General features: G+C 39.5%; 2 protein-coding genes across 5 annotated transcripts; both read left to right on the top strand.

Moving 5' to 3' along the window:
• Positions 1–50,887: 50,887 nt before the first annotated feature.
• Positions 50,888–106,995, top strand: SPIN1 (spindlin 1). 4 transcript variants are annotated; one of them, XM_076361880.1, is made up of 6 exons: positions 50,888–50,969; positions 79,490–79,715; positions 94,160–94,208; positions 99,614–99,867; positions 100,881–101,114; positions 103,233–106,995. In XM_076361880.1, the coding sequence occupies exons 2-6, from the start codon at positions 79,664–79,666 to the stop codon at positions 103,430–103,432; spliced, it is 789 nt and encodes a 262-aa protein (XP_076217995.1). In that variant the 5' UTR covers positions 50,888–50,969; positions 79,490–79,663; the 3' UTR covers positions 103,433–106,995. The 4 variants fall into 4 exon arrangements, with proteins under 4 accessions (XP_076217995.1, XP_076217996.1, XP_076217993.1 ...); XM_076361881.1 differs by lacking the exon at positions 50,888–50,969 and adding an exon at positions 51,198–51,229; XM_076361878.1 differs by lacking the exon at positions 50,888–50,969 and adding an exon at positions 51,241–51,479.
• A 12,382-nt stretch (positions 106,996–119,377) lies between these two features.
• On the top strand, positions 119,378–128,630 carry NXNL2 (nucleoredoxin like 2). The gene is made up of 2 exons (XM_076362209.1): positions 119,378–119,818; positions 128,019–128,630. Exons 1-2 carry the CDS (start codon positions 119,517–119,519, stop codon positions 128,185–128,187), a joined length of 471 nt encoding a protein of 156 aa, XP_076218324.1. The 5' UTR covers positions 119,378–119,516; the 3' UTR covers positions 128,188–128,630.
• The last annotated feature ends 15,549 nt before the right edge of the window (positions 128,631–144,179 follow it).

Consider the following 144,179-nt stretch of genomic DNA (forward strand, 5'->3'; position numbering starts at 1 on the left):
TTCTACTTTCAGAACTGTATTTGCAGATCTTATTTCTGTGTTTCTTAGGAATACTGAGACACACAATGAGCTTACATTTCTGCCACTTAACAAGGGGCTTTAATACAGCCAACATAAAGACTAATTTAGCTCTCATAGGATTAATTAAGCTGATTTGTAGGAGCAGCAAATTGTGTTTTGTTTAACTGAGATTGCTAAAATGAGGGTAATAATTTAAATGAGGATTCTCCTCACTCTTTAATTAGTTTATTTACTTATGAGGGGAAAAATAAAAAATGACAGAAGAGGAAAAAAATTAAATTCAGCTTCTTTGTCAAGTAGTGAAGAGTTTGCATTATAATTATATACAAATTCAGTACAGTGAAGTAATGCCAGTTCTGTGTCATGAATTTATGCAGTAATTTTGTTTCTGTCACATCACTCTAGGTTCCAGTCCTCCTGGTTCAGCCTACTGATTTAGCTAGTTTTGTGTGTATGGGTCAAACATTTTGGTCAAAATAAAAGCACAAAGAGAAAACAAATGCAGACAAAAAGGGGAAAAAACAAAGGCAAAGTACATCAAAGGAAAGAGAGCTAGAACAAAGATTTCTACAGGTGACACCAAATCTCAAACTTGGATGAGGTGCCTGTTCCCTAGAAGGTACTTAACACTTTGGCTGTTAGGTCAGCCAAATAAACTCCACCAAACTTTTGTCCCTGGCATTGATAGAGTCCTCCAATATATGCGTTTGGCTACAAATACCACTTGAAACAACAACACTTTTGATGAGCTGAAAAGCTTCCAAAATGCCAGACAACCTCTCAAAGCACAATTGTAGGAAGTGATTTTTTTAAGAGGTTATTTATTGTTAGAGTAATTCCCCTGCCTATGTCTAGTCAAAAGGGTCTACTGTTTTGATCTCACGTTGATCCTCTAAGCCATGACACTGCTCCTTGCCATGCCACTGTTCTCTGCTAAATGGTCCTCCTTACCTTACCCTGTCTTTTGCACCTTGGTTTCTCAGACTCCTTGTGGACTGTTTAGATCTACAAACCACTCACACAGAATGTCAGGAAATATAAGAGAAATGTAAGAAAAATAAGAGAAATAAATGGGGGGGGAAAGTTCCTGGGGAGATTGGAAGCAGATTTACCATTTCATTAATTTGAGATTACTTGGAACATGAAAGGTAGGTACAATGACAATTTTCTGCAAAGTAAGAAGACACCAGATGATGTCTGCATTTGCATCTTTGCATTTGTGTAAAGCTATGGTTTACGTTGAAACTACAAGAGGTCTCAAACAGAATAAGTCTCCTGCCCCAAAAAAATCCAGTACAAATCTGTTCAGAGCTAGAAATATGTAGACACTGAGTTTTACTGGCCAATGGTCACAGACCCAGAGGAAGCAGAACCTTGAGAAAAATCTTAGAGAGTGAAGAGATCAGCCAGTAAATTAAATAAGCTTTGGAAGAACAATCTCCTCCCAGCACTTAATTCCTCTTATATTCAGGGGAAGAGACTTTAGACAGTATTTGTAAATAAATAGTTTTGTATCAAAGATACCTTACTGTGTCTTCAGTCGCTGACATCATTTTCCCCAAAACTTGTGAGGACTTGAATATCTGACCAGCCACTTTGGTCAAAAGGGATCGTACAGCAGTTAGGATCACCATACATTTTCAGTTCCTGAGCAAGTACCATTTTCTCCATTTTCCATTTACACCAACATATTTTGACATGGATCACATTCTATGTATTGTCTCTGAAAACTTCAAGATAAATGTTTACTCACCTTGAAAATGTAGGCGTGTATCAGTTTCCAAATTCCGTCATCTATTGTACTGCAATATATTTGGAGCAACTGCTGATAAAGATAGTTACTACGGGTTTGTCCTTGTTGGAGGTCTACAGTCTCTGACTGCTGACAATGATGGGACTCCTAAAACTCCCATTGACTATGGTGGTGCAGGATTCGGTACTAGCTGAAGATGTTAGATTGGTTTAATATTTGCAACCTTAGTGTGAAATTTTACCTGCCACCTGTAATTTTGAAGTTCTCTTTAACCCTTGAACTGTATGACAAACGGAGATAATCCTGATATATTACGTATGTATCAGTAGTCATCAGCTGTATTTAGCTCTTTTTACTTCTGTTCTCACTGATCCTTACAGTCACATTTCATCCATGAACTAGAAAATAAAAGAGAAGGAATGCATGTTCATATGCACAGGCGCGTACACTGCTATCACTTTTCAGATAACAGCCATGATCTCCAGTTGTTCCACAGGAAGAGCAGCAGACCCTTCCCTGGCTGGGAGCATAACTAATCAGGGAAGAATTCTGAGGAATTAAGTGGGATTATGTTGAGCTCTCATCTCTCCCCACTACGGGCAGAAAATGATTATGAAACAAAACATCCTCTCCAGAAGTCTATCACCTCCCTCTTCTCAGCCATCCCCATCTTAAAATAAAAATCCTCCAGATCTCCCTACTTGATTGCTCTTTCTCAACAGATGTTGTCAGTTTGGGACAGGGATTTAGTACAAAGTGGAGCTATGTAGTTTGAAAACCCCAAACTGAGATTTATGGGTTCATGGTAATAACTTCACTGTGGTCCTGTTTCTATTTAAAGCCCAGTTTTCCTGGCTCTGTCTAATTCAAATTTTCTGTTTAAAGCCAAGATTTCCAGATTTCCTCTAATCCAAATGCATTTGTCCTGGAACCATTCCTAAACTAGAGTGGCCAGTGTTGTGCCCAGGCAACCCTCTTCCTTGGCTCACAGTGACAGAAAGCCATCTCCACTGTGGTCAAGATGTGAGGCATCATGCTCCTCAGTATTGTCACACATGAATCAACCCACCTCCAAAAAAAAACCCAAAACCCCCAAAAAACAAAAACAGCACTGGGGTGTACAGGAATGATGCACTCTTTTGGGACTCTCAGCTCCCCTGGTGGCCTCCACTTAATTCGAAGCTCTCTTTCTGAGGCTCCCAGATGCGTGCCAGAGCAGAAGAGTGCATAGCGAAAGAGCTCAGCTCTTTGATTTGCATATTTTAGCAAACATTTTTATGCAGACCCCACTGTGCCTGTGTTTTCCTTCCTGTTTTTTTTTTTTTTGTGTAACAAACAGCAACACTGCACTCACCCACTAAAAGATCAGAATTAATTAATCACCAATTAGGCTGACTCACTGAATAAAGCAAGCCACAGGCTTCACCTAGTGAGTCCTGCGTCTAATCTTCTAATGAGCTGTGTTGTTCATGTCTCCAATTTCTCATATTTGTTCCAATGTTTAATTATATGTCCTGTTAAAACCACAGTTCCTGCATGAACTTTCCCAATATCATCTGACAGCCAATGGATCTCGTTAAACCTTCACCTCCAAGATGAAAGTGCTTTCTGGCATAGCTGCAGTAGTGAGAGTCAGTGGCATCTCCATAACTCCACACTCTTCCTCTTCTCCTCTGAGATTTTTTTGTTCACAGGATTGCAGCACTCCTGCAAAGGCATTTGTTGCTGAATGTTGCTGCCATGCTCTTGCAAAAGGGACACTGTATTTCTTTGTATTTGCATGACTAACTTTGAAGAATTAAATTCGCACACTGAAGACTTGTAGGAGAAGGAGAAATAACTGTTGTGTGGAAGTAACTTTGCCTCTGCCTAACAAGAACATTTTTCAATCAGATATGCTCCTCAAATCTGTTGGGTGCCTGTTGCCATTATATCCACTTGTAGTTTTACCTTTCAAGATAGCGAATTTTCCTACTTTCGCTTTAATGAGACACACCCTTTACTACGGCTATGTGTAAAGAGGCTGTTCCACAGAGGCACGTTGATTGATTACACTACACCCTTGCTTTTCCTTGCAGCGTTCTCCTGCTCTTCTTTCATAAACCTGGATTGTTTCTATGCCCAGCAATTCAGAACTCATTACTACTACAGCTTTGTCTGCCTCCTGCGTTTCTTTTCAGCTTTTCTTCCTTTAGTTCTCCAACACCCTCTTCCAGAATTTGAGATTTATCAGTGCAATAATCTCATACCTCACAAAAAGCATATACTTTTCTGATGGTGCACAGTGGCCTCTGCTCTGCTTTCCAAGCACCAGTGTTCCTTATCCTATAAAGGTCAGAGACACTTTATAAATGAAAGAGATGAGAAAAATATATAAATGGAAATGAAAAATTAACAAATCTGTCTACTTATTTAAGACGCTACAAATCTCTCTGAGTTAGGGAGCAGGCTTGTTTAACAGGCAATTTTTACTTCTCTTCAGGTTTTTCCATATAACTAAAGGATGGAACATGTGACATGATTTTCCAGCTGACAAATGACTACTACTAACAAGACCTTCTCATAAATGTAAGCAGAAGATAAAAGAAACATTTAAACAGACTTCTCCTGAGCTTGGACAGTTCCTTGCATGCTAATGACTAATTAGCCAAATTTACTGTAACGACTTCTAGAATATGCTAATTTTTTAAAAGAATGTTTATTAATTCTGTAGGAGATCATGAACGTGCTGTGCGTGTATGCTCTTCATTGCTGTATGCTCCAGTTGGGAAACACAGCTGATTCTTCTAGTCTTCCTCTTTTTTTGTTTCCAGGTTGTGCTGGTACTCAAAGGAGTAAAGACCCAGTTTAACAATGAAGAATCATTAAGTCTGATGATCCTCTCCCACAAGAAGGATGCTGTAAGTGTAGGCTGTCCTCCAGCTGGGAGAATTGGTTTAACAGCACAAGATCACCTAGCAACCAAGTCACCAGGCAAGCAGGGATGTGGATCAAGTCACCTGGGCACACTACCACTATAGATGCCAGGTAAAATGAGGGCAGTCTGCAGATCTCAGGTGTCTCTCCACGACACACTCAAGAGGGAACGTGAGTCAGAGCAGGGAAGTCTTCAGCTTACTGGCTGTAATCTACACTTAACTGCTCCCAATCTTGTAAGTAAAAGGCAATTGTCTTTGTAAAGCTCTGTAAAGTCTGTCCAGTGTAAAGCCTACCCCAGTGATGGGATCTACACCTGTAGCATGGTCTTGAAAGACAAGAGTGGAAATCCTGAGACTTATTGTGATGGTGGAATACTAAGCTAGGAGAAAAATGCTATGAGAGACAGCACTACCTTCAAACAAAAGGATTGAGTGTCGTCCTGTACTAATTCTGCACTTGAAATGCTTGCTAAGAGATCTGAACAAAGGCAAGGTGTGATATGAGAATGCTGTCTAGCTCTACCGAGGTGAAAGCACGCTGTATTTGACTCAAGAGTTTCTAACAAGGAAAATCAAACCGGTCACTTGCACCAACACATTCCCATTCTAGTATTTCTACTTGGGGGCCTGTATTTCCATCATACTGCTCAGGGAGTTGGCCAAGCTGGAATTGGCACCTCCTTTTCCTCTTTAATGGGCCTCATATACCAGGATACCAGGGCTTCCATATCTTTAGTCTCCTGTCTTGACAAGACAGTGGATGTGGTCTCCTTTTCTTCCTAATACTTCCCATCTCATTAGGAACTCTCAGGACTGAAGGAAACTGGAATTGTTCCAGGAACTTAAATTCTTTTATTTGCCAAAGACTAAACAACTTTTTTTAAGGATTACTGAATCATCATGAATACAAATAAATCAATCTTTCTCTGAAGTCTTTATGTTGAAGGATAATGGCATACCGTCAAAACAATAGCAGATTAAAAAAATAAACTCTTGGAGAAATAAGAATCTGAAGGAACAGTGTATCAGGGAAGAAAATTCATGTGTTCTGCTCATGCTCTCATCATCCTGCAGCTAGTAGCCATCTCGTAAGTCACGCAGAGGGACAAAGGCAATTTACTCACATTGAAACAAACAGTCTTCTAATGGGCAGATTATTTAAATAAATAACTTTCCAGGGCTTGATAGCACTGTCCTCAAGCACAAATATCCATCCATGAAGATAAAAATTACTGAGTAGGATACCTCTATTCATGTATGCACAGGCATTCCTTAGCAATTGTATTCTTGAACAAAAAGGGTAATTATCAGAATTTCTGCTCCATTTCCTTTCAATATTAATCTTTCTTCAATCTCCAGACTCTCACACCACACTTGAACCAAACCGCTGCTATAGAAAGTCAACAATCTCAGTGTACCTTGATTTTCCCACCTATAAAATAGGTATAAATTTAAAGCTTCATTAAAAATCATGTTGACAAACATTGGTAGTTGTCATTATACATGAAATCCATAGCTATGTGAATTTATATGTATGCTGAATATAAGTATGAATTTTCTTTCCCTTCTTTCTTTACATTTAATGTTCTTTCCCTTCTTCTTTTATCATAGAATGCAAACAGTGAAATCCTGGCCCTATTAAAATTTTTGGCAAAACTCCCGAGTCTGAAATGGAGCCAGGATTTTACTCAGTAAATCTGGTTGACTGCTTTCTGCATTTTAATAGTATTATATCATATCATCTTTTTTTTTTTCTGTGTTGTTTTCATGCTGTATACCTCTATAACATCTTGTATTTGAATTAGCTAGCATGCAACTGTGAGTACATGTATATAGAAAAAAAATCTGAATGTTATTTTGCCAGGTTTAAAATAAGAGTACATGTGAGCTGCAGTCCTCTGTGCTCCTCTGATGGATATTCAAAAGCATCTGAAACCTCTTTTGATTTCTCACAACAACTTGAAATGTCTATTACTTTCAGCATATTTCATACAAAATGTCCTCAGCATTTTTGAGCTAAATTCTGTGCCATACTTTCATTTATGAGGATGACTCTTTTGTTAGGTCTTTTCAATTTCTCCACAATCCCAAGACGTGCTTCTGTCACTTTGGAGTTAGCGACAGAGTACACTCAAACTCTTCTCATGTAAAAGAACAGGCATGGCAGTAACTAAAGCTAAAGAAAAGTCAGCATAAAAGCATTGGTAGAGTTATTCTGTTCAAGAGCATGTATACGCCACATAAAAGGCAGAGCAGCAGTAGGATCAGTGAAACAAATAGGAATAATTTAAAATTCTAAACAGGTTTTAAAAGAGAAAGATGTCATTGGATCAAACAGCAGGTAATTCAGATTAGCCTGTCTCTTACTTAATAAACTTAGAGATGGGCCTCCTTCTAGCCTAATTTTTCCATTCTTCTCACTAGAAGAACATGGAGAAACAAACATATTTTCACAGTTTTAGTCCACCTACAAATGGACTCTCAGAACTAGTTAAGTTCAATACAGGGTTTTATGTCGAGCTGAGCACTCTACTTAAAGCATCTTCCATTAGAGCTACGTGACCAACCACCACCATCCTCCCAGGGAGAGAGACATAGTCAGTTCATGGCTCTTAGTTGGGCTTTTATTTGTATTTAAGAGGTGAGGAAAGAAGAGGAGAGTTTTTATGTTATCAATTTGTTCAAGGACTCTTACACACACACACACACACACACACACTTTTTTTTTTTTTTTTTTTGAAGCGACAGTTACAAATAACCCAGATAAACAAACAAAAAAGCAAACCTATTTTGCAGTATGGCCTGGAAAGTGATAAGATTGTCATGATCCCTAGATCCTTGCACATTCATTTCACAGTGATAAGCCAGCTGCCAAGTGGCTTTAGATGAGCTTCGTCTTTCTTGCATGCCAGAGTATTCCACAAAGCTGGAAGAGTCAAACTCGAAGTCTTTTGAGGTTTTCAATATGATGAGGCTGTGCCATCATCTACCAAGAAGAGAGTTGCCCAACTAAGCAGTTAATAGAAGGGGGACGGAGAATAGGAGATGGAATTTCCCATCCTTATTCAATGGGATCTTTCCTCCAGGAAGGGCTTGAACTGTTTTAGTAAATTGCAATGGACCCTGCCATCTACTTAAAGCTACAGGGGTTTGGGCTTTAGTTTTCTTGTACCTCACATTTGGGATCCACCTTCTCTAGAACAAAGCGCTGCTTGACTCATTGTTCTAATGAGCTCAAACTTTCCTTCCCAATAGTCATATATTTTATTCTGTAGTTTTCTAACAAAGTGAGTAACTGGAAGAACTGCATGTTGTGCAATCTATGTGCTATGGATATATTCTAAAAAAAAAAAATTATTGGTACAACTGTGGCTGGTCATTTGATCCCACTCTAAAATGCTATTTTAAGGAAAAGGTTTATAGTCAGAACCAACCGTAATACCATGACACTGACGTTTAGTGGAGGAATCTGATTCTTTCCCATGCTGCCAGGCACTGTTTAACATATGAGCAAAACTCAGCCATTCCTGACTATCTGAACTGCTTTTTCCTTTTCCTGTACTTAGAGGGGTAAAAAAAAATTCCAAGTAGTATTTGATATAGGAATTTTTCACCCTACCCTATTTAGTGTGCTCCTCTAGCTGCTCTGTGGCACGTCTCCACATAAAATGACCTGATTTCATTCATAAAAGGACTGAATTTTTATTTTCTTTTATGAATAACTTTAGAGGAAAAGATATTTAACTTTCTTCTAAACTTTACTATTTGTTATAAATTCATTCCATTTAACACCCATTCTTTTTTTAAGTAATTTGATTTTAAGGGTATATATATACACATGTGTATCTATATATATGCACATATGTATGTGCATCTCCTTGTGTCTCTGATGGATTTACAGCTTTAATGAGTGTATATTAAGACTGGAAAACATTTGAATGGTGGATTGATAGTTTGGTCTTTATGCTGCATGTTTTTGCAGAACAAATCTGGCTGCAAGTGGTAAATGTTGCTTCTCTTCCATCTTACAACAGTATTGTCTTCAACCATCTTTGCCAGCTAATGTTCTGAGAGGAAGGAATATATTCAGCTTCTTTTCTTCTCTTCCTTTCCCCTCCAAACTAATGTTTGTGAAAAAAATTACAAGGATTTTAATTTTTACACTAGGCCCTCCTTTTTTTTAAACAACTGTCTGTCTTTCCAGCATGTTAATTGAATTACCATTTAGAAGACATATAAAAGACAAGAATAAAATCTATTTTTTCTGGCATTTGGGGCCTGTGATATATCCATTCCTGATTAAGTCAATGGTAGTGAGACAAGGTAACTTTTTGGTTCAATTTTAGTGTCTGTTTTGAATAATTTATTCAAGATGGGAATTATTTCAAGTGTGTTGAATAAAACTTGCTGGAAAAACTTCACGATGATCAATACTTTTGCTGTCAAGCCATAATACCAGTAGATATTCCTGAGTTGGTGAAGGCTGTCAAATATTTAGACAAACAAACCCCCCTCTGAAAATTACAAGGAATAGGGGCAGGGGAGGCTCACAAAAGTTCTCTTCAGTGACAAGCCTGATGGTGGAAATCTGCCTGACAATCACCTAGAGTGGAAACCAGCCTGATCTCCCTTGTGCTTCCCTTTACCACTTCCTTCATGCTGTTTCAGAATGGTCTAAAATAATCTGCGGTAACACTTTGTCAGATAGTTTAAATCACTTGCATCACTTTTCTTTAATGTTACAACAGTAAAGTTTTTCCCTATTTTTTCAAACACTTTTCACTGAACTGTAGAAAATTTCCCTGGGAGAAACCTTGACACTGTACCTAGCTTGCTCTTGGCAGGTGCATTTTTTCTTTTGTAAGCTTCTTCAGTGTTTATGTTATTCTACCACCTTCTTAATCAACTTATATCTTGTGCATGCCTACATTTAAGTTTTTGCTACTCCCCAAATGATACCTCATCTGCTGCAATCTAAATTAATTACATCTTGTTTTTTCCACAGTGGTCATATAGATTGGATTATTCTACTCCTCACTGCAGCAGCCTTCTGCATATTGGAAGATTGTTAAGTGTCCCTTCCCGTCTTCACACCTTTAAACTAAATAAACCCAGCTCCCTAAATATCCTGTTTTCTGAACCTTACATCCCTTAATTTCCATCAATTTTCTCCCAGCTGGTCAATTCCCCTGATTTATGGTATTGGTAGAATGTCTTAGCAAAAAAAAAAAAACCAAACCAACAACATGCTGTTAAAAGGGGATACTTTTTTGGTTAATTGATTAAAAAAAATAAAACATATGAAGTCAACACTACAATCCATAAATCTGAATAAATTTGCAATATGAATATTTGGAGATGAGATAACCAGTAGGAACATGTTTGTTAATTTAGTACTTTGTTGTCTTCACTACTTTTAAGACTTTTTCAATAGTCTATAACATACTCATCTTTAGAAGTATTTGTTAAACATACATTTCATTTCATAAGTAGATCTTTAACTAGCATTTAGCTCTCCACTGAGATCACTGACAATAGACTATTATAATTTATAATGATAATTTATGATTTGGGTTTTTTTTTTCAAATTTCCCCTTCTCACACAGATTTTTTTGTCAGTTTGTTCAGCTTCTAGTGTCATAGCAGGGCAAAGCTTTTGTTACTTCTCGGCTAGCTACAGAGGGAGATGTCCTGCCTAACCTTCTCCTCCCTTCAGAGAGGACTTACCAAATCACATTACTGCTTACAGGAACCTGAAGAGAGAATACCAAAAATTATTCCTGTCCTAGATCAGATGAACTTTTTCCAAAAGAACAAAATCACACCACGACTAACTCAGCCATGGGACAGACATGTTAGAACACAGGAAAATCAGCAACCCTGTGGCATTTAGAGGTCCTGTCATCTTGAAAAGAACATTGGCAGGAAACGTGTAATCTTCAGTCATCCCAACTTTTATAAAAGGCTCTTAGGTACCAAGAATCAGCACAAGGTAGTAGCCTTCAACTTGCTAAGACTTACTTGTGATGCAAGAATGCTGAGCACCAGTATAATGGGCTCCAGGATCAGAAAAGGAGGAAAAAAATAGGATAGCATGATCTTATAACCTCTACCAATGCTGTTTTCTGGACTGTAACAAGACCTCCTCTGATGTAAGATGAGATTTGAACAATCAAATCTGAACTCAGTGCTACATAAACACTTTCCCCTTTCACTAATTTTTTTTTTTTTTTAAGACAGTGATGAAGTATTTTGGTTTTTAATTTCTTCAATCTCACATGTGCTCAGAGGATTGTGCAGACAAAGAAAAAAAAAGTGACCCAAAGTCTACAGACCTGGATCTCAGTCTGACAGCCATGAGATCATAGAATCATAGAATCATAGAATATCTCAAACTTGGAAGGGACCCGTAAGGATCATCAAGTCCAACTCCCTGCTCCTCGCAGAACTACCTAAACCGTATGACCAAGAGCATCGTCCAGATGCTCCTTGAACTCTGACAGGCTTGGTGCCATGACCGCTTCCCTTGGGAGCCTGTTCCAGTGACCGACCACCCTCTCAGTGAAGAACCTTTTCCTAATGTCCAATCTGAACTTCCCCTGATGCAGCTTCATTCCATTTCCTCGTGTCCTATTGCTGGTCACCAGAGAGCGGAGATCAGCACCTCCCCCTTCACCGCCCCCCTTGAGGAAGCTGTAGCCTGCCATGAGGTCACCCCTCAGCCTTCTCTTCTCCAGGCTGAACAAGCCAAGTGACCTCAGCCCCTCCTCGTAAGTCTTGCCCTCAAGACCTCTCACCATCTTGGTCACCCTCCTCTGGACACACTCTAATAGTTGGACGGCCTTCTTGTATTGAGGTGCCCAAAACTGCACACAGCACTCAAGGTGGGGCCGCACCAGCGCAGTGTAGAGTGGGACAATCACCTCCCTTGACCGGCTAGCTATGCTGTGCTTGATGCACCCCAGGGCACGGTTGGCCCCTTTGGCTGCCAGGGCACACTGTTGACTCATATTCAACTTGCCATCAACCCAAACCCCCACATACCTTTCTGTGGGGCTGCTCTCCAGCCTCTCGTCCCCCAACTTGTATGTATAAGTAGGATTACCTCATCCCAAGTGGAGAATTTGGCACTTGCTCTTGTTAAATTTCATAAGGCTGGTGATTGTCCAGCTCTCTAGTCTATCCAGATCTGTCTGTAAGGCCTCTCTACCCTTGAGGGAGTCCACAGTTCCTCCTAATTCAGTATCATTGGCAAACTTACTTAATGTACATTCAACTCCTGCGTCCAGATCATTTATAAAAACACTAAAGAGCATTGGCCCTAAAACTGGGCCCTGGGGAACCCTACTAGTGACTGGCTGCCAGCCTGATGTAACCCCATTTACTAGATCTAGATTTACACCCATAAATACAGCTCCAATAAAACAAGGGTATTTGTGCCCCATATTGGGAGCCAGAATACACTTCATCTGCATAAACCTGTATCTTTCTCGTACCACCAGAAGCCCAATGTGCTCAAGTGTCTGGTCTTCGCAAACAAAAATGCTCCTTTTTTTTCCTCATGACTTTCCCAGGAAAATTACGTAAGTTCTCATCTTCTGCAGATATGATAGGAAGGCCCTTGAGCCCCTGACCTTCATTCTTATATCACAGAGATTCAATCCTGATACTGCAGGAGTCAATGGAAGGAGTCTCCTCTACCCCAGCAGTGTAAAATCAAAAAAGGTGGTGCTTTATTCTTCAGCTCCATTACCTCCAACCAGAGGCAGAGCCTCCTACCTCAGTCTTCTCATACCCTAGGAAGCTAAGAAAGTGCACTTTGCCTTTCTGGCCCTGTGGCAAGACCATTCAAGCTGGAATTTACATTCATATATCTACTTAATCATTAGGACATAACCAACGTGTTCACCATTCTAAGCTGCACTTTGCTATGCTCATTATTTCTGTTGAATTTCATATCTTGTTTCTCAAGTGGTAAAAATGGAATGGAACAGAACTTTGTTTCCAACATGCTTGACTGTGGCAGGAAAAGTAATAATGCAGGAGAGGAAGGCTGCCATAGCAATGGAGAAAAGAAATCAACAAGTTTTAGTCGTGAATAACAGAATATTACGTTCACAGAATCAGTTAGGATTTCATGGACATCTTATCGTCCGTCACTACGAAGCTTATCATTCTTTTATCATTTTTGTCTGTCAGTCCTTTATTCAGACTACACTACAAAGTTAATTTCTCAATACCAGATACAGATTATATAAGCATCCTGCTCACATAAACATATTCTATGCAGAATAGTCACATGGTAAGTAGTCTATTTTTAAAGAAAAGTTGGTCCTTCAGCTAGAAAAGGGACTGGGAAGTTCAGACTTCTTGGTTGTGTATACTTCTGAATGTAACTTATTTGATAAAGCTGGGCTGTTCATCCTGCCTTTGATGTCACGCATCTATCTGTAAAACCAAAAGACTTAATACCTTGGACATCTGCGATAAAACTGTATTTATGGACTGTTTTAAAACACATAATTTCTCAAATATACAAGACATAATTATATATTCTGAATAACAATAATATATTCCAAAACAAACCTCATCTAAGTAGATACTCAAAATCTAGGACAAAAGAAAAAGGAAGAGTATGTGTGTACTAGGTCTGGCTGGGATGGAGTTAACTTTCCTCATAGCAGCCTGTATAGTGCTGTGCTTTGTATTTGTGGCTAGAACAGTATTGGCAACACACCAGCGTTTTGGCGATTGCTGAGCAGTGCTTGCACAGCATCAAGGCTTTCTCTCCAACACCCACCACCACCACCAAAGGCCAGTAGGCTGGGGGTGGGCAAGAATCTGGGAGAGGACAGAGCCAGGACAGCTGACCCCAACTGACCAAAGGGATATCCTGTACCATATGATGTTGTGTTCAGCAATAAAAGCTGGAAAAAAGGAGGAGGAGCGGGTGACATTTGTGGTTATGGTGCTGGTCTTCTGAAGCAACTGCTATGCGTGTTGAGGCCCTGCTTCCCAGGGAGTGGATGGACATCTGCCTGCCGATGGAAACTAGTGAATAAATTCCTCTTTTTGCTTTGTTTCCATGTGCAGCTTTTGCTTTTCTAGTTAAACTGCTTTTATCTCAGCCCACAAGCTTTTCCATCTTATTTTCTCCTGCTGTCCTGTTGAGGAGGGGGAGTGAGAGAGCAGCTGGGTGGGCATCTGCCAGCCAGCCAAGGTCAACCCACCACAATGTACTATCATTCGATCCCATTTATCCTTTTTCTGCACTCTTTGAAAGAGACGTTGTATTTGTAACTCTTAACACTAATGTATTAGAAAATAATGTAGCATGCTGAATACAACACAATACCGTTGGGAGAATAAACTTAGGATAAAAGAGCAAGAGATTTGATACACAGATTATCACATCACCTGAACTGCTGTTTATTTTCTGGGTCATTAAAGTAATTATGCATTAGTAGCAGTCCTTGACAGTTTTCTAGGTAGGAGGATGGGAATTCAGTAGAACAGGATTTATTTGAAAGTTTCTGAATCTTTCACTTTGAACACTGAATTAATTTGAACTGACAAAATATAAACACAAGTTCTGCAGTAAATGCAAATCCTACCATCTTGATGGATTTCTGGTATGATTATAAAATCTGTTCCCAGGTAATTATGTGTGTAGGTTCTTAATTTACTGTTGTTGAAATATGTATGAGTTGACCTAAATATAATTGCACAACAGTAATAGTATTTAGATTAGATTAGACCATGCAGTGTTGATGTGTTTGGTAAGTTAAATATGCAAGTAAATCAATATTTAAACATTGTGTACTTTTCCTTTACATGATGTTTTTTCAAGTGCAACAGCAGAAAACATCAAAACCAGGTATTTTTGTATTCAGAAATATATAGTTTCCTAGAATCTTGCCAGAAGCAGCTATATTTTAGATATAATTTTTGATCTTACTATTTACAACATTAAAAAGAGAAGTAGAGATTACTGTATCTTTGAGCAAATATTTGCAAATTGTGCACATCAACAGTCACAATTATGTTAAATGTCTAAAAGCTAATTAACAATCTATTCATTACAGATAAACAAGACTAATCCAATCCAAGAAAAAGGTATGTCTAGTTTTGTGACCATCTTGAATTCCTCTCTTAGGCATCCTACTTGGAATGAACTGATCATAATTAGGTCAAGATACTTAATGTTTTTTGCAGCACTACATGCTCGTACAAATATTTGCTCTGGGATGCAAGCATTTGTTCTTTTCTTTAAATTCAGTGTAGTGTAATAAAAGACACAATGGTGAATGTATATATATCCAAAATATTGACCTAAAAGATCTTTTTTCATTCTTCACTTCATGCAGTTTTGGAGTTAAATGAACCAGATGCAGAGCTGAGATCAAAAGGAGTGGTCCAACCATTTCTTTTTTCTTCTTATACCCCCCCTTCCCAGTATGCTGATCCAAATAAAAAATCCCATTTTATATTTTGTACAGGTATGTTTTCAATGGAAAGGCAGCTCCAACTCACCACACAACTTCATTGTCACTAGAGCCAACGCAGGGTAATCAGTAGGAGTTGTATATCAAAAGGGCAAAAGAAGGCAGGACCAGTTGGCAACAGCACAGCTTCAGCTTAATTTGAACCACTCATGAAGCATCCCCAGAGAATGAAAGATGTGAATAGGATACTTCCTACTCTTTTTTACTTCCTTTCAAGCTCAGCTTAATTTTTGACTGCCTACCGAAGGGGTAGCCTGTAGACTTGTCACGTCTACTGAGCTTACAGATAGTGCCTGGACATCCTGAGTGTAGGAGTTCCTGTGATTTCACTAATCATGAACTCTGGCTGTTGTGCAAGCACTTTCCAGGCCTTTGTGCTCTTCCTGAGAAAATGGAGTATGGGCTGAATCCAAACACCTCTCCAGTCCTCTTCGCTGCATGTTTACAGAGTAAGTTACTGAAATTATTACTTTTCTTCATAGGCTTATTTATCATGTTATCATTAGACAACTGCTGTATCCAAAAATGGAATTCCAGTAGCAATATTGAGACCTTGTTTTTTCCACATAAACCCAACTTGTCAGACCTGCCCATATTATAGATTGTTCTTTAGAATTACTCCCATCTTGATGGTTGAGTCACAAAATCAACTCTCCAAGATTCAATAGCACTGCAAGACTCTACAATTATTTTACTTTGAAAAAGAGGCACAAAAAATAACTGTGAACTGACCCAATTATTTCTCATTAACCCATTTATAAAAGTAGTTCTTTATTCCAGGGTTGTGAAGATTAGTTTTCTACAACATACAAATTTGTTGACTACATTAAAACTTTCAGTTTTGCAAATTGAAAGTTATTAGATTCCTAAAAGACATGTTGATACAAAGTTGCATTACTTTGAAAAGGACGTAGAGGTACAGGATGCCAGTCACAGAAATAGCATATCTTCTTGCTATTGGGGTGATAATGCACTAAACCTTGCCAGGCATTCGTGTGTCAGTCTGATGTGTGCAACAATGAGGTGATGAGGATGTTTTTGCAGAGTGCTCTTATGACACAATTAATGATGCTGTCTTGTGCCAACACCTACTTTTTAGAAAAAATTTGCAAGGTGAAGCTTTGATCTGCTGTTGATGGGAAGGGATTGGATACTACTGTTAACTCATAAAGTATCTTATTAACTACATACTATAGATTACAAATGAGACGTAAATGAAGGTAAGTTTAGGAGATAGATATGTGTTTGAAGATTTTGTTTTTAAAGCTGTCTCCAAAGATATGGTCTCTCATCTATAATTTAGAATCATAGAATCATTTAGGTTTGAAAAGACCCTTAAGATGATTGAGTCCAACCATTAACCTAGCACTGCCAGATCCACCACTAAACCATGTCCCTAAGTGCCATGTCTACATGTCTTTTAAATACCTCCAGGGATGGGGACTCAACCACTTCCCTGGGCAGCCTCTTCCAATGCTTGAAAACCCTTTCAGTGAAGAAATTTTTCCTAATACCCAATCTAAGCCTCCCCTGGCGCAACTTGAGGCCATTTCCTCTTGTCCTATCGCTAGTTACTTGGGAAAAGAGACAGACACCCACCTGGCTACAACCTCCTTTCAGGTGGTTGTAGAGCGCGATAAGGTCTCCCCTCAGCCTCCTTTTCTTCAGGCTAAACAACCCCAGTTCCTTTAGCTGCTCCTCATAAGACTTGTGCTCTAGACCCTTCACCAGCTTCATTGCCCTTCTCTGGACACGCTCTAACACCTCGACATCCTTCTTGTAGTGAGGGGCCCAAAACTGAACACAGTATTTGAGGTGCGGCCTCACCAGTGCCGAGTCCAGGGGCACGATCACTTCCCTGCTCCTGCTGGCCACACTATTTCTGATACAGACCAGGATGCCATTGGCCTTCTTGGCCACCTGGGCACACTGCCGGCTCATGTCCAGCCGGCTGTCAACCAGCACCCCCAGGTCCTTTTCCGCCAGGCAGCTTTCCAGCCACTCTTCCCCAAGCCTGTAGCGCTGCATGGGGTTGTTGTGACCAAAGTGCAGGACCTGGCACTTGGCCTTGTTGAATCTCATGCAGTTGGCTTCAGCCCATCGATCCAGCCTGTCCAGGTCCCTCTGCAGAGCCTTCCTACCCTCAAGCGTATCAACACTCCCACCCAACTTGGTGTCATCTACAAACTTACTGAGGGTGCACTCCATCCCCTTGTCCAGATCATTGATAAAGATATTTAACAGAACTGGCCCCAATACAGAGCCCTGGGGAACACCACTTGTGACCAGCCGCCAACTGGATTTAACTCCATTCACCACAACTCTCTGGGCCCGGCCATCCAGTTAGTTTTTGACTCAGCGAAGAGTATGCCCGTCCAAGCGATGAGCAGCCAGTTTCTCCAGGAGAATGCTGTGGGAAATGGTGTCAAAGGCTTTACTAAAGTCTAGGTAGACAACATGCACAGCCTTTCCCTCATCCACTAAGTGTGTCATCTTGTCATAGAAGGAGGTCAGGTTAGTCATTTAGTTTGTTCTTCCCAAGTCAAAGATCTCTCTTGCTGCAATTGTGACTTCTAGGATGGTTAAACTACCTAACAAATCACCTTAGCTTATTTCACAGGCATTAGTATATTTGTTATACATATATTTATACGTCGGTAAACTACATAATTATAATACAAAGATTATATACTATTAGATGTATCAGTTCATGCTAGATAATATAAGGTATCTATTTCTAATGTGCTGAGAAGTTCAGCAAAACTTTAGACTGTATAGCTATAGTTTGTCTTTATTTAGGCTAATTGGAAGTAAGAGGACCAGAAGATACTGGAAGAGGAAAAAAAACAAAACTGAGAAATGAGCTGAGATTTTCTGAAAACAAGAGTCAGAAGCCAGCTTGAAAGTAAAAAAGAAAAAAAAGAAAAAAATTTATTTGTTTGCCTTACACAGATTGTTAACTTGCTATTAATAATGTCCACTTACATTATACAGTTTAGATAATATTATGTTAATAATAAGCAGATAAAAGGTCTTGGGATGATGTTTCTCTTTCCCTAAACTCTGTTCTTGAAGAGGTTTTCATCTGCAAATGCCCCAAGTTTTCTTTTTAATTTATTCTTGCAATTTAAGTATACTCAGTGGAGTTTCCTCCCCAATAGGTTGACTCACTGTCATAGAATCATAGAATAATTCAGACTGGAAAAGACCCCAAGGTAAGTTCACAATCTTAAAGGTACAATTTTAAGTGTTGAGTTTATAAATTTACTTCACATTGTACATAAAGAGGCTTTTTACTGCTGTTATATGTGACTTTCATATGTTTTCTTAGCAGTCAATGATTCTTTATTTACACACTGTTCTTCAGATGTGAAGTAAAAAAAAAATTATATCTGGTAAAACCTGGTTGACATAGGGTAGCTTTCTTAAACTGCTATAGGTCTCACCTTATGTCCAAGAATCAGTAGGAAATTACTAAAACTTTTTCTTAGTTAGCCTAAAAGTAGATATTACCAAGAAAGAAATGTTAACTTTGAATTTTGTTTATTTCTGATGCACAAACATGTGATATTCCCCACTGCAATGTGACTGTTTAACTGGTAAATTTTATTGAACAATCGGCATATTTCATACCATCTGACAATTAGATTAATGGCTGTGGAACCACCTCTGACCATCAGATAATATGGATTTGAAGTGAACAGAGTCAAAATTTTTGCATTATTTCATCTGAAATCACTTCAGGAATGATTTAAACCAGTCTATCATTCAAGCTTTCTTAGCACAAATCTTGAATTAATAGTTGTCAAATATTTTCAGCTTCTCACATTATGGACAAATCCACTTAATGTAAGTCACAAAGTGCTTCTTTTTTATCTTCCTACCAGGAATCTGATACTAGCAGGAAAAAAACCAAACTGGGAGGCTGTGGTGTGAAAGAGGAAGAGAATCTAAATACTCCCCAGGTCTATGATCTTTTGTATCACTTTCACATTCAAGAATGCAAGCATATCCCTGAAGCTGATGACAACACGTATAGCATACGAGTCTATTAATCAATTTCTGATCAGGACTGCAATTCAAATGTTAGCTCTGTAGCAACGTATGGTATAACACACACAGCTGGGTGAAGACAGTCCTTCTAAGACCATACCCTCATGAGATTGGCATGCCCGTATGACAGCCACATGTCTATCAGGGATACCAACAGACTAGCCAACCAGCTTAACTATGTTTTAAATTTTTTCTGTAGCAACTAATGTAACAAATTGAATATGAGACAGTAGAGAAGGTGATTTTTATTTTAAACAAAACTGATTTCAGTCAGCTATTTTTATCCTTTCATACTCAGTTTTCATACTCACAAGCCACAGGACATGTATATCCAGTTAGTCTGGCCAAAGTTTCTTGTGGTAATCCGGAAGAAAAGAGATGGTTGCTCGCAAGTCCTTCTGATGTTTCCTGAGTTACCATGACTAATAATAAGCAAGTGGTTTTCAGACATGCCTTTGGTACCTACACAGTAGGATATGAAAGAATTAGATCTTTTTGCCTCTTCACTCTATCTCATCTGTCATGAGTCAGTGGACAACCTTGCCAATGTACTTATTTTTTGTCTTGTTTGTCTGGGAGTCTTAACACTCCAGCTCTGCTCTTCATCTTCCTTCCATCTTTTCTCAATAGCTTCAGTCTGTCTTTGTCTTCCCGATCTTGAGAAATGCTTCTACCATGTGCTTTGATCTTGATGACCTGCTTCTCTAGGTGCTATTGATACATACCATTTTTCTAACCTTTCTTCTACCATTTCTCTTGTGCTTTCACAAAACTATGTTCATACTTCATTCATACGTTAATATTCCTAATGCAAATTCTATACTCTCAAATAGCCTCTAGAGGATACACCAAACTGCACTTTTTATGAGTAAGGGACTCCTTCTCCCACAGAATATGGACCCTTAACATCTAAGGAAGCAATCTAGTCAACTACTTTTAAAGCAGGAAGATTCATGTCCACAGAAAATATTTTCCTAGTCTGGGATATATCTGATACATATTCATATCATTCCCCCTGATTCCTAGTTTTGTAGAGCTTAACGCAAGACCAGTCACAGGTTATTTTCATAGTTCCAACAAAGGTACATTGCATAAGGTCTGGATGACTTTAATGGACAGAAGCTGGTTTTGACAGTCTGAAGAATTACTGGTAGAAGCAGTCCAGTAGGATATTAGAGTTGAGGTTTCAGTTCCATCTGAAACTTCATCCCAAATATTTTGGACTATGTCTTTAAAGCAACTAGAACCATCTGTAAGCTGGATAAGAGCCAATTTAGCAGCAATTCAGACTGCTAGAGTCTAGATTACTAGTCTCTGTTCTGAGGATATCTGTTTTTCTTCTTCCATCAAATAGTTCATAGGGACTCCTAAAAATTATTTTAAGTATTTTCACTCATAAGCCAGATTACCATAACACAGCAGACAAAACCTGCTATTATTTTCATTAATGGAACCACACTTTCAACCAACCAAATTGCTCATTATATCATCTATCAGTCAGTATTTCATCTCTAGCTTCAATTAATTCAGCAAAGAATAAATCAGAAAGAAGCATTTATGGCAAATCCTCCTTTTGTTTTTGTTATAAAGGCAGTAAAAAAGTGAGACCCACCCTACATTTATCTCAGCAGTGGTATCATAGTCCATTGTTAAGTCAGAATGAATATTCTCTGATTTCCCCAAGACTTAATTCAGGGGTGAGACACTGTGCTGTATACCTCAGGTGTCAAAAGAGCACAATGATCTCCATAGAATGCAATCCATTCACAAATCACCTGACACACTTGGTTGCAGAAGATTCAAAGGAAAATGATTTTTGCCTCAGATTTTCAAAATGGACTGCTGGTTGTAAATGGCAACATATGATATTTATTGGGTGACTCATTCAGATATTCCTGGATCTTATTCACTACAGATGCAAATTAGATTGGCACATGCTTCAGTAGAATTTCCTTAACTGAAACGCAGTGAACAGCCACACTGAGTCCATTCATATATTTCCTGCGAGTCCTTAGGGATGGCATCAGACGAGACCCTCAGTCTTGTTCAAAAAATTCCATGTGGAGCAACCCATATGCCACTCACCAAGTTTAAGATTCAGTCGTAAGACTAAAAAGCTACATGTACAGTAAAAGTGGTCTCTTATAGATGGTTTTTAATCATGACTCCCAGAACTTGACAACCTTATCCACAGTTTGGAGTCTTATCATCTGGATTACAGGTGGAGACAGAGCTTAGAGGCAAGCTAAAGAGCTTTTGGTTGCTCTCATCTGTATGCCAAAAGAGTTCATGCAAGGGACTGGTAAGATACAGAATAAGCGTAAGGGGCATTTTCATACTGCTTTGCCATAGCCATATATCCTGAAGGAGAACATGAGGGCTAAATATCTTAAAGACCTGCAGTCACTGTAAAAGCAACTTGCTTTTGTAGTCATACTTAACTCCCTTTAAATGTTGTCCTCCTAAGAGGCAATTAAAGTAGTTCATTAAGAAATTCAGGTCTTTTGGTGGTGGTGGTTTTATTAATACATGCTGCTTCATGCATCTTGGAAAACTGAAATCAGACTTGCCTGCTTTGCTTCCTCAGGCTCTAGTAACAACTCACTGCTGTAAAACAGCACTGTAGAAGAATATAAAAGCAAAGGAAAATAACAAAAACTTTCTTGCATGACAGTGCTTTTGTCATAAAGCCTTTGTAGTAGATTAAGTTTTCAGAAACCCATTGCTTCTTTTTGCTGTTTTCTTTTTCTCTTTGTTCATTCCTTGGGCTGCCTAAGGGCTGTGGAGATCCTCTGCATGCTTTCTGCCTGGGGTGGACTTTTATCCACAGAATCTTTTTAAGAGAGTAGTATCAGGGATATTTTGTGTTCTGCCTTTTCTTGGAAATCACCCAAATACATCCATGAGATTGTTGATTTCCATAGTGTTACAGTTGTGTGAGGTGAACGAAAAACACTGTGGTTTTCAATATTACAGCTGTGACAACTTCGTACTATTTTTTCACACATGGGGAATATGATTCTCTCAGGTTTTCTTTGTAACAAATGTCTACGTGAAACAGCAATAAAATTTCAGCTGTTCCTAATCAGACAGGACTTCCTTCATTCTTGACCCTAATTTCCCAGACCTGCAAAACTACTATTTTCCTCTGTTGTTGCAAGTAACAAACATTTGAGGTGTTAATTTCAAATCCTTAAAAAAAAAAATGCCTACATCATGAGTCATGGAAGAACAACTCTCACTGCAAACAAGAAAAAAAACCTTTTCATTGAAGACAAGATTTACCCCTTACAGAATGATTGCTTGAACTCCCTATTGGAGACCTAGCTAATATTAGAGAAAAGCAGAAAGAGGCACTAGTTAATGTGGGCAGGGGGAACCAGCGCCTGATCTTGCTTTCTGGAAAAACGTCCAAAGTCAACAAGAGTTTCATGGAGTAAGCATATAGTATTGGTTCACATAAAATTACAGCCCCCAATCCTGCAAGTGCTATACCATGAATAGTCCTGTTGATACCAGAATATACACATAAAATGACTCAAAAGTGTGTTTTCAGAATTGAGCTATTTTGGCCAGCTGGGTTGAAATGGCTGGCAGAGCAGAAGTGCAACAGAAAGATGTATCTTTGTGTTTCACAATTCATACATACCGTGCTGAGGCAAGTTCTCCATTTCTCAGACAACAGTAGGTTTGCAAGGCAGGAATATATCCCTTCACTGTTATTCATGAAGCTGTACGAGCCATGCTGTCTGAAGAAATGTAAATATTCAGCTAGTGAGATTAAACTGAAGTAAAAAAATACCTCTGGTGAAATATTAGCTATCTAGCAAATTAGGAAAATCATGCTATATACTCCTGCCATGCTAGGTAGTTCTTATCTTCCTATGGCGCTCTCCTATCTTTGACACTTCTAGGTTCTATTTTAATAGCCATGTGTAAAACACATTAATACGTATCTTCTTTTGAAATATATAGTAGCTTATGTTATTAGTTCCACTTTTAACTGTGGTATCACGTAAATATATTTATTGTATGTGTCAATACATTTGTGACTCAAAGGAAGATTGAAGATTTCTGTAGGTACTCTCGAAATGAAGTGTACAGACCTCCATCATTTTCTTTACTGTTCATCCCAAGCCTCCACCATCAGTTTCCTGCCTTCCTCCTTCTTCTAACACCATCATATCTATTTTGTAATATTAAGTGATTCCAAACTATTTTTCTTGCAGTATCACAAACCTGCTTTCTGCAACACATAACTATTTAATAGTGTGATCTTAGTTTAACAATGTTAGCTAGATTACATATTTTAATTCCTGCATACTCTGGTTGTATAAGGAAAAAGGCGAAGGATGCAAACTTTCAGGCCCTTTGCTTTATAAGAGTTTTCAAATTTGGTGACAGGTACACTGAAGACTGTGCACCCACTTTTTGCTCCTGATCAGTAAATTCCACGTTTAAACTTGTCATGCACCTCCTAACACACTTTACATTGGATGGTTCTTGGTTTTGTATTAATCTTCTTATTGTAATAATACTGTATACAGAATAGCTCTTCTTTTACTTCACCTTCTGAATCGCTTTAAGTAGTAGTCCTGGTTATCAAGATAGCAAATCCATACGAATACCCATTTATTCATCGAAATGGATCTGCTAATTACTATGCTTCCAAAGCTGCTGCTTTGATTGTGCTCTTCAACTCACCTTTTTTATATAGAAAAGTATATGATTTTTTGAGGTAGACATAAATATTAATACCTTCTGTTTATTACCACTTGACCTAATTTCCTCATAACACTATCCAAGTTATAAGAAACAGCAAACGAGGGGTGGAGTGGGTGTAGAATAAAACAGTAGAGCCATAGTCATTTTGTATCTATCAACAACATTTTGCTTAAGCATACAGGTCATTGGCTGCATTGTTTCCACCACCCCTTTTTTTTTTCACTCATCCCATTTAATCAGCAATACAATCAATTATAGAATCAATCAGGTCCTTGATTATTGTTGATAGAAAGCTCTAAAAAAGTCACACCACCATGTAAAACAAGGGCATGTCTTACACTGTAAATATCAAAGTCAAGGTAATGTAGATGCAATATTTAGTCAGGAAAGACTTTAAAAAGAAAAATAAGTAAGTCTTATCTGGTTTGCTCTATAGCAAAAACCTCTAAACCATACTCTGTCTAAACTAATACTGTCAATTTGGTCACTTGAAAACCAAACTTTTAAAGGTCCAACAACCTACTTGTAAAGGTTACGTCCATTGCTGGTTTTGCTGTTGATAAGAGAGGAAAAGAGAGAGACCCACAGCTCTCCATCTAAGAACCGTTAGGGACACAGTAAGTTACCACTCCTAATAACTAACACAGATTCGTGAAATTGGTTCTCTGTACATGGAACAGGAAAAGGCAGACGAGAGGTGGCTGTAGGCTTTTTTGGCCCTGCCTTCAGGCTGCCAGGCATTTCACAGACAAAATCAGTAATTCCGAACGTCAAGGTATGGAAGAATGTAGTGACAACCACATCTCCAAAGAGGTTATTTTTTCATTAAAGATCCCTGGAGCAAGCCACTTGAGAAGACTGGAAAGGCATTGTGTATGGCCATCATAAATCTGTTTCCAGTGTTTAAATACAGAGCAGATGCACTTTGTAAGCCATTCTACAGTTCTAGTTCACTAGTCGTCCAGATCACAGGAGATAAAAAAACGTAGCTGGCTTCCTCCTGCCCAACTACACAGATTTTACACTGCAAAAGAATCCAGGGTACGCAGAAGGATCCCCTCAGGTCTCATTCAGTTAGGATGTAGTCTGGACCCAGTGAACTGCTTTTAAGGTTTCCCCATCTGGATGTACTCAGTGCCCTTCAAATTGGTTCACTCAAGTCATTTAAGCGGTATCCTTCTCCAGCATCAGTCACACCTGTTTATTTGATGCTTGAAAGTTTTTTTATCCATTAACCCTGTGTATGTGTGTGTGTGTGTGTGTATGTAAAAAGCATTTATTTTCAGGTTGATACTCAAGAGACATTACAATCCCATTTTACTACCAGCATATGTCCTTCTTTGCTGTAAGATAATAGGTATATCATGAGCCTAACAAAGCAGTTTTTAAATCAGACGAGTGGTCTCCATTCCATCCTTTAAATAATGTTTCATCCCTTTCTTCCATCCCATGCTCATTACTAAGCCACATTAATCAAACAATTAAAAATTATACAAATACAGAACTAAGTATCAATTAGCCAGTTGTTTTCTGCTCTTTTTGTTTTAGAGATATGTGGCCAATTCGCATTTCTTTCACTGAATCTTAAGCAACATAGTAGCACCACAAAAATGTAAACTTTCCTGCACTGCTGGGAACATATACGTAATAAAAATCTGAAATGATTCAGGCCTGCATGAGAATTGTCTGACTTGGTGTATATACTAAACCCAGTTTATCACAGGATTATGATGATTTTGAAGTCAAGGGCTTGGGGAGAACAGAATTCCTTGTATGTAAATGTTAATAACAAGGCCTGGATGAAATTCACAAATAATTACAAACTCTCACTCGTTTAGACATTGAGTCTTCAACAAGCTTGTGCTGTGACTTTGGAATTATATGCTACCAGTAACAAAATAATTAGTTACTTTAACATATGCAGATTAACTGCATTAGCACTGTATCTTTAAAAACGCCTGTATAATTAATTGCACTGGTTCTTATTTTCCTCTGTATCTCATGCAACATTACCAGCTGAGGTGAACCCAGGTCCTTAGTTTTATGCAGCTCAGAGCAGAAGAATGTAACTGCTCCCCACACTCATGTTGAAAAGAGGTGGTACATAAGGGAAGACTTATCTTTTCTCACCAACTAATGTGGTTGCCTATAGTAGGATGCTTACTTCTGCTTGCTCCTAGAGCCTGCTGGAGTGAACACTCTCCTAGAAAGACGCCGAAGAAAGGAACAGCTGTCTACAGAAACAAATGCATGTTACATCTTGATTGTATTCATGGGAAGAGTCCAGTTTAATCCTCTGAAATATTTCTGGACATTTGGTACACGTTACCTAATTACAGTGTAGATAACAGCTTTCCTGTCTTTTTACTCTTTATATTTTTTTTTAACATTAGCACTGTTTTGACTTTACTAGAAAATTGTAGGGTGACGTTTCCCCGATATTTCTTGATTTATAGGGAAATAGTGTTTCTGTCTCATACATTTATATGAGCAGTTTTCAAAAGTAGGAAAGCTCTGAATTGCCTCCACAGAGAAGGATGCTCAGCCCTGAAGCAGGATGAAGACATTAAAGAACTAGGATTTTCTTAACAGGATCGTAGAAAAAATTAGGTTGGAAGGGACCTCTGAAGGTCACATAGACCAATTATCTGCTCAAAGCAGAGCTAACTCCAGAGTTAGATGGGGTTGTTCAGGGACTTGTCCAGCCGAGTTTTGACAACCTCTGAAGATGGAAATTCCAGTGTCTCTGGGCAACTCGTTCCAGGGCCTGACCCCTTGCACGAGGAGCGAGTTGTTCTTTATATCCAGCCAGGATTTTCACTGCTGTAATTTATGACTGCTGCCTCCTGTCCTTTTGCTGTGCACCTCTGAGAAGCATTTGGCTGGTTGAAACTACAGCATGCCCATCCACCTTGAACAAAACTGCTTACTGGGGTGTAAAGCACAAGCTTAGATATCACGTAATTAAAATCATGCATATACAGATGGCAAAAAGAGACCACACTTGTGAAGGAAAATAATAGGCTCTCTGTAAATGATGTTGATTTTACCTCACCTGCCAAAAGTGACTCTTCGTAATATAGTTGTTCACACATATTTTGCATTTCCATTATGATCAGCTAAAGTGAGTTTTCAAGAAGCTGGTTACACTGCAATAGGCATACATTGATATAAAGAATTTGACAACTCATCACAGGCCTTATCTAAAGTACATAGATATCTTGTGGCTGGACAGATCTGCCTCTGTCTCTGGTGAAATGAGAGGCTTTAACCACAACATCCCTTTTGTGCTCAGTCAGCACCCCCTTTTTAACACTGTTGTTGCTTAGACAAGTTTTATTAATCATCAAGCCAGAATATGCATTTGTGTTTCAATAGCACTTTCACAAGTGCTTTCGCAATTCAGACTCAATGGAGGAGCCTTAAGAGAGCTGTGTTCCAGTCAAGCAAGTAACAGACATCCTCATAAAAGAGGCCCCCAATTTATTTACTTATAGCCTCATTCCCTCTTACGTTCTTTCAGTTTTCAACGTTCCCTTTGCTACATAGATCTCTCTATAGGAAATAATATTGCAATATTGGCAGCAAAGTTCAAAATGAGACCTTATAGGAAGGAAAGGTGGTTTTATTTTACAATAAAATTGATTTCACCCTGTCACCTTTCACACTGTCATATCCACATACTCACAAGCACCAAGAAGTGTGTGTCCAAAAGGTTTGTGAAGCATCAAGTGCCACCAAGTGTGTAGCCAGGTGTCTTTCCAGCATTCAGACTTCCTCGATGATGCAGAGGACAAGGTACGTAGACTCTTGATCCTCAACACTTCTCCTAGGTCCCTTTTTAGGTTACTGGTGAAATGCTGATTTTCGACATACCTTTTTTTTCCCTCTTAGGAGATGATAATGACAAGTCCCTTCATCCTGTCCCACCTCTCTGAATCATCAGGATTTACTGATTGTCCTTTGATTCTCAATCTGGCTGCCTGGCAAAGACGCGCTTCATGAGATCTTGATGATCTCCTAACCTAGATGTCACCAACGCATTCCATGCCTGCATCTCCTCTGCTGCTGTTTGTTGCCCTGGTGCTTCCACACCCAGACACTCCCATTAATACCAACCTAAACCTTTCTATTACATTTCTCTACGTCTAGCTAAACAAAGAGTTATTTGTCTCTTTTCACTGACTTTTCAGCAGTGGTGCTAGTTCATGCAGTTGCTGGCCTCAAACTTCTCCAGTATATAGGTATGCATGCATGCATGCACGCACATCTGTGTGTAACCTACAGCAGTCCTAACATTATTCACAAACCACTGTGCAAATACTGTGTATGAGGTGGTGAGATGGTGAGCCCAACCTGCAAAGAGGGAGGTAGCAATAGCTTAAGCCTCACTACTGGTGAACATGCAGCTGCAACCTAAATCCCCATTTGGCATTCCCTCCTCCCACTCAGAGTGCATGTTGATGTTGCTACTTGGCCAGTCCATGTTACTTGTCTCCTCTGATTCATTAGCTGTCTACACAAGAGAGAAAGATTTATTTTCTACCTACCTGATGGAAAAGACACCTTTGGATTCTCTGGAACCACAGGCAGAAAGGATCACCTTCCTCACTCTTGCTACAGTATACAACAATTATGTCTTAAACCCCAAGATATTCAGATGCTATCATGTTGCAAAGACTGATGATTTCTGCAAGCAGTTAAGGCTTCACTGCACGGTAAGCTTTTTTTGTGGGTTCATTCAAAACATCTCCTAACAGCAGGAACTTGTAATTTATTTTGCTTTCCTAATGAAAACAAACCCACTCCAGATCAAAAATTAATAGGAACAATTTGCCTCAGTATTTTTCAAACCGTTTTCTTTCTGCAGTATCTTTGCTGGGAGGCTGGCTAGCTTATTTCAGATTCATCTGATTCATTAAAAAGTCAAGCCAGAACTGTTTGAGGCAACTTTCCTATATTTTTCAATATGAATTTAATTTCCATGCGATATTGTTTATTTTTCCCAATGATCACCTGATTTCAGATTATATATTTTTTTATCACTGTAGAGGAGAGGTAAAATAAAACTTTCACAAAAAATCAAAGTGAAAGTCTAGTTCTGCTTAGACAGGAATATGTTTTCCTCAATGAAACACTTGAATTAAAATCCTTCAGGTTTGTTTAAAACACAAAAGATTGTTTTGTAACCATCTGTATTATAGGGTCTGCAGGGTGTAGAAAAGAGTATAGAAGAGTAAACTAATCAACTCTGTGTCATGAGATGTGTGCCCAGATTACAAAGCTCTATGCTAGAACTGAAACAGGACAGTGATCTTGTCGATCATTGTTCAGTACAGGCCAAAAATATATGTTCATGGAAGACTGTGAGAAAATGCATTTTAGAGCCATCCACTTACCTGTGAGATGTTCATGTGGATTTTTATTTTAAAAACATACAGTACATGGAAACGTTCAAGATGTTTAAAAGGCAAAGGTAACCTGCAGAAAGGAATGGAAGAAACTGTTGATCTGCAATGATAATGATCACTAAATACTATCACTTGGAGGTTGGGGTGAACGTTAACAATCTGCTTTCTTGAATTGAAACCTAAATGCTAGATATGTTGCTCCTTCAAGTTACAAAAGAAGGAAAAGATTTAACATACAGCTGCTGAGAATGTCTGTAAGTTAATGAGCTCTCTTAATTCATATCAAGATTTACAATGTGATCTTTATACTGCATATTAACTGTATATTAGAAATACATGTTGTCTGGCTGCTATGTGCTGGCTCCAGACTATGGAGGAGTGCTCAGGCCGACTACTCCAATAGCGTTATTAAATATAAACAGACTGAAAAGACTTATTTTTAGACTGTAGATTACAGAATTTCATTACGTGAATAGTCAATATGTGTGGTAGTCTAGTTAAGTCTGGCACAAGAAGCATGGGAAAGCCTTAACAGTCTTCATCTAGGCACTTAGGCCCACAAGAATATTCAGTCACAGTAAAGCCAACAGGTATTTATATACATAGTAATTTCTGTTATTGCATCTACCAACATAACAGGGAGTTGGAGGAGAAACCAAACCAGATGAACTTTTAAGTTATTTTGAGAAATCAAACAGAAATAGCACATGTCAAGCGAAGAACATTTACTCTAAATTTAACTGAATTGTACTAATCAACATAAACTAGAGAAAAAACAATACTCTGCACCAAGGGTCTGGCAAATGTTAGTAAGTCATAGAGTAGAAGTGAGTGCTAGTAGAGAATATCTGCAGTGAAATTTTACATCATGCATATAGAAACATGTCAAAATTCAGTATTTTTATTAAATTTAGTTAGGGATTTTTAGTCCCCTTGTGTGAATGTTTGCTCCCAAATTTGTTTTTGAAGGTTTTTTTTTTAATCTCCCCAGAACAAAAAGACTAAGGCACAAAGGATAGTTATTTTGTGAAAAACACACTACTATTAAGTAGGTGTCTCCATCCTCCATTGACTGGTTCAATGCTGATGAGCAGTGTTTTTTCAGTTTAACCCACACTGTTTCCACGAAGACATATGATGGATGAAATGGAGTATATCACATTCTGCTAAGTACATATATAGCATTCCTATATTTTGATGGTTCAGCTGTGGAAGGCACCTATTGAAATGGTTGTGAAGATCTGTAGGTAAGTCTTTTATCCATTGTTCTGGTGCAATCTCATTCCATTTGTTGTATGGTCTCCTGGAAGCCTGGCCCTGATGAGTCTCATTGGGCTGTGGGGCAATGGGGTTTATGCAACATCCAAACCTTCTTTAAATACATTTAATGAATTCATACAGAATTTTCAAAACAGAGTGGTATAAAATAACTGTATGAGTTATCACTTCATATTGTATTAATTCTATATAGGGTTTTTTTTTTCTTTTTCTTGCAGTGCTGAGCCTCTCAAACAATATTTTCCTTGTGTTGCCCTTATTTCATTAATTCCTTTTAAGGCTGTGTTGCGAGTGCAGCTGTGTATAAAGTAATTGGGGCTTTTATGCAAGCATATGTTTTAGACGATTGCCGGTTTTATGAAGGTGGATGTGTTAATGTGTGAGTTTAAGTGCACCTAGTAGTCTACAGGTTGCTACTTCTTTTTATGTTCATCATCCTACTAGAAGCTACTGGATAAATATCACTATCAAATCAGCCTATCCTTAGACCATCACAGCTGAGACCACTAAAATACAGTAAATCATTCTACCAAGTTATGTACATACGCCATCTTCAGTATCAACACAGAATGGAGTAAAGCTTAATTTTCTCTTTACACAACCCATGCGTAAGAACTAGCAAATGCATCTAAACTAAAAGTGACATGAGTGTAATTAAAGCAAAAAAAGTAATGAAGATATTACAAAGTGAATGAACAACAAATGAAATAATAAATACGAAGTAAAAGTTATGTAAATACTATGGAAAATTGAAACAGAATGAGGCATTATGCTCATTATATAACTTTAAAATAGTCCATAATGTTTGCTAGTTAATCCAACATTACTGGAAGCAAAATCACACAGATTATCTACATCGTATTTTCCAACTTGTACAGGAATAAAACTGGTTTCCTTAAAAAATTGATCAGTATTTCATATTTTTTTCTCTCCTCTCAGTACTAAATCTTTGAAGGAACAGAGCTTTCCTGTCTTCTTCGAAAGCTATTAATAAAGCTATTAATAGCTATTATTAAAGCTATTAAGTTGGGGTGCCATGCTTTTTTTTCCAAGATTTCTCGCAGTGGGTTTTTTCCTCTGCTGTGTACTTTTTTATGTTATTCTTTGGTTCCCCTGGAAAGCTTTAAATCACGTTACACAGACAGCACATGTCTCATATGCTTCTGTACCTCCTTTAAAGCAAAAATCCTCAGGATGGAAATGAATGTCATATATTTGCAAATTAAGCTGCTCATCAAGCTGCTTAAGTTTCAAAGTCCATATAAAGGAAATAATGAAGAAAAGGTGTATTTTCGAGTATGTATCTTCCTTGTCTGTCACAGAGATTTCCTCTACCTACAAGGAAATTATCAGGGGAAAAAAATGCTATACTTTGTCCACCAAAAGGCTGAGGACTACTGCATGTGTGCGTTCGTGCGTGCATGCGTGTGTGTGTCTAAGGGAGGAGGGAAGATACAAAGAGCAGGAGGAGAAGGGTTTAAATTTCTGCAATAGTAGTATGATTCATTTGGTATTCTCTCTTGCTGTGACCAAAGCAAGTCTGTGAAGAAGGGTCTCATCTTACATGACAGAAAGTTGTATCTGTTTAAAGGAATGTCGGGTTAATATCTGTGACTCTTCTCTCCAAGCACATTTATTCAGTAGTTTATCAGTCCTTGACACATAGTAATAGATCATTTACTTACAAAAGGGATGTAACTACACTGGGAAAAACAAAGACTTTTGTTGATACGAAGAAAAATCTAATAATGAATTGAGACCGAGCTATGAAAAAAATAATTAATTTTGCCACAAAAACTTCCCCATCAAACCTCTAAAACCTCAGTTAGTTTTTGGATTTTGCTCAAATTGAAGTACTGGTTTAATTTATTTTAAACACAGGTTTTTTCATTTACATTTTATATATGTTTCAATTCTAAGCAGATTCATTGTAAGCTGGCTCCTAGAAGTTAAATACGTGGATCAGAAGTCACTCTGCAAGCAGAAGGTAGAAATATCTGACAGATCTTGAGTTTTAGTTCACTAGTAGTTGGAGCATTTCCCTTAAAAGCTGAGCTTTATTCACCACTTCCTGATGTATGCAAGGATTCACTTAAAAAAAGGCAAATTTTAGTGTAGATCATCTAAATTTGAAACTTATTGCTGTTTTACTGAAATTGTTAAAAGACAGATGTTTGGTTCCTGTAGGCATGACATTTCATAAATGTTGTAAACATCATTCAGCAAACACATTGGAAGAAGGCCTATTTCTCTTAATTTTAAATAATTTCTATATCAGCTTTATAGCAACTTGCTTGGAAAAGACAAATTGGCCAGGAAGCCAATTAAAGTTACCCTTTAATAAAGTAATAAAGTCCCCTTAATTATTCCCTTAAAGCAAAGTTAAAGCAGAACTGCCTGATTGATCCCAACATTTAAAGATGTTTGTTGAAAATCAGGCTCAGAGGCAAGATGTCATTTCTCCTTCAAATTCAGATCAAGTAAAGATCTTCCCACTTGGATTCTGAGGGTTCTTGATTCTACCATCAAGTCAAGAGGGCTCTGACTCATCAGTAGTTAAGGCTAATTCTTCTTAGGCTGGGAGGATGTCAGAAAAGTTAAGTTTTTTGGAACTGGAGGGAACCTGTTCCCCCGCAAAGAATCCCCACAGTCTTCAAAGCTTGTGGAAGAGTTCAGCCATTCTGTTCCCAGAAAAACTAGATAGCATTTAAAGCATTCCAAAATTCTAGGAATTTTATGTATGGCACTCTTTTTTTTTAAACATTGGTAAGTTAAAAGACAGTTTGCAGGATATTATTAATTAAAGTTGCATTTTGATTTCACAATATGATGGCCTCCAGTCAAACTCTTCTCGAGTCTTAAGGTATAGGAAGCCAAATGAAGAGTGTTTCATGGCTGTCTTCGTGCATTCAAGTTTGTCTTACGATGTTGTAACAGAAAAAGTCCTATCATTGTAGCCATATGTTTGGGTTAATACCTAGACTGTAGTCTTCATTGTACTAGCCTGATTACCTTGTATAAACAATGCATGCCTTACAATGACTATGCCCTTGAAGAAGAACTAGAAGACTGATAAAAGGGGAACATCCTGCCCTAAAAGGGCAGGCTAGATGGAGGCTAGATGATTGCCAAAGAAACAAGAAGTCAGCAAAAAAACTGTGGTAACTAGGGGAAAGGTAAAGGCGGCAGGGGGAGATCGCGACCACCAACTCGATTCAAGACTGGAAAGACTTGCCCCTCCACACCTGCAAGGAGCATGCGTGCTAATTTACATGGCAAGAGAGGCTAATTTGAACATAACTAACCAATGAGCATGAACTTAGGTGGTTTTTTGCTAATCATGTAACAATATAAATATGTTGTAGTTCTTTTGTGTGGTGTGCTACCTAGTTTTGTGGAATTACCACCTAGCACCCATCTTTGTGCAAACATGAGATAAATAAATATCTCGGTTCTGTGTGTAAGATTGGCTTATTGCACACCAGGTACCAGACCCCGCTTCTGGAACAACAGTTTCTGGTGACCAAGATGGGACCGCTATTTTAAGCCTTGCCCGGATTGTCCTGCTGCTCTGTAAGAGAGACAGGACTGGGAAGGACTCCAGCGTGCACCGACCTTTTGATCGGGGAATCCACCGGTTCCTCTCTGCAGACGGACGACGGGCAACTCAATGGTGCAATGCCAATATGAGATATTTAAAAGGAGGCAAGGGGCTGCGGAGGTAAGTAGCCTCTTTTGAAATGACTTGGAATTGCTCTGCATAAGACGCACCAAGAAAGGCCCGCAGCAGGAGCTTAAAAAGGGATTCCTATTCCGACGGGGGGGCAGAATCTGGTAAACCGAGTGGCTCGAATTTGTTCTACATAAGACACACCAAGACAGGCCCACAGTAAGAGCTCAGAGGAATCCTATTCCAGCAGGGGGTCAGAGTCTGATAATATGGGTGCGGCTGCCTCTACCAAAGTACCCCTGTGTACTCCCTTAGGATGCATCCTGAAAAACTGGAGAAGGTTTAGAGGGGATCCTCTAAAGAAAGATAAATTAAAATCTTATTGTGCCCAATGGTGACCGATGTATGAACTGGACGATGGAGAAAAATGGCCAGAGAATGGATCATTGAATTATAACACTATTTTGCAGTTAATGCTGTTTTGTGGAAGGATGGATAAATGGGATGAGGTTGCGTACGTCAATGTTTTTTGTTTTGAGGCCTGATCATGAAACTCATTAAAAAAAAAACCAAGTAGATTGTTAATGGAAGATGCTGATGGGATGTATGTATTAGCAGAAAGTGTAAATGGGAAAGGAAAGAAAAAGGGTTGTTGCAAAGAACGTAAAAAGAAATGCATTGAGGACAGTGGGGAGGCTGAGGATGTGCAGACAATCAGCCCCCAACATTACAAAGAAACTGCAACGGGTAGATGGAGCTGGAGGAATGTCTGTATCACAGTTGATAGAAATAGTACACAAGGTTTATAATAATAGAGATAAGGGAAAAGGTGGATGGAGCGGAGTGGGGCAGGGAGTTAATTCCTCAAACCATACTCCTTTGGATACTAATCAGTGTGCTTATTGTAGAAAGGAAGAACACTGGAAATCTGAATGCCCACAGAGAAGAAAATCATTTGCTGAATCCTCAGAAGGGGGGCAAGAATCAGATGCTAATTGGATCATGTTAGGTACATCTGATACTCAATGAAGAGACCAGGGGAGAATATAAAGATTTCCCCAGTCGATCCCCTGCTTCCCATAACCTGGGGAACGAGGTTATAGATTTCTTAGCAGATAACTAGTTCTAAAGGGCCCTTAAGTAAAATGTATGTGCCAATTGTCGAGAAAGCGAGCTCTTAGGCCATTTTTAAAACCTATGGAATGCACAATTAGAAACATTACACTGACTCACTAATTTCTGTATATGCCAGAATGCCCCCTCCCATTGCTGGGATGTGATCTATTGTAAAAGTGAAAGTGTGTAAAGTGTGTAAAGTGAAAGCACCGTTAACATTCTCTGATAAGTCCACTCAGTTACACTTGCCCAAGGAGACAGAATGAAGAAGTCAGCTGTGTCTATTGACTGAAAAGAAACACGAAGAGACCAGAATCTCAGAGGAAATTTTGAGTGCTATAATACCCCTGGTATGGGCTTCCAGGAAACCTGGACGAGCCAAGAACGCTGTTCTGGTAAAGGTCAAATTAAAATTGGGAGCTCAACTGGTATGAAAAAGACAATATCCTATGAAATTAGAGGTTAGAGTGGGCTTAGAATCGTTGATTAATACTTTTATGCAGTATGGATTGTTGCAGGAGTGCCAATCAGAGTACAATACTCCATCTTACCAGTTAATAAACCTCAAATCAAGAGTATCGATTGGTACAAGACTTAGGAGAAATTAATAAAAACATAGTTGATGTATATCCAGTTGTACCAAATCCCTATACCTTGTTGTCTGCAATACCTGAAGACAATGTATTTTACAGTGTTAGATTTAAAGGATGCCTTCTTCTGCATTCCCCTGGAAGAGGAGAGCCAGAAGACTTTCACCTTTGAATGGGAGAGTCCCACCACCAGAAGGAAGACACAGCTCTGCTGGACTGTACTACCGCAAGGGTTCAAGAACGGCCCAACCCTGTTTGGTAACATACTTGCCAAAGAATTGGAAGAATGGCAAGGTAGGAATCCTTCCACTACCCTGTTACAATATGTAGATGATATACTATTGGAGGTGAAGACTGAGCAGGAATGCAAAATCGCGACCATAGGTTTGTTGAATTTCTTAGGATTGGCTGGGTACCGAGTATCCCAGAAAAAGGCCCAAGTTGTGCAGACAACCGTAATTTACCCGGGATTTGAAATATCTCTGGGAAAAAGGGAACTGGGCATGGAACAAAAGGAAGCTATTTGTCGAATAGCTCCTCCATAGTCTAAGAAAGAACTGCGAGGATTCCTGGGAATGGCAGGGTGGTGCAGACTTCGGATACCAAACTTCAGTTTAATTGCCAACCATTATATGCTGCTATTAAAGGACCTGGGGAAAATTTGGAATGGACCCCAGAATGCCAGAAAGGATTTGATACCATGAAAACTGAATTAATGAGGGCCCCCGCTTTGGGGTTGCCAGACCTGACAAAACCATTTACGCTCTACGTGCATGAAAGGCAACATGTAGCGTCAGGAGTTCTGACCCAGACTCTGGGAGACTGGACAAGACCAGTAGCTTACTTCTCCAAACAGTTAGATGAAGCAAGCAAAGGATGGCCTGCATGTTTGAGAGCTGTAGCTGCAGTGGTGCTGCTAGTTAAAGAAGCCTGGAAATTAACCTTGGGGCAGCCTATCATAGTTTTTGTACCATGTGCAGTGATGGCTGTACTTGAACAAAAGGGGCACCACTGGATCTCTCCTAGCAGGCTAGCCCAATATCAGGCGGTGCTGATCGAACAAGATGATATCACTTTAAAAACGTCTTCAACCTTAAATCCTTCCTCTTTAGTGCCGAAAGACGAGAAGGGAGAGCTATAACACAATTACTTACATGTTATTGTAAAGGTATATTCCAGCAGACCCGTTTTGAAAAATGTACCATTAAGCGATCCAGAAGTTGAACCTTTCACAGATGGTGAAATGGTAAATGAAGAACGAAAAGCTGGATATGCCGTGGTAACTCTACAAGAGGAAGATGAAGCACGAGCATTGCCACCCAATACCTCCACTCGGAAAGCAGAAAGCATAGCCATTACTTGAGCTTTAGAACTATCCAAAGATAAAAGAGTAAACATACACACAGATTCCAAATATGCGTTTGGAGTGGTCCAGGCACATGGAGCCATTTGGAAAGAGCGTGGACTGCCATCCTCTCAGGGAACCCCTATCAAGTATGGACCAGAGATTTTAAAACTGCTGCAAGCTGTTCTGGGACCAAAAGAAGTTGCAATTGTACACTGCAAAGCCCACCAGAAAGGACAAACCTAGGTTATCAAAGGAAATAGAAAGACAGACTAAACGGCTAAAAGGGTTGCCGAAAAGGAATAATTGATTGGAGCGTTGATTCCACCATGAAAAGTTCAATGGGAACCTCCTCTTGGGGAAGTGAGACAGGGTCAAACCCCGCGGGAATACTGGAAAATACATTTCTCTAAGTTACCAAAATGTAACCAGTTTAAATATCTCTTAGTGTTAATTGATACTTTTTCTGGGTGGCCTGAAACCGTCCCATGCTGTACCAACAAATCCAGGGAAGTGGTTAGAATTCTGCTCAAAGAGGTGATTCCGAGATTCGGCATCCCTGAAGGGATGTCATCAGACAATGGACCTCACTTTGTAGCAGAAATAGTTCGAGGGGTCTCTAAGTTTTTACAAATACAATGGGATTTACATACCCCTTGGAGGCCACAGTCAAGCAGGAAGGTAGAAAGGATGAATCAGACCCTAAAGAGACAGATCTTGAAGCTATGTCAGGAAATGCAAATGAAGTGGGTAGATGTCTTACCTATAACATCAATGAGAATTCAGGTGAAAAGTGAGTCCTTTTGAAATACTGCATGGAAAACCATATCCTGTAAATTCGATGACAGGAAAAGAGGACCAAATGCACATGAAAGGAGAGGGAATGCTGGTCAATTATTTATTATCCTTGTCGCAAACTTTGTCTTCCTTGCACAGGTACCTTAACCAGTGAGCTCCTTTGCCTTTAGATTCACCAGTGCATGAATTTCAACCTGGAGATGAAGTTTACATCTGCACCTGGAAGGATGAGCCTTTGAAAGAAAAGTGGAAAGGACCTTACCTGGTGCTACTTATCACTTATACCGCTGTGAAAGTGAAGGGTATAGATTCATGGATACACTATACCTGCGTGAAGAAAGCTCCGCAGAAGGAATGGATCCCTGAAGAAATGGGACCACTGAAGCTGAAGCTCTCTCGATCCCAATAAACTGTAGCTGGGACTCTGAAAGGTCATATATTGAGCTAGACTGTATATAAAGCTTAATATCTTTGTATGGCATTTTGATAATTGTTTTCATAACTTTGCTAGTGTATTTGTGTAGGTATACAGATCTCTTTAGGAAAAGAAATGAAGGAGCTAAGGGGGGTGATACTCCTCTGTTGCCTATGGACGAAATTAAGAAATGCTAAAGTGTCTTATGGGGAACCAGGAAATCCATGGGACCAGAACTGGCATTTTACTTTGATGTAAAAAACAGCACAAATGGCGAACAAGTCTAATTGTTGGATCTGTACTAATTTCCCTGAGCATTTTAAGAAAGGTGTTCCTTTAATAGGAATACCCCTCAATTTCTCTTTCCCGATATTTGTAAAACATGTACAGAGTAACAGTGAATTGGCTAAAATCACTTTACAGAACAGAATGGGTCTAGATATGATGCTAACCTCCTAAGGAGGAGTGTGCACAGTTTCAAACACAAGTTGTTGTGTATATGTAGACCAGAATGGTAGGATTTCTACAGATTTAAAAGAGATCTGGAAACAGACTAAAACACTCTATGAGATATAAAGGGATGACACATCTTACAGATTTGAAGAAACATTTAAATGGTTGACTTCCTGGTTCCCTGATCTGAGTTTATGGATAAAAAAGTTAAGCATTATAATAATTGCCTTATTAGCTTTTGTATATATCTACGTAATAACACTAGTTTTGGAAATGTTGTTCTATAATAGGGAGACAAAGTTATGAGAGGATGAGACTAATATAAGAGAAACTACAGTGAAGTTCCTCTTTTATAGTCTCAAAGGGGGGAAATGTAGCCATGTGTTTGGGTTAATACCTAGACTGCAGTCTTCACTGTACTAGCCTGATCACCTTGTATAAACAATGCATGCCTTACAACGACTATGACCTTGAAGAAGAACTAAAAGGCTAATAAAAGGGGAACATCCTGCCCTAGAAGGTGTCGGAGGCTAGATGATTGCCAAAGAAACAAGAAGTCAGCAAAAAAACTGCAGTAACTAGGAGAAAGGTAAAGGCGGCAGGGGGAGATCACGACCACCAACTCAATTCAAGACTGGAAAGACTTGCCGCCCCACACCTGCAAGGATCGCTTGTGGGACAACATCGTATCACACTATACTTGCCAAGCTCTACTGGAAGGCTTGCCAGTCTAACGGAAGCTAAAAACTAGGAGCACCAAGGACAGTCCACCAAGTCCAGCAAGACTGTCTAAAGAACTTGTAACCAGTGCTTTTGTTCAGCTGGGATTCTTAAAGTGTTCCCCCACCCTCTTTTTTTTTCCCTGTTCCATAGATGACAAGAAGGACACGATTTTGAAGGAACTCCTCCTCCTCCATCCCAAGAAATAATGCTGGCTCTCTTCCATAAAGACGACAATGTAGCACAAAATGCAATCTTTTATTTTGCTTCTGTCAATATCTGAGGGCCTCTATTACTTACAAACGCTTTGCCTAGTCACATGGAATGCTAGTTAGCTGTCAAGCAGCTGCAGTCTTGGGCTTCTCTGTACTAACACAACCACCTACACTTCCTCAGATAACTTGAATGACCATCATTTGGGGGTAGTGTAATGCAGAGCTCCAAGCTTGCACTCAGGCAATCCACTGACTCACACAGTCAGATCCAAAGCTGCAAGGGTTAAACAGTTAGGTTTGCCCTGCCATGCCTAAGGGTGAGTCAGGCAGGAGCTGTTAGCAATTCAGAAGAAAGAACAAATGGGCTTGATGGGCAGCCAACCTCAAATGCTTCTCAATCAAGTGGACACTCTCCCATGCCAGCTCAGGGATCATCACACCTGTGATGGGCATGGGATGGGAATGCACGATCATGCATTTCTCCATCCAGGCATGAAAATGCAGTCTCCTTCTATGGACAGTTCCCAGTACCCACAGAGAACTAGGAAGAGTGCTTAGCTCTTGAAAAAGTTGTTAGCACTTGATGATCCTGCTCTGGGAGGGTTTTCCAAGGTAATGGATCTCTGGAACCTCCCTTTGTTCCCAGGAAAAGAAGGTATCTACAACTAACCTGATACAGCCCAGGATTAACAGTAGTTAAAGTTCCCCTTTTAAATTGCCCTCCCCCTAACAGCATAAAGGAACTATACTGTAAGTAGTGTGTGTATACAGTCTGAATACAGTCCTTGCTCCTGGGTACAGATATCCCTCCAGAAATTACTCTTTGTTGATTTCACATTTGGTCTGATGACTTCAGGAACGGTCTCCAAGAAAACACCTGGTTGGACTCAAATGATGTTTCATTCAAGAAGCAGCCACATCCCATTTTTGTTTTGTGGCCCATAAACTGAGAGACAAGCCCTGCGGTAAAACTGGAAGGCTTGTGAGTGAGGGTGGTAACTGCAGTTACCGGCAGTGCACATTTTGGTCTGGCCCTCTGGATGCTCAGAAGCAACTGAACTCTGAAAAAGAGTGTATCTGGAATTGGTTCTTACAGAAAACAATGTAATTGTAACGGGCTTGCAATTTAGCCTGTTGGAGGAACAAAATTCTTGATAGTGTTTGTGTAAAGGCAGCATGGGAAGTGCACTAGATAAAACAGACCATGCAGGTCGTGCTAAAAAATATGTTAAGGAGGAAAAGGATGTTGTCAACCTCTATAAGCCTGTGACTAAACACAGGAAATACCCTTAGAGCATTGGCTGTTTTAAAGCAACAGATCCCATCTCTGCTGTCTGAGAAGCATACACTAGTCATTGAAAATCGGCAAAATTGAAAGGCACTAAAAACAAAGCTTGTGCCATTTGTGCACTGTTGTATGCCTTATATCATGCATGGGATCTCCCAAAAGAAAAATCTGAGGAGGTAAAGAACTTAGAAAAAGAAATTCAGAAACTGAAGGAGGATGAAATTCCCAAATTAACAGAACAAAGTACTACCTTAATGAGAAGAGACAAAGGTCTTAGATCTTGTTCACAAACTAAACAAAGAGAGTTAGACATTGTAAAATTTCAAGACTAGAAACAGGAGGGTTTAGAAAATGATCTAGAAAAAGCTAGAACAGCAGCTCAGTTTCTAGCAGAGCAAAGTGAAGTCATCCAATCAATGCATCAGTGCAACGCAATCACTGGTGATCTAACAGAAAACATTTATTTGCATGAAGGCTTAATAGCTGTTGTGAGGGCAGAAGAAATTCCTGTTATTTTCCTATCCCCTAAACCTTCTTGCCCAAGAATTTGTTCTGAAACTTGGGAACCCTCTCCCAAATACACACTGCCAGGAGTTCCTTCCAGGCCCAAGCTGGAGAGACTCCACCCCATTAACCCTATAGTAACCTGAAAGGTTGAAAGAACAGGAAACAGAGGAACAAGTATTCAGGAAGAAGGGAAACAGTCCAACAGAAGCCCCATGAGGCTGTGTCCATTGTAGACCAGTTAGGTCCTTTACATAGAAATACTCTAACTGACTGGTGCACTCGAGTGTGGAGCATGCATCCACACTTAAATGGAGAAAAGGTAACCCAGCTGGCTCATGGAAGTCTCTCTAATACAGCCGCACATATGTTTAGGGAAGGTTTAAGCATTTTAGCCAATCCAGACACAAACTTTTAACAGGTGGATAAGAGGTTTTAGCCCCATTTTTCCCAGGGAAGAGTTTTAATACTCATTTGAGAGTGACTGCACTATTGCTGGATGCTGGGACCATCAGGAGGCCACATCAGTTGCAAGGGAAGAACCCCTGTAAGCCCATTCAAGCTGTGATTTATCTAATCATGGCCCTCGCTCTGCCTCAGTCAGAAGGGCAGAAAACCTTACAAACCCCAAATTTCAGTGTTTCTTCATGGAGTAATCTAACCTTTAGCCAGAGGTGACTACGTTCTAATCAAAGCCACTTGGGATAAAGAAAAACAAGGCCATCCAAAGGTGCAATTCAACTCACTGCCTACTCATAATTCCTGCCCAAAATCTCCTGAACTCACACAAGATCCATTCAGAAATCAATTCTGGAAGGAACTAAATGATCTTGGAGAAGATATGACAATCTACCATAATCAAATCTACTGATACTTTTATGGAGGGTCTATGAATAGAACTAAAAAGAGAGAAGCAGGGACTACAGCAACTTCCATGTCCCGCCAGTGAATGGGTATCAAGGTCTGTAAAGTGAGTTTGGCCAACTTGACAGCGAGTCCTAGACAAGGTCTGTAGGTTCTGCTAGGGAGGCCCAGGTTCCTGCGGGCTGGCACCACAGATCCTGGCACCTTTGCCAGTGGATTCTTGGGGATGAGCCTCAGTCAAAACGGTCAGTGGCAACTCAGAAAAAATTGCCCAATTATTAACAGACACAGGAGCATCCATGAACATTCTTGAGACGTCTATAGTAAACTCAAGCAGAAAAACTCAAGTGCAGGTCACTTTAAGTAGTTAGGGTGGAGCCCACCAGCATGCCCCAGTTTGGAAAAACATCCCCTTACAACTAGGGAAATTAAAGGGATTAATGCATAGCACAGTTAGCAAGAGCCCAGAAGAAGAAAGTTTAGGTATACCATTTCTAAAGGAAAATTGTCCTACAGTGGATTTGGCGAAAAGAAATTTATGGTATTTTGAGGGAGGACCCTCAGCCATTTCTGCTGTGCATAGCTGGGCTGCACTCAAGGTACCAGACCCATTGCTACCACAACTGATGATGCTTGGGCAGGAAATCCATGAAAGCTTGGGCACAGAACGAGAGCGAGTGTGGTAGAATTGAAGCAGATATGATGATCTTGTAAGTGAAGGTGTTCTCACAGAGATGCTGTCTATCTGTAATGCTCCCCTGTGGCCTGTGAGCAAAGTAGATCAGACCTGGAGACTTATAGTGGACTACAGAGTTTTGAATGCCTGTACAACCCCGGAAGCATTTGTGATTGCCAAATACAAGGAAGCTGTGACAGCGGTTGCACCGGGATCATGTGGATACAGTGTGACAGATGTGGTAAATGCTTGTTTTCTGTACAGTTGAATCAAGCTTGCTGGTACAAACTTGCTTTTTCCTTTCTGGGAACTTACTTTGCCTTCACTTGCACCCCCAAGATTACCACTGTTCCCCCAGTATTTATCACACGCATGCATCACGTATGCCAGAAAAATTGTGACGAGAGTCCAGAAAGCATGTGATCATAAGTGGATGACATTTTAATCCACTCACCCACCAAGGAGAGAAAAAAAAGAACTCATGGAAGAAGTATTGCCCTTCCTAATTTAAACAGGACTTAAACCCAGTAGGTAAAAGGCTCAGTTAGTTCAAAACTTAAGTCAAATACTTAGGGATGTCCTTGGATGAAAATGGGTCCATCCCTGCATGTTCAGATTGGAAACACTGTAAAATGCCAGCCCCAACCAATGCTCACTCATTATGGTAATTTTAGGCTTAATTAATTTTCCCCAAGACTTTATCAAATCCTTTGCAAAAAACCACAAGCCTCTATATTGGCTACTCAAGAAAAAATGTAAATAGATGTGTGGAAAGGAACAGAGTGAAGCACTCGTAACTTAAACGATTTACATAGGGCCACTGCATTAGCCCACCCAGACCTTTCTCCTCCCTTTTACTTTCAGTTAGCTGGTTCCCCTGAAAGCATGGGAGCCACCCTTTCTCAAATTCAAGCAGGGAAACCAAGGGTCATTGCATATGCATCCAGACTTCTGGGTGTAAGTGAACAGTTCAGCCCTTGTGAAAGGGTTTGCCTTGCCCTGGTATGGAGCCTGAAGCATTGGGATTACACAATTGGAAGGTCCAAAGGGATTATGCAAACTGCACACTCCTCTGTAAGATAATGTCAGGTAAAATCAAGGACAGTCAGGTTAGCAACCCCAGAATTGCACAGTGGACTCCAGCTTTAGTAAATCATGGTGTCAGCTTCAAAACTGCACCCCAAGAATCTGTAGCCCCAAATGGGTTGCTGGTGGAGGGAGAAGTACACACTTTGCCCTTCTCCAAGGTAGAGAAAGTCTCTTGGTCTGCAAAATGCAGTGAATCGTAAAAGAAAGCTGTAAAAAGGGTTTTACCATCTGCTACACAGACGGGTCCCCCTTTTATGACAAAGGTATTACCAAAACAGGGTACAAAGCAGTTATGTCCTAGATGGAAGAGTATTGTCTGGTCCAGCATGTCCTCAATCTGCGTAAACTTCAGAGCTGCAGGCAGTGTTGGAGGTTGTGAGATTCAAATTGCCAAATGCTCTCCTGGCAGTTTATATGGACTCAGACTGGACCACACCTGGCAACAGTCTGGCCTCCTGTTTGGTTAGCAAGAAATCTAGAGTCTTCAGATGGCAGTAGCACACAATGCTCAATAGGAACAAATGCCTCATCTAACCTAGACCACAAAAGGAGTAATCTGGATCACGCACACTCCTGCCCATAGTGAACAGCAAATGGCAGCAGCATACTGTAACCAGTATCAACCAATATGGCTGATAATATGGCCAAGCAAGCTGTATACGAGTCTGAGCCCAGCACAAAGCACAATCCTGACTCCATCCCTGTTGCAGCTGTCGTAACTCATGGTCAGGGCAGAACTGGAAGAGTCATCTTAGATTTAAGTACCTTTCCAGGAAGGAGATACAGAGATTAAAGAATTGGCTGAAGCAAGAAAAGACCAATCAGGTCAATTCACCACAGTATGGGAAAGTAATAGCTACTGGGCTGCAGATGCAAAAGACAGTAAGCATTGGACTGTCTCTCAGAATACACAATATCTAACCCAATTCATACATTAGCAAGGCCATAGAGCTAAGGCAAACACTGAGCAGAGTGAATCTGCATACACTGAGATGGACTGAAAGCATCCAGCATCCCCCTGGTGATTTGCTATGCTTTTGTTATAGCACACGTCCTTTAGCAGGTGATCAAAAGGGAATTATTGTGGCTTGTAAACGACTGCAGAATTATGCAGGGAAAAAGCCAAATGCCAGCATCACCTGTGATGTTATACTGAGACTTGTGAGGTGGTGCTGTCAGCTATTGCCTAGGCTCCAAGTTCTCCTTTTAGTCTTGCTATTCTAACAGGGTCTCAAGTCTTAAAAGAGCCAAGCAATGAACTGTACCTTGGTTTGATCAACTCCACCAGTCTTAAGACCATGAAAGTCATTGCAGAATGAACTCCCTACAATTGGACAATTAAAGACAGAGATTTGAATAAGAAAGGTCCTGGACTGGCTCATCCCACTGAGTGGAACCACATCCAGTAAAGCTATGCCAGTTATCCACTTCAAAAACTTTGAGAAAGTATCATTTAATGTTAGGGAGTGTCCGGAAGGGATTATACATTGGTTTTGGAAAGAAAGAATCAAACAATGCATGTGTTTTATCCTTTCATCATTAATGAAATGTTCCTCTATGACTTAAAATATCCCACTATTCGTCCCCATGTACTTAAAACTAGAGCAACCTACTAAAATCCTCAGAAACTCAAAAACTTCTCTTAAAGGTGAAAATTAGATGGCTTGAACATCTCCATAACCACACGCCAGTGTGCTTCCTACTTGAAAATAAGCCAACAGGGACGGATGAGATGGACCAACACAGAGCATTCAGAAACACCCAAATCCAAGTTTAAAAGAGGTTGGAAAGTCTAGATAGGTCCTAATGGAGCAGGTTCGTCTCCTATTAACGCCATAAAATTAAGTAATTGCTAATAAGCTTTCTTATGCTACCAAAAAGTAGGAAAACTGGATGCACCCCATGCCAATTCTTTTGACCAACTAGGCACCAGACAGCAAGACATTAGTAAAAATCTTCCAACATGGGAAAATACAGAAAACTATGAATCGCTCATGCTTACAAGAATTCAATATCTAGAATCAGGGAAAATAACCTATCTATGGCTATAGCATATATGCAGACTCAGAATGTGTAACAGACTATAGTCATTGGCATGACTAGACAAGCTAGAACGGGTAACATTCTTACAGAGGTAGTATCATTGATCAAACCCCCACTAACCATGGATGAGATTTCTCTAATTGAATGCAGCAAATTGGTAAGTGCTACTTACCATCCACACATAAATCAACTACGATTATTCACAATCCTAATTTCAGATGCTGACAGACATATTGAATGTCTATCCTGTGATCCACTTGGGTTCGCAAGCAAAGTAGGATTTAGTAACGTATTCTAGGGAGATGAACCACTATGATACTGAGAAATAGCTATAAAACTGTGAATGTTGAAGGTTGTCACAAACATGACTCTTGGTTTTGTTTGTGAAGATCGAACGATAGAGTCATAATCCTTGTTTGTCACCACACCCCACTGATTCTTCCTCCTGCACATTTGATTCAGTCAAGGAGAATAACTCCTCTATAGTTTATGTTGGTACAGGTCATTTGTGTGCCAGAACTGCTTGAACTTACATTTTTACTTCTCTGGACAAGCTCAAGAAGAGGGCCCATGCGAACTTCATGAGCTTCAACAAGGCCAAGTGCAAGGTCCTGCACCTGGCTCAGGGCAACCCCTGGTATCAATACTGGCTGGGGGATGAAGGGATTGAGAGCAGCCCTGCCAAGAAGGACTTGGGAGATACTGGTGGATGAAAAGGTGGACATGAGCCAGCAACGTGTGCTCGCAGCCCAGAAAGCCAATCATATCCTGGGCTGCATCAAAGAAGCGTGGCCAGCAGGTCGAGGGAGGGGATTCTGCCCCTCTACTCTGCTCTGGTGAGACCCCCACCTGGAGTACTGCATCCAGCTCTGGAGTACTGCGTCCAGCTCTGGAGCCCTCAGCACAGCAAAGACATGGACCCGTTGGAGTGGGTCCAGAAGAGGGCCATGAAAATGATCAAGAAGGATGGAACACCTCTCCTATGAAGAAAGGCTGAGAGAGTTGGGGTTGTTCAGCATGGAGAAGAGAAGGCTTCGGGGACCTTACTGCAGCCCTATAAGCCCTAAAGACGGCTTATAAAAAAGATGGCAGCAAACTTTTTAGCAGGGCCTGTTGTGACAGGACAAGGGGGAATGGCTTTAAACTAAAGGGGAGTAGATTTAGACTAGATATAAGAAATTTTTAATGCTGAGGGTGGTGAAACACTGGCACAGGTTGCCCAGAGAGATGGTGGATGCCCCATCCCTGGAAACATTCAAGGTCAGGTTGGACCTGACCTCTGAGCAACCTGATCTAGTTGAAGATGTCCCTGTTCATTACTGGGGGGTGGGACTAGATGACCTTTAAAGGTCCCTTCCAACCCAAACTATTCTATCATACTAAGATCCTTTTAATTTTAGGAAAATTCAACCAATGGTTGCTTATCTCAACAGCTGTCTTATAATATCTCAGTGATATACATGTCATTACTGATTTTATAACCCTGCTTGGACAGTATAGCATTATTAAGCTATACCATCAACTTTACCAGTCTTTATCCCCTATTTCATTAGGTATAGGTCTCACCGTCCTCGAAACCTTACTCACTCAACCCAGCTTATACCAACAGTTAGATCAGTTAAAGCAAATGAGAGAGACAGCATTCTTCAAAGTTCTCCTTAACAACCAAAAAACTTCCTAGCATCACTGCTGAGGTAGGCAGGGCAGGCAATCATGAGTGGTGGAAGACTGCTCAGTTGGTGACCCTCAGCGAACCGGCTGTTCTCAATCGTGCTTCATCCCATAATAAAAATTTTAATATTTCAAATACTCACAGTTCTTGTGGTATTACGGCTGGCTTGTTGGAAGAAATGAAAACTTGTACAGCTTGAGACACTGACTTCTCATTACTCACAGTTCTTCTGCTGGCAAAATTCCTTGAAAGGTGCTCAACCAACACGGAGCAGGGAGTATAACCCAGAGCTCCAAGCTTGCACTCAGGCAATCCACTGACTCACACAGTCTGGCTGAAGCAGAACGTCAGATCCAAAGCTGCAAGGGTTAAACAGTTAGGTTTGCCCTGCCATGCCTAAGGGTGAGTCAGGCAGGAGCTGTTAGCAATTCAGAAGAAAGAACAAATGGGCTTGATGGGCAGCCAACCTCAAATGCTTCTCAATCAAGTGGACACTCTCCCATGCCAGCTCAGGGATCATCACACCTGTGATGGGCATGGGATGGGAATGCACGATCATGCATTTCTCCATCCAGGCATGAAAATGCAGTCTCCTTCTATGGACGGTTCCCAGTACCCACAGAGAACTAGGAAGAGTGCTTAGCTCTTGAAAAAGTTGTTAGCACTTGATGATCCTGCTCTGGGAGGGTTTTCCAAGGTAATGGATCTCTGGAACCTCCCTTTGTTCCCAGGAAAAAAAAAACGATGCAGCCCAGGATTAACAGCAATCTTTTATTCTCTGCCGCTACTGCCGCAAATGGAGCTTTTAAGCGACTCTTTTTGTTAACATATGAAAATGTTAAAAGACTGTAAGAATCAATGCAAGTTTTTCAGGTAACTATGGGGTCTGCATACAACAAGAGAGAGAGAAGTAGAAGAAGAAAGGAAGGAAAGTGAGAAGGTCCAAACCAGACAGCAGGGCTTTTGACCCCACTCACTACAAAACTTAGACAGGTACAATTCTCCTCACTTCACTCCTATGAGAAAGCAAAGCTCTCTTTTTCACGCTTTCTCACTCTCTTTCCCTCCATTTTCCTAATGCTCTCAGAAGCTTCTCTCTTTAGGCAGTCATCGTTGTTGTAAGTTTCTTTAAATTGTAAACTGATAATGTCCCAGATTCTGGGGAACCCCTTTGTCAGAGCAATTACTGGGGATACTGTCCCTCTTTGATTGAGAGTTGTGAAATTAAAGGGCTGACTAAATATATGACTCTTTGTTCTCCTGTTTTGCAAGCAACAATTTTAAGCAAAATACACATTTTGCATGTACATTCATGTTCCTGTGTTTTATTTTCTCTCAAAGACTGAATTTATGATATGATCCGTGTGAATTAGGAATTTGGATCTTACCCTGCGTATTTGCTACTGTCGAACTAAGAAATCCCTAATATGTACCCATCCCTTGAACCAAATCATCCTTTCTTCAAATCAATTTCATTCCTTGGACTCCAAGTGTACACGTGGCTCTTAGCCACATGCAAAAGTCCTACACATGACAATACTTTATGGCTTCCTTAATGAATGGAATTTTATCTTAATGATGCTACAGAAAAAAGCCGTACCATGTCATAATACACTTGCCAAGCTCTACTTTGAAAAAAGTACCCATTTGATTTCTTAAGGCAGACCGGGCCCCAGCTGTTCAGCGGTTTTCATTGTTAAACAAATGAATTTGGCAGACGAGAACATAATCTTACTTAGTGATGTTTCCCATTTTGGTGTCAGTCTGAAGCTATGAATGGCTCTTGGAAGTCTATGCTTGAAAGATGTACCAAACTGATGGACTAGGATTTGATGATACTGTATCTGGTATGGCTTACTGAATTTTCTCGTGTTCCACTGCATCTGTATCGTTCGCATTTCATTAATTAGAAAATGCCCTCCATGACAGCTCAGAAGCTTGCTGTTTTTCTTTTAGATGCCCCAGGATTTAACACTAATGGTTCAGTAGATGACACTTATCTGTGCTCTGGCAATTGCTGAACAGTCTTGACCACTTGCAGGTCTTCCATCAGCTGCTCTCTCAGGTATTGCTGATCAGCCTACCGGAAGCCAAAAGCTGGGAGCACCCAGGACAGTCCATCAAGACCGTGGAAAGAACTTGTAACCAGTGCTTTCGTTCAGCTGGGATTTTTGAAGTGTTCCCCCACCCCCTTTTTTGTTCCCCTGTTCCACAGATGACAAGAAGGACATGTTTTTAAAGTAATCCTTTTAAGTTTTGAAAAACTACTCCTTCTCCATCCCAGTAACGTTGCCTCTCTTGCGACGAGAAGACAATTTAGTGCAAAATGCAGTCTTTTGCTTTTGAGATCACACTATACTTGGCACACCCAAGAGCCTCTCTTACTTACACTTTGCCTAGACACGTGAAATGCTAGTCAGCCTTCAGGTACCTGCACAGTCTTGGGCTTCTCCGTACAAACACGACCACCAACACATCCCCAGATCACCTGAACATTGTTTGAGGGTTGGAGGATGAGCAGGGACACCGCAGAAAGCCGCTGGAAAATGCTGGGCACCCTGAAACCCGTGAGGCTGCCAGCCACGGCCCTGGGCCCCAGGCAGGCTGCGGCCCCAAGGCCTGCCTGGGGAGGAGCCGCTGCTGGTGAGCGGCACCGCCGCCACGGACCGCTGCGGCCCGCCCGTGAGGCGGCGCTGGGTGCGCTGCAGAGAGCGAGCGGGCGGGCGGGCGGGGCGGGGCGAAGGCCGCCCGCCGCCCCAGGGCCGGGTAGGCCGTGTTTCGTAGGCGGCCCGGCAGTCGGCCGCCCGCCGGAAGGCTCCGGCACCGACCCACGGCACCGCCGTTACGGTGGGTAGCGAGCCATGCGAAGCGGCGGCAGAGAGGCGGCGGCGGGCGGCAGCTGCGGCCGCGCAGGCGCGCTGGGCTCGGCGACGGCGGGCGGGGCGGGGCGGGGGAGCGCTTCCTCCGCTCCTGTCGCAGTTTGGCAGCGGCAGCGCGCCTGCGCGCCGTCGGGGGGGGGGGGGGGGGGGCAGGGCGGGGGAGGAGGGCGGGGCCCGGCCCTGTGTTTTGAACGGCTCGATGCGGGTGGCTCACTATTTGGCAGGAAGGTGAGGAGGCCTCTATCCTGGTGGCGGAGCTCGCGTAGGGAGAGGGGGATCCAAATGTGGCAGAGGCGAGCAGGAGGCAGCGGCGGCGGCGGCGGCGGAGGGGGGCAAACGAGACAAGGGGAGCGGCCGTCCCCGCTGCCGCCGCGGAGGAGCTGAGCGGCCTGGCAAGGCAGGGGCTGCGGCAGCGGCTGCAGCGCTGGCACCCCCGGGCCGCCCGCCTGGCACCCCTGGGCGCCCGTCCCGCCGGCAGGTGAGCGAGCGGGGTAGGCGGGGGAGGGGAGGCGAGGGGGGTGGGGGGGGAGCGCAGCCCGTCGCGCCGCCCTTGGCCTGGCCCGGCCCAGTACCGGGCAGAGCCGGAGGGAGTCGCTGTGGGGGGAGCCGGAGCCGCCGCTCCCAGCCCAGCCTCGCCTCCCCTCCCCCGGGGCTGACATTATGTATCCACCCGCGGCGTCCCGGCCCCGCGCCCCCTCCTCCGCCGTGGTCCGGCGCCCCTCCCGTCCCGCCCCCGCCGCCCTCCTCAGCGGCCCGCCCGGAAGTCGCGGGAGGCGGGCGGCTGCGGGGCCGCGGGGGCCCCGGACTCATGTTGCCGTCTCTGCCTTCCCTTCCCCCGCAGCGCCCCGGCTGCCTGGCAACCCCCACCCTTCCGGGCTCCGGGGGGCTGCCGCCCTTCCCTGGCACGGGCCCCGCTCGGCATCCACCCTCCGTCCCCTGCCGGAGGGGAGGGGTCGGGGCCGCCCGCCCCCTTCCCCTCTGCGGAGCTATTGTATGTGGGCTGGGGCCCGCCGAGGGGCTGCCGGCAGATAAGCCTCCCCCTCGATAGCTCACGCCGGGGGAGCCGGAGGCGGGGGGAAGCGTGCCCCGGCCCCCCCGCCGCGGGAAAGCGGGGCGAAGGGGGCGTGAGTGGGGTGGTGGCGGGGCCGGGCCGCGCCGCGGCAGCCGGAGGGGGAGCCGCCGCGCTGCCGCCCCGGGCTGGCAGCGGCAGGGTTGCGGGCAGCGCTGCCGCGGTGTGAGGCACCCCGTGTGTGTGAGTGTGTGCGAGTGTGTGCGCGCTCCGCTCGGGCTGCGCTGGGATCCTTTGTCTGCTGCTGCCGCTTTCCCCTCCTCCCTCCCTCCCTTCCCTTTCTCTGTGCCTGCCTCTCCTCCCTCCTCGCCTTCCTCTCTCCCTCCCTTCGTTCCCCTCTCTCCCAGACTCCAAGCGCTGCTGCAGCTGCAGGTTTGTAAATACTGGACCAACACACACACAACATGGCTGACGCTCGCCCTGCTCCTCCACCAGGGTCTCCGCCTTCTCCCTCTGTCTCCGCCGCTTAGTCTTTCCTCCGTTTAAGCTTTTGTTTCTTCCCCCTCCCCCCTCATCTCCCATCCAAAAAAAAGAGGAAAAACAATTCACCCTCCTTATTGCGCGCATGGCGGGATTTCAAGGGTAAGGATCCTCGCTTTGGAAGCTTTCTCCTTTCGTTTTGCTGTTTACAACAAAATGAAACCTAAAATCAAAGGGGATTTGGGAACCAGGCAAGGCCTGGGGCGAGGGAGGAAGGGAGGAAAGGAAGGGGGGAATTGGGTGAGCCCCGCTGAGAGAGGCTTGATTGGAATGTGCATATCTTTTTCTCTTTTTGGATGGGGGGAGGCTGATGCATCAAAGTGCTGGCAGAGATGAAATACTGTATTACACTTGCAGAATGATCTAGGGCCGTTTCTTTCATTTCAGGATGTAGTTTGGTGTAAGGTATCAACTCAGCAGTCACATTAAAAAAACCTGAACTAGTTATGTCAGAATAGGCATTGTGTAGGTAAAAACCATAGCACAGGCTTTTTGGATTTCTTTTCGTTCCCTATGTCTCCTTGTCAGTATCTTAAACAGCTCACAAATCATGGGATGCAAAACTGGAATTAACACTTGCCAGGTCTTTTCGTTGCTAGTTTTCTGTCACAGATTAATTTGCCCTTGTGATGACAATAGCACAAACCGAAACGTTTCCTTTTTGCTACAAGGAGCGCTCCTGCTTTTCAGATTCCTTTTTTGTAAAAAAGGCATGGCATCGTGAACTTAAGTGAGCTCCCAAACTAAAACAAGACAGCATGTTTCTGACCTCTCCTAACACAAGGCAAATGTTCAGTTCAGTACCCCCCACCTCAGTTATTCAGAGCACCCCCTTCTGGCTTCAATGAATATGGCTTATTTTTTTGCTTGCTTATGACGTAAAACCAAAATAACGTTTGAAGGTAGTTTGAGCATATCTAAAGTGATCTGCCATGGAACAGACTTATATCTGGGTTGTAACTTAAGGGTGAATGCTGAAGGTGCTAAGACATGCTTTATATTGCTTTCTAGACATGTTACTGTAATTCATAGTAGATGTTTCATCTTTCAAAGATTATATTTAAAGACGTGGTCTTTATTCAATCATATACACATGGATAGCCATGGCTTCTGTTAATATCTGAGCGCTGCCCTAAAGTAACGAATGTCCTAGCTCTGTCGTCTTTGTCTACTTTGCTTTGGAAGCTTCTAGTGGAGAAGCACTGGCATGGCATAATCATACAGCTTTTACTGAGATAGAAATAAATACTACACTTCAATGCTAGAGTTATGGATCATATATTAATACTTTTTTTCTGCTTTGTTTTCCATCCCCATTAACAAGCATTGATTAACCAGTGAGGAGAAAATAATTTATAATAATGAGTTTACAACAACATAAAACTTGAGTGGAGTCATCCAAGTTACAAGATCATTTTGGAATGTGTATCTACGTCATGGCTCCTGAGCCAACTGTACTACTTCTAGATGGAAAGTCCGAGCAAAATTCTGTAACTTGATATATCAGTAGATTCCTGCAGCAGTCAGAGGTTTTTTTTTTACATTTAACAACCTGAAGGCAATACTGGTAAAGCCACTAGGCTAGTTTACCAGTTGTAGCTAATTAGTCATTCATTATGATAGCCACCAAATTTTGAAATTATTGCTCTCTTAGTAAAAGTGTGAAATGTACTGAGGTATGCAGCTGGTGCCTCAGAATAGGCCTTTGGATACTTAAGCTGATTCTTAGGCTGAAGAGCAAAATAAACAAAATGACCATCCGCAACACATCTGTTTAAATAATGGATCACTTAAAAATAGTCATGTTTCTTAACTGGTACATGATAGTTCTGTTGCTAGAACTGAATTTTATTCCGTAAAATTCAGCTCTGCTTCATTAGCTTTGTGAAGTTTCTTGTTTATAGCATCTTCGCTATAGCTTGCAATGGTGTTCTTTTCTATGACACCTAGAAGATTTTTATTCCTGTCTTGGTTGTGTTGATGAGTTGGTCAAAAATCAATACTGTGGGTCCCAGTATTCCATGAGGAGCTGATCTAGTTGAAGAACTTGCCAAATCTTTGTGTCTTTGGTACCACTAAGTGAAGACACTTAGTGTTTTTGTCATTGTTGGTAATGCTAGGCTGTGTTTAACCAAATTAAAAACCAGGTACTAGTAAAATCTTCTGTTGTAAAACTGTTTACTTTTTCATATTGGGATGTGAGACTGAGGAAAAAGACAACTGCAAGAAATGCAGTCTCAGTGATCAGCTTGCTGGAAGGTGTTAGAAATTAACGAATTTCTTCTAACAAGAAATAACTTTTCAATGAATCTTCAATCAAGTAAATCATGACTCAATGTAGTTCTAAATATTTATGAAATCACCAATTAAAATATAAAGTCCTAAAGGTAATAAACACTTTTACTTGATCTTATACTTCAATACTTTTTGTATATTTTCTCGATCCAAGTAGTATTCTTCCATTGACTCCTTACCCTGTATCCTTCCTTGCTATCTGTTGCCAAGATACACTCTTCGACATGTTCAGATCTGTAAACATCTAGCTGATGCAATAGCTGTTTTAAAGTGTTTTTTTAATGTAATGCATAATTTGCTTAATGTTTGACAAATGAAAGATTTTCAGTAAGATTCTATTTTCTGAAGAAAAGAAACAGACTTTTTTTTAATGAAGCCTGTTGCTGTAAACTTTTTTCATGCTTTTATTTTGGTTTTCCTTGCCTCCTTTCCTTTCTTTCCCCAGGTATTAGACAGATCAAACTTGACTTCTTGATGGTATGGCATGAGACTATGTTTTTGTAGATGACTAAAACCAATTCAACAAAGTGGTTTAAAAACCATCTTTCAAAAGCTGTTCAGTGAAGCTGAGCCAAGAGGGAGAATCACTATTATGGAAAGTTATTTCCTGTTCTATGGTTAGATAGCTTGTTTCTCATACCAGGTGTGAGAGAATTTTTTGGTTTGTTGTTTTTCTTATTTTCATTCTCTTACTACTCTTCAGAGTTTGGTGGTTTTATGATCGGAAGGCGAATGCTGATCTTCCTTAACACTGGTTTTCCTAGTAAGTGCTTCCTGTATATCAAGATGTGTCCCACTTGCTATCCAGATGCTGCCTAGATGTCAGCATACCATGTGACTTAAAGGAATGGGAAATGTGACTTTCCTTGTATAAATGTGCAGACTGCTTCCATCTACATCTCTATGACATGGGAAAGTGTTGAATTCCTTGAAACAGTGTAGTTAACTAATCTGTGTTTATCTAGGAACAGTTGATTGTAGTGACAAAGGGGCCTCATCACTGATCCATTTCAAACAATGGTGAAATAATTTAGTTCAAACTTACTGCTTTCACCATGTGGTGGTTGCAATTAACTTTCTATTGTACTGTAAAATGTGAATTTGCTGATGGCATGTGGAATTCAGGAGGTGAATTGATTTGGCTGTCAGGTTGTGGAGAATGGCTCTATGAACCCAGGTTACCTTTTTGTTTCTTTCTTGTAATGTATGTTGTGAAACTGCTGTAAATATATGCTATATGAGGTCTTGTTTGACTTGCTAACTTAAACTTTATTGAAATGGTTTCACAAAATGCTGAAATACATAGAAATTGTTGTCATTACCTGTGGTGACTACTAGCCTTGACTATTAACTAATGATATTCTCATCTTTGCAGTTATTGCAAGGTGGTTGAGATATTGTTGAAATATCTTCTGATGATTTTTTTTTTTTGAGATCTGCTTGCAGAATAAGAGTTACTGACAGTATATTGTAAGCACTTACAAGTAGGTTTTTATAGTCTTTTTGATAAGGCTATAAAGCTTATAAACCCCTAAGAGCTGATTAGCTCTTGGGGGGTTTTTTGTTTGTTTGCTTGGTTTGTTTTTGTTTTTTTAAAATGTTATTGTTGAATGTTCCAATACGGTATTCAAGGTCTGCACCTACAAGTACTGGTGAGTGTAGATACTTATTTCAAGAGCAGTTCTGTGGATTTCAGTGATTTAGTAAATACTTAACTTATACAGAATGACTGCTGAACTTTGGACCTTTGGTTCCATATGGTAGTTCGAACAAAATGGAATTGTATCATTTCAGTTACTCCTTTGTTGTTGTGTTTTGCATTACTTTTGCAGTTCTCATGTTGCTGACTTATGGTGGCCTTGCATAAGAACATTTTTATCATGATGACCAATTGTTGAGTCCACTTGCTGTCTTTGAAGTCATTTCTTCATTTTCACTTCACCACTTCTGGCCTAGCTGTACACAGGTCCTATTCTCTGACTGCGCTCTAGCTGGTAGTCCCCTTCTAACAGTGCCAGCTACCTCAGCTGAAGGGCCCTGGGTTCAATCACTACAGCTGCCTTTCTTGAGTGAGTGGTGGGGTGTGGTAACCTAACTATTCTTAATGATGGTTTCCAGAGTTGTTTGTTTTAGTGTCAGAGTGTTGGGGAGCCTGCCTGGTGAAGTCTAAGACTGCTTTTATCTGCAGGTTTGGAATTACTTTAGAATTAAAGTGCTCCAATAAAATGTGTTGCTTTCTTTAAGGTCACTGGTGGATCTTCCATCCTTTTGCCTTTTGTTTTCAGAGAGTCTTCCTAATGGTTCAGAAGTAGTCTTGAATCCTGAGATCCCAATCTTGGCAAATTAACTATGTAAATTTGGGAGTAGCCTATTAAGATGACAGTTCCCTCTGAATGTGTACCTCAGAGGCTTTTTTTTTTTCTATCCATTGTGTTGCTTTGTTTCGTCTCCTAGATTCCTGTTAGAGCGGAACAATTAATGAATACAGGGAATGTTTGTAAGTTTATCTGTTCTAAGATTACTATGCTAACTAGGTTGTAAAGTGTAACATTACCTGGCAATTTAATGTCCACCATTGATGCTGCTTCTTAGAGTGATACTACTCTACCCAGATGTGGCCACTTATATATAAAATGAAATAGTAATAAGCTTGACTTTTTTTCCAGTAATGTTCTTTGACTTATTCTAAAGCATAGTAAGTTGTTCTAGCTGATCTGTGCCATCATGCTGAAGTCTGTAAAATTTCACCTATATAGACTTTAATTTGACCCTCTTTCAAAAAAAAAAAAAAACACCCAACTTTTTTCCTCTGAGCTTGTATAAATCCAATTTAAACGTAAAAATGAACTTCACTAGATCATAATCTCTTACCCTAAGTGGGTAAGAACTGAAAGATTTATTAGATGTCAGACTTCTGGTCTGGTATTTATTAAAATCAAATAATTGTTTCTGTTGCAAAACTAATTTTCCTAATTTAGTATTTAAGTTCCCCACACGGAATTCTTCCCTAGTATGCTGAACAAAGGTAGCTTAAGTCCAGTTTAGAATCTTGTGTTTGCTGTTGAGATTTTTGAATATGGAAATTTCCAGCTTTCTAGATTTAATGTGTTGTGAGCTGAGTAGTATAGGAGAAGGCATGTTCTAGAGTAGTTCCCTGGTGACATTTCTGTTAAGTTTTCTTGGTAACGTTTTCCAAATGCCTTGACAAACATAATGTTTGCTAAAATTCAGTACAGTGCTTAGGCTTCTAGTATGCAAAGGTAAGTACCTATCATATACTGGCAAGTATTGTGTCTGTTCTTCTGCATGTCTGTAACTTAATCTCTGGTCTTCAACTTGAACTGTAAAAATGTTTGTAGATTAGACTGTCTTTATTCAATTTTCTAGGAATGATAAAAATAAATAAAAATAACGTTTGGAGGATGTAGGTCATGTAACTCATATAATTGTACTTGGAAGACAGTTGGCTATGTCTGTATGATTCTGGACAATTGCTTGCCTGTCCTGTTTTATAACCATGTGTGTTTTAGGCAATGATCTGAACACCAAAGTGAAACCAGAATGGGAGCAAATATGTTAGAGATTAATTTACTACTACCTTCTCAAAAACTTCCAGTTGCAGAGAGCTTTATTGAATGGACATAATGACCTTTTTGTTCATTAATCCCCTTCAGAAGATCTTTGTCTTAGTGGTGAAAGATGACACACAAATTCATTAATGGTTGTTTTGCCGTCAGTGGAACTGCAGTTTTGTGAGATATGATTGGTCAAAATCCATGCTCTGACAAGAGTATATTAAAAAAATAGCTTAACAGTAAATTCTGCCTTTCATATGACTTCATAGAAATCTGACTCAAGTGCTTTTAGGGTTAAGGAATATGCAGGTGTTTGACATACTTGGAAACCACGGACTGTTGGATACTCATACGGTTGACATTATGTTGGTAGGGGGAGGGAGCATTCACAGTGGCTGTACTTCGGGTCATCTCTCTCTACTGCTGAAGGGAGGAGGAAAAGGCTTCTCTAGGCGTGAGTAAGGATAGAAATCTTTTAGTCCCTAGACTGCAGGAGTGCACCCTGGGTGAATTACATCTCCATCTTCTGCATCTCCATTTTGTCAGTGAAAGCATACTTTATGGTTAGGTGCCAGCCATAAGACAGAGAGGGCAAGCAAACTGTCGGGCAGCAAACTGTCTTCTGGTTCATGTGCTTTCCTAACTGTTCAGGTTGCAGGGGGAGATTCACTCCTACCCTCAGTTATACCTGTGTGTATACCTGCGGCTTGTATGGAGAGAGGTAAGGCAAATTTATGTTATTTCTTATCACTAGGGACACGTGGCTGTATTAATAGTGGATGAAAAGTACATTTTTAAATGGTAATATCTTGCTGTGACCCTGGTGGGAAACCAGGGGTAAAGAAAGCATTGCATTACAAATAGTTTTAGGCTAGATGCTTGAAGAAAGGAATTTATATGGATTCATTTGAGGTGGGGTTTTTGTTTTGTTTTTCCCCATATGTATAAAATTAATTGAAGGAGAAAAGGCGGGGGGGGCGGGGCGGGGCGTGAGACTTTGCTGTAAATAAACATCCTAGTTTTCAGTCACACTTAGGCCTCTAACCACATTTCTAGGAGACTTATGTTTGGGTGGGGGTGTGTCATGCACCGTGTAGTACCAAAAGAAGGGGGGGAAACAACCACTAGTCAGACTCCACAGTCAGGCAGGTACTATATGGTGAAAGTTTATTGTGAGAGCCAGAATCCTTAAGCAAGCATACAGGTTCATGAAATAGTAACACATAACACAACACAACTACATACACAGGGAGGGTAATACGACCTGTCAGTAAGGATCAAGCCGGTGGTCACAGACGGTTCAGGGATCTCAGTCCAGCTGAGAGGGAGCTCCGAAGAGCCTCCTCCAGTCCGTGTCCTTTATGCTTTTGTTGCTGCATGGTCTCGGTAGATAAGCCCTTGGTTGGGTCTTTAGGCCCTTGACATAAGTTTAGGCCTCAGAACTGCGAGAGGTGTGGCAGAGGCAGACTTATCAAGGATGACAGTGTCCAAGCAGGCGAGAGCTATGGGGCCTTCGCTCCATCCTGTCCCCCATTTCTGCACAGTCATTGCTCCCTTGTGTCCAGCTACATGGGGGCATGGGCATAAGTTTCACTAAGATTTGCGAGAGATGTGGCAGAGGCAGACTTATCAAGCGAGGACATACTCAAGGATGACCGTGTCCAAACAGGTGAGAGCTATGGGGCCTTCACTCCATCCTGTCCCCCATGTCTGCACAGTCATTGCTGCCTTACGTCCAGCTACATGGGGGCATGGGTATCACAGGGTGGCACAAGGTTTTATATGAAACGGGGATCAGCTTAAAAGGCAGAGGTGTGGTTGACTGTTCTTGTGTGTGCTCCATTTATATGTAGGACAGACTTCTAGAAAGCCTCACCTGCTTTTAAGGGAAAGGATATCCTGCCTTCCGAGATGCTGTTCTCATTGGAAGATACCTCACTTTTCCCCTTTTTTAATTTCCATTTCTCCCCTTCTCTACTCCTCAGTTGAGTAGACTCAACCTTGTTTCAAGTACTGAAGGACAATTTAGTCCTCTCTGCAAATAAGTATGTGCATTTCCAAAAGGAAAAAGGGATGTGGGTTTTTTGGGGGTGGTGGTTGTTATTACCAATATCTGGATTGATGCAAAATCTCAGGAAGTACAATTAAATGTTTATGTTAATGAATCTAGTTCAGGTCAGATATAAAGCTTTCTGGAGAGAAAATTAGATTTTCTAATCTAATTCGATTAGAAAAGTCTACCTGTTGCTGCTTCTGAAAGTTCTCATTCTGAAGTCCTATCTCGATTAATTTACTTTCTCATTTCATTTCCATTCATGCTGCATGCACAGTGAAGTAATTTCAAAGCAGGGTTTTTGATCAGAGCTTATTATCAAAGTCTAAGAAAGGAAAGCATGTTTGCTGTGGGACAAGCAAGGTATGTTAGTGAACAAGTGATTCCAAGGTGGTCCTCATTCTTAAAGTCTTGACTTCCTTCTTGCCATCATTTTGTCACCTTTCTCCTACTACAGAACAAGAGGAATTCAATGTTTTTAAGGCAGCTGTTTCTGAGCAAAAATTGTCATATTCAGACTCATGCAGGTGTTCTCTTAAAGTACATTTTTCCACAGTCCAGTAAATAGCTTCTCAGAGTAACTTGAAACAGTTCTTCATCCTCTTAAGAACTTCAGGATCTTCTGATTAGCTTCAAGAGTATGCAGATACCGTACCATTTTCAGAACTAGTACTTTGTGCATTTTTCTTCCATGTTTTAAAAAGCACCAACAGTGTGAGGATTGGTTTCTTCTGATGTCTCCACTGCTTTTAGGGAGGGTCACTGCTTTCACAGCTTGATTTTTCTCTCCCTGTTGTCATGCCCTTCCCACCCCCTCCTGACATTTACTTATACAGGATATGTTGTGTTTTTCACCAAAAATCTGAAAGACCTTTATGTAAGCAAAGAAAATACCATGTAATGTTACAATGCTGATGGTTCTCATCTTTTATAGAAAAAAGTATGATCAGCAGTTTAATAAGTTATCATTGTCCTTGCTTATGAATCCAGTGTTGACTGCAGTATTTAAATTATTAATATTACAAATCTCTGATATCTTTTCTTTACAGCTATACTACTCTTCTGAAAGTAGCAATTTTTGTTTTTAAAGTACTATTCTTTCACTGACCTTCCAAATTTATCAAAACCAGTGTAGTTAGCTGCAGCTAGAGCTCATAATACAATGCTGAATTTGGTTTTCAGTGCCTTGCTGTTACTGTGTATTACAACTTTGACATCTATTGCAGCTATTCACCATTTAAAGCTGATAATCTGTTTAGGTTGAGATTCTTACTAACACTGTAGGCAGGGAGTGAATATTCTGCAGTTGGTCTGGAAAAACGAAGATCACATAATTGGTTAGTAGCCATGGCAAGAGACTTGTCATTCTTAACAGCAAATGCTTTCACTTAAGTGATGTACGTTTCCAGTGTAAACAGTTACTTGAATGTATTTGTATGAGAACTGCTTTAATCTAAGCAAAAATGGCCGAAGGTGAAGAAAATAGGTGAGACAAAGTCAATTCATGACTGGTTGCTCAGCTTTTTCAAGATGCAGATTACAAGCAAGAGATAATTTTTCCCGAGTCCTTTTTTTTTTGGGTTTTTTTTTTCCTGATCATTGCAAAGATAGGATGAAAATTACTACTGATTTAAACTGTCTAATCAAGTATATAAGCTTTTCTTAAAATCAGGTCTGTAGGGAGAAATTTTTCTGTGCTTTGAGTATGGGCTTAGGGTCTTTGTATCAGTGTGATCGTGCTTCAGTTTGCAAAATGTTACTGTTTACTCTTTCCTTGCAGTAATTCCTAAAAAAATTATTTGTCCTTTTTTTTGTGACTAGAAGCCTTAATTTATCCAATAACTTCACTCTAATTCCTCTCCCTACTCCCCGCTGATTTAAGAAAGAGAACTACATTTTTATCAGAGTAGAGGAAGTCAGTATTTGTGTCCAACAGAGACCTCCAATTCATTAAACACTGTCTGTTATGATTGTAGTTACTGTGGTGTTCATGATGGGAGAAGTTTAGGCATGTGTGTCTCAAATCCATGAATGAATGGGCTCATAGTACAGCTTGTCATAGTTTTGGTTGTATACAGAGCTAATGTGGGTAACTGTTCTTTCTAACCTGGTCCCTCTAAGTGTTTTGTGGCCCTGCTTTTTTTGTTTTTTCTAAATGTTGAATTACTACTTATTTGTCAATATCCTTACTGGTTACTTAGGTTGAGGCTCATAGCAATTAAATTTTGACTTTCTAATTAATGCTGTGAATAATAGCTTGTCCTAATAAGAATTTTGAATGCTCATGTGTTTTGTCTGCTTTTAAAGCTGGTGGGTAGTTGCTGTAGCATAAGTCTTAAGTATTGATGTATAATTACTTGGCTTAGTTTCTCCCCACACTGTTTTTGGTGTCTTCTGGCCCTCTCCCCCAAATTGGTGGCCTGCTACTGCTCATCTTGAAGACAAATAGTGATTATGTCATGAGTAAGTTATAAAACAGCTGCAGAAATTGGATGTAAACCATAAGAATCAGTGATTGTTAGTGCATGAACTGTCATCTCTGAATGCAGGAAACAAAATATGTTCTTTACTGTGGACCTTCATGAACAAAGTTGTAGAAGCCTGCTGCATTAGAGAGAAAAAAAAATGTTTCAAGTATGTCAGCAAAATATTTACTCTTGCAAAACTAACTGATGTCACAAATTCTTAAGCCTGGCTTAGGAAAATATTTTAATTATGCTTATTTTCAGTTAGCGTTGCAGTGACATCTTCTCAGTGTACTAGGCTCTAAAGTCTCAGAACACGTGTCCAAGAATAATTTGTTACTTATGATCCACAGACTACTGGTGAGCTAAAAAGTTTGAAAGTGATCTGTCAAATGGCAGATTCCCCCCCCCCCCCCTTTAAAATATGATATGAAACTTCCATTCCCTCAATGTTGGAAGGTGTGTGTAGCAGTTACTAGCCTGGGTTGTTGGGAATTGGCTGTTGTACAGTTAAAATGTCACTTAGAAAGATCAGCCAGCCTCCTAAAGAGGTGTGAACCCAAGAGTTTCATTTGCCGTGATTAATTAACCGAACAGACTTAGCTAAGTGTTGTAACTTACCATTCCATTACCTTCTAACAGCAGGGTTAGGTATGTTTGCCCTGGGCTTGCTCTTCCACAATGTTTAGGTGATCCTTTGGAACAATGTTTCTCAGACTAACACAATAGCGGTTAAACCTAGTCTTCAAACAAAGGCGGCTGACCTAAGTATGCCCTATGAGGAGACACATAAGCAGAGAAATGTCTTACTTTTTCAAATAGACATTTCCCCCTCTAGTTTCCAGCCACCTGTCTTTGTAACTGTTACCAAACCAAACTAAGTAAATTTGCTTACAATTATAATAAATTATTTGGGTCAACTCCATCTGTAAGAGCGTGAGTAAGGATAAAATACTTGCATTATAACACTTAAAAGTTCACTTGCATTTACCATAGAATGGTAGCAAGCATATGGCGTAATAAGGTGCTGCTGTCGTATCCTGGGCAATGGTTATTTTTGTGCATATGGTTTTTTTGGATTCAGGGGAAGAGGAAGATAGCTACCTATCAATAAGGAGAAGCTAAGCTGCTTCATATTTGCCATAATGCAAAAGTGTACAACTTAAGGCAATTACACCGACCTGTGACAAGTTGTTAGCCTGGTGTCTGTGCATGTTCTTGCCCTGTGGTTAAATGCAAGGTAATTTGCAGTAGACTGAACAATTAGGAGTGAGTTAAAATTTACCTTTGGATAAAGGGATGCAGGGAAGGTTCTCCTGGCTTTGAATAAATACTAGATCTCTTCTTCAGATTTTTTTACAAAAGCATTATCTTACAAGATTTCTTTAAGCATGGAGGGCTGTGCATTTATTAAATGATCAATCAGTAAGTTGGAACATACACAAGGTTTAGTCAGCAAGTAGTTCTGCATTGCCTGTAAGAGGAATTATGTGGATGCTTTAAAAAGTCATTGTGCTTCAGAGTCCTGGTATGTTGTGTAAAGTCACAGGAAGAATTGTAGCAATGGGGTGAAAAAGAAATGAAATCATAGCTTAATGTTACTAAGTGATAAACTTTACCACTGTTTTTAAAGCTGTTTGGCTAAACTCTCATAGCCATTTATGATGGTTCCATAGTAGAAGGACAGAAGAATACTGAAATTGAACTATGCCTTCTGTTGGCATAGGCAAATAATTCCAGAATTAACAACAGAGGTCTTGCTTCTTATCTGTGCTGCTTGAGGGAAGAGTAGGCTAGAGCTCTAAAACAACACTTTAAAAGTGCTCTATGCATGTGTCTTTATTGTTGTTCTATCAAAGGTGTGCATAATACTGCAGTAAGGGCAAAATTATTTTTTTCCAAAATTAATTTTGCTGTGCCAAAGGATGACCAAAAGGTTTGTGTATAGATAAATGTTTCACTTGCTTTTCTCAGCTGTTGGAAAGCAAATAGACTAGAAACTGTTTTTTTATTTAAAAACCTGTACATGAATTAATGTGGAACTTAACAGAATGTGCTTGTCAACATAAATTTTTTTTAATTAAGCTGTTGAAAGCTCATTAGGCACTAATCAGTTCTCTTATTCCATCCTTAGCTAGATTCCTATTCAGAAGAACAGCCAGTGCGTGTGTTTTTAATACCAAATTTCACATCCAATTTTTTGGATTCTTGTGTTCAATTTTTGGTATGTATTTTTTGGACTAATACGGGAAACAAGGAATTTTTCAAAGAGCAAGCATATGGCAAAATGTCATTCAGTCCCTTAGCCAACTATTACTGAATCTGGTTGTGACATTGCTGAGGTGGGAGGCAGATCAAATAAAAAACTATTACATTTAAATTAGTTTAATTTTAGACAAATACTTAATACCTAGCTTTACTGTTGATAAGCCCTAAAAACCAGACTAAACCTGCAAGCCTTTCTGGAATACACCTTTGGAGAACTTAACTTTCTTTTGTTTTCCGAGTTATTCATTTATTTATTTATTTTTAAAATGGCAGGCATATAGTTGTCCTTTCCCCCTGAAACCTGGAAGGAATTTCAGAAAGCTAATTGCATTTAGTGTGAGACTAAACTTCAAACCTGTAATTGAAAAGAGCTCCCCCCCCCCGCCCCCCCTTATTGCATTCTGGGTATGGCATGCGTATGTCGTTTTCCACTACCAACCCCTCTTACCTCAGGAATTTTGTTTTTCTTTAATTATTTTGTCACTTTGGTTTTGTCAGTGTTTCTTTTTGCCTGCGCGTGTTGATGACTAGCTCTTTTCCCTTTCAGGCAAAATCCTATGCCTATAGTTAATTGTAACCATCAGCTGATGTACTGATAGCTTGTCTGGTTTAGTGAACATGTAGTGTTATCACTGTCGCTTACTGCTAATCAGGCCATATGACTTGAGGTTCAGCATTTAAAGATTAGTGCTCTTTGGATGTTAATTCCATAACCACTGATGCATGATTCCTTTAGTAGTGGGTTATAGGCCTTTCCTGGCCTTTTTTCTTTCTCTGAAGAACTCCAGGAACATACAGAGCAGCACATAATTAAACATAATGAAGAAGGCTTTGATCGGAGGTTCCCAAACTGTTTCCAGTTGATTCAAAGACCCAAACAATGGGAGGAGCCTTGATCTGTGAACTATTGAGCTGGACCAGCCAAGATGATCATCTCTTGCAGGCGCACCTGTCTGTTCATCAGGGGAAGATCAAGAACTTTAAAAACCTCTGGACAGAGGTGAGCTAGTTCCCACACAACAGTACTGGTCTGAATGATGTATGCACTAATGGAACTTCTTGCTGCCTTTTATATGAAAAACAAAGGACGAAAAGTAGATAAAGCATGATAAAAGTACACCTTTCTTCTGATGAAAGTGAAGTTAGTCATCCCCTTTGTCCATCTTTTTTAATTCCACAAATGGAAAAACTAGCTGGTCTCTGGTGAGCTTACTTGGTAGAAGAGGGGGAAGAGGAGTCACGTTTGTATATCTGTGCTTCCAGTGCTATTGCAAAGATCACTCAGTGTATCATGTACATGCAGGTGTGACAGAGGCTGCATGCTATGCAAGTTCCTAAAGTTCAGAGAACTGTATTAATTTGGTGGTTATACCCAACACAAAGCTGAGTATAAAAGTGGTTTTTGTATTGCTTTCACTTTAGTGACTTCTATCTCTGATACCTAAATAAGGCTGCAAGTTGAAAGGTTGTTGTAGGGCTGCACTAGAATATTTTACGAACAATTAAATGTTCACAGATTTTACTGAAGCATATTTCTGCTTATTTCCGTCATTATCTGCCATGCCAAAGGATGATTCTTTCTCCCGTTAGTTCAGAGTTCTTCTCTGAACAGTTTAAACAGCAGTTTCAGTCACTAATGGGCTGGAATGATGCAAATTTGTCTACAATTATTTATAGGGATTTCTTACTTTCTGTTGAGCTTACATTAGCTTCAAGTAACTGTTTGCCAATCTTTTACCACTCTTTAGGAAACAGATTTAAAAAAAACTGGTAGTGAATTGTCCCACATCTTGGATTGTTTTGGTCATTAGAGCTAATAAGCCACATTTCGTTGCTGCCTGTCTGAGGCAGCAACTCATTTTCATTTTCGATATATATTATAATTATTATTATTTACTCATTGTGGTTTTAAAAGATTACTGTATGTTTGCACCATAAAGATCTGTAACAGTGGTTACAAGAGCTTTTGTGAATTTTGAGAGAGAAAATCTAGAACATAAGTGTTCTTAAATACAGTGAAGTATTGTGAGGGAATTGTATCAGAACAGATTGATTTCATCAATCAGCTAACCTTCTTCAGATGAAAACATCGCTTAATTTAACCTACTTATGGAAGCTGTAAGTATAAGAAATAAATTGTAGGTGCACACTGAGAGGTAGTTTTTTGTTGGGAAGGTTAGTTTCTTCAGCTGTAGAAGATTCTTGTAGGTATAACTTGTTACACGGTCTCCTGGGGAGTTCTGATAAACCATGCTTAGCATGTCCTTGGATTAGTTTTCATTCAAGTTCCATTAGTGATTTGAAAGATAAAATGGAAGCATGCTTACAAAATCTGAGGGAAGAATTTTAGGCATCATACTTTAAAAATAAAAATGGAAAGTATAGAGGAATAGTAAATAGAAAACACAAGACTTGGAAAATGTTTTAGCTATAATCACTTTAACCTACCATCAAGGAGACAGCTTAAAATAGATGACAATTTTGAGGACTTTTTTAAGGCCTACTTCTCTAAGATGCTATTTTATTATACGTATTACAGGGAAGGGGAAAGCACTTACCTGTCTTTGAAGCCTTCAGCATACAGACTAATTCAGGAGTAGTTGGAAGAGCTATAGATGAATAACGTAGACATTTTTAGGAAAACTTGCTTCAGTTTTGTATGAGTTGGTAACAATTTTTTTTTAAAGCTATTAAAAGAAAATGCTGATAAAAGTCAAATACAACTTGAGAGTTCAGTTTAGTTAGTTTCGTGGGCGTGGTTAGGGGTTTTTTGCATAACAATATTTTTAATGGTGTGGCATTGTATGGATCATGTTGTCTACTGTTGAGGGAAAAAATAGTGTTCTTCCACTGTTCTCCAAAGAGAGCTAGAATAATGTTTTTCTTAAGCCATATGAAGACAACAGTGGGATGAATTCATCTTGCTTTGAGGGCTGGGATTATCATACTCTATTAGGTGACTGGACTACCTCCATACTAGTAGAATTAAGTGTTAAGGCTTGTAATAGAAGAAATAAAATTCACCAACTTGTCACTGAAGTTCTAATTTAATTGCCAGTGTCCTGGGGAATTAAGGGAAGAGAAAACAGAGGGGTTTCTTTTCAAGCAAATCTTACTCTTAGAGCAGAGACATTAGCTCAATCTCCAACTCTACCAATACAGAAAAGCGTCCTTTTGTAATACTTCTCACAGAAACAAGATCACGTTAACTCACACTTGCCTTTTCTTGTTTAAGCGTTATACTGGATTAGTAGGAGACCTCAGCAGAGGAACTTGATTCCAGCCAGCTTTACAGGTGGACAGATGTTAAATGTAATGTAAATGGAGAGTTCTAAAATATATGATTGCATAAGCTGGGTGTTAAAACAGGTGATCCAGAAAACCTTTCGGCATTGACATTTAAACCTGGAAAAGTTAGCTTTTGTTTTAGAGGACTAGCAAGGCCCAGCCTTATGTATGACTATTTTGTAAGGAGGTGCAACTCACATGTCTAAGGCTGAATTACAATAATTTTTCGTTTAAAAAAAAAAAAAAATCAACAATGCAATGCATTGCTAGTGGAACTAGCTACCATGAGGAGAAGCTCGAGATGGATTTTGCAATACTTAGATCCTATTAAAAACAGCGTGAGAGGGAGATGCTGAGTTGCTGAAAACTTGTGCCAAGTGTTCAGTGCATTGTTCACAGCTGGAATATTTGGCCTCTAAATGGACATTGACAATGCCTGAAGCATTTCTAATACCAGTAGTTTTTGTTGTCACAGGTTGCATGCCATGTAGAGTAGATAAAGTCATGTCTTAATTGTGATAAAATATGCCATTAAAATAAGAAAACTGTAAATAGAATTGCTCCTGCTCTGAAAACTTCTTTAACTGCAGAAGACAGGGAAGAAACTCCTGTGTAGTTAGTAGTCATATACTTACATATCTATACTGTTTCAACAAAGCAAGGAATAGTAAGCAGGTCAGAAAGAACAATACTATGTGATTGCCTTCTGTGAAAGGGAAACTGTCCCCTGCGTACATAGAACAGGAATGGATTTCCTGTACATCTACAACTGATAGCCTTAATTATTTTGCTGACTTTAACAATAAAACAGGAAAACTTTTGCTCTTTATCTAGAAATATTGGTTACCTTACTCATTCTGTATACCTCAAGACTGTCCCTTGCTTAATGTATGCAAAGTGCTTATCTGTCATATGTGATAATCGTATTGTGTTCAGCTGTAGTAGGTAAAGTTCTTTCTGGGTTTAGAGCTGTTCCACCTTTTAAACTCACAAGGGGAAGAGGTCACTTGAATTAACCAGTATACTTCTCTCTCTTGCGGTACACGGTTGTGTATGCATGGATACATGTGCTTGAAATTCATTCTGACTAGTGATTATTTTCATTAGCTCTCTTCCTAAGTGTTTGCTGCTGAACGGTGAGGAAGATCAACTATTTTCAGTTGCATATTCACTCATCAAGGGAGGAAGGCTGGTGAAGTTAGAGCTAGTATAGTGTTTGGCAGGATTTTGCTTCTTAACAATATTAACTAATTTTGGTCGATATGTAGAATTTGGTAAAACTACTTATTTTAAACTGGAAGGAAATTTTAAACATGCTTCCAAATCCTGTGCTGCCTCTTGTTCCTAAAGTTGTGGCTAGTAACATAAGATCAAGTGTATGAGCTGTTGAGTTTTATGTATTGTGATGGAAAATATTGCTCTCATTTAAAGTACAAAGGCAATAGTTTGGATAGCTCAACTAATATTTTAAATAATATTTTTAAAAACATTTTCTCTTTTAAACTTAAAAAATAAGAAATTGCAGACTACTTGCTTATGTGTGCCCTGCGTTTTGCTGTTGGATGGCTAAAAGTGTTGAATACTTAATTGAAAATGACTTATGACTTGGCAAATACCAGTTAAAGTTTTCTGACAAACATGATTCATTAATGAAGATTCAGTGCTTCAATGCAATGAGTGCTTGAACTAAGAGCTGCCAATATGTTAGAAAGCATATTCACCTTTAGATTTTCATTAAGGTAGTAGCTGATGAACTGAATTTCTGCTATAGGCTTTTTATTAATTTGGATGGCCTTATGAATTTAATTGTAAATGAGAGATCATTGGTTGGAAGGGGACCACTGGTTCTAAAACTTTGGAGAAATACCCACCCTCTAACAAAATGGTGGAACGAACAGTGTGTAGGAGCCAGTCAAAATACATTGGTGTAAGATTAGGGATTAAAAATGGCTTTCTCTAATTGCATTTTGGACTGGTGGGATGATAATGTGGTTGGGAAATGCTTCTAAAGAGGGCATATAAGAATTTTGTGGTACTGGGGACTGTGGTGCTGTGAGTCTGCCCATGGTTCTGTTCCTGCTGGAAGCTACTTCATGCTCAAATTTGTGAGGGCTTTTTTGCAATTGCTTTTGACTGCCTGAGATCGGCCATTAAGATTTGCATCTCTTATTCTGGATGTATGCTTTAAGCTCTTTGGAGTGAACTTCTAATAAAACTTCAGCCAAAATTGCTTAATTGTCTTCATGATGATATAACTAGGAAAAATAGTTTTATTTTTTCTGTAGAAAGAAACTGTAGCCTTCTTGATCCAATACTTCAACCTTTAGATCAGAGGGGTGAAACTGAAGAGTATAAAGAGTATATATATCTTTGATAAGGACATAGCATGTTTTTACTAAAAAAAACTAGTGAACTGCTAATGAAAAACTTCAATTCTGAACAAAGAAGCAGTGAGCAATTCCTGTTCATGCATACTTAGCAGAGACCAACTGGCATTCGGCAGCAGAGCTCCCTAAGTCCCTGCATATGTTTTCTTTCTATCCAGCATTGTGTGAGCTGGATAGGATTGCAGCCATAATTCACTAGTGTGTCATTTGTTGTGCTGCTGAAGATGACCAGTGAGACTTTTTCTGTTTGTATTGTGTGTTCTGCCTTATGCTTTTTTTAATGGTTTTGTTACTGACTGAAAGGCAGAGTTTTTCAGAGGTTTTGGCTAAAAGCTATTTGTGACAAGTAGCCCTTGGTGAGAAACCAGAAACCGTAGAGAAGCATGTACTGCAGCTAGTTTTGCAGATAGGCTAGGACAGAAAAAAATGTTGCAGTGATCCCGAGAGAGTATTGGTATGAGGAACTATGTTAAAAAAAAAAAAAAAAGTTGGGCAGCTGATCGTACTGGTCATTGTCAAATGACTGGAGGAATTTTTCTGTAAAGCAATGGTAAAATGACATGTAAATGCAAGGAAGACTGGAGGCTGAAGTCAGGGGGAAGGGTAATGCAGAAAGAGTGTAAGGCAGTGCTTGGCAAATATGGTCTTTAAACAAAGTTTAGAAAGAAGTGAAAGACTTCTTGGTTTGCTTTAATTCAGTATTCTGGAGTGGCAGATAGCTTTAGAAACTATGGTAGAGTGACAAGTGGTTTTGACAGGTAAAAAGACCTAGCCAATCTGGAAGGGTAACTGATGTGTAATAAGTGTGGGCAGAGCCAGGCAAGCTAGGTGCTGACAGTGGCACAGACTTCTTAACCTGATACCCTCAATAGAAGCGCTTGAATATACATATGCAGTATTAATGGTCACTTCAGTTGTGCGCTCATTAAGGCTTATCTCACCTCTAAACCGGTTATTATCCATGTACTTAAAATGTTGTGAAATATGTGAAGAGCAGAGCTCTGAAGAACATAGAAAGAATTAATTGTGTTTTTATAAAGAAAGCTGTATGTGATTAGAGTGACGCAAATGTCACAGGTGCACAACTTCACCTTTAATATTTGTTTAACTCTTATTAAATAGCAATGCATTGTGGCAAGTTCCAAGGATCCTACTAGGAAAAAGGTTCATAATGATTTACATGCTTTAGAGTAAGAGGAAAGATTTCCCAGAGTTCTGTAGAATAAAAGTCTTTTAAAAAATTAAAAATAATTTAGAAGGCTTTTTTAACTTACCAAGCAGTGTCTTGCAAAAAAAGTTGAATTTAACTTTGATATTTCCAGGTTTGATTTCTGAATTGTACTTTTCTTAAATGTAATTTTTAGATAAGGTTCAAGAGTATTTTAGTTTGTTTTCAGGATGCACTGTATTGTATGCTGCTTCTTTGCTTTGTGTTTGGTTTTCATAGTCTTTGAGCAGATTTTTTTTTTATTGCTCTGAAATACAAAATCTAAGTAAAATCTAAACATTAGTTACGTTATCTTCAAGTTTCAACAGCTTGGGCTACAACAGTTCATATTGCAGTTCTGTAATTTGATTGTGGGCTGTGTTTTCCAGTGTTCTTAGTGGCACAGAATTTGCTGAAATAAGATCAAGGGAAAACTGTCTCATAGTTTTAACATGTATGTTGTGAATCAAGCTTCTCTATCAGATTTCATTGATCAAAAATGTATGTATTTGGGTTCTTGTTCCCACTTTCTCTTTCATTTAACAGCTCTTACTCTCTTAAAAGAATCTGAAGTCATAGTTTTAGGCAATTTTGAATGTATAAAGTGATTTTGATACGATGCAAGTGCTGAAGTTTAGTTATAAAACTTTTACTTAATATCTGTCAAAATTGTCACTCTTAATTATTGGGCAATTACATCTTGCTGCTGCATGAAGTGTTGATGACACTGAGGCATAATGTCAAGCCTTTGAGAACATTTACAGATCTTTCTATGTTAATTGGCAGAGACATCCAGTTCAATTTCATAACTTCTGGGTGGCAGTCTGTGTAGGGTAACTGCTAATTCTTTGTAGCACTTAACTTTCTTCTTAATGTCTAGTCATGGTGCTCTCTAAAAGTAGTCCTCTGACCATTTGTGAAGTCAGCAAGAAAATAGATGTGGCTCACTTTAAAAGTGCCTTAACTGTTAACAAGTTAAACTTCTAATCAATTCTATCCTTAATCCTTTATCCTTGTCCTATGATCTTAATTTCATGGTAAAAAAGAAATCTTTTTACGGGAAGACTTTTTAGGCATTGATCTCATAGTTCTGTAGGCTTCTAGAGTAGGGTTTCATTACCATAACTGCACATTCAAGCTTCCCACACAGTGATTTCCTAAACTACTTGGACAGATATTGGAGAGAGAATAATGGAACTTCTTGCAGGTTTTGTTGAGATTCCTACTTAACTTTTATGTGTGGGAAACTGTAGAAGATAATTCCAGGTCTCTGATGGATCAGGCTTCAACTTCTGCTTTTGTTTGCTAAGAATCTTTGGACAATTTGTTCTAAGGGCTTTTTTCCTGCCCCAATGAAGAATAAATAGAAAAACTAGACTGGTACAACGTGGGGCTTTGTAACCCTGAAGGTGAATACCAGTTCTCTTATGATGTGTTCGTACATACTTAGAATATTAGGTCATGTGTTTGAATACACTGAAAATACTATCATCCACATGAAAGATACTGCAGAGGAAGAAAGCCATATATTCTCTCTAAGGCGTACCTGAATGGTAGGTGAAAACAATGGTATTGTGCAAACAGATAAAGATTATATGAAGATTGCTGGGATGGAACTGAGAGAGAAAGAGGGAAAGAAATAATATGATAGGCATGCAGGCTGCACTACAGTACACGCTGCGCTACACTATGTGCCTAATTTTTGGCTGCTATTATGGTCAAAAGTTACTGCTAATCATCTGTAATAGCTTTAATCTAGACTGGAAAAAAAGAAGGTAAATTGAAACACATCTGAGGTACTTCTGTGCTTTCACTGAACAGATTTCAGATAGCTATTTGTCAGATAGCTATTAGGCTCTGCTGACCTGCTAGTTGAGTCATCTCTGGGCAGTTTATCTTGGACAGTCTACTATTTACTCTCTGCTTCCACTTATGGCCCACTGAGTAAAATCTTTGTTATGTGTAAATGCAGTGCCTTTCATGGGGAATCCCTTGGAACTATGTTTATGGTATGCCACTTGTGGAGACTGCTGCTTTTCGAGGCCAGAATCCCACATTCATGTTGGAAATGGAGTTTAGACTGTGGGCTAGCATAAAATATCAAGCCAGTCAGATGAAAATGAGGTGACATCACTGTAATTTGTAGTTGACTAGAAAGTCTGAAATAATCCTTTGATTGCAGAAGGATTTAGATGCACTTTAGAAAGCGCCACCTTGGTGTATTTCTAAAAAGTAAGAGTTCCGATTCTAGATACCTAAACTTTCAAAAAAGTAGTTCTTACTATCTGGAGAGACTTTGCCTTCTTCAGTGCTTAATTTCTAGACAGCTAAACTTTAATAATCAATTTCACTGATGTGGCACTAGTCAGATTCATCAACTGTTTTCTTGGGCTGGAAAACATTTGGGAAATCTCACATTTTACAGTTGTTTTTCACCTATGGATTTTATTTCTTTTAAGAATGCAATGTGTACTTCTGTGAATGTTTAAGACAAACACCCTACCCTTCATTGTAGGGTGCTTAGAATTAACTTCCTGAAATTGACCTCTTTCGCAGTAATCCAGGGCTTTTCAAGGAGCAGATGCCAGCAAAATATGTCCAAATGGGATATAGTGTTTTCTTCCTGTGATTTTAAGCAGTTGTCCAGGATGGTAGTGTTGAATGTGATTACTCTGGGGTTTGATTTTTTGTTTGTGGGGTCTTTCAGCTTATAAATCCATAACTGAAATGTATTGCTCTTCACGGTTGTCAGCTGTAAATCACTTCTATGTTCAGAGTTTACATACTGTAATGTTTCTTCTCATATATCAGATGTTATTACCCACACAAAATCCTAGTGATAGGATAAAAAAGTTCTTAATAACCAATATGCTGGATGAACCCGTAGGATACTTCAAAATAAATTTGGAATTTGAGTGGCTGAATTCTTACACCACAGGAAAATGTTTGGGGTTTTTTATTAGGGAAGGAAGGGGGGGGGGGGGGGAAGTAACTCAAACTAAAACCGGGCATATATTTTTATTCCCCCTGTTATTTAGGAGATATTTTAACATTAAGATTGCCTTTGGGGAAGAGGGTGCAGAAGACTTGCATGGGATGATCCTTTCTGTTCATACAGTAAGAATTAGGGAGTCTAAATAACATACATGCTTCATCCAAATTGTTAGTGCTGAAATCGTGGTACTACTTCAACTGAAACATGTACCAGCAGTTCTGAGCTGAGTTACGGAAAACAAAATACCGCTTACCAAGGAATCTCTTCAGCTGATGCATTTCATTTCAGAATGACTCCTTTCACCGAACAGTCTTGTGATGTGTTGTGACGTGCCGGTCCTCCACTGAACAACTATCAGTGCAAACTTACAGGGGGGGAGTTGCATGCAGGAGAAATGTTTTAGATGTCAAAGTGAAAATATTGGAGTCCGCCAGGTGGTGCCAGAAGGCCTGCTCACTGGTAACTCTGAAAGCAGGAACAGACCTCCTGAGAAGGTGGGAGTCTGTAGTTAACACCAAAGGGTGTATAATCTGAATTTGCAGTTCTGTATTTAAGAGATACAAGCAACACATGCTGTTACTCTCCCTCTCCTTCCAAACTTTTACCCTGAAAGCAATGTCTCAGCAAATGTTCTGATACTATTTCCTTCTGTTTTCATGATGGTAAAATTTAGGTATGCTATTTAGGAGTGAAGCACTTAACTTTGTGTTTTTGCTGCCATTAGCATTAATTATCACAACTATGTTTTTGTGCTACTAACATCCCTCTCCCATGGGTAGTAGGGTCATGAAGCTTTCACTAGAATGCAGTAAACAACATTGTACTGTGTGTTGTAGTGACATGCATGTAATTTGGTGGAAAAACAAGCATGAAAGTTAACTGAAAGTTAAGCTAGAGAATTGTTTTAGGTGGTTACCCTTATTTTCATGGAGTTAAAAGCTCATAAAAACATTCTAATGTTTCTAAACAACTAAGTTTATAGAGGGGGTTAAGCTGGTTCACAGAGAAAGCTGCAGTCTGCGTGCTTTTTTGCTCCTTTTGCCTTTATACTGCAGAAATAATTTTTTAACACAGCTTTTTTTTTTCTGCCTTAATATTATGTCTTCCTCCCTACTCTGATAGCATGATTGTACTATTCTTACTAAAACTGGTATGATTGACAGTTTGTAGGGCTTGCAGTTTTAGTCTAACACTTAACCTTCTGTGAAACACTCCACAATAATTAGAACACTAGTGGACAAAGTAGTCATCTAATTTCCACATTGTTTGGGTTTTTTTATGTAAGTGTGCTATGATCTAGGAAGGTTTGTGGAAACAAACAAGCAAAGCACCTGGGCTGAGTGAGTAGTTGCAGCTGATGACAAGTCAGAAGAATGCCTGTCTTTAACCGAAACCTGCAGCTGCACTGCTGGTGACTTGTGCTGTCAGGTGTTGGGGAGATTGGTGCCTAACTGGTAGGCAGTGGCACTTCTCCTCTGAAAGTTACTGGCAGTCTGTAAAGACTAGTATAACTTGTTTTGGATGTGTCAGTTTGGATCCAAAAAAGCTACTTGTGTTGGTTTTGCTATATCTGCTGCTATCAACAGAATTGCCCTAAAAAGTTGGTTGTTTCGTAAGTCATCTTATATGCATCCGAACAAGGAGTTTCTACTCTTCCTTAACAGTATAGCTTATTGCTACTGAATACGTCGGAAGCATGTTAAACTGTTCTACTTTTACATGGAACATGACATTCTTTGAGACTTGTAATAATATTTTGTAATAAAAGGTTTTGCATTTTGTGAGTTAATTTTTTTCTGGATGATCTTCCGTATTAAGAGTTTAAGATATTTGCATGATGGCGTTAAATGAGTTGTTTTGTTATTCATCATATTTAAGAATCCTAAGTTTTATGGGTTTTGGTTTATTTTTAATCAAGTAAGTGAGACTCAAGTTACATATGCTTTCAAAGTCAAGATGTTCTCAAAGTACATCAGTTTATTTTCAGAAAATCAGGTTTTATCCCTCCTTATTAATGTCTTCAGAACTGTCAGTGTGAAACTGAAATGTAAATTGAATTCAGAATGCTAGTTTTAGGAAAACTCAAGTTTCACTTGCTTTCAGTGAAAATCTTCAGTGAGGTTTTGAATTAGTGGCAGTTACTGGCTTAGCTTCTAGAAAATCAGTTTGAACTGCTGAATCGGGTTTTGACTTCAGTATCCCTGTGTCCTTAGGTTCGGAGAGTACAGTGAAACACTCATTAAGTGCTAGCAAATGAATTGTGACTTTAAAAGGATTGGGAAGTAATTTTTCTTTTTAGAGGTATGACTTCAGATTTGTGGCATAGTAATGATTGGGGACATACTGTTGAAAAAAAAAGTTAACTCGTAGAAAACCACAACTTTTGTGGTGTTTTAGTTATCTTATAAACATAGCTACTTAGCAACCAGTGAAATTAAAATATCTATATAGTACTTTATATTTTTGCCATGAATTGGAAATCGGGGGGCGGGGAAGTATATAATACATACAGGTGTTACGAAATATTTACAGCTTCTTGAATAACAGGTCAACAGATTGCTACAAAAGGGCATATTAGTTTCTAAATCTGAAGAATTTTCAGTTTGTGGTTTTGTGGTAGGTTGTTTGGTTTATTTGGGGGGGGGGTAGGGTTTTTTGTTGATGTGGATTTTTCTAAGTGGAAAAATATAACACTAGATTACAGTTGATTCTCAGCTAACAGCTCTCCTGGAGGAAAAAATTGGGTGTCTCTTGTATGCTTATGCAGTGCCTGTGAGACTGAATATGGTAGTATATCACATCAGTGCTCTGAGTTCAGTTTGTTTTCGTAATCAGTGATGCTTCTGTGCTAACGTATTTTAATCCATAGTAAAATATTTTTGAGTTTAGTAGAAAAACAATCCTTACACTGTGTTCTAGTAAAGTAGTTAAGCAAGCTAATTGCTTCCTATTGCATCTTCAAGTGCTTTTCAAAAGTTTACTATTGTCGCTCTGGTATCATTCAGCATTGCTGTGTATACACTGGTAGATTTCAGGAAGAGATGAAATGTGGAAAAACTACCAAGTTCCTGTAAATTAATTTTTAATTTTTAACTTTAATTTCACAAATTCTTACGAATTCCTGGCTGTGAGGAATTCTGTCTTAAGTTAGCTCTTCCATAGTACGGATCTTTCTAAAAACTGCAAATTACTGAATGTTTGTCTCCCTGTTGCTGTTTTTTCCTAAGAGTATTCCTCTGTGTTGCTCTAATGTTCCTAGAAGTTAATGGATGCGATTCATGGAAGAATTGGCAAGTGTTACTAGATGTAAATGCATTTTTCTGCGTAATGGTTTTACCATACCTCAAGGCGTGTCCTTGTATGTTCCCTTACTCAGTAAGGCACGAGCATAAGTTACACTTTTTCCCTTAGCTGGATCACTAGTTGCCCTAGTTAGGGGCATTCCTCTTTTTAACCCCTGTATGAAAAATGACAGCAGGTTCCAAAACTGAAGTAAAAGAGGGAAGACCAGCATGGATTAACAGATTACAGAGAACATGATTACAGCAATGACATTTCTTAAGGAAACGGGGCTAAGAGGATGATCTGACCTCTCTTGTCTTAGCCATGTGCAGCACTGAAGTAATGGATTAATCTGGATAAATGTTTCCTGTCCAAAAATGTTGGAAGTCTGAAATAAGTCAACCTGTACTTCAAATTTTCAGGTGATCACAAGTTTCTGTAATTGATCCTGAAAAGGACTTTAAAAACTTGTCCTCGCTTATCTCCCTCATCTAGAGGAATGTGATGACTAAATGTTTTAGGAATCTGATGAGTTTAGGTGTAGAGAATCGCCAAAAACCTCTGCAGATCTTCTATGAACCGATGACTTACTCAACAAATTGGTGGCTTGAGTGGTCATTGCAGTGGAATCAGTGTTTTGGTGCCTTTTTACGTGTTGGATTTTTTCAACAGACTTTTTTTAACTTCTGTGAAGCAAAGTTGTTCTGCTATGTGGGTGTGAGGGTGTTTTTGTTTCTAATAAATGTAAACAGTTGATTTGTACTTCACCTCTGGTGAAGGTAGTACAGTTTCTTCTAAGCTAGTAGTCATTCATCCCTGTACTAAGCTCAGTGGTTTTTAAGAAGCTTTCGTTTCTGTTTGTAGTTGACTTCGATGTGATATGGGACTTGCCTATGAATATGAGGGAAAAGTAGCAGCCGTAGTATTTGTTTTGCTGTGTTCTTGCCTAATGCCCTCTGTTTGCTGAATGTTTCAGAGTAACAGAATATGAAGGAACTTCTGTTGAGTATGAAAACAAGCATTAAAGTGAAACAAAATATTTTTATCTTAAGCAGGTCAGTTAATGCTTATCTTAACCAAGTCTCAAATCAAACTATTTATACTTTACCTGTTTTGTTTTTCAGAGTACTGTAGTTAAAAGTGCATCTTCTACACTTGAGGAAGGACAAATTCATGATTGAATGGTGGATTAATAAGTAGCTGTCTTATTCCAAGAATAAGAAGATACCCTGGGAGTTGGGAAGAACTGGATTTTCACCCTAGTCCAGCAGCTTTGCTGCTCACTTAAACACAGATGAATGAAGACCCCATTTGGAAAATCACCAGGTCAGCGGTCCAGAGCTGATGCAGGTGAGGTGTTTTTCTGGGTGGTTTTGTTTGGTTTTAGTGGGTAAAAAGTGTTCTTAACTTACAGATTTTTTTTATATATATATATGTTAATGGCTTTATGAAGGTGTTATCATTCCTGTCTTAAAAGATCATTTACTTTTGTTAGGAAGCTTATGAATTGAAAAGGCATATGTAAATTTAATTTAGCAGTATAGACATACGTATAAGAAGCATTTAATATAGTCTATAATATCAAAGTTTTATTAGAACTGTAAGTTACATAAAATTCTAAAAAGGAGCAAAATCAATTTTGTTGTAGGATTAGTGACGTATAAAGGGGACAATTTCTCTTGTTCTCTTGTTCATCTCAGAATATAAAAAAAAATTCACCTGAGTTGATCAGCTCTTCTTGTAAAAAAGAATGTCTTGAAAACACTACAAAAATTTAAATACTGTTGCTGCTGTGTGTGATCTTTAAACTGAAATAGGTTAGTCAAAGGATATTTTAAAGCAATTTTTTATTCAGAGAAATGCAAAATATGAATAAGCATTCACTCTTAGGACTAGTTAGGCTTATTCAAAGTTTTGCAGCTTGAAAGGCTAATGAATCTCAGTCAGTCTTGTGTGCTCTGTAATAAGGATTATCAGCAATGATGCAAAAAAGCATCAAGTGACCAACAAAGAATTGTTCTGTATGTTGATACTTGGTCCTGTATAAATTAAGCTAGACTCCGCTTCGGCTGCGCATTCTGCCTGGATTAGTGCGGGACAGGGACTAGAAGTTACCATTTGCAAGTTAGGAATTCTACAGACTAGCATTTTGAGGATGAAAAGCTTACAGATGAATGTTGTTCATTCTTCTGTTGAATTATTTGCTTTTTAGTTGAACTTATTTAGGTAATGTGAATTGTTTCGTATATTTAGTCAATTTTTTCTGTTACGAAATTACTTCATGGTTTTCCGGGGCGGGGGGAGTGCCCTTCCTATTTTGTGCTGCAGCAAAACTCACTAGTTAGTGACCTGTGCAGGGAAAGACTTTGTAGACACTTGCTGCAGTGTATTTTCTATCACCAACCATTGTGAATTGGTGCTTTTCTAAAAATCTCAAGAAACTGTCGTGTGTAAGTGGGGAAAGCTCAGTTAACTTTTAAAATACCCAAACAATAGTCCATCATGGTGCATTCAAATACTCATCCAATTCATTGAGAACTGAAGCAACTGATACTGGAAAATTTCTCTGAAACCTTTTGGAAACATTCAAAAGGGTGTTTACCTGTGATTAGCTTACATTAGTGTTAATTTGCTGTCACCCATTTGAAATATCTACTGATTTCAAAGGTAACTTTGGCAAATATTTTTAATAAATTATTTCAAAGGAGAGATCCAGTACAAAGTCTTAAACACTTGGTTCAGTGAGTTTTCATTCTCTCATCTGATGCATCATCCTTCCTCTTGACACTAGCAGAATACCTGTGGGAGCAGAATTGTATTTGTAAGAGAAAAGAAAGGAGAGCAGGCTTTGACCTGGTACTTAACTTCAGTCTTGTTGACTTCTAAGCATTAACGTTAATGGGGCACTGTGCCCAAGTTCAAAGAATTCAGACACTATGTTTTTAAAGCAACTGTCAGAAGAATTTTATCTAATGACTTAAATGTGACGTGCAATGAACAACAAAATTGCAGCACAGATTTGAAGTGTCATAACGTGAAGCTTACATAGAGGGTGATTATGTGGCTGGATTTTTTTTTTCTGAAAACGAAAAAAGTTAAGCTAGGACATTTTACTTAAATATGTTGAGAATAAAATTTTGCTTCCTACTTGTTCTTTTGACTCTTTATAAAAAAGAGACAGAATTCATAGACTTATGTTGAAGAGTCACATTTTCCATTATTTGTTCATTATAGTTTGTCATATAACTGCCACCATGCCAAATTGTCATTAAAATTGACGTACTTTAGATGCCACTTTTGCTTTTTAATATCATATGATATACATATATATACACACCGGTTACAATTTCTTTGTCTTTTTCTCTGAAGTTTTTTAATCTTAATTGAGAATTCCTTAACTTACATTCATTTGATTAATGTAGTATCACTGTCATTTAAATACAACCCATAAATCGTACACATTTGGTCTGCCTCAACACTTGGTATAGTTGTGGCCTAGGCTTGGGTGTTGCCAGCTTTCAGCCTCCAGCTGTTATATTCTTGAGGAAGACAGCTGCTGACCACCTTGCTGTTGTTCCTCCTCCTGATCATATTTGGTGGGCTGAGGCTAGATAGCTTTTACTGCTTTTCTTTTTTTTGGGGGGAAAGGAGGGTATGGAATTATCTGCTGTTTATTTCTTGATTATGGATATGCATTAGGAAAGAGTGCAGCAGGCAGCCATCATTAGGAGACTGCGTAGCCCACTCTACAGTGAAGGTTGGGCATGGGACTTTTAAAGGCAGCTACTGAGTGAGAAAGAACATTTGTTTGTCACAGCAGTAGTTTCACTGATAGTGGTCAAATTGTTCTTTTGGAAAGAACAGCAAATACAGTAATTTAGTTCATCAGATGTTGTGGTTTAACCTGGCAGACAGCTAAATGTCACACAACCATTCGCTCACTCTCCCCTGCAGTGGGATGGGGGAGAGAATTGGCGGGGGGGGGGGGGGGGGGTGCGGGGTGGAAGGAAGATTCATGGGTTGAGATAAAGACAGTTTAATAGGACAGAAAAGGAAGGGAAAATAGTAATAATGATAAAAGAATATACAAAGCAAGTGATGCACAATGCAGTTGCCCACCACCCACTGACTGATGCCCAGCCAGTCCCTGAGCAGGGGTCACCGCCCCCTGGCCAACTCCCCCCAGTTTATATACTGAGCATGACGTCACATGGTATGGAATATCCCTTTGGTCAGTTTGGGTCAGCTGTCCTGGCTGTGCCCCCTCCCAGCTTCTCGCTTGCAGGGCATGGGAAGCTGAAGAGTCCTTGACCAGTGTAACCACTGCTTAGCAACAACTAAAACATCAGTCTGTTAACAACATTATTCTCATCCTAAATCCAAAACACAGCACTGTACCAGCTACTAGGAAGAAAATTAACTCTATGCCAGCCGAAACCAGGACATCAGAGTTTCTAAAATGATGATTCTGATGGCTGGAAGAGAGGCCTTGCAATGTGATATAAATTAAGATTATAGCAAGTTAGTTGTTTGGGGATTGGGTTTTTTTAGCTTTCTCTCCTAGAGACACTTTTTAAAAAATATCAAAATTGCAACCAGGTAAAGTGACAGAGTGGTTTAGGTGGCAGCTCGCCCTCTTTTTAGAAGAAGAATTTGGTTACAAACAGGTGAAGAGATACTCTTCCTTAGTTTTACATTAAAAGTTTATTTGCTAGGGAAGAATGACTTTTAGTCCTGCAGTTGTGGCAATGTTCTATGTGTTTGGATTAACTGCGTGTCAGTGATCTTTGTCAGCTTTTATAGACTTTCAAAGTGGTCAAGGTGATGTTTTGCATTGGGTTTGGTTTTTTTTCTTATTTGGGAATGTTAAGGATTTACCCTAGTTAAGTGGTTACTGAACTTGACAGTTACTTGATTTAAAATAATTAGTAATGACAGTAACAGTGGGGGTGAGTGTGACAGTTGTTACCTACATAATAGGAGAGATACAGGTTTGATGGATGGACTGTTATATGGATAAGGAATTGGCTGGGTGTCTGTGTCTAAAGAGTTACAGTCAACAGCTCAATCTCCAACTGGAAACCAGTAACAAGTGTTGTCCCTCAAGGGTCTGTACTGGGAACAGTACTATTTAGTATCTTCATCAATGACATAAACATAGGGATCGAGTGCACCCTCAGCAAGTTTGCAGATTATACCAAACTGACAGGTGCAGCTGATTCACTAGAGGGAAAGGATGTCATCCAGAGGGACGCAGGCTTGAGGAGTGGGCCCCTGCGAACTTCATGAGCTTCAACAAGATCAAGTGCAAGGTCTGGCACCTGGGTTGGGGCAATCCCCAGTACAGACTGGGGGATGACTTCGGGGTATTGGTGAATGAAAAATTGGACATGAGCCAGCAATATGCACTTGCAGTCCAGAAAGCTGATTGTATCCTGGGCTGCATAAAAAGAAGCGTGGTCAGCAGGTTGAGGGAGGTGATTTTCCCCTTCTTCTACTCTGCGCTCATGAGATGCCACCTGGAGTACTGCACCCAGCTCTGGAGTCCTCAGTACGAGAAAGACATGGACCTGTTGGAGTGGGTCCAGAGGAGGGCCAAAAAATTATCAAAAGGATGGAACAGCTCTCCTATGAAGAAAGGCTGAGAGAGTTGGGATGTTCAACCTGGAGAAGAGGAGGCTCTCAGGAGACCTTATTGCAGCCTTTCGATTTATGAGGAGGGCTTATAAGAAAGATGGAGAGAGGCTTTTTACCAAGGCCTGTAGTGACAGTACAAGAGGTAATGGTTTTAAACAGAAGGAAGGTAGATTTAGATTGAATATAAGGAAGAAATTTTTTTGCAATGAGGGTGGTGAGACACTGGAACAGGTTGCCCTGAGAAGTTGTGAATGCCCCATCATTGGAGGTGTTCAAGGTCGGGTTTGATGGGACTTTGAGCAACCAATCAATCTTTGCCCTCTGGCCAATCCATGATCACTTCCAGGATTCCTGGGCAACTGGGGTTTCCTATTCGAGGCCATTGTGTGATCAGTGCGACCCACTTACTCCACGTAGCATCAGTTGCATGATGTGTACAGGGGACCCTCCCTCTGAACATCCAGCCTAGCACTGGCAGTCGGGGTGCCAGGAGGAGCTGTGCTTCAGTGCTGATCACTTCCGAAGCAGCTCGAACCCCTTCATATGCTGCCAATCTCTCTTTTTCACTTGGAGCATAGCAGGCCTTGGATCCTCTGTATCCCTGACTCCAAAACCCTAGGGATCGACCTTGAGTCTCCCCTGCTGCTTTCTGCCAGAGGCTCCAGGCAGGGCCGTTCTCCCCGGCTGCGGTGTAGAGCACACTTTTTACATCTTGCCCTGCCCAGACTGGCCCCAGGGCTACTGCGTGAACTGTCTCCTCTTTAATTTGTTCAAAAGCTTGTCGTTGCTCAGGGCCCCATTTGAAATCGTTCTTCTTTCGGGTCACTTGATAGGGTTTACAGTCAGACTGTAATTTGGAATATGCATTCTCCAAAAACCCATGACGCCTAAGAAAGCTTGTGTTTCCTTTTTGCTAGTTGGTGGAGACATGGCTGTTATTTTGTTGATCACATCCATTGGGATCTGACGATGTCCATCTTGCCATTTTATTCCTAAAAACTGGATCTCCTGTGCAGGTCCCTTGACCTTACTTTGTTTTATGGCAAAACCGGCCTTCAGCAGGATTTGGACTATTTCCTTCCCTTTTTCAAAAACTTCTCCTGCTGTGTTGCCCCACACGATGATGTCATCAATGTATTGCAGGTGATCTGGAGCTCCACCCTGTTCCAGTGCAGTCTGGATCAGTCCATGGCAAATGGTGGGGCTGTGTTTCCACCCCTGGGGCAGTCGGTTCCAGGTGTACTGGACACCCCTCCAAGTGAAAGCAAATTGTGGCCGGCACTCTGCTGCCAAAGAAGGTAGATTTAGATTGAATATAAGGAAGAAATTTTTTGCAATGAGGGTGGTGAGACACTGGAACAAGTTGCCCTGAGAAGTTGTGAATGCCCCATCGTTGGAGGTGTTCAAGGTCGGGTTTGATGGGACTTTGAGCAACCTGGTCTAGTGAAAGGTCCCTTCCCCCAACAGTGGGGTTGGGGTAGGTGATCTTTTAAAGGTGCATTCTCTGATTCTGTGATGCGCTAGAACAGCTGTAAAAGAAAGTCTGGTACATTAACAAGTAACTTTTAAGCAGGATTTGCTGTGCTTTACAGCGTTATTGATGCAAATATGTTATTTTGACATTTATTACCTTCCTTTTTTTAAAGATGGTTGCCACTTCCAAGAAACTACATGAACATGTAGTGTTTCAGAACAGCTAGATACTTCAAGTGGAAAATAAGTTTTTAAAAGTCTTGCCTATAAAACTGCTATCATCTGGAAGTAGATAATACAGCATTAGTATATTCTTTAAATTATTCATTTTTCCTCCTGATTAAAAGATACTGTGAAAGCATGGAAATAGCTTACAAACTTTATATTTGATCTGTTAATCATGTAAAATCATAAAATCGTGGGATTCTAGGAGACTCTTGGATCATGTACAGGCTACAAAATACTATCTGGAGGTATAGATAAACTAGTGGTTGTGTTAGGTATTCATATAGGCCAGTATGGTTAGTTACAAAATGTAATGCATTACCAGAGCTTTTTGCAATTGACTGTGATTTCATCCTGTTGTAGAGACTTACCAATCAGTGACACTATAGGTGTGGTGGCTTCTTTGAAAAAGCCAATTTTCATCTGCCCTGCCTGTCTGCCTACAAAGGAAATGTTTTTATTTGCTGTAAAGTAGGTGCAAAGGAAAGGGTACATTTGATTAAAATATCTAGGCTTTTGAAATCTGTCTCTACTCGAAAACATACTTCATAGTTCCATCTTGAGAAATAAAGGGTAGAATTGAAGATGGAGAAAAGAAGGAAAGCTAGACTTTTTATTTTTTCACAACAGTAGAGTACATGGCTACAGCCTCTATGAGTTGGTCCAAGTATAGAGCTGCTTTCCGGGATATAGTTTCAGTAGATGAGCCAGCTGCTCCTATGCATGACAGCATGCTTCTCTCTCTAATTAGTGTATGCCTGTTTCCAATATAGGGGAATACAGATTTTTTTTTTTAATTAACGTTACATAGGGTAATTGATTGTAAAATAAGTTGTGATTCCCCTTCTGTTTACACTTAGATTTGGCTTTTTTTAGTCTAATGATCACCTGTTTAATGCTGTATAAGTAAAAGGCATGGTCCTCTAGAGTATGTCCTAGCAGTTACCTCCCAGAGGTACTCCCACCAAACTGCCTGATGGTCAGGAACAATTGCAATGCCTTTACCGGATCGTTTGAAAACAAAGTAATTTCTTAGTAAAGAAAAGAACTAGGAGACATTAAGTCATATACAAGCTTTTGTAGTTTTTTCCCATTTAAAAGCAAGTGTAAATTGTTTCAGTACTGTCTTTGTGAACTAAGAAAAGAGATCCCACTCCTAGATGTGACTTGCTTAGGATTGCAGTGAAATCTTCTGGCAATCAGAGTTCATTTTATCTCTGTACTTCTGGTCTACTTTGATTAAAAGAACTCTCTTCCTTCCCCAAACCCTTAAGTTGATGTTGGGCAATACTAGGTGTGAATAAGCACATCAACGTATGTTAGGTCCCTGAAAGTAATTCTGAAATAGCTTCCAGATACAGAATAATTCCTGTGGGATTACTGCTGTTCCCACAGAAGATTCTGAAATATGACTTAAAAACATCCAGCTTTTGCTGCTTGTTGTAAATACAGGGGATATTCAGAGAAATAAGATATTGTGGTGTGTTTTGAAGAGACTGTCTGATTTTCCTGGATTGAATGGAGGGTGCCATCTGATGTGACAATAATAAAAACATTGCCAGTAGCTTTCTCCCATCCTTCTCCCTATTCTCTCCTCCTGTACCCCCCCAGCTGAAATGACATTTAGGCTTCCCTTGGAGTAAATACTCTGAAAGAATGTTTTAGTGTGTTTTGTCTTATACTTTTTCTTTGTCTGTCTTCGTCTAGAGTAAAGTAGAAGTATTCAGAAACATGATTTTTAGTTTTGCTGTTGAATTTTAAGGATCTGTTATGAGCAGAATTAACCAAGCCTCAAAAAACACACAGACCATGTGGCAATTAAAAGCTTAATTCTATTGCTTTTGCCCAGGAGTTGGAGTTTGTGTTCACTTTCTGTTACAAAAAATGTGTTTCTGTGCTCTTATATAAGTGACTGAGACAAATATTTTCTCCTTCCTCAGAGCCATCAAAGTTTGAGTCTTCGCTGCTTATTACAAAGATGACTAAAACTAATCCATTTACTTTGATTTTTTTGTTCAGTATTATTTTTTTCTATTTTTATGTTCAGGGCAATTTAGTTGTACAGAGTATGTTGAGTGTTACCTAAAATACGGAATTTCATGGAGTGTTCTAGTTAGAACTTGTTTTTCCATAGTTAAAAGAAGGTAAAGAATGTGAATTAAAACCCATTCAGTCAATGGCATTCATGCTGTATAGAATGTAATAACTCTCCTTTATTGTTCTCGAATTAGTATTAACATCTTTGAAGTCCATTGTCACTTGTGACCAAACTGTGCTTGATCCCAAAACACTTGGTATGTGGATTTTTTTTTTCCTCTTGAAAGATTTGCATGGAGATACTGCCCTTGAAATGTTTTGGATTTTTTAAATGCCTTTCTGCTCTGAACTGGGCACTTGACAGAGAATGACTAACGTTAATTAGGCTTCTAGCCCAAGCTGTTTAGATAGTACTGGAGGTTTCGGGAGAATTTGTATAATCCAGGTTACTGCTTTGTTATGTTCTGCAATCATGACATGAAGGAGAAGATCAGCAATATATGTGTATGTTAAAAGTTAATAAAAAAAAACCTATTTCCTCAAAAAATGTTTTAAGTCATTAAGACCTAGCAATATGACATCATAGGCATCACTCATTAAAATGTCATGCATTTGCAAATAAATATCCCTGTAAAGAAACTCTACAACCTCTTGGCAATTCTAAATTGGGAAAGAAGAGTCTTCTGCAGAGATGATTTCTTGCTGTATAAAGATAAGTTTCCTGTCTGTTATGTTTTGTGGTAGCGTTATTTCTTCCTTTAATCTTGCAAAAAAGCAAAATCCACAGGACTTAAGATATCCTCACACATCAGAAGAATTTTAGTATTTCCAATTAATTTCCTAATTCCTATAGGGAAGAGAAAAGCTGAACAGCATTTCTAAATATTTTTATTGTGAATTGGTTATAATGGGCTTTACCACTTCAAAGGAATAGTTTTTGAAACCATTCAAAGACTACCTTGCATTAGCTACTCAAAACAAATGTTTTATCTTGGCATGGATCAGATTATATTTTGCAAGGAAGAGATAATAATTAAAGAAGTGCTGTGGGGTCCATAGCTATTCCTCTGTGTGACAGGGGCTGTTCAGCATACTTCCTATATTTTTACTATTGGTGCTTGTGTCTTGTTGGAACATACTGTCTTTTTGTGCCATTGCTGGACGTTAGTGTTAGCTCCTATTATTCACATGTTGCTGTTAAGATGTACACACTTCTGTTTATTGATTCAATTTTGAGGGTTACAGCATTATGTAATATATGGTCTTCAAGTGTGGAACTAGTTTCCTAAGGTATAAAAACTGCATTTGCTTGAATTATTATTATTATTATTATTATTATTATTATTATTATTATTATTATTTACTATTATTATTTTATAAATAATATCTAATTGTTTTAGCGGCTACTTTAAGGCATTACTTTGTTTTAGATGCTTTTGATAATAAATGGGAGAAAAAGCAGTTTGAAACCGTTCTGGTGTGTTACTACCATTTTACCTGGATGTCAACCTTGGTTTTCAGTGGCTGAAAGGGAATCAGGCAGTGAAATTTGGGAGTGTGGTGGGGGAGGGTGCATGTGTATGTAACAATGCAACTGCTACATCAAGCTGTCTTACTGTTACATGTGCATGAACTGCTTAAATTGGCTTCTTCAATTGTCTTGATTTCAAAATCCTCATTGAAGATTGCAAGGATTATAGGTGTACTATTTGAGTATATCTGGTTAGCAGTAAGGAAGATGCTGTCCCGAGTGATAAATAATAAAGCGGTACTGTTGACATCTTGAACACTTCCCTCTCTCTGTGCCATCCTCCTCATCCTCCCTGAAGTTTAGATACAACTCCAAACCCTGGATGTTGTTGAACTTTGGCCCTGTGAGTAGCTTATAGAGTTCTTGCAGCTTTCCAGTAGCAGTGGAAAAACTATTGCTGAAGGAATTCTCCTGGTCAAAGAAAGATTCAGGCAGGCAGATTTATCAGATAATTCTGATTTTGTCCTCGTTACTAGAATATGCTAAATGTAAGAATTCTGTGCTGTTCCATCCCCCTATTTAGAGCTGCTGTAGGGGACAGAAATGTTCATGATTCAGTGAACTCTTGCTATAATTTCTGCAATTGTCTGGCAAAGTGAAGTGCTACACAATTCAGTAGTGTAACCCGAGATGTCTTTTAAAAGTTTTACATCTCCTTGAGACATTACTGAATTCAGACAGTGCAAAATACAAAGGTGAATTCTGGCAAATAGGCTTGTAGCCAGTATGAGAGTGTGTTTGTCCTAGGATCTTCAAATACTTGCTATTGTATCTTCTTGAAAGCTTGTTATATTCGTATTAAATATCCAAATGCCATAACTTTGTGTATTAAACTGGGAGCTCTCTTAAGGTACTGACTGACATAAGAAGCTGAGCAGTGCTTAGTCATCTTAGTTGGCTTTGGTTTAGAGCTCACTACATAAATGAACAGGTTGAATCCTATGAAAAATAGGAGGTTCCCAAGGTGAGAAGTTAGTGAACAGGTCAAACACCCATTCCCAGAGGTCTGCATAGCTTCTCCTTTGTGTTTATTGCAGCTTCTGTAGTAAATCTTTCTGTGTATGTCTAGAGTTCCTCTTCTTCACCTTGGAAGATAAATGCTTTGGACTTCCCTTGTTATGTGCAGGCTCAGAGTCCTTGAGCAGAGGACAGAAAGAAAGTTTGTGCTGAACCATTCTGCAGGATACGTGGGTGTTATTTCTGTAGTGTTTTTAACTACTTGAGCTGATTTAGCCAAAATCTTACTTGGTCTCATCAGCCAGTAATGTAAAACATAAAATGTGTGTGTGTGTGTGTTCATGTTCTGATGATGCAGTAACTACTTTATAAGAACAGATTTCTTTTTCTAAGTATTTTTTTAATAAAGCACCACCATGTTTTTAATAAAGCATGTTTTATTCTATTATGTATCAATAAAATGCAGCCACCTCATATACAGAAGAGGTAGCTGACGATATGATCAGACAGCTTGTTTAGTGGTGTAGTCAAGTCCCAGAGTCTTTTGGGTTTCTAATCAAGCTTTTTGTGATACTGCTTTTTAATTTCCAGCTAATAGTCCTTATAATTAAACTGCATTTTTATTTGGTCTTATAACAGTCAAAAACTGCAAATAGGATCTTTAGTGTAGTCATTGGCATGTAAGGCTTAATTTTTGAAACCAAAACATTTTGTTTGTCTACAGCTGGAAATGCATGTTCCTGAGGATTTGATATGAGCTTGAGTGTTGTAAACATAAGATGTAGTATTATTTTAATTCTGCCATTTTTGTAACTTTGTATATGTCCTCTTTAATTTTTCACATGAAAATGCAAAGATTAAAATATTTATGAAGACTTTGGAGATTAGTGGTACTTTTAGTTCTTGAGTCTCTTGTGTGATGCTCTACTATCATGAAAGTTTTCAACATATATTCCATATGTATTCCAAAGCTATGCTTAGAACATGCACATAGTGTTAAATTTAAAATAATAATTTTTTAGACCTATAGACAAACTCAGATATTTCTCTGTAGGTCTTAATTTAAGCATCCATTATTGAAATTCTGGGCGTGTTTCTATATACACATGAGACATTAGTTACACATGTGTCAGTCCAGCACTCTGACCAGGTTCTTTCAGGTATTGCAAACAAGGAGGGTTTAATGTTTTAATACCAACTGAAGATATTTGACATTACATAGTATTCTGATTTAGCAGAGCAATATACTGAAATCACAACACAGTCATAATACAACAATTGCACTGTGCCAGTGGCTATCACAGTGGCCTCTTGATGGTGTGAGCCACCTCACTGCCTTTTGTCCTGAGCCCTGTAAAAACCCATGTGGCTGGCCCGTGACTGATCAAGCTTCTCTGCGCTGTAGCACCCAGGAGACTTGGCAGCTGCTGGTCCTGACCTACAGGCTTGGATCTGTCCAGCATGTCTGAGAGAGCAGATTCCAGCATGGCAATTTCCAACTCTTGAGTATTCCTCCACCACCATCTCCCTTGCCTGCCCCCCATCCCTCCACAATGGCTGGCAGGGAGCTGCCTGGCCCAGCAGACAGCACAGCCCCACAGCAAGTCTGCCTGTTGCAGTGCTCTGTAAAACAATACAAACAGTGTTTGTAGGAGAATCCCCAGTCCTTAGTACTAAACCTTGAGCCTCCTCCATGGTGAGGGTAACCTGATTTGCTCCTCTTCCCCATAAACAGGTCATCTATCCTAGGGGTGTATCTCCTGGTTTAGCTGAGAATTTATAGGTAATTTTTATCCAAACTGAGAAGATAAAACCTCTCACAAGGGGATGCATCTGGTGTTTGCTCAATTTTTATCATGGGAGCAACCGCTTCAGAGTTACATTCTTTTCCTGGATCATGTGAATAATCATCATGACTGTTGTGGTTTAACCCTGGCCGGCAACTAAGCACCACACAGCCACTCCACACACACACACACACCCCGCCCCCGTAGGATGGGCGGACAATTGGAAGGGTAAATTTGAGGAAAAAAAAGCCTCATGGGTTGAGATAAAAACAGTTTAAAAAGAGATCAAAATAATAATAATGAAAATTGTAAGGAAAAGAGAAGAAAAAAATAATAGGAAAATAAAACCCAAGAAAAGACAAGTGATGCAAATGAAAACAATTGCTCACCACCAACTGATGGATGCCCAGCCAGTCCCTAAGCAGCTGCCCCCCGCCAACCTCCCCCCCCAGATTTTGTTGCTGAGCATAATGTCATATGGTCTGGAATATACCTTTGGTCAGTTGGGGTCAGCTGTCACAGCTGTCCCCTCCCAACTTCTTGTACACTTCTACTCACTGGTGGGGGGTGGTGTGAGGAGCAGAAGAGGCCTTGACTCTGTGTAAGAGTCCCTGTATTATCAACACTGTTTTCAGCACAAATACAAAATATAGCCCCATACAAGCTACTGTGAAGAAAATTAACTCTATCCCAGCCAAAACCAGTACAATGAGAAGACTGGGAGAATCAGAATCAAGCCAGACATCTCCTGGCCATTTATCATCCTCAGCATACATAGCAGCCATCACTTTAACAGGGTCTATTTGAGTTGACCTTAGTAAATGATCCTTACGCACGTGGGCATTGGATATGATCTGAGGCCGCAGTTTTCATTCTAAGAACTGATTTTGATTTTTCTAGCTGTGCATATCACCTTTTATACATAATGTTATCTTTTGTAACTGTTTTTTTCTATCATATTGTTCTTGCATATCTCCTCTGCTGACTTCTTCGCTACTGCTCACAAGTAGCTTTCTAACAACCAGCACAAGCCTGCTTTTCCCTTTCCGTTTTTCATATTCATCCCAAAATATGACTGGGATCAGTGCAATGTTCTTCTATCCATGAAAAATCCCACTTAGGATTTCTCCATTCCTCTTTTTCAAATTTATCAGCTAGCTTTTTCCAGCCTTTGTTAGCACTCACAATGTTTTGCACACTCTAAACAGTAAGGGGCCTGCCTGCAGACAGTCTTTTCACTACCATTCCTTACTCACAGCGCAAGTCACCTCTCTTAGGCTCTTACTCATGACTAAAGTGCTAAATCAGAATTCCCAGTATCATGTCACAGACTGTCATGACCATGACGCCAGTTAGTGTCAAGAGTCCACCACTCTCCTGACCAGGTTTCCTTACATAATGCACACAAGGACGGTTTAGTGTTTTAATACTTTTTTTAAAAGGTTTTTTGACATTTCACTGGTTTTTGATTTAACAGAATGTTGCAACCATAAAATCACCAGTACTTAGCGGGATATAAGGATTGCAATATACAATTGTATCTCAGTACCAATGTGATTCTGTTTACTGGTCTCTATAACATGCTCACCATCACAGCACTGGGTGTCCCCAGTTGCTGGGAAGGAATACATGAGTTGACGCCAGCTCAAGCCCGTTGCTCTTCCCAAAGCTCTTTTTTCCATTGGTCGGTTTTTATATGCTCTGTTAGCCTGAGATGTGTATGTACTTCCCTAGTGCTGGTCTGGCTAACTCAGGAAGATATGTATTTGCACCCTTTTAATTAATTCAAGGATGAAAAGTTACACAGCTAGTTGATTCACTTAACTGTTGTAGATGATTGATCATCTCAGCTGTTACAGCCATTTTCCTAGAACAAAGACTGCAAAGGTCCCTGTTGTGTTATGTTCAGCTTTCTTTTTAATAGTTGTGGTCAGTCACTCCTTCTGTTCATCCCTGAGCTTCATGACCATGTAGTCTGTGTCTGTCTCTGGAGAGCCTTCTCCCATTGTAGCAGTTCATTGATCAGTCATAACATGAAGTGTTTGGATTCTTTACATTTTAACATTCAAAAGGAAGACTTTTGTATAAGATGGCTTTTTTGGCATTGTATACACTATTTTTCAATAATTCTGTTATTTATATTGTAGGTCATGCAGGAGTGTCTGCCAGCATGATGAAGAAAAGAACTTCCCACAAGTAAGTTGTTAATATTTTTTTACTAAAGTATAGCTCTCAGTAACTGGAAGTACTGTCCTAGAAATATATCTGTATTGTTCCACTCACTTTGTTCCTGAAAATCATGTGGAATAATATTCAGTCTGTATATGCGTGTAGAGTCAGACTTCTAATTCTTTCAGGAGTGTGGTAGGAAAGAATGCCCCACAAATAGAGCTTTAAACATTGTTTTGACTGTTAATATGAAACTATCCTTGAATACAATTTTCTAATTCTTTATGGAATCCAGAGAGAAGGGGTTGTGAGCCAGAAATTAGCCATAGGTACCGTAGGATCTCTGTTCTCTGGCAGAGTTCATGCATTGTCACGAGGCCAATAAAAACTGCGAAGCATGCTTACTGATAACACAGTCTGGAAATAATCTTAGAAATACCTAATCTTGCATTCACTACAGCTGTAGTTTTGGAAAGGATTTTTCACCTTTCTAAAATAAAGAATATACTGAAATACTTCTGTAAGGAGGCTGCTATTTGTGTGTGAAGGATACCTGCTTATCCTACACATTCATGGCATGTATTTTTCCCTCTACAACGTTTTTAAATAGTAGCGGCTGAACATTGTTGAGTAGCTGTGTGAAAGTAGAGGTAATGTTCTGGGCATAATTGGTCTTAGTGTCAAACAGCAAAGTATCATATCTTGCTACATCTCTGGTGGGAGAAATCTAAGCTGGGTAAGTGTGAAACTTACTAAAATGTTACTAATTTTATTTTAAGTATAAAGTCGTATGGTGGTGCATCAATCGAAAGCAATTTGTTCGGTATGTGTATTTTCTACAGTTAACATAGTTAATCACTGCAGACAGTGTTAACTGTTTCCCAGAGACAAGACCTGATGTAAAACTACTCTAATCCCTTCCACCAGCTCATCATTATCCATTCTTGTTTATCTCCATAGAAGGCAAAGAGAAACATTTATTTGTCTAGGGGCAGGTAGAGTTGGTTAAAACTTAATTTCTCTTGTTCTCTTTCAACCGCTCAGAGAAAGGAGTGTATGATGGGAAGACTATCAGAGGTGGGTTGCCTTTTGTACTTGAGGGTGGCTAGATTTGTCTTTATTGTTGTGGTGATATACACTTATTTAAATAACTAAATAGGCTGCAAACTTGTTAGCATAAAGGCTTTTATGGGGCATTAGAAGTTTTGATCCTAAGTGACGTGATTTTGAGGCATTTAACTTAAGCATCCATCTTAGTTTTATGTTAATTTAAACTAGTTCAATTGTTTATTAATTATTTAGTGAAGGTTTTTGTACCAAACCAAGATGATTTCTTGTGTGCCACTCACTGACTTGTCTGAGAATGTGGCAAAGTAGTAGATCATAGTAATTTGCCATAAACAAGTAGGATATTACTATGTAATAATATATGCTAATACTACTCTGAGTTGTTATGGTAGACTATGAGTTAGTAATGCATACTTTGTCACTGATTTAGTCATTTATTTAGTTACTCCTCACTTAAAGAAAAAGAGGAACAAGCCTACTGGCACTTGAAAGCTATCGAGGAGATTTTAAACTAGCTTCAGAAGGTTTGTGGCAGAGGAAGGAGCCAAGAGGATGGAACAGGGCATGACGCAGTAATTGAGGATGTGATAGAATGAGCAGTGTGGATGAGTCTTCTGAACTCTTCTTTACTAAATGGTAGGTAACCGTTGAGCCTTTTAGAAAGGTTTCCCATGGTTATAGGGCAGTTCTTCCAAGTGCTCTGTCAATGGGTAGTGGTGATCTCTGCCAATAGGAAGCTGGCCTCACTGGCATCAGATCGGTCAGTAATCTCCCAGATCTCATTCTTTCCACCCTTGGTGCATAAGAAAGAGTACAAGAAATAGTGTAAGTGTAAAACAATCCTTTCTTCATAGGCTCTCCAGATTTCTTGTAGTTGGCAATTCAAGGACTTTGAGATGCAGCTTATACCTGCAATTTAACTACAAGTGAACGTAACCATTTTGAATTTCTGATCCCACTTTAAGCTAACTTGTAATGTTGGTTCCTGCAGCATCTGAAGATGAAATTCACAACTGTATGATGGCTTTTGAGGGAGTGCAGAAAGTAGTTTAAAACTTTTGCCTCAACTAATGTGCCTCATAGTCTGAATATTGTGAAAAGTAGATAAGAATTCTCTCATCACCATTCTGCTATTAATGATAGTCTGTAATAAGATTACAATTGTAATAAGTTTTGGGTCCTATTTTTAATAACTGTTCTGCTTGGCACCATGAAAGACTTGAAGTTGTACTGACCATTGCTGCTGTACTGCATTTATACTGTTTTATAGTTTTCCTTCCTGTTTTTCACAGTTGTGCCTTTTTTGCACATCTGCGGGGTATGGTTTTCTTTCACCGTTCTGTTTTTTTCTTTAGTTCTACCCTGTGGTGTTTTTCTGAGATGAGATGATTGGCGAGGGCGGTGGGGACACAACAACAACCAAACCTAAATGGATAACTTTACTTCATAGGTTATTGGGAATTGCCATTCTCCTTTTTATAAATGCTAGTTTGTCTTTTAAGCACAACTCTGAAGTAACGGTTGATTTTTCTGCTACCAGTCCTGTGCAGTTCTGCACTATATTGGTTTCCCTGGTAGCAGTTGCCAAATAAAAGTTTGTGTGAGGACCATATAAATACAACTTTAAAATCTGGGAAGATTTCTTTCTGCCTGTGTAGTCTCTAGAAAGTTTCTAAAGTATCTGGTTCTGATAATGAAACCTTTCCACATAACTAGGTTTTACTTACCAGCTTACTGCCTTCAAGATAAGGAAGAGGATCTGAAACTTTTGGGGATTGAAGGGCCATTTACGATGAGGAGGTGTCTGATTTGTCAAGAGCTATTTCCAGGACTTGCTATTTTCTGTTTTTCCTGGCTCCATGTTTTACATGTTTAGGAAAATTGTTATCCAGTCTTCAAGAGCAAATCTTTGTGGAATTTTAAAGATAATTCCAATGAAACAGAAGGGAAAAAAAAAATGTGTTGGGCCTTCTGGATATAGCATCATAGTAGCTTATGTGCATTTGTATTACTTGGTGTATCACAGAAATAACACACTGTTAAGGAGACAAGGTTTGAGTTGGTTACTTGGTTGTCTTACATGGAAGTATATTCATAGCTATTATTGATAGTTAGAAACCTATGCTTGCTTTCTTAGCACGTGTTCAGACGCAAGAAGAAGTAGGTTTTCCATGGTAATTTACTAGTTTGAAAATCTCATTTCTTACAGTATATACCACTGCAAATGAGAGTGAATGTCTGCTCAGTAGTACAACCTTCAAACAAAAATTTGAACTGCAAGTACACCCAGCGGGTACTTGACTTGTAATTAAATTTGTAATGCTTTTTGCTCTCTGAGGCATTTTAAAGGCAGTCACCAGTTTGAACTCAGTTATGTAGTCTTTTTCCATCATATTTTTTTTAAATGAGTGTGAAGCTTTTTGCTTAATTGTTCCAATTTAAACATTAAAGTGGATTATGCTTTATAGGCAGAAAGTAAAATTGGCTGTGAGGCTGAACATGGACATGAACATGAAGTGTTATTGTTACCTTTTTCAACAATGAGATGATTAGCAGCATAGACAGACTGTTTAAAACTGACATTGTTTTATCTATTTTAATTTTTTTTATCTTCAGTTCGTTTTATTTTGCTTTAAAATGGAACTATGATTCATTAGAACTAAATAAATTAATTGCATGCAAAACAAACTCATTTTTATTGTGCTGAGAACCTGATCTCATCTCTGATCTCATTTTGTAACAGTAAACTGAGACTAAAATAATTAAAAAAAAAAAATAAAAAATATACTTGAGCAAGAACTAGAATTTGAAAATGTGTTCTAGTTTCTGCATAAAATTAGAACCAACTTTGTGGGAGAGTGCCTCTTAACTGGAAGAGGTTGGAGTTCCTACAGTAATCTGTGCTGTCAAAGTTAGGAATACAAAAACTGCAGTTTGATCTTGCTGAAAAGGTCAAATGATAACAAAAGTGAAATTTGACAAAAACCCCTGCTAAGGTCTTCGTGGTGAATGAAAGTCTGGAGGTGGGACAAGCTGCTGAAGGAATTGTAATCGTAACTATTAAAAACAAGATGTACATCTTCAGCATTATGCATTCCAGTGTCATGTAGTGAGTGCATTATTCTGCAGGACTGCTTCCAGGATTTCAGTAGTATGATTGTTGTTAGTCTTTTTTGGATCATATAGGGACTTCTCTGAGAGCATTCATCATTCCTGGAGACATTTCTCTTTAGTCACTATCTCTAATCTAAGGAAGAATATTGTTTTCTGCAACTGATTTACTCTTTTAGATGTTGCTTTTAAGCATGCTAGTGGTGTGCATATTTATTGACATTTAAATGAACTGTGCTACAAGTAGTAACCCAAAAATTTATTTTACAACTAGTTGACATTCATGAGAATTTTGATCAGGCAACCCTCTAAATATCTTTTTAGGAATGAGTAAGTGCATTGTAAAATGCTAAAATAGATACAATATTTGTTTCTTATCACCAATATACTGTCATGAGGTTCCTTAGTTTCTTCAATTTGTATTCAAAATTGTCAATTAGTGTTTTTAATACCTGGGTAGAACAAAACTTGTATAACAATTTCAGTGATTTGAAACTGTCAAAGAGCTTACATGGCTGTTGATGAGAACAACAACTGTTATTCACCGGAGGGAATTTCCATGCAACTTGCATGGAAATAGAGGAAGGACAAAAAAGTATATGTAATCTGTTTTCCACATTAAGGAGTATCCCTTCTATTGCCATTACCATTATATTTCATTTTTCTTTTGCTATACTAAAAAGGAATGCTAAAGAAGGGTTGTTGCTACCATGAATCTTTAAAAAGACTTGGAGTCAAAAATATCTGTAGATGCAGAAGGAAGCTAAATTTCTTTCAAGTGAAACACGGGTTAGGGAAAACAAATGCCTTGGAAGAATTTTAGTCAGCCACCGGTAATGTTTCCACTGACGACTTCCTCCTGGTGCAGGAGTTGTGTTTACTATTCTGCAGAGAGCAACAAGGTACTAAAGTTATGCCAGGTAACCTTGTGCTTTGAGACCTGATCAGGTGAGTTCTACTTTTGACATTCAGTGTAGCAAGGGCTAAAACAGTTCTTTTAGCTTAAGCAAACTAGTTTTAGAAATGACTATTAGGAAACTGACCTTATAAAGTACATCAAAAATGTTTCACTGCTTTTCAGTGTGTTTTTCTTTTTTCCAATATAGTGTTGCAATGTGCTTTAATACCCTTATTTGAATAAGGTGCACTAAGCTATAAAATATATTGCCATCTTAAAGCATACATCTCTTGTCTGGAGTAGAATTTTGAATATGTATGTACTTGTTTAATATTATGTTTGTATCTATGTACAGAAAGCATAGAAACAATGTGGGACCAAGCAAACCTATTTCTCAGCCACGAAGAAATATTGTAGGCTGCAGAATACAGCATGGATGGAAAGAAGGGAGTGGACCTGTAACACAATGGAAGGGCACGGTTCTTGATCAAGTTCCTGTAAATCCCTCTCTCTATCTTATAAAGTATGATGGATTTGACTGTGTGTATGGACTAGAACTGCACAAAGATGAAAGAGTTTCAGCACTTGAAGTTCTTCCAGACAGAGTTGGTAAGTGTTTTGGGTTTTTTTCCTAAGTTCATATATATACAAGCTGACATTTACTATTAAATGTTCTCCACTAGTATCTTCCAGAATTCCCCCAAGGTAACATCTGACCACTTAAATGTTATTAGTCAAATTAATTTTTGTCACATGGCAGGTAATCTAAACACTGTATTTAAATTTTCTTGATTCCACAAAGATTTGATGATACCAGTGAGTGCAGTGCTGTCTTCTGTCTTTAAGTAGTATGCAGTACATTCTGTAGTTTTTGTTCTGAGTCTTATCCCTAAGAATGATATGTAAAGTTAACATTGATATTTCTGTTAAAATTTAAATTCTAAGCAGTCTTGGCTGTGTTGTCTATTGTGTGTGTCTAACAGTAATAATGTCACATTTTTCCTCACGTACTTCGCCTAAATACTTTTAATAACGGGGGAAAAGGCATTTTCTAAGTGAAATAACTGATTAGTAACAAGGCGCTTTGATTTTCAGAATTAGCACTGGATTGCTAAACTGTAGGTTTTTCAAACTGCAGAGTTTAGTGTTTACCCAAGTAATTACTAGTTTATAAACAGAATAAGCTGTTGCTTCTTTGGACTGCAAAGGAATTGGTAACAGTCTCTAGAGTGACATTAGGGGGAACTAAACCCCAAAGTTTCATTAATAACTTCGTAGAACTGTTCTGTGATTAGCCTCTCTTCCTCTTCTTCCCTGCCTGCCTCGCTCCCTCCAGTGTCTAGTTAAAATACAAAGAGCTTCACTGCTGTGGCCTTGATTGATCTCCCTTTACCTTGCATTATGATTGTTTAATCTTAGGGAGTAGGATGATATATTGTTAACAACATTTCTAAAGTTCTGCAGTTCTTCAGTAGTAAACTCTCTGGAATGGACAGTGTTTGTTTTGTATATGAATTGACTAACTTCCAATCAAATTTGATTATGAATCAGGGTAAAGATTATTTTTCACGAAGGCACATATCTGTGCTTTGGAATGAACTTATGAAATGCTGTCATTTCAGCTTCATCTCGAATTAGTGATGCCCACCTGGCAGACACAATGATTGGTAAAGCTGTGGAACACATGTTTGAGACAGAAGATGGCTCAAAAGATGAATGGAGGGGGATGGTTTTGGCTCGAGCTCCTATTATGAACACATGGTTTTATATTACCTATGAGAAAGATCCCGTCTTGTACATGTACCAACTCTTAGATGATTATAAAGAAGGTGACCTTCGCATTATGCCTGATTCGAGTAAGTAGGCCACTTGCTGTTTTCTTCTGGAAAGTGGCAGCTTTTTATATTAATGTTTGGCTGTGGTTTATTTATGGACAGGAGAGTTGGCAAACAAAGATCTTGTTTGTTACTCCCTTTAATTTTTTATTTTTTTAAGTATCACAACTAACGAAGGTTATAGCATAACAAAGAACATCTGTGTTAACTGCTGAAATATTTTACTTTTATCAGCAGTGACATATGCAGGAAAAGTATTTTCCATAATTATTCCTAGTTCTGCTGAAAAATATGTACATACTACTGTGGAACTGTTTATGCTTGGATTTTTTTAATGGAAACTGACAAACCAGAAGTTTTCCACTGTTGTTTTCTTATAGAAGTATCACGGCTTGTTGAGATGGCTCTTGATTTGTGTTTCTGAAGCAGTTCTTGTGGGAATAATATTTTGGGGCCTACTAATATATAGTCAGATTAATTTTGTTGGGGTAGGTGTCTTCACTGTGAAAATCTTTTGAGTAGTTTCTTGTAATCTTGGAATGTGTTTTAAGTCTGCTTTGCTTTCTTCCACCTTTGGGGGTGGGGGTAGGGAAAGAACTTACATGCTTTCCATTTAAGAATTAATTGGTTTTAATGCACCTTTTTCCTCCCTGCTCACCATGAGACTATCTACTGCTTACCTGTTTCCAAAGCACTTCTAAGTATTTGCTACCTTCCCTGAATCTGAATGCTTTCCAGATCTTTTGAATGGTGTCCTTAAGTCAACGATTGGATGTTAAGAGTAGTGTTTTTCAAATCGGATTTTAGAATACCTGGAAGTATGTCTGTAAATTTGGTGGAATTTGCCATAGTATTATAACTAAAATTTCTAGGGAACTCTGTTCTCAAAGAAAGGCTTTGCGTATGTGAGGAGACCAAAATTTAGATAATTTCTTTTCTGCTTTTTTTGGTGGGGGAAAATGTATTGCTGGATCTGATACTAAAACTTTGTCAACACTTCGTAATTCCTTCTAAATGAAAATGTAAGAGTTTAACTTGCATCTTTGCCAAGGAAGACTCTTTACATAAAACTGATATTAAGAGGATAATAACTATGAAACTGAAACTGAAACAAAAATTGAAACTACTTAAGTTTGTGGAAGAATCTTAAGTGTAAGCACAGGCCAATCTATTAATTCCCTGTTCGTTTTTCTTCTCCTTTGAGAGTTCTTTCACAACTCACAGAACTGAAAAGAAAATGAATAAAATCTGTAAGGGATTCTTAATGCAAACTTGGAACAAAGACATGAAATTAAAGGCTTAGGATTTCCAGAATAAAAGCCACATCAGGTATGACCATTACTAAGAAAATTCCTCACTGGAATACAAAACACAAGTTTATCCAAACTAGTCAAAAAGAAGACAAGCTGAGAAAGAAGGTGTGGTTAGCTTCCAGTTCTCCAGTACAGTGCTTTTACCTTTTATCACATTTGTTCTGTGATTGGCTTGTAACCAACCCCTTGGCAATTGGCATGTTAGAAATCACACCTTTTTGTATCCAAATTTAGCATAGGCATCACCTAAAATACAAGGATATTCCTGGCTAGGTTTTGCTAGATAAACAAATAATATGGTTAGACTTCACCAACAGCATTATTCCAATATGGAGTCAAAAGCCCCTTTTAATAAGGAGTTTACACTTACTATCATCTTAGAAGAGATGTTTTTGTTGCAGTGGCATGCATGCACTGAAACCCTGAATAATGTGTGTGGGAAGAAGGAGGTTTAGTTGGGCTGCCTTTCTGCTAAGGAGACCCGGTGCCTTTTTCTGCTGGTGGCTTAAATTCAATTATCCACAGACATTTTCTATAACTTGTGCGTAAACCTTCATGTCAAAAGATTTACTTCTCTTACCAATCAAAGTGCTATTTTTGTCTTAATAAAACTGAAGACAGTATTACTTGAAAATTCTCCTGCAACTGTACTTTCTAGAAGCATGGCAATTGTTAGGTGCTTGTCTGAACAAAACTAATTTTCTACATACTCTGTATTTAAAACTTCTGATTGTTTCATATGAGTTTTAAGGAAGACTCTGCAGTGGTCTTCCATATTGAAAATTTCCTTTAATGTCTACCAAAGTACACTGTTCTTGTGTTACAGATGATTCACCTCCTGCAGAACGGGAACCAGGTGAAGTTGTGGACAGCCTGGTAGGCAAACAAGTGGAATATGCCAAAGAAGATGGCTCAAAAAGGACTGGCATGGTCATTCATCAAGTCGAAGCCAAACCATCTGTCTATTTCATCAAGTTTGATGATGATTTCCATATTTATGTCTACGATTTGGTGAAGACATCCTAGACGTCATCGTGAACTTTTGCCAAATTTGTGGAACTATTAAATGTAAAATTTGTAGACACAAAGACTTGACTGCTTTCCAGTTTAATGAAAGCTTAAATGTCCCTGCGAACCCACAATCTCTGCCAGCAAAACTGTTTTGTTCTGAATAATACAAACAAACATGACACATTTTGTGTAAGAGAACTCCTTTTCTTGAAGGAAGTCAATATATTTGGGCAGGAGGGAGTTAAAAGCAAAGAACAGCTGCAATTCAAGCTGTGTAAAGTTGATCTAGTATTGTAATCATTAATCTAAATTTTTTCATAGATTTTAACTTTTTCTTCAACCTTGCACTCACCTGTTCAACTGCCACATGCAAGTGTAGTTTGATATTTTGATATGCCTTCTTTGTAACATTAAATTTAATTTCTTGGCTACTGGCAGTCCTTGTTTTCAGGGTTGGGACAGAGGTGACTTTTCTGAAAGGTTTAAACAGTTTGTGCAGCATTGAGGAGTGCCTAACCCAAGTAACATCAATCTGCTGTGTTTCTACACTTTATTTCAAATTTAGCTTTTTAAGAATTTGCAGTACATGGAGATACTTGTGCATTTTTAGTAGTCACAGGGCAGTAGGATATCAAGTGTTTGACTTATGCACCTTTCAGTGAAAAGGCTTTAAACTATAAAAATATATTTAATCTGTATAACCAGTTAATTAGATAATACAGGTTAATGGCCCATATTTACAAGTTGTAGGAACCAGTAAAATACATGCAACAAGGCTGCCTTCAATCCTAAATGTACTTCTTTCTTTCTTTGTTATACACACTTCTTAGCAAAACCCAAGTGCTTGGTGCCACAACTTTAACAGTATATATGCTACTTCAGAAGACTTTAGACTACGCATTGGCAATCAGTAGTCTCTCACTTAATATGAAAAACTAGCAACCTGAATGTTTGTGTGTGGACTTAGAAGCATAACAGTAGTTAATATTTTACATGGTAAATACAATCTCATGCCAGGGGGGTGGGGGGTGGGGGTCCTTTTACATTGAAGACTTACTTTAGAGAAGGAGAAGCATTTGTTGCCTTCTGCTCAGTCTGTTGCATTTCTTTGTTTGTACGTTTGTTTTGTTTTTACCCATTTTGGTTCAAGAAGGCATCTTCCCAACTTACCCTTTTTCTGGCTTTTCCACATAAGGAGTGTCCGGACAAATCTACAGCTTAAACCTGTTGTTGCCTTTTGTGGTGTACGTTGTACTTGCTTTGAGGTATGCTGTTAACGTGAATTTCATTCTATGAACACTAGAGTTCTGCATGCCAGTGGTGTACTATCTAATGGAAGCTATAGGCAGTCTCAGTGGTTCAGTCATCTGCATTAGATTGTGGATGTAAATAGCAGCCCACAACAGCAAAATCCTTTCACGGTTTTAATCTTGCAAGATAGTTGTAAATGAAGATTAGGATTTTTTAAGTGTGGCAGCTTTTAAAAGTATTAGAATTGCAACAACGATCAGCACAGCAACAAAATCGTCATGTTACATTAAGGCAGAGCTCTGCAAGTTTCAAGGAACTGCTTCACAGAAATACAGTATGTGAAGACAGTCAACACTGTTGATGGAAGGAACAAATACTCTGATACCCAACCTTATGCCATTAGTGGAAGGATGCAGGAGAGGCGCTGTTAATCAGAGATCAGAGGTCCGGATGACCTCTATTGTGGGTATTCTTGATATTGAAGACTCAGTGGTTTAAGCCCCTTTCTGTCCATTTTTTTGCCTGATTTCATATTTTAGCCTTAAGGCTTGTGCCTCATTATGCTGTTGAATGGTAATAAATACTCTCCATATAAATATGATACCTTAATTCTTTGTCCATTGCTACTATATTGCATTATGTCCAGTATTTCATCATGGGCAACCAAAGGCAGGCTATTGTCTTTCAGTGAATAGTTTCTCAATGCAGTCCTTAAGCACTAAGTACCTGAGTCGTAAATGTTCCTTGTGTTTTGAACAAAGTGAGCAGATTTGCAACACAGTGTTTTCATCCTGCAGATCTGTTATGTGTTTTCTATTGACTCTTAAGAGTCCTGCATGTAAATCTCAAAGCTGAGCCTGGCTCCATGAGCCCAAGTTGATATTTGTGGCACAAGAATGAGTGAGTGTATTGATTATACACAAGATACATGAATAACCTAGTACACTGAACTTTGGGCTATATATCTGAGGAATACAAGGTTTGTTTTGAAATATCTGAGGTTTAGGTCTACGGGAACATTTTTAGCATTAGGCTTGCATTTGTGGGTTTTCTGCAAGCCTCTTGAATACACCACATATTCTGCCAATTAGAGTATAATCTCTTAACTGTAAATTTTATGGTTGTTTTTAGATGTCCCCGTTGTCTGTTGCGTGGGTATTTCTTTTCATCTTTTTTTCCTCTTTCCTTTTTTTTTTTTTTTTTTTTTTTTTTTTTAAATAGCTTAAACCACCTTTTTGAGGCTTGAGACTAATTCCACTCCCTGCCCATCTGCTTTGGGCTTTGTTTTAGGCTCATGTTTCAGATCTGCATGCAGTGCTTGCGTTACCCTGGTAACTAAATGTTGGTTCCTTGTTATAGGGGTTCAACATTACTTTCCAAAATCTCATAGGGCTTGTGATGGCACAAGCCATGGATCTTTGTATAAAAGTTATTCGCCTTTCACATTTACCTGCTGTAGTATTGTTGTATATTGTGTGTGTGCGTGTGTGTGACGTCAGGCTGCCATGTAAAACTTTCAAAAGGAAAAAAAAAAAAAAAACTTAAATGCAGACCATCCTTTTTTGCATGCTTAGAGGGTTAGAACGTTCAATGTAACAAACTAAAGTTGCATGTTAAAATGTTTAGGTTTTTGTTTTGTTCTGTTTTTATTTTGTGTTCAGTTTTTTGTGAATTTGCTTATTGTGCTGTTTTAATGGTTGTTAGTAGGATTAAATGCACCGGTGAGACGAGCATAGTGCCAACGGAAGGTAATTTTCCAGTTGTATGTGTCATACAGCATTTGAAGGGACCATGTATTCTGTTAAAGAAAAAATAAAATCACAGTTGATTAGCAAAACACTACATTTTTCTTCTTTCTTTTTGAGTGCCAAACCCTAAACTATGTTGGAGTAGACTATGGGGAAAACCCTTATTATTGCAACAGGTAGAAGCCTTCTTTAAGTGAATTATTTAAAAAGGGAGGCTTTGTCTTCAGATAGAACTGACTAGTTGCTTCAGGGAAAAGAATTATGGTAAAAACAGTTTCTGGTTCCTTGAAAATGCTGTGCTTTTGTATTTTACATCATTAGTGCAATTTGGATGGTTCTTGGTATGTGTATAGTTCAAAGGTCTTCGTGTTCACATTTTAAAATTAGGTAATGACTTCATCTTTAGAGCTTGGTTTCATTATTTTTATTTTATTTTGAACAATGTAGACAGTTCCCTGTTCTCTGCATTTAGAAGTATAAACACTTTAAATCTGTTACTTAATTCTGTAAGTAATTTTTATAATTATGATGTAACTCTATCCTTAAAACATTTAAAATAAACCCTTTATGTGCAACTTACGACTGTAAACTTTGTTCTCATGAGCAAAATGTAGTGATGTGGTTTCAGATTATGAAGAAGCAGTTTCTTCAGTTTTGTAATTTAAAAGGATTTATTATTTTAATGCTGAGCTATATATGCTGGTATAATACTTGCCCTATGAAATAACTTTGCTTGCAAAGCCAAGTCTTTATTCTTTTTTCCAAGTAAGTATAAATGCTGTTGAGGTGGAACTTGGCTAAGGTAAAGCATACTGCTTAGATTGTAGTTTACCAAACACAGAAAAACTCCCCTCCAGGGGATTATGCAAGTCTCTGAAGGAGTCTCTATTTCCAGAGCACACAAAATATTTCAGCAGTGGGGAACAGCAGAAGCATTTGGCAGTGTTTAGGTGATACATTTGTCTGCTCTGAATTAATAAAATTTGAAATTCAATTAAGCACATTTTACTGATGATAAAAAAAGCAAAGTTGATCCAAATTAGAGGTGATGAGCAGAGAAGATAACCTCACCATGCTGCAGATTTTTTTAAGTCATGTAGGTTGTACTGATTAATGCCTGAAGACTTAATTATTTTATGTTGTTAAATAACTAAGGCAGACTTTCAATATTGAACAGATTTTCTTTATTCCTAACTCTTTTCTGATAATAAAGGGGAAGGTGTTATATGGGTACCCCAAAATACAATTTTTTTGGCACCAAGCTCATTAGATGTATACTGAAGATCTTGGAGCATGCCAGCATGCAGTTGGGATGAATACCCAAGCCCCTTCAGTTACCTTAGTTCAGTGTCCTGTTTATTGTATCCTGTTGCCTGAGAGACTGGTCCCAGTGAAGATGTATATTGTGTGCATCTGCCGATCAGGGAGAGTCTTAAGACTTCGCTTTAGCAAGAGCATCACATGCAAAAAGCAGATGTTAATCTGTGTGAGCTGCCTACATTAAATTATAGTTAAAAACAGATACACTAACATTTTATGACTAATGCTTGAACCTGTTCTGTATTACAGCTGATAAACCAAGCTCAGTTTTGTGGCATCTCTTTTCAGAGAAGAAGGAGCCTTATAAAAACAAAGATATTTTTGTTCTCTATTACTGCAGTAATGAAACTGCCCCTGAAAGCTGGTTACTTAGCTCATTTACAAGCAGCTCAAATGTCGATGCTTTGAAGACAGTAATATCCCACAGATTTAGGAGGGTGGGGGTAGGAGTCCTACCCGGAGCTACAGCTGTAATATTTTCACATCTGTCAGGTTCCTCCTTGTGCATGTGAACAGGTTGTATTTTCAGAAAAAAACAGCTTCTCTCTCTCTGCTCAGTGAGTTCTTTGTTTTGAAGTCTAAGAATTTTTTTAAAATATTGATGCTCTAAACAGTTGAGCTGCTGATGACTTCAGTGGACTCCATTGTTTTTTGGAAAGGATAAGCTTTAGTAAGGATATTTTGGAGGAGGTTGGGCTGCTGCAATATAAGATCATTAAGGTCTAAAAGGAGAAGTAAGAATAGGTCAAGGAAACAACAGGTATGTACTTTCATCCTCAAGCACTGGATAATAAAAGTTTTTCACTTTCTTTGCACACATAGAAGCATTTTTTCAATCTAACTAGTTTCTTTTTCAGCGAGTAAGTTCCTGCCTTGGCATGTTACATCACTTAACTCTTCTCTCTGACAATACCAATACCTTACCTTTTCAATTCATTTCAGGATTGGCAGCCTGGGAAAGTTATCAGGCTACTAAGCATTTTTTTCAGGCTCTGCTCTTCCCATTTTAATACTGCCCTGTGAATTCCTTGATTCCTCTTCCAAATTCAGAGTGCAGAGCTGCATACACACGATATACAGCTGTGTATGCACAACAGAAAGCAGCAGGGGTGTCAGCAGTGTAAATAAGGTGGTGTCTACTTAACAATTCCCTCTTCACTTAGATGTTAATTACAGATTTCTGCACATTATTTTTCTGAAATCATTTATGATTTGCATGACTTCACTTGTACACAATTTGTGTAAATGGTTTTGTAGCCCAACAGTTAAAAAACCTATATGCTTTGGCACTGGTTCCACCCATCCCCGTGCAATTAGTCCTTAGATTTACTTGTATTCAATGAAGTCTGACTTTTACAAGTCCTTTTTGAACATTTTGATGCATTTTGGTGCCACGTTGTTCCTCGGGTCTCTGCACTAAAGACTGGCCTGTTCAAAGCTAACTTTGGTAATGAACATGGACATCTGCACATTTGCTTTGATTTGTGCAAACTTCTTTTGTTACTTCTTAAGAATGTTCCACCCAGACCTGACATTTGAGAGGCATATTTTTTGTTAATAAAATAATCAACACAACTTTACATTACTTTGATTTAACTTGAATGTGCATTTAAAGTGATTTCATGCAAACAGCCACTATTTTGGGAGGGCTTTTTTTTTTTTCTTATGTTTGTATGGAAAATTGCTCAGTGACAGGGCAGCTAGTTCTTTAAATATGAGAAAGGAAAAGTAAGATCCTTACACATTTTACTCAACTAGATTTGGGCTGATGTTTTTTAATCCTGCTGCGCTAACTAGCTACACATAGTTATATGCTCACCTTTGAACTGGACTGTGGGATGACTTCTTAAATTATCTGCACAAAGACTTTCATCTTTTACCACTGGACTCATGCACTGGGAACACTGGTTGGTATGCTTTCCTTAAAAGTTCTAATTAATTTGATTTTACAGCACTGTTTACTAACTCCTAGCCATTTTTAATTTACAGAAGCAGATGTCTAATTTAAACCCCTATGAATTTAATGAATTAAAAAATGAAGTAACCTTTTAAGCTGTAAGAACAAAATAAATCAACACTAATAGCAGAAGCATTAGAGAAGAAATCTATAATGATTCAAAGGTTGTGCTCAAAAGTGTAAAAAGGATAGCAGCAGCAAGTTATATAAGTAACTTTTTGCTACATTACCACACAGTTCATTATGGAAGATTGAAACTGTGTCTTGCTGGGAATCATTAATCTCGGGCTTTGTTCACTCATTCTCAGTTTTCTGCTTTAAAAGGATATTCATTCTGCCTGACACAAAATTCTCTTCTACTGTTAGTGAGCCTCAGTGTATTGTCTACTCAGAAGCTGGCAGATAGAAAGAATAACATGAAAAAGAGGAGTTATGGTGCAGTTTTCTGAAAAAGGTAGAAAAGCTAACTACTTTGATTCAGAATTTCTCATGGTAGGTAAAAAAAATGGACCCAGTATCTACTGATCATGAACTGAGATTGAGAGTTCATTCCAAAAGAATGAACGTAAGACTAACCAAGAGGATGCTAATAATATATAATAAACACAATGTATTAGGTTTTGCTGAGGAGAAAAGAAAATTATTAAAATTAATTACTGCCTAGGATGGGCAATACTTTCTAATGCTGTAAATCTCAACATCGTTACCCTGGACTTTAACTTGATATTACAAGGCTAGCAGTGTACATGGGAGAAGATTCATAGCATTTGGCTTCCACAGAATTAGTTTAACACATGGAAATTCTCATATTTAAAACATAAATTATGTTGGCAAATGGCCCAAATTAACATCATATGTGCTCCAAATTCTGAATTTTTAGTTCAACAAATAAAACACTCTCGCGGATTCAACTACCTAAAATTACTACTAATTATTATTAACCAATCACAGTCTTACAGATAATCTGAATGTGTGGAAAGAGAGATCTGAATTGCCTGAGACTTTTGTAGAACACAGTTGTGTGTGGAAGGAAGGAAAATGCTTGAAAAGTCCTAAAAATCTTGCTGCAGAAAACGTGTGATGCACGTGGTCATATCCCTGAAAACCATTTTTCACTTTCTGCTTTCTGCTGAAATGCTCCTCTGTGGAGTAAAAACCTTTTTTTGCATTCAACATAGGTTCTAAATTGCAAAGATATGTGATGCTGATGACTTTGTCCATTTGAGTCAATAAAGAACAAAGGAAAGTATGCACTGTGCTGCTGAAGACAGAAATTTGAATTCTGTAGGTATCTCTGCTTTTCCGTAAACTATCTGATTATATCACTGGCAAATATCTTAGAAATAACTAATGTAATTTCAAGGTTTGTTTTGGTTTGTGGTGTTTTGTTTTTCTTACTGGTATTAGTCATTAATCTTGAATGGCTACTTGGCAGAGTAAAGGTGCAGAATAACCACCAGAGAAAATGGTGCAGTGGAGTGAAGAGGAGGTCACCTGGCCAACCGACTGAAATCCTGAACTGCCCCTTTGGGATGGCAGTGAGAGACAGCAGGCTTCAGCAAGATACAGCGGCAACTGAACCCGCTTTTTACTAGGCTCTCTACCATAGCTATAAGAACATAAATACTTAGTTCTGAAGCAATAATCCTTTAATCACTGGGTCAGATTAAGGTTGGTCCTGTCCCACACTGTAGTGCTCTCTTTGCAAGGTGATTAACAACAGGTAAGGAAGTCTCTGTCTTGGTGCTGTTGTACTGGGGGAGTCCTGTCCCATTCTAAGTCTGTTACTTGTTTTCAAGGTCCAAGTCCATATCACAGGAACAATTTGTGCCACAGCCAATCGGGGATGCAGAATGTGATGTGGTTTCACTGTGAACATTGAAGACTTACGCTTTGAGGCTTCTTTAAAACTTAACTCCCTATCTATGCAGACAACAGATCTGCCCTTCTAGCAGCAAATGAGCTGTAGAGCTTCCAGGTCCTTGCATCCTAGCCCTGACTTTCTGCCTTTTCACAGTGTCCCATTTGCAGTGATCTGTTCTGTAGCTTAGCCCCGGAACCGTCCCTGGAGCAGCCAGTTTTCAGAGTTAACAGCCTTCCGATTTCTTCAATATGAAGAAGATAAAGATGATTGAGTTCAAATAATTCCTCCTCTGAATTGTTTCAGTCATAGAACAAGTTTTGGAATGAAATTATTCTTGGGATGCAAGAATTTAAAATAGCTGTATTGGGTGTCCATGGCAAGGTGTTGGCAGCGGGGAGGCTGTAGGGGTGGCCTCTGTGAAAAGAAGCCAGCAGCTGCCCCTGTGTTGGACACAGCCAGCCCCAATGGACCCACCACAGGACATGGCTGAGCCCATCAGCCAAGCTGGTGGCACCTCTGGAAAGCATATTAGAGAAGGACTTGAAGGACTTGTTCTTGAAGGACTGCACCCTGTGGACCATGCTGGAGCAGTTCATGAAGAACTATCCCATGGGAGAGACCCCACGTTGGAACAGGGGAAAAATGTGAGGAGGAAGGAGCAGCAGAGACGGAGCGTTATGAACTGACCACAACCCCCATTCTCCAGCTCCCTGCACCACTTGGGGAGGGTTGGAAGAGGTAGAAGATTCAGGAGTGAAGTTGAGCCTGGGAAGAAGAGGGGGGCGGGAGGAAGGTATTTTTGGGTTTGTCTTTCTATGTCACCATCCTACTCTATTTTTAATTGGCAATAAATTAATTTTCCCCAGGTCGAGCCCGTCTTGCCCATGACAGTAATCGGTAAGCAACCTCCCTGTCTTTATCTCAACTGATGAACTTTCTCATCATACTTTCTCCCCCTATTCTGTTGAGGAGGGGGGACTGAGACAGCAGCTGGGTGGGCATCTGGCAGCCAGGCAAGGTTAACTACAGTAGCATAAGGATTTATTCTACTCAACAACCTTGTGTATAATTTTTTTCCCCTTGGCTAGGATAATTTTGTATGATAGTATGTAATTGAAAATGATGTGATTATATGAAAATTAAAGTTCATGAGGCAGAGAGACTGGCAGGTGACACCTGAGTCTTTGACATTTTTCATTCTCCCAAGTTAAATGTCATTTCAGAGCTCTAAAATAAAGTCACTGTTTTCTTAACCCCTGTTCAACCAAAGGAACAGGTCTTCTTTTCCTAGGCTTTTTGGTTTTCTAGTGGAGCTTTCAACCTATGCCAATTTTCTGGTGATATTTCTTTCTCCGTGCAAAAAATTCACCATGTTTTAACTGTCTTAGCTCCTAATTATTTCTTTGTTTCTAATGGTTTTAAAATCAGAGCGCATGAGACTAAAGGCTAGGGTATGTTATGTATTCTGGATGTGTCTGTGCAAGGGGAAGGTCTTTGGGATTTTATAGTGGTTAGATAAAGCATGAACAATATAAATGACAATCCCAGCCTTAAAATAACATTCCCTTTATGCAAACAGCAAAACCAGAGATTTCTTATGAAAATGAGCATGCTAGACAGAAAACTCTCTCTGGAGACTATCTGCAAACCCCTGAGACAAGTGACTGCAGTGGGGTCAATGTGCTCTGCCAAAACTCCTATTAGGAGCTCCTACTAGCAGCAGCAACATAGCTGCATTGGCAGCTTGCTTGTTTGCAGAAAAGTATTCTAGCTCTCAGCCCTGTAACACTTAGGTCGGCTTGGCTTTTTTTTCCCCAGGACGTGTTCCTTTATTTGCTAATGAAGAAAGGTATACAGTGGGAAACTGGAATGGGGGCAATACAAAACAAGGCTGAGTACTCAAAGCATGCTCTGTCTGTGTTGGTCTTGCACATTATGAATCTATAATGAACATAATAATCTAATGAAACAATAGGTCATTTCAAGCATCTCTTCTGAAGATGAAGCTGGAAAAAATGTTATTAGGCTGAAATGCTGCCATTATACCTGACAGGCTTTTTAGTAGTGTCATCTCCCCTTCTATAAATAAGAACATAATCCTTTAAAATATAACCCTTTCAACTCATCAGAACTAATACTGTGAATGATCACCTGAAATCCTTGGATTAATTAAATCGTTCGAAGTCAATCTAGCTAGAATAGAGGCTGCTAACAAGGCATCAGAGATTGGCAGGAGTAGATGCAGGCTGTCCTTTCCGTGACTGAAGCCTGTTACTCAAGTTTTGCCAGAAGAGGATGTGTTTATATAGTGGAGGCCATTTACTTTTGTATGTGCCTATCAAATTACTTAAAGCAACTGAAACTACCACCAAAACTCTGGAGTCCCTCCTTATGACAGAGAGCTTGTCATAATCAGGCCTCCTTCTTCCATCAGAAGCTCTGGAAACGAATAGGATTAGATGGTGATGGCTAGTGACTGTAGAGGGCTAAGCTGGATTCTGCAGGTAGTCTCACACAGTTTACACTTCTCATAAGGCACAAAAATGCAGAGTCTAATGCTGGATGATTCTGAACCTGAAAGGGATGCACCTAGTCAGAGGTGTCATCACAAAAAAATGTCTACTTAACTACACTAAACTGCCAAAAGGCTACGGTGTGAAGAGGAAAGAGTGTCTGAACTCAAATGAACCTAAACAGAATTTTATTTCAGTATTTTTCCACTGCTGCAGGCACAAACGTTATTCCTTGTTGCCGTGCTGCTGCTGCTTCATTACATGACTCTGAGTTGCTTCCCTGTTGTACCTGTTTGGAAGTCAGAAATGCTACAGCACTGATATTTAGACTATCTAACGCTATTTGGCAATTTGATACACACTAGCTAGGACAAAGTTAGATGCAAATGATGGTTGAATCAGGCTTTTCATACAGCAAGGAGAAATTCATATGTATTCCTTTGCTATTTTCCCAATGTTCAGCACTGCTATAATTTCAAACCCAGGGAACAATGCGAAGAATGTAGCCCTAGTTGTTGCACTTCTTATAACAGATTTCTTGCTTAGTTAAAATCTATTGATAGGTTTGAGTATTTCCTGATTAAAAGAAAAAATATTCCTTGCAATCTCTCCAATCCAGCTAACTTATAAGTCTTTGTAATGGCATTCTTTCCTCCTTGTTGTATGTGCTATTGTTTATTTATGCCAAGAATGCATATTAAGCTGGGACCCAGGGGTATGTTCAAATGTCAGTATAACAATTGTTATCTACAGTAATTATTACTTGTCATTTGTAACAATCTGTTGCTTAAAAAAAGGGGATATTCCTTACCTAAACAGTATCTCCTGTACTGAAATATTTTGGTTAACTGGTAGCTGTTACAGCTCTTACTCGGTCCTGACTTGATGCTGGATCTCTTTGTGGCAAGTATGGTAAGCCACGTTCCAGTATCTCTCTTATCCAGGGAAAGCAAGATTCCCTCACAGCTAGCCTTTGATGTCTGCAGCATGTCATTAGGCCCTAGACTGTTTGAATAACTGTAATAAAATTGTAATTTAAAGAACCTATGCACTACTTATCTGGCTAATTTTCCTACTTGAAAAAAAGATAGTTATTTCTTTTGTGTTTGGCGGTTACATAGGGAAAGTAGATCCAAGAACAGTCATGAAGGAACGTTCACGAAGTATTTGTATTACTGCTGACTATGTAATAAAGACCCATGTGTTTGGGTCTCCTGATCCCAGCTGAGGAAACAGTGTACCAAATGTGGCAGCTCTAAGGAGTGTTATGAATATCCAATAACTATTTTAGTTGGCAGATTGTGTATGGTAAAATTGAATTTTTTTTGGCTCAGTATTTCTTTGTGCACTGGTCTCTTTTCAGAGCTCATTGGTTAATGCATTGGGTTGAGACTAAGGAGCTTTCCTTCTCTTTTGTACAAAGTGGAAATTAATTTTACCTGTTTTCTCATCAATAACTCTCTCCTGTAAAGCATATTGATATGTACTGTGAAAGTGAATTATAAAACAACTACTTCACCTAGTTGTATCAATGATCGCTATATATTTAACTCTTTAATTCACTGGCATCTTTCCTTTATTCTGTGTGTTCCTTCCCTTTATGTCTCCTTTGGGGTCTGCTTTTCTTGACTGGCTAGTATTCACACACAATGGGATTGTCCAAGGTCAGTTTCTAATCTGACTTCTTCAGGGGTTGCATTCCATATAGTTTTGCCCGAACAAAGTTTGTATTGATTAGGTTTGTCACTTCTATTTTTTAATTAGAGTATAATTAAGTACACGGTGTGCTAATGATTAAATTGAACAGAAGTCCAACAAGCCCTCATCCAGGTAACACTCTCCTTTGAGTAAATTTAGTCAGCTTTTGCCTTATGGCTTCACTGTACGTATATATGACTTGTCAGTGTCAATTGTGTTATACAGGTATGCATTTCCTACAGACCGCCTAAGAATTATAAGCAGATTGAAACCTTGCATTTAATGCCTTTACACTTAAAAATCCAGCATCATGCATATACCGCAAGTTATAATTGTACTCATAAGAGACTGCTTATTGCAAATGCTTATTGGATCAAATCTTTTACTACTCAGAACAGTGCCAGCTATGGAAAAGGTGCACGAAGGAGAGAGTGTAGGGTATGTTCATTGAAGACTGGGACAGGCTTTCAGAACCTTCTCCTAGTTTAACTCATATATAGCCTATAGAGACATTAGCTTTGCCACCAGAGGTGTATGGAATTACGCTGCCTTGAGCATGTACTGTATTATATAGGAGTTATAGCAAATTTGAACATTTTTTAGTTCCATTTCATTCCTCCCTGTCTCTTTCTCAGCATGCTACCCTATATCATTGAAAACATGACTTTGTTGATGCAAGCTCTTAACGTATTTTTTTAAATTCTCATTTGCTTGTCAAAACCTGGATATGTAATTAACTTCAATGTTAACTGAAGCAAAACACACAAGGGAAGTAGGTTCATCTTTGCAATATGAGTGCAAATAAACTGAAAGTCTTGCTTTTAGATTAAAAGACAGAATTAAATGCTGGTACATTAAAATAATATAGTAAACTCAGTAATAAAAAGCTTGTTTTCTAGCAAAATCAGAAATGCAATATTTTGTGGTGGGAAGTTTTTATCTCAATTTTTTACCCTGGAATTCCCCAGAGGCTTCCACTGGATGAGTATTGTTTACAAGATTTCTGATAGTGTCATCTCAGAGCTAATGCAGTCCCTTGAGAAAGGACCAGAGGTTCTATATAAAAAGCTCCATTATTATCAGTCCGAGTGGAGAATAGGGAATGGAACAAATCATTATAGTGTTAACACCTCTAATGAGAATAGTCCTAGAAAACATTTGTAGCCGAAACAGGCTCTAGCCTCCTTGGTATAAATCATAACATGAAACTTTTTATATTGGTCCATGCTAGTGTCATAGAGAACTGTCTTTGTAGTCAAATCAAAGCCAAGTGCAAGATAAGAGTTTCTGTGATGTGCAGCATTTTCAGTGAATCTGTGATGTCCTGACAGAGTTGATCACCTTAAGCTTCCCAAGGAAGGTATCCGGTTTCTCATGCTTAGTAGCTATTCCATAAATAGTTTCAAGAACTTCAGTATCACTGTCATTGAGACTTATGATCTGGAGCGCATCTGCCAATAATTTATAATTTTCTTTACAAGCTAGTATGTGTGCGTGCGTCTGCCTTCTGTACAGACAGTGTGTAGCTCAAGTCTTCTGCATGTTTTAAACTTTTATCGTGTCTTTTGTTGTTTGCATGCTTAGGAAAGAGGGAAGCATACCCAAACTAGAACAATTTACGGAAGGCAATACAGTTATCTTCTCATACACAAGATTATTCTTTTTTACCAGCTACAGGAATTACCAGAGGTAAAAAATGGCAATTGCTTTGCATGCAGACAGGCTTTCAGCAAGTTACACATACAGGAAGCAGCAAAGCACTGTACTAATTACAGCTGTACTCCCTGTCAGCTTGGACTCCCTTCTTTGCTCATTACATTTGTCAACAAGCTTAGCAAAGACAACTGTAAACTCAAACCTTGTGCACCTTGTGCATCCAGCTCTTTCTTCCTATGGAGCTGTAGGTAGCTGGGAACTTTTCCCTGCATGCCCACAGGCCTTGAAGACAATCTCAATTACATCCTTTTCTCATGGAATAGTACCGTATCTGGCTAACCAACTTTCTAACCTGTAGAGGTGAGATGGTTGCAAGTTCCTTGGGTCATTGCTTCAGTTCATAATATCTGAGAAAATATGCTTTCACTGGTTGAAGGAGAAATTGGTAGGAATATCAATAATGAGCCTATGGAAACTTTTTTCCATTTTCCTATGACTCTGCAGGCTCCAAAGGCTCCAACTCCATCCTGTTTCACAAGTGGTCTCACAAAGGCAGACAGTGTGGCAAATCAAAGGCTCAGGTGAGCTGAACTTCCCTTCAGTGCTATTTTAAGAACAGGCAAACTTTCACAGCTCCTTTTGTCTTCTACTTCAGACATCAGGGGGAAGTCTCAAGGGGGGAACAGCACAAAACAGCATTCAAAACCTGGAGAAAAGGATTGATGTGAGATGTGAGAGATGGGAGGATTACATTGTTTTAAATGTCACTTCCGTGCTGGAAACAGATACTTGGATTTGAAAACAACATAGCTCAACAGTCTATGAAAAGGGAGAAATACTGCATTTGAATAAAAAAACACTTTCCAAACACCTAAGCAATTCTTTTTTTTTTTTCCCCCCACAGTAAAATATCAGAATAGTCATTACAAATTAGTCAGATATACTAGGACATAAATAAAAAGGCCTGATTCATAAAGTTTAATTTGCATATAAACAAATCTTTTAGAAAATAATAATAGCTGAAGTTACGCTTTTTTAAAGACGTGTGAGCTTTTGCGCAAGAAGCAAGCAGTCTTTTAATTAGCAGTATATCTGCATAATAAAAGGAAAAATGGGTGAGAGAAAGGTCAGGTGAATGCATCTCCCAAATCAAACTGATCTTACAACCAGGCAGTTACTTTTGATGAAGCCTACCGAAAAAAAACCCATTGCTGTTGTTACTTCTGTGGTGCTTCTTTGGGATTTCTCTCACATGGTCAAATTTATAAAACGATACCTTGTTTCTTTCACCCAAGACAGAAAGTGGCAGTAGATAACCAAACATTTTGGGTCAAGTCAATGGAAGAAAAAAACATTTCAAAAAGATCTCGAAAGGAAAGGTATGTGTGTGGGAGGAGACCTCTGCTCGGTTTATGCCTATACAAAATTAATTTTTTTATATGGCTGAGCAGAGCAAGCCCTCCGGGCACAACCTGTACCTTCAGAAACTCTTAAAAAAAAAAAAAAAAAAAAAAAAAAAAAGCCGTGTTTTCGCGGACTACCACGGGGGAGGCGGCGGCGGCGCGGGCCGGTGCGCGCTGCCCCGCGTTGCCCCAGACGGCTGACAGCGCCCCCTGCACCGCCGCCCCTGCAGCCCCCAGCGCGTCCCCGAGCCGCCGGCGGGGGGGGGTCGCGGGGTACTCGCCTGGCTCCGGCGGGGAGCTCGGGCGCGGGGGCGGCGGCTGCCGCCGGCGCCCCAAACCCGCCGGCCGTTGGGTCCGTTACCTACCGCCACCGACGGCACCGGCAGGGGGCGTGGGGTGGCCGCGCCCTCCTGACGCGGCTATTGGCGACCGCCGCTGTCAGTCAGCGGTGGGCGGACCCGGGCGGTGGCGGGCGGGTATAAAGGTGGCGGTGGCGCGTTGAGGGGTTTGGAGCGTTGTGTGGCCGTGGCGGTTGGTGCGTGAGCCGAGTCGTTACCCTGGGTGGGCTGAGTGGCGCGGCCGGGGCGGGAGGAAGGTGCCGCGGGGCCGCGCCGGGGGCCGCCTAGGCTCGCAGCCCCCGGTGCCACCCTTCGCTCTGCTGCGTCCCGCGGGGGCCGGCCGGCGGCAGCATGGTGGATGTGTTCAGCGGGCGGCTCCTGGTCAGCAAAGACGGCCGCAGCGTGGACCCTGAGGAGGCCCTGCAGAACAAGGTCGTGGGCTTGTACTTCTCGGCCGGCTGGTGCTCGCCGTGCCGCGACTTCACCCCCGTCCTCTGCGACTTCTACACGGAGCTGCTGGAGGAGACCCAGCCCCCCGCCCCCTTCGAGGTCGTCTTCATCTCCTCCGATCACAGCGCCGAGGAGATGGCGGGCTACATGCACGCCATGCACGGGGACTGGCTGGCCCTCCCCTTCCACGACCCCTACAAGCAGTGAGTACCAGCGGCGGCGACCCCCGGCCCCGCCCGGGCCTTCCCGCGAGGGGCGCCCGGGCCGGGGGCTGCCCCCGCCTGGCAGGCCGCGACAGGCGGGGTGCGTCTGCCCCCCACCGTCGGCGTCTCTGCTGGCACCCCTCCTCCAAAGCACGGGAGAGGGCAGGAGATGTGGACGCCTTAACAGCAGTATAATGTAACAATGAAGTCTCTGATGCAAAAGCTCCCCGGGACCTCCACCCGCCCCCTTGATCCACTCCTTCCCTTCCCGTTGAACACTGAAATCCAGGTTGCGGCGTCTTCTGTTAGGTGAAGCGCACAGTTCAGCGTCCCGTCAGTCTAGTCCTGCCTTCGTCCTGTCCTCTGAGCAGCGGCTCTGGCTCGCTGGCTCTCCCTGCGCTCCCACGGAGGTGTACCACAAACTAACGTTAAACTAACAGCTTACTTTCTTCAGAGAAGTAACTTGACTTTAGTCTGTTACATCTGTAAAGAACGCGATGAAGGAAAACTAGTTTTGTGTACGTAATTTAGGATTTAAAAGATCTTTGAAGAAGGGTGAAAAATTACCCCAAGTATTAACGAGATGACATGAATAGTGAGTCAAAAACAAACTAATGGCAAACGAGGATCAAGTGATTGTTTTTCAGCACAGCGGTAGTTGTTACTAAGGTTGTTCTGGGTTGTCTAGCTTATTAATGCTCTGGAAAAAAGGCAAATGAAGAAGCAGCAAAACTCACAGCTGAACAACTTAGAGGAGAGCAGAGCGAACTATGACGAATTTCAGACAGATATACGTAAGCTAGGTGAAAAAGAAATGTAACAGTTGGAGTTTAGCTGTGGCAAATGCACATGGTAACTGGGGTGTAAAATTCTTGTCCTGTTAGGTTTCTAAAGGGGCATTCCTGTAGGCAGCTTGCTCAGAAAAAAAACGAAAGGAAAGGACACGACTGTGTGTAGGTAACGGGGTGAAGCATAATACCACAAACTGTTTTGATGACGTAAGTCAAGGGTGCAGACTCATTTGGATGACTGTCAGAAATACGATTTAGCTCATGTCAAGAAGTATAGATTGGGATTACAGGGGCACAGGTAAGATGTTTAGGGCCACTGAAATGCCTATAACTGGAGACTTAAAATACATGTAAATACTGGTAAATGGATTTTGTTTCCGTTTAAATAATGTATAAGTAGATTGTGGAAAATATTGTTACAGATGTCATTGAGGTCAAGGAGTTAGCGTGACTTTTAAACATAGACTGGGTAATTAAACTCACAAGATTTGTTCTTCTAACAAAGAACTCCATTCTAGTGCTTTTAGTAACTTCTAGTGTTCATTTAACTCTAGATCCATCCCTGTGTGCTACCAGGATAGAGCTGTGTTAACACCCTAGCTACTCACTCAACATGGAGCAGGTTTACTAATCTTGTTTTGTCAGTGCACTTTGACAACCTCAAGAGCAAACAACCTGAAGCCAGGAACTATTTCATCCTTCCTTGGCTCATTCCTGGATGTCAGCAGCCAATTAATGTTAGGCCTTTTTAACAACAGTTTCCATTGACTTAAAAATAGATTGAAATAGCAATGCTGTTTTCCATAGTTCTCCAAAGGCTCCTCAGGCAGTAATTGTATTTGGTAACTACTAATTCTAATAGAATTCAGGCAAATTTCGTGACAGAAATGTAGCACTCGAAGTTACTGCATCCAGGAAGCTGTTCAGCATAGACCATGGGAATGTGCTTACAGCTTCAGCTTCTGTGGATTAGGGGTCTATTTCTGACTCTGCTCTTGCCCAAGTCATGTGGAATGGAGGTACAGAGATAGCTTAATTGGCTTTTCTGTGGCAGTCCATAACGCCCTTCAGAATCCTGTAGAGAAACACAGCTTGCCCTGTCAGGGATAGCTGCGAGATCATAGCGTTTGAAGTGGCTTACTGAAGAACAAAGTGCAGGGGATATGAAAAGGCAATGTTTCTGAAGTTGTGTTTCTTGCATATAACAATAAAGGGCTGTGTGGAGATGTTCAAGGTGCTTAGGTTGAATTAACTGGTAGTTTGGCTTCAGGTATACTGGTGAGTCATTGTAGACTTAGAGCAGGCGGATGTGTGTTCACTAAACCAAACTATAATTCTGGCTAGATACTAGTGCTAAGTAAGAATACAATTTTAAAATTGACTAACATAAATTAATAATTTGATTAATAAATATGTGAATGTTAATAAATATTAGTAACATTTATTGTTCATTAATATTTTTAAAGTTCCATTGCAAATAATTCTAATTGGTTGCTCTTTTGCGGACTATTTAAAGAAGGCATTTCAATATCTTCAGTGAAGTTAAAATATTCTAGCTGGCGACTTCAGTGTTAAAGATACATAATTGCAGCGTAGACTGAAGTTGCCTCTAGGCACAATAGAGCCGATTTTAAATTTGCCGTCCAAAACACATTTCACAAATGGAAGCATGGAGTTTCTTGGGGATGAATTTTGTCTTGTTAAGAAATAGCCTGCATTCATACTTGTAGTGTATGAAGTGTAAGGCCTTGCACATACCTGCAGAGAAGCAAAATACTGAATTCGGAGCAGGATCTCAAGACTCTTCCATGCTGTCAGTCCTAAATATTTCCTTGAGGTGGGACTGCCCCTTCACTACTTTATGTAGTCTGTGTCATGACTAACAGGAAATACTGCTCCTGATGCCTTGACTGTTTGCGGCTTCAACGTTGATTTTTGCTGCCTGAGGCACAGGCTGTTGATCCTTGCAGGGTTGAGTGAAGACAATCTAGTAGAAAGTGAGCACTAGGAGGAGAAAGGGAGTAGTAGAGAGGAAGAGCAGGAGCAGGACAGAACATGTCAACAACAAATGCTAGTAAATGGGGACTGATGTTTTAGTTATGACACGCAAAAGACATACTGCTGTGTTTATACTGAGCTCTACTGTGAAAGGCGTCATTCTCTGTGTGGGTGCCCAGCACATGCTAGTAGTTCTTGCAGGCTGCCAGATGGACAGATATTTACTGAGTCTGTGCCCTGTACACTTCAGTGAAAATTAGAATCCCAAAGAATTTCTGAAAAAAGGAAAATAAAAAGGGTATGCTTACGTTTTATATTAGGAAGCTTTAGGTATGAGGGTGGATTGGCACCTACAGGAATATGAGGGGGGGCTAGAAAAGAAAGGCAGAAGGAGAAGAGTGAAAGTATCTGAGCAGTTAAGAGCTATTGCCTGTTCTTAGTCTTTTTTAGACTGCTAAATCCCAAAATCTCAACAGATGCTTTAAAATTGGATCCCATCCATATGATGTGCTTGTTTATGTGACTAACACTTAACAATGCAGAAAGTTCACCGCTAAAAGAAAATAGATCTAACAGCTGTGTATTACAGGGTGTACTGCTAGAAGCAGATTAGCAAGGTGTCCATCACTTTCAAGTGAAAGCATTTCCAAGTGAAAGCTGTTAAAACTCAAATATTGTCAGATATCACATTATACAAGTGTATAAAATGTACCATCTATGTTCCCAGTATGATATTAACTTTGCCCTGTGTTGTCTACATCTCAAAAACCCTCTTGTGTATAGATCTTAAACCCTTATATAAAAATACTCACCTATATTGTGAGTTAGCCCTGGTAGGCATCCAAGCCCCACCCAGATGCTGGGTCACTCCCTGCCCAGTGGGATGGGGGAGAGAATGTGAAGGGTGAAAGTGAGAAAACTTGTGGGTTGAGATAAAGATCGTTTAATAGGTAAAGCAAAGGTGAACACACAAGCGAAGCAAGATAAGGAATTCATCCACTACTTCCCATGGGTTGGCAGATGTTTAGCAATTTCCAGGATAGCAGGGCTTCATCATGTGTAACGGTTGCTTGGGAAGACAAATGCCCTAACTCCAAATGTCGGTCCCTTTCTCCTCCTTTCTTCAGCTTTATATGCTGAGCATGACATCATACAGTATGGAATATCCCTTTGGTCAGTTGGGGTCAGCTGTCCCAGCTGTGTTCCCTCCCAACTTCTTGTGCACCCCCAGCCTACTTGCTGGTGGGGGCAGCATGAGAAACAGAAAATGCCCTGGTGCTGTGTAAGCACTGTTCAGCAATCGCTAAAACATTGGTGTGTTATCAATGCTGTTTTGGTAACAAATCTAAAACACAACACCATGCAAGCTGCTATGAAGAAAATTAACTCCATCACAGCCAATGCCAGTTCTACCTAGTAATATAAAATCTGTGCTCTCAGACACTTTAATCCAGCCATTTCATAAGAATCAAAAGACCTAACAATTGCAATGACTTCCAGTTTGTCTCAATCTTCATTTAATCTTTTTGGTATTTCATATGCAAATGGAGGTTGCCCTCTCAATGTTCTAACCTGCATGGCCAAGGTCTGGTATCTCAAAGGATTTGGCTAAAAGATTCCTTGTGTCTGTACAAAGGTTACTCGTTCCGTCTTCCATAGCTGTCTTTTATTATAGCTTCCTCTTCTGCTTTTTCTGTTTGGGTCTTAGATTTTTCTAGTCAGTAAGACACTGTATGTACCTTTACACTTACCTGGGAATAGCTAGGCAACAGATTGTTAAGAATTTCGTTAGTTACATTGCTGTATTTTACTGTAAGAGGATTGAGTTTGCCTTTGTAGCACGTGATGTTTCTATTTATGGCTAATGATTTCATAAATTGGCATTGGAGTTAGTCCCATGGTGCATATGTAGTTTGTGTGGGAGAGTCACAGGATTTGAGATCCCTATAGGAGAGGATGATCTTAACAGGTTTTAAAAAGTTGGTTTTGTAAGCACCTGTATACATGTACACAGTGATTAAGATGCATTGTCTGCAGAACTGTTCCTGAGCCTTTTTCACGTCCATTCATTTTACAAGTTGCACATAAATGTAAGCAGAATCTGTGCATGCTTCAGTCTGGTTTGATGCAAGCAACCTTCAGCCCAGAAGCTGTGTAAACAATATGCTGTGCTGGAGTGGATAAGCTATATATGCATTCCCTTAGGAAGGCAAAGTGTTAGTTTCCAGTCTCCATAGCAAATTACCTTCAGTTTCCTACTGTTCTGTCTCTGATGACTACAGTTGTGTTAGGCATCTCAAGCTATTTTATTGTCTGCTGAACCAGTAAAATGCATCTTCCACCCATCTTCTTTGTCATACAAGTGGTATGAGGTGGTAGTCTTTTACATGATTTCTACATGAACTTGCTTTGGAATGTTTCTTCTCCCATTTTAGCAGACTTCGGAAAGGTCTATGGGGATTCTTGGTTGCTTGCTTTTATTTCGAAATTCATTGAGAAAGCAAACCTGTTGCTAGACCATATTATTGCTGCTTCTGTAATATTTCTTGCATTTTTGCCCAGCCAACATAATGGCAGAGCAGTATCCTTCACCTGTTGATTTTTCTTCTCTTAAGGAAAAATACAGAAGGAAAGATGTGTTTCAGGAATGCCTTGTCTGGGCCACTATTTCACTTAGTCTTATTTTCTGTATTTTTAAGACTCCTCCTCTTTTCCAGGAAATCATAGATGTCCGTATATTAATGTCTTGGTTTTTTTAACAAAGTCTACAAATCTTTTTTCTACTCAATCAAAATTTTTTGGCATTTGAATCTCACACAGTGGATGTTCTTGCTTGTAGTGATGGTGTTCAGGCACTACATTTCCATTTAGTGTTTAAGTTTTGAGAGTGATGTTATTAATATTTTGGAATTTGGCTATTCCATTATTGCTTGTGTCTCTCTCTTCTGGTGCTTCTAAAGGTGCTTAGTTTCTGCTCACTTTGATATAAGGCAATGCAGGGAGGTAGTTTTCCATACAACAGATTACATTTGTTTTGGGGAGGTTGTTACTTTTAGCTATCTGTTGCAGTTTAGTTAACCTGTTTCTTACACCCTTCTGAAACACATGACCTCTTCCTCAAAACTGATTACATTTTTCTGGGATTTCTTTTAGACTGCACAACTTGCATCTTAGGTGTAGATTTTATGTTCCTCACTTTTCCTGTTACATACCAGCATGTCTGTCACCATAGCTTGCATTCCTACTGTTAAAATTGTGGAATATGACTTGTGAGGATGATGTGCTAGAAGATACATTCTTTAACTTCTGCCTTCAGAAATTAACATTACGAATTCATTAGCATTTATATTGTTTCATTCATGGCTCTCTAATGTGAACATCTAGTACAATGAATAGATGTGCCAAGGATGACTTATGAATAGTGTGACATGGTAGGAGATAGGTAATAGTTTGAAAAGGGTGGGGAAACACCCCGTGTGGTTCTGACTTTATGGCCATCAGTCTAAACCCATTTCTCTGACTGCTTATTTGTATTCAACAAATGGTTTCATTTCTTCTTTGGACATTTAGTGTTAATTAAAGTAATGTTTTTGCTGTTGCCATGTATTTGGAAAGAATTTGTTTTTGCAGTGTCCTGATAAACATGGCAGGAAACTTCAGACATTCTTTATCTGGTTTTCTTTCTGAGTTGGAGCTGGGGCAGTGAACTGGTTCTGGAGATCCTGGAAACACTGGAGGCTCCTCCTGTTGAGCAGCACTCTCAACAACTAACTCTGATTTTTATCTGATGTCCATTGAGATGTTTAATGAGCTCAGAGCTCATTGACTGTCTTTTAATTACCTCTGTCGTGAATTAATAAAATTCATGCCAAAAAGTTGTTGTCAGTGCTAGTGGTTAAGTCTTAGTCTCAAAATTGGTTTTTCTGGCTTATTTGTGTCCTGAATTTTACTTTTTCATTTGCACTGAAACATCACCCTTCCAAGTGGGGTGAATTTCTTGTATAGAAGATACTATCTTTCTATAAAGATAGATCCATGTGCCTTGCTCTTTTCCTCCTCTTTGTTTTGTCCTGTTACAAACAAATTGTGTTATAGCTGTTAAACTGTTTTCCTTGGAAATGTTTTTCATCTTGCCATTTCTGTTGCCTGTGTCATGCTCAACTGAAGTGGCTTACTATGCAATATTCTTCGATTCTCTCTCCTGTTTTTGCATATTCCTTTTGTTTGCATCTTACTTATCTCTATCAACTCATCTATGTAAACAGTGAATTCTATTTTGCTACTTCATGTAGCTTATTGCTTGCTATTTATGCACTTTCATCTCTGTGCTGTGTAATTAGTAGTCATGCCTTGTTATTTATTGTGTGCCAGTGTCAGCAAGTATTTTTGTTTCTCTTTGGATGTTTTGTGCTCTCTAGGTTTCTCCCTCCCAAATGTTATTTTTATTTCCAATATTAATAATCCGTTTATTAATTTTCCATGTATCTTGAGTTTGATCCTATTAAATTTCCATCCTTTAGAAGTCTTTTCTTATTAATTTTTCCTGGGTTACCTACTCATCAATTGTTTGAGTAGATCCTCATTTTGTTCATGGAACATCACTGTTTGTATGGCTTTTTAATTTTTTAACTCTATTTTAACTATGTTTTGTTATAAAACAGTAGGCTAGTTAAGACAGAGTTACTTGTAATCTATCTGTATTTTTCCATCTCCTGACATAGAGAAATGGCCACTATTGTCTATGTGATGGACAGAGGAGGAGTTGAAATTTTATTCTTGGACAGCTTAGATGAGTGGCCCTTATTCCAAATTTTTTGATTGCTTACATTTCTCTATGTAGAAAGCCTGTTTTGCTGAGGGAGTTCAAGGCATTTCTGCAATCTCTTCTGTTTACACTAAAGGATTATGCATCATGCTGTAATGGAGATTATAGGAAGTAGCTCTATGGGATTGGCACACTTGAACATTTTGTACGGGAATAAATGTCTAATGCTAATTTAAGTGAGATCCTCCTCCTATCCAGTAAAAAGGGACCAGAAGACATCTGTTTCTGGCTAGTAAAAACAAGGTGGAAGGGTGTGTCATACTTTCCTTCCGTGGACCTCTTTACAGTCTCTGAGAGTCAGTCTCTGCTCCTGTGGAGACTACAGGCAGCAGTGAAGAGTAGTCACAGGAAGGGTGCTGCAACTCTCTGAACTCCCTGAGCTACATTTCACCATGGGAACTCCCAGCTGCAGCCTTGTTCATCTTCCTATACTACCCAGTGCTCTGCCTCAAACTCTGAGGAAGCCCAGGCACTCGTCACTTCTGCTCTCCCATGCATCCTGACCAGAGTACCCTTCATGAGAGACTAGGAGTTTTCTTAAAATGCTCCCTAATGGTGTGTTTTATTTTTAATTTTTTCCCCTCAGTGATCTGAAGAAGAAATACAACATAACAGCAATTCCTAAACTGGTGATTGTGAAACAAACTGGAGAAGTCATTACTGACAAGGGAAGAAAACAGATCAGAGACAAAGGGCTATCCTGTTTTCGGAACTGGCTTGAGGGTGCAGATATCTTTCAGAATTTTTCTAGCTAAAAAGTTGGCAGATGAAAGCAAGACACAAGGCATCATGGAAAAGTTTTTGTAGAGCTCTGAAAAGATTGTTGCCTTGTTCAGAACAAGAAGGGTAAGGCTTATTAATCTTTGCTTGTAAACAAAACCTGTTTTCAACTTGAAGATTAGCTATTCCAGTAAGTCATAAAATGCAATTACTGTTTTATTTGTATTGTTCTATCTACTATATTCTGTATGAACCAAAGCATTCCTGATAATACTGAAGAACTTCAGGAGGATAGGCTGTTTTAGACAGTAATAATGGAGCACTGTGAAATCTATGCAAACACTTACTTTGCAAAATCTGTACAGTAAAAATTATATATATGCGCAAACCTATTTTTCTTGATGACAATTTTTTTCTGGTGATTAGCACATATTTTATTAAGAAAAGGAAATTGTTTGCTTTAATAAATAGCTGTTTATGAAGTATGTGTGTCTAATGTGTCTTCCTTATCTATCTTAACAAACTAATCAGAAAATGTCATGATTTTTAAATAGGACACATTTGTTTGTCAGTACTGAAGAAATACTTTTCTTTGTTTTTATTTTACTTTGTGTGGGATTTACTTACGTTTTTCTGAGTTTTCCTTACCCCTGGATTTTTAAACTTGGCACTGTAAGCTAAGTTGTTATCTCCCAAGTTAATGTCAGGTCAAGTCTAAGAAGAAAGCATTTTCCATCTCCTCCTTTTGCCAAAGTATGTAGAAGCAAATACCAAAATTATACCAGCTCTCTACGATGAGTGCTCATGTTGCATCTAAAGTACAGCCTGGTTTGTCTGTATTCTCCACCAGTTGTATTCAGATTTGATAGCCAGTCTTTATGATTGAGGTCCCAGGCCAAACATCCATGCAATTGGTGAGCTAAAGAAACACTTCCTATGCAAGCCAAGAGTTTGTTGATTAGAATTTAAAGACTTTAACAGAATTATTATTAGTCCACTTACTAGCACTTACATTACTAACAGTTTAAGTCCAGATTACTCAATTATTACAAGTCATTCCCAATGAAGATACAGTTAAAACTGATACACGTTAACTTTTTAGTTCTCTTGCTATGTTCACCCTTCCTCTTGGTTCTAATGTTAATGGTATTCTCCTGAAAATGATGACTTGCCTCCAGCTGGACTGTGTGCTGCTGATCACAACCCTCTGGGCCTGGCTGTTCAGCCAGGTGGGAGTGGCATTTGCTCTCTTCAAGCCTCAGGAACCTCTCACAATGGACATGGCCTCACAGTGACATCAGCCAGATACCTCAGCACTCATGGGTGCAACCCATCAGGCCCCATGGACCTGGGGGTCCAAGCTGGTTAAGTACTTCCTACTTTGGTGGTCCTCTTCTGAGTGTAAGTCTTCTGAGTGTAAGACTTTCCCTCTAGTCTCAGGGGTTGTGGGTACCAAAAGGTTGATCTTATGATATGTGCTGCAGGAGCACTTGCGTTGGTCTGCCTGGTAATTGTGGCCCATAGGCTCTTGACTGGCTCCTGAGCAGTCCCAAGGCAGAGCTCCATGCTTGCTGAAGAGCCTGTATCCATCCATTGCAGCATTCCAGACGTTGAGCTATCCCACCATATCTCTGTGATGCCAAGGAGGTCACAGCCCTGTAACTGCACACAGACTTCTGACTCCCCCTGTCTTTCCCCTGTGCTGTGTGCATTAGTGTAGAGGCATTTCAGTGAGGCGCCCAAGCGTGCTGATTCCCCGGAACAGCAGAACATGGCTGTTCTGCAGGCACTTCTTTGCATGTCTGTGCTCGAAGGGATCCTACTTCAGCCTTGTTTTGTTGATTGCTATGTCCCTTCTGAAGCCATTGGCTTATTGACCCCATCCACAACTTTCTCGCTTGTTTGTTGAGAAAACTTTGCCTGAATGTGAGAAAACTCAGCAAGGAAGGCCTGAAATTAGTGTGTGTGGATTATTTTATCATTTAATTACACAACTGTGTCATTTTCTTGTAATGGAGTCAAAAAAATATTTTTTTCTGAAGAGAGTGTGTGTGAGGGAATATAGGTAAAAGAAGTCATGTACTCCTCACTATACGTCAAAAAGCAAGTACTCCAGAGAAACTGAATTTAAAATGAAAAATATTAGAACTAGGAAGTGTTCAGCAGAGTTGTGAGTCAGAGCATCTTACAGCTGTTCTTAAAATGACATCTGGGGATACTGCAGACAATTTCTAATTTTCGCCATCTAACCATATAAATAATGCTCAGGTTCTTTACTGGTGATTACTAAGCTCCTTAGTGAATTTTCTGTGCAAGTGGTGTGTAGGCACTGCCTGCTGTTCTGGGACCAGCAAATGTATTCCAAACAGAAGATGAGAAAAGAATAATAAAAGTGCTTCCAAAAGGTTTTACAAATAATGCTTTTCTGAATGTGGAATAAATTATACAGCAAAAGCATCCACTGTGACCTGTTACCAGATATCAGGCATCGCTTAAGCCAAAATAGCTTGGTTCATCATTTGTCTATCTGTATATATATGGAAGAACTCAGTATTTTAAGACTGAGGTGGAGTTAGGTCCTTTGATTAATTGACACACTGATTCAGTAACACAGATTCAAATTAAAATTCAGCTAGGAAATTCATAATGATGAAGCAAAGATATATTCTATACAAAATACCTGGTTTGACTTTAGCCAAGGGCTGTTTTTGCACATCAGTGTTTGGAAGCTGAGAAAAATTGTTTTCCTTGTCAGTGCTAAAATTATGTATGTTTGACATAGACGAAGTACAGGGTAGTGGAAAATACTTGCTTATTACCAGCACCTTGCGAAATTAAAGGAGCAGATCTCAGTGGGACAACCATAAGGCTTGTTATTACTTTGAATGTGTGTCCATTGGGAATGAAACTTACCAGCATACTAATATTTGAATTTACAGAATTGTCCCTTTAACTTTCTTAAATATCTTCAATTCACTAGCAACTTCCTACCCTCCATCTTTAGTCACAGTTACCTTAAATATTAGTGAATACTAGTACTTTTTCTGAATGAGGCGGAAAAAATGCTTTTCTTTATATATAACACTAGACAGTAGCATAGTGATATTGATAGATGCTGCACACTCATAAAGGAATCAACTAAAACCAACTAAGGTTAAGAGGAGTGTCCTTCCTTATTCCATTAGACAAGACATTGCCCATTATTAGTAAATTATTTATGAAGCAATGTACATTAAGATTGCTTAAGAACCTACAGTGTTGAATTTTTCTAGAATTTATGGAGAATTATTTTGCTAGGAAAAATGGCAAGGATTATAAGTTGATACTTTGTGAATTGATCTATATTGTGACTTTTGAGGAGTATGACTAGCTGCAGATGAATGCTGCAGGTTCTCCTGTAACCGCTGAACATACCATTTGGGAAGAGGCAAAGCATGGTGGCAGATTCAGACATGATACAAACATTATCATCGCAAATGCAACCAACACCTTTCTCTTTGTTCATCTTTTATTTCTGTAATTCTCCATCATATACAGCCCTGCTACCCACTAGGCATTCCTTCTTCCTACTGGAGAGCTGCTGTTGTAAAACTTTAATAGTTCTATTCCCATCCAATATTGTCAAATAAAATGCTTATATTAGTAGAATTTTTAAAGGCAAGAAAACTTACTACTGCTATGTGTTTTAAAAGGTAGAATAGTGCTATATGCCTAAGATGTAAAAATTTCAAGGATAATTCTTTTCATTATTGGTCTCTAAAATACAAACTCTCAAGCACCTTCTCTCTGTTGGCATTATAGACATGGGTTAATTTTTAATTCTTCTGCATTTTTGATTCTTTCTGAGTTAGGGTCACAACAAGTCTTTCAGCCTTAATCACCAAAGCTATCTCCCTATTGAATAATCTTTACTGCAGGAATATTTTTCTGTTGCAGATGCCAAACTCTTGGCTTTCTCTGAGGTATAATTTATGTATATGTGTCTTCTAATTAGCAAATTTATCTGTGCTGTACCAAAATTATTCATATTTCTGCCTCATTTTTCTCTTGCAGTGTCATTATTGTAAGTAGTATTGGTTAAAATATCAAAATCAACATCTGACACTATTAAAAAATAGATACAAAATTATGTTGTCTGTGGACAGCTGCCTATGCAGTTACAGAGACCCTCAAAACAGAGAAAATGAAATAGTTAAAATGAAGGGATTTGGGGCCAACTTAAGTTTGCCTTCATCTCGCTGCAATGGCCACTGAAAGGTAAGCACGTGCTTATGTCATTTGCAGAAAAGGGCTCTAAACCAAAACTAACTTTAAAAAACTGTCATTGGCTGTCTGCTATCACTTGAATGCTGTTTGGCAGCACCTCTCTTGCCACACTACTGCTGCTAATTGGCTTGTGGAAGAACACAAACAGGCAGAACTGCCAACTTCGTCTAACGTCTATATTGAGTTAAAACTAGTATCACACATGCATACCTGAAGATTGTATTTCAGTCCTTTGCTCATGATCACCAAATAAAAGTTAAGCTTGCCTGTGACTATGGTTCAATTAAGTTCTAACAACTGCTTGTTACCAGTCTGTGGATGAAAAAGTAATAGTGAACCAAGTAGAAAATGCCAAGGTCATCTTTTCTGTGCATTACAGAGTAAAAAGCAGTTCATTGATCTAGTTACAGAATTTCAGGTCATTCTCAGTTGTGCTAAAATCAGATACCATTTAGCTGGTAGTGCCATAGTACTAGTCTGTCGTTGGATCTAGCCACTAAAAGCTTGAGTAGCCTGAATGCACTTAAAAAAAATAGGCAAAGAAACCATTACATTACAAAGGGTGCACTAATCTTACATTAATTTGACAGAAAGTTGCATTTTCCTTTCAGATTTTATCCAAGACAAGGTTCACATATTTTGACAAAGTAGGAAAAGGTTGGGTTTGTTTCATTCCAAGCAATGATGCTTTACCTGGGGCTGCCACTTCTACCTGTGTGGTCTGCATGCCAGTTTTTGCTTAATAGAGGGAATTCCTGTGGTTGACAGTCACTTTTCCATCCAAATGATTTCTGAAACGCTGCATACCCCTGTTCACTGAGAACCTCTTCTCATTCCCCTCGAATTAGGTTTTGGAATCAAAAGTGAAGGTCTTTGATGTATGTCAAGTCAGATGCATTGGGTGCCTAAGGCAATGTTGTATTTCCAATTCGTCACTTGCATAGAATGTAAATTGTGGCAGCTTTTATTACTGGGCACAGTTATATAATATACATTAAACAATATAGAACAGCTTAGTTACATATACATTCTGCATAGTTCAATAAGACTCAAAACACATTAATAGCACCAGAGATGCAGCCAGTAGAAAGTTTTCTGTCCTCTTCCTTCTAGCTTGTATGAGGCTGCTTCACACACAGTTAATATAGCATCCCTTAAAGAGATGGTGTCCAAAGAACATATTAAAATACATGTGTGTAAATGTCATTTTTTTAAATCTGTGTTTACTTTTTGATATTATTGCAATTTTTTTGATGACTTGCAATGAAAGGAGTTTTCAGGCTCACATGTTTTAGCCTTTGGATCTGTTACCTAGAAGATTCCTTTGGGAGTTCTCGGAAGAAACTGGCCTTATGCCAGAATGTGATGGGACCATGATAAATACCTACGGAGAAAACAGTTGTTGCTATCAAAATGCCTACATTTTCTCTGGGAATAGAAAAAAGGAAATTAACAAAGTTTTTGTCACACCTAAACTGTATAATTTTGAGACTTGGTCTGAAGAATAAAGATCTAAAGTGGGTACTTGGAAATTTCTTCAAATGCTGTAATGATTTCTCGAATATGCATTTTTAATATAAACTTAATCTTTCACTTTGCATCTCAACTGAAAGTACATATGAAATATCAGTAGCTCTTTTTTTAGTAAGAGGAAAGAGTAGACTGCAAACAGGTGTTCTTCAGAAAACAAGTAACAGTTGATACATACATGACAGCTTTTTTCTATTCATACCATTTCCACCCTGTGCACAACCTGATTTTGCTTTTTGTACAGCTCAGTTATTTGTTAAGACAGACACTGATAAGAGTCAGCTCGAGCTGTTGTGTTCTCTGTGTAGGCAATATTAATAAATGGGCAATCCTAAATTTTCTTCTGTCAGTTTCCATGAAGATGGACATAGAGATGAGTAAATGCAAACAGAGGTGGATTTAAGCCTTCTACCTCCTCAATTTCATTTAAACTTCCCTAGATCAAGTTCAATACAATTAATGACTCTCCGATGTTAAGAAATAGTCAGTGTCAACTGAAGAAGTTGCTATGGAAAGTGCTGTTTCTATCCAAAAAACTAAGCTTAGGCACAGTGGTACAGACCCAAAGAAATACTTCAAGTTGAAATAATTTAGCACAGGAGTGTTCTCAGACTCCTTCCCGTCTCAGTAGGAACTGAGGTGTGAGCCCTGACGATTCAAATAGATAAACAAAACTGTGCAGGCAGGTTGTGAATAGATACAAATACTGTCCTGGAAATGTTTGTACTATGCTGATCCAGTAACTGTGCCTACTTAGATTTGTAAGATGTTGATAAACGAATAGATCCTTGGAGCGATAAATAACTGTTTTGCATAGTCAGTAGCTGAACCTCCCCAACCCTTCTCATACTAATAACTTTAAGTGCACACACAGGGCATCAAAGAAAACATTTTTCAGAGATGAGTGTTTTTCTGAGTATAATATGAGGGCACAGTTCTCATGCAAACATAAAAATTACCCGTATTACTATGCTTGGATCAAAACTGTTTTCAAATGAAATTATTTTATTCAAGTAAGTGGAGCTTTGTCCCAAAAGGAGGCTGTTTAGTGTGATTCTGTGCTTTGGTAGAAGTTCCAGTTTGGTTTTGAAATGCACCCAGGTTTCTAGCAGGACTGCCTGAAGCCCAGGCTTTCCTTAACAGATAGCCTGCCGGCTTAAACACAGGAGAGGAGATTTTTAGTCATGTTTCGTTTATGCAGCCATCTACTGGTTATGCTTACCTCTTACTCCGAGATTAAAAACAATATTCTGAGCCTCAAACGGTACCTTGGAGCTCCTAATCTCTATTTCATTGTGCAAGTGACTCAGTCTCTCTGCTCCTACTTTCTCCCAGTATAACATACAATAACACAATGAATGCCATCTCTAAAGATTGAGATGTTTGAAGGGTGCTCTGGAGCTCCAGGTAAGCTGATGCAATGCCAATCCATGCACATTTTGTGACCCAGTGCAGTCTCTATACATTGGAGGCCTGCAGCTGTATCTTGTTGGCATCACCAAAGCAAAATTGCATCATCTAACTCTTGGTATCTTCTTTCTACAAATTCCTGAACTTGCTATCACATGTAGTGCTATGTGGTGAAGAGAGCAAAGACTGAAGGGCAGGCAACGAGAATGAGCTGAGATCTTGATTGTATCCTGGTGTCCCAGTCCTGACTTGCTTATCAACTCTGAAACACACATGCTCTTTTCCCTGGTTCCGTATTCAGCGCTGCAGTTAGTCTGTGGTTATGAAGAGTGCTTTTACTAATATCCTTAATTAACACCTATCACCAGCATGCTATTCACATTAACAGTATCTCAATTTAGATCTGAAGTTGACACATTGTGACACTCCTCCAAGAGAATAGAGGGTTCCTTTCTAAATGGTATCTGTTTTGAAATTTAAACAATTGCACATTTAAGGTCACACAAGAATTTGAGTATATGGAGGATTTTACTGTGCGTGGTGCAGAAGGAGAGATCATGTGCAGAGACCAAGGCAGAAGTTGTCTCACATGTGGAAGGAAGAAAGACAGAACTGAACTGCTGGGTGTAAAGTAGCTGTAACTGCCATGAAAGAAGCTTACAGAGAAAGTTGTTGGGACTCTCGGCCGAAACAGGTGTGCAGCTGTGACAATAAAATTCTACTGCATTTGTTTGAGTCATCCTACATTCAAGATAGTGGGACTTTCTTTGAAAAAGAACAAGATTGGCCAAAAAAAACTCCCAAACCTTCCAATTAGATAGTGGTAAATTACAAAACTTCAAACCTTTGGCTTTCTGCTCAAGGCAAGGGAGTAAGCACCAGCTTTGTATGAATCTTCTAGCAAATGCCAAAACTGAGCAACTTTCTGGCAGGTATGTGGAAGCAGGCCTCGCCATGCTTAAAATTGGGTCAAGGACACAGAAGCATCACGAGTGAGAGATGGAGGAGCTGGACAGAGCTATGTGGAGATCACATGGCTGCAGTTTCTGAGTTATCAGGGAGAAATGGGTACAACTGCTGGAACATAGTTCCCTTCTATGCAGATGCTGCTGTGCCATATCAAGCCCCTTCGCAGAGCAGTTTATATCTGCTGTAAATGTATATAAACCCTAGTACTGTTGTGTTAAGTCAGAATTCGTATCGATAGAGGGCTGAACCTTTGTCTCTCTGCCTTCTGTCCTATAGCTGTAGAAATAACCTTCTTCTGCCTGACCTGAATCTGCAAAGTAGACTGTGTGTTTACACCATGACAGGTATTTTGTGTAGCAATGCATAAAAGCATAATAGCTCAGACCACTTCTTAGCAATTTATGTTCTGTTGTACTTCAAGCCTGGGAATTTCTGACTGGCTGAACTTGACTCTGTGAATCCAGGCAAAATGCTCCTGGCTCACAAATCAGGCCATGGTTTGTAATCTGCTTACCAGATTTGTTTTAAAAAGAGTTGACGCACTTATCCTTTGAAGGAAGACTATTAGTTTGAGGTATTTATTTTCAATCTCATCCTAGAACATTCTTATCTAATGGTCAGGTGCCAAAACACAATATGCAATACAAAATCTGAGGGCACTAGAAGCTATGTTAGAAGTATTCGATCTGTTAGAGCCTAAAGGAAAGAACTTGATGTGACCATCAGGTGCAGTCTGGATATGCCACAGTATATTGCCAGATATATTTGTTGACAAACTATACTTGTTGACAAATAATTTGTTGCTACACCCCAACTGCACTTAGCATGTAGATAATCCATTAGTGCAGGGCTTCCAGAAGCGTTCCTGTGGCTTTCAGAAGGGTGGATCATGCTGGATAGAGCCAAGGTGATTACTGAAGTGGGACGTGGGAGTGTCTCTTCTACTTAAAATAGTAGGGGAGTGGGTGTTTGAGAGTTAAGCAAGCTAGCAGGAGACACAGCCAGCTGCAGCTGCTCCTGGCTGGGAGGGAGAGGGGAAAGGGGGAATGTGTATTAGCCTGGAGTTGCTATTAGTCCGGCCAGTTGCCTTCAGGCTGGTATCTGTTGCTGTAAACCCAAGGCCAAGGGTAGCTCAAACTAAGGTGGTGGGGGGTGGGGGGAGGAAGAGAGGAGGGACCAGTCCTACCCCTCTGTATTGCCTGTGCTTTCTGTATGGAACAGCAAAGCCAAGATCCAGCAGCAGAAGCCAAACCTGAATCCCTGTCCGAGGGTATCAAAGAGACAGGCTTGGTCCTTTGCTAGGCGAGGTGAAGGACAAAAAAGACTGCAAACTGGTTTTGTTGCATCCCCCTCTCCCTGCTCTGTACTGCACCCGCGTTGGGAAATCCTATCTGTTCAGCTGCCTTAAGATGTTCAGATTCCTCTCCAAATCCTTAAATGTTTTATCTAAGGAAGAGATTCACAGTTCCAGAGGACTCATGAGAAAGGCTATTTTAATCTCACCATGTGTCACACTTCACTAAACACAGGGTCAGTTAATGCAGGGGTTAGCCCTGGAGCAGTAGTCACCTGCTGGTTTTCAGCGTATAACCTTTACTTTTCCATGTGTTTCTCCAGTTTTTGTCATCCATATTTATCACTCATCTATTTACTATTTGTACTAGCTCCTAAATTTTCATGCATTAGTAAGAGAAAATCTTCTAGCAGACTTACTTTGTTTGTATTAGGTGTAATTTACAATGCATGTAATAAGTAAAATGGATGTTTTTTTAAAAATGAATGTATAAAGTTATACCAGTGAGTTACAGTCTGGAAGTTAAGAAGGAAAATGAAGTTTAAAATTTAAGATCTGTGTATGTATGTCTGATTTAAATATGCAGAACTGTGATTTATATCACTTGATATCAAGTGATCTCCCCAGAAATAGCTCATCTTAAAGCACACAAAAAGTAAGCTATCCAACAGTATATTACTGCATTAAGATAATTCCTCATTTTATTTTCTGTAATACTTCAGAAAATTTTAAGACCAAAATTGCCATTATAAGACCTTGAAAATAAACATGAAATAACTGATGATTGACCACGGATAACTAAGAACTCTAAGAAAGCGAAGAGGCCTCTCGGTCAGACAGGAAAGCATTTCTAGTTCGTATCAGTTACCCAGGATGGGACAGTAGGTAATAAATATACAATTTAACAAAAAATAAACTTAAAAAATTTATCATCTCACTCATACTGATTTAGTGGTGCATTCATGATGCCATGTTTATTAGGTTTTATCAGCAAAGCACCACTCTTACCGATTTTATTCCTGATAAACACCACACTAAGAATCCTTCTATCTTCTAGCTTATCTTGAAAAATTAAACTGTTACTTAAGAATCGATTTTATTGAAAAGAGAATATGGACTCACAAAGCTTGCACCTTATTATGGCCTTCTGAGATTTTAAAAAGGCATGAAAACTATGCCACTAGATTTTTGACAGCCTTGAAACACAAAACGTTTTTCTCCCATGAGTGATTGCCCAGGATGAAGTATCACTTCTTTAAAGAAATGTTTTACTTTATTCCATGAAAGGTTGCATGAAGATCCAAATTTCTTTGATTCTCCTAAATCTGATGCCAAATTGCTGCAAGAAAATTGCTCGCCAGTCTTTCATTTCTGTCTCTGGATGATAAATACTTAAGGAATTTCACTGACCTGCTGCCCTACAAGGTAACTGTCTGATCCCAGTGTGAATACTTCAAGTGGTTTCTCAGCCTTCTAGTTTATCATAGCAGGAAATCTGTTGCTGTGTGTAAAACAAAAGCAACTATAAAACAGTGCTTCCATTTAAAATGAATTTAACACAATCTTTTTTGTTCCCTCCCCTCTTTTCTTTCTAGTTCAGAGAGTGAGATAACACATTGTTAGTTACAGGCATGTCTGGAACTGCTGACAGTGCTCTGAAAGCTCATCACCACTCTGTCTCAGGCAGGTGAAAATCTCCAGAGAAAAACTAAACCACGTTCATAAACCATCCCTGGAATGCACAAATGTCCATATGAGACCAGAGAGATTCTTGAAGAGAAATTCTCCTCTAAGCTAGAACAGGGTCCATTGCCCATTTAAATTAAATTTAATTCTGAAAAGAGGATTTAAGTGGGATATAAATAATTCAAGGATGATTTTCAGCACAGCAATGAAATTTATCTGTCTCTCCTGGCACTGATCTCACCACAACCGTGGCATTGATCTCTAGGGACACAGTTTTCTCGGTTTACCCCCAGTTACTGGTTGAGAACACCTCCAGAATTTATATGAACATTAGCCATAACTTTAGAGGAAATTACAATGTAAAGTAGCTCCCATTATGTATTAAAGTAACTGTTCTTCTCCATGCAAAGTGTACAAGTCTAAGCATTTTTGTCAGCACGCTCAGAAATAACAATTCTTGTCATTCCACGTTGTGAATGTGGACCAGTGCATTTTTTTGCAGTAGGTGAAAATCTTCAGCTGAGCGGCTGTACACTATAACAGCAAAGGCAAATTGGTGGAAGTAGCAATGATGAAAAGCAGAATGTTTTTTCTCCTAGGACTCATAACTGCAAAAACAAATAGAAGAGCATTGTTCTTACAATGAAACTAGCAAATAGATTCACAAATGGAAACTAGTAAGCACAAGAAAAATAGCAGATTCCAGGGCAGATTTTTAAGGTTCATTTCCTAGCCTTCAGTTAAACAACAAGATCTGTCCACTAGGAAAAAGATCTGTTATGAGAAACAATGCAGCAATCATTTTTTTTTAATTTAGTCTTGTAGAAAAGCCTTTCCTTCCAAATACTAGAATCTGCAAAGCTGTAAACTAGCCAGGGAAAGGATGGCTTAAAAGTTGTCCCAAACAAAAGAAAAATGAACATTATTTAGTGGCTAAAGCATTCTGTTTTTTAAAACATTGTGACAAATTATGCCATTACCCAGCTCCAGGGAGGGCAACGCAGTAGCTAAAGACAAAACTATTTTCTTCTGCATGGCTGTTCATTTGTTTTGACTTTCTTCTCTTGTAGATGAATCTGCTTGTTTTCTGTGACTATTAAACCAAGTCATTTTTTCTCAAACACCTAATTTAATGAAAGATGATGAGCGTTCTTTGCTGTTTAGTCCTTGGCTATTTTTTTAATTTCCTAATCCACTTTCCTCAAAGTCTGCTGAAGTCTAAACTCTAAACTGAAGGGTTTATTTGATGGTAAAATATAATAAAGACACTTTGTGCCTGTTTGGTCACATCCACCCAGATTTCACCATCATCAAAACACCAGTCATCCCAACAGTCCTGGGAAGTAGCTGATACCATCTGTATTCATTTTACTGATGGAGAAAATAAGACATAATGAAAGTGTCTGGAAAGGTTGCCTGTGAAATTTGTGGCAATGCCAGGACCTGAACACAAAGTATGGTGTGATTTGATTCCTAAGTCAGTGGTTACCAAACGATGGCTGTGGACTCACTGCACAATTATGGTAAATAACCTACAGGCGATTCACAAAACCATACCGCCTTTATAATGTTTTCGATTAGAAAAGTTGATCGTAAGGGAGTGTGAAAAGTTACGCTCTCTTGGGGTGAAATATTTGGAAAGTACCACCTTTTGCTGTACGAAACATAATAAAGCCAAAAGGCCTGCAGCTGTAATTGCTAAGTGAGTTTGTGCCTTCATGCATCTGGGTTTTTCTCTTCAGAGATGTACGAATGAAAAACACCATGATAGCCAGATATGTGGATTACATGCTCACCCACAGCACTAAATGTATGTATATCATCAAAAAGAGAAAGTAGAGAGAGAGAGAATATTTACTCCAAGAAAAATTATATAGTTCCAGTATATGAAAAGAATATTTACTCAAAGAAAAATGAAGTTCCAGCACACTAATGACACCAGTCATAATGTAGGACACGGGAAGGATGCAGAGTCACTGCAGGTACCTTCTAAGCCCATTTTAAAGGGACAGGTCTACTGGCCGGTTATCTTAACAACATACTTAAATATGCTTGTGCTGTCTACTGCACCCAGTTTTCCAGGACGCAATCTCCTTTCCTGCTCTCAGAATCTTGCCCAGGCAGATTTTTGGTAAAAGCAGATTGTGCCTGTCGTTTTTAATCTCTCTGAAAGCAGAAGCCAGAGTTGTGTGGGAGGGGGAGCAGCAGTACCTGGGCCAGCAGAGCAGGAGGAGCTGAGCAGCAGCCGTCTGGCTTCTGGACAGAGAGCTTAGGCTGGGATGAGAAGAAGACAGGGGAAGATTGGCAGCTCAGGGTGAGGAATTTAGGGAGACATTTGAAAAGAATGGGATGATCCAGAGTGGGAGAAATTGAATTTTCGTCTTGCAGCCTTATAATTCTGAGTTGGGATACACTGGCAGCGTGAGGACAAGTAGGGACTGGAGCAGAAGAGGCTGGGGTCTGCGTGTTACGTGAGGGTCCAGCAGGGATGGGGTTACACTGGGACTCCTCCGCCCTCTTCCCGCTCAGACAACAAGACATTCTCAGGTTTGTGGACCAGAGCAGATGCCCAAAACTTGGTGAAACACCCACTAGAGCCAGGAGGCCAGGTGCTACCTTCTCTTCTTTTTTTATACTAGAAACTTGTTCTTTCACCAGCAGATGTAGCAGAAAGGAGCCACGAGGCCATTGCAGCGCCAGGTAACAGTCACGAACTCCACAGATGGGATTTTTCTGGCTATTTGTAGTGTTGTGGACGGACCCTGGGTACTCCTGCTGCCCAGAAGAGACGCTGAGGGCCACTAGAGGACTGGCAGGCCAGCTCTGGTTTTGCAGCTGGGGTACCGCTTGGTTCATCTGTTCTGCAGTGCCGTGCTGCGACAGTGCGGACGGAGGGTGTGCAGGAAACATGGGTGATGTACTGCTTGTCATTCAGTCCCAGAGTTAGCACAAGATCAAACCCAGGCACTGCTTTGCTTACCTCGGCGTGACATCATTCCCTTAGCTAAGCTCTGGCAATTGTATAAAAGTGGACCTGAAATAGTTCCTTTTGTTCACAACTTTAATGCAACTGGCTTCATCTAGAGATGCACTATCGCTACCATTTTCCTCTCTTTAAACACCTTAAAGATGCAATATCTAACACAGTAAAGGTAGTGATTTTTTAAAAGTGCTTGCATTCTCCTCTGTTGTGTTATTCTGAAAGACAAGCTGCCTGAATGTGGTTTCCTTTTGTATGCATTGGTCTGTTAGATAGTCCTCCTATTTCCCATCTCACCTTTCCAACAGTCAACTGAATCTTCAGAGGACTGTTTGTTCTCTGAGCAAGGTATTGCTTGTTCCCTCAGTATTTATCCTCCATCCCAAATAAACTGAAATTGAGACAATTTGAACATGGACTTTGATAGATTAAGGATTTACTTAGTCGCTGCAGTTCCTACCAACATTTTTATTTATATATTTTTATATACATACATATTTATTTATATATGGGGAGAATCGGAGATAAACAAGTAATTTTAAAACCAGAACATTGAGTTTAATGTATTCTTATGTGGATTTGCTGTAGTTGTTAACAACTGCTCTTCACAGTGGATGACAGGAACTGGGGATATTCTTCTGGTGTTGAGAAGAGAATGTTTATTCTCATTATATAATGAGTATATCCCAGCAGCCACGCCTACTGTAACAATCCTGTGTTCACCATTGACAGTGACCCACCTGTATAAACAATGTACCTCCTTCATATTCTGAGATTAGCGATTATGGCATTTTTGTCATTGCAGCAGTGTGGACTTCAGAAGCATTTCTGGGCACAAGAAACAAGCTGCTTTGCTTAAGGCAAAACCCAGCTAGGTTGTCCTCAGCCTGCCTGTCCTCAACCTGTCCTCTCCTGCTTGCTTTTGTTTCCTTTCCTCCATCTCCAGTTTACCAGTTGAATAGTTCAACTTCTACAACCAGGTTCTCTGAAAAGATCTAGGCAAAAATCAAAATGAGCTTTCTTTATAATATGTAACCCCTCGGGACAGCCCATTTTTAATGTCCACAACCATCGTGGCAGGCCAATCACTCACTCTATACCACAGATCTTCAATACAGTCTATAAATAGTTTACATGTCTTCTGAAATGAATCCCATCTCTCCTCCATCCCTCCACTCTGTACTGTATGACCTCCTTTTTTGGAGACGTGATCTGAACTACTTAGGTTAAACACTTGGTGACAAACAGCAAAGGGGCATTTTTAAAGCAAAGCAGTCCTAGCCAGATTTGACTCTCAGTGGCCTAGCTCTGTGTCTTAGCTCTTAGGCTAAAACACTAAAACACGGTCCTTTTCCCTGTGTTCTTCCAGTGAAGAGAATCCTGAGCTCAAATATCTGGCAGTTACAGGGATGCTTCTGGGTCACAGCCTCAGAGGTGTAGTCCTAGCGAACACACAGAGTTTTCTAACCAAGATTAAGTCCCGGGCCTGCAACAGGCAGTGAGTTCTCAACTCTCAATGACCTGAGCACATGGAATGAAAATGTCGAGAGGTTTAAGCACCTGCTGGATTAATAAACCAGACTTGCAGGATTAATACACCAGGCCGGCAGTAGGACTGGAGCTTGCCGCTTTCCATTTCAGCGATTACCCACGAGAGGGCAATGTCATCCCTACATTCAATCGTTCAGTAGCAGAAAACATCCAGAGCCTTTGACATCCTGCATATTGCCACCTCCGCTGACATCTCCATACTCTGTTTGCTGAGTTGTTCTCACATAAATAGATCTACTTAACAGTATGTTTATTAGTCATCAATAACTGGACCGCCATTTATTGGCAAAGGTACTGAAACATCAGTAACTGGGAGGCCATTCCCTGGTGAAGGTAATGTA

This window comes from Aptenodytes patagonicus, chromosome Z (genome assembly GCF_965638725.1).
Source record: "Aptenodytes patagonicus chromosome Z, bAptPat1.pri.cur, whole genome shotgun sequence".
NCBI lineage: Eukaryota > Metazoa > Chordata > Aves > Sphenisciformes > Spheniscidae > Aptenodytes > Aptenodytes patagonicus.

Coding starts and splice junctions, on each gene's coding strand:
- SPIN1 (XM_076361880.1), top strand. CDS start 79,664: ATGAAGACCCCATTTGGAAAATCACCAGGTCAGCGGTCCAGAGCTGAT. Junction 94,209..99,613: donor AAGAAAAGAACTTCCCACAA/GTAAGTTGTTAA, acceptor ATCTATGTACAG/AAAGCATAGAAACAATGTGG. Junction 99,868..100,880: donor AGTTCTTCCAGACAGAGTTG/GTAAGTGTTTTG, acceptor CTGTCATTTCAG/CTTCATCTCGAATTAGTGAT.
- NXNL2 (XM_076362209.1), top strand. CDS start 119,517: ATGGTGGATGTGTTCAGCGGGCGGCTCCTGGTCAGCAAAGACGGCCGC. Junction 119,819..128,018: donor TTCCACGACCCCTACAAGCA/GTGAGTACCAGC, acceptor TTTTCCCCTCAG/TGATCTGAAGAAGAAATACA.